General features: G+C 41.6%; 1 protein-coding gene, 3 long non-coding RNA genes and 1 pseudogene across 6 annotated transcripts; 2 read left to right on the top strand and 3 right to left on the bottom strand.

The window, feature by feature from the left end:
* Positions 1–1,746: 1,746 nt before the first annotated feature.
* LOC138844496 (cullin-4B pseudogene) lies at positions 1,747–4,965 on the bottom strand (annotated as a pseudogene).
* A 15,710-nt stretch (positions 4,966–20,675) lies between these two features.
* Positions 20,676–21,537, bottom strand: LOC149128796 (uncharacterized). Its single transcript, XR_016224189.1, has 2 exons — positions 21,387–21,537; positions 20,676–21,014 (listed from the first exon to the last, which is right to left on the bottom strand). It is a non-coding gene; the product is annotated as an uncharacterized LOC149128796 (long non-coding RNA).
* Positions 21,538–34,982: 13,445 nt separating this feature from the next.
* LOC138844500 (uncharacterized) lies at positions 34,983–69,820 on the bottom strand. Of its 2 annotated transcripts, none has more exons than XR_011380377.2 (2): positions 69,407–69,820; positions 34,983–36,154 (listed from the first exon to the last, which is right to left on the bottom strand). It is a non-coding gene; the product is annotated as an uncharacterized LOC138844500 (long non-coding RNA). The 2 variants fall into 2 exon arrangements; XR_016224188.1 differs by having other exon boundaries at positions 34,983–36,345; positions 69,407–69,798.
* A 16-nt stretch (positions 69,821–69,836) lies between these two features.
* LOC127490775 (uncharacterized) lies at positions 69,837–76,401 on the top strand. Its single transcript, XR_007919197.3, has 2 exons — positions 69,837–69,971; positions 73,332–76,401. It is a non-coding gene; the product is annotated as an uncharacterized LOC127490775 (long non-coding RNA).
* Positions 76,402–115,016: 38,615 nt separating this feature from the next.
* LOC100353387 (heterogeneous nuclear ribonucleoprotein M) lies at positions 115,017–117,391 on the top strand. 2 transcript variants are annotated; one of them, XM_051844844.2, is made up of 2 exons: positions 115,017–115,328; positions 115,382–117,391. In XM_051844844.2, the coding sequence occupies exon 2, from the start codon at positions 115,407–115,409 to the stop codon at positions 117,120–117,122; it is 1,716 nt and encodes a 571-aa protein (XP_051700804.1). In that variant the 5' UTR covers positions 115,017–115,328; positions 115,382–115,406; the 3' UTR covers positions 117,123–117,391. The 2 variants fall into 2 exon arrangements, with proteins under 2 accessions (XP_051700804.1, XP_051700802.1); XM_051844842.3 differs by having other exon boundaries at positions 115,020–117,391.
* The last annotated feature ends 4,505 nt before the right edge of the window (positions 117,392–121,896 follow it).

Here is a 121,896-nt window from a genome sequence, read left to right as displayed (position 1 = left end):
TTGGTTCGTGCCTATCTTCGGTGACCTGCAGCTCATACTCTGGTCGAGCTGCTTGCTTGGTGCTTACCGCCTTAATTAGGCAGACCGAATCCAAGCCTCCTAATTGTTGCATTGTGGGGAAGCCTTACTGATGTTAATTCGTGCCTGTCTTCGGTGACCTGCGGCGCACAAGCTGCTAGCTGCCCGCAGGTGCTCATCGCCTCACTTGATTAGGCAGACCGAATCCAAGCTTTCTCGTTGCCATGTTGAGGGGAGGCCTTTCTATTTCTCTATTTATCTCCGGGCATTCCTATTTCTCTCACTTTACTTCTAAAACTTCTGTTTCTCTTATCCCCGCAGCTTCCCGCTGCCCGCCCCGAGGCTACTTCTCGGCGGCTTCCCAGCTGAGCTGCTTCAGCCCGCGCCTCTTTCATCTGCGCAGCTTCCCGGCTTTGCGCAGCTTGGCTTCGCGCGCTCCGCGGTCTCCACGCCCTTCGCGTCTGCACCACGGCCTACGCCAGCCCCGTTCCCTATCTATTCACGCCCCGTGCTCTCTCTGCACGCGGCGGCTTCCGCGAATGTTTCCGCCACCACCGGCATTCAGTCCAAGTTCCCCGGACTAACCTGGCGAATTCTGGCGGCCCACGTCTCTGCCTCTGGTTCCAGATCTTCGCCTCTTGCTCCCCGGGGTGACTTGAAGAATTCCAAGGTGGCTTATATCTCCGCCTCGGCCTGCACTCGCGGCTTCATCCTCCCTAACATTTTTCTCTACCCGGTATGTTTCCTTAAGTTTTCTTCCAACAATATTCCTCTCATTTCTCCTGGCTACTCCCCACAGTCCGTATCCGAGTCCAAGCCTGCTCCAGGTTTCACTTTCGCTTTCAGTCTCCTAGCTTCCCCGCCATAGTCCGCATCCGAGTCTATGAAAGCTTTCACTTTCGCTTTCAATCCTAACTTCTTTCCCACAGTCCATATCCGAGTCTATGCCTAGGCTTTCAATAGCTTCTTCCGGCACCTTTCTCGTCCGGCTTTCCCCTAGGCTCTTCGCTAGTCTCTCTCTCCGGTATTTTCCCTTGGCTGTTTGCTAGTCTCTCTCTCCGATATTTTCCCAGTTCTTCCCGTTTCTTCTCTCCTAAGTTTCCTATCCGTCCTAAGTTTCCTATCCGAGTCAGGTTTCCTATCCGAGTCATGTTTCCTATCCGAGTCACGGCACCATTATGTCGCTCCCCGTCTTCGTGGAGGAACGACACAGGACCCTGCGCTGTTCTTTTGTCTGCTCGGCCCTCCCCGGGTTTGCTGCTGGTTCTTCCCGGGTTGGCTACTATCCCTTCCACCTCCGTGGAAGGGCAGTTCCCCCTGGCCACATTCCCCACTTCCGCAGGGGAGCGGCACACCGCCGGCCAGCTCTCTCGGGGGCTGCACAGGTGTTCCCCTTAGATGTTCCTCATAGATGTTCCCCGTGCATGCCGTCTCTCTCCTCCTTTATAGTCCTCCTCCGCCAATCCTAACTCGGCTGCCCACACGCCGAGTACGCTGCTCTCCAATCAGGAGCAAGTCCTACAGTTTATTGGTTGAACTGGAGGCAGCTGGGTAGAAGCTGTTTTCTCCTCTCCCAGCGCCATATTGTAGGAGAGCAGATGCATAGAATAAGTCTTAATTCCAGTAACTTAGTCTAGTCCGAGCTGCTCCCCACAGAGGAGAGCAGATGCATAGAATAAGTCCTAATTCGAGTAACTTAGTCTAGTCCGAGCTGCTCCCCACAGGCAAGTTTTTTAATCAGTCAAAGGGCACTGACAATAAAATTACAGCTGATATCATAATGATGGAAGACTGAATGCTTTTTCTGTAAGATCAGAAATAAGGCAAGGATGTCCACTGTAATCACTCCCATTCCGCTTTGTTCTATGTCCAAACAAGTGAAATAAGTTGGGGAAAAGGATAACTATTTGCATATGAAATGTCTATGTGAGAAATACCAATGAATTTACAGGAAGTTTACTAAAAAATAAGTATATTTTGCAGGGTTTCAGGATATCACATCAATGTACAAAATTCCACTGTACTTTTTATATATTAGCAGAAAAAAGTGTACAATCAAGTCTAAGGTGGTTTTTCCATTTGAAAAATACATCTAGAATTCTATACAGTAGATATAGTTTGCATGCAGGTTAAATATTTTTAAATGACATTTTAAGCAAATAAACCTTTTACTTCTACATTAATGGTGTATAACCCCTCCCTTTTTTGAAAATAGTCATAGGGACCTCTTCCCCTGTTCTAAAGAGGATTCCTAAAGAGTAGATATTTTCTTAAGAGTTTTCTGCACATGATGCTAGATAACATGCAAAGAGTTCACCAACATTCTTCTTAAAGGTATTACTCTTTAAAATGGGCATGTTAACCACTGAAAAAATGTTCATTCAATTTCCATTATACTGCTTCATTTGATCATAAGTAGTAAAAAACAAAGTCAGATAACATGGGATCAACAGGTTAGTTCATGCACTGGTTACTGGATATGACCCTACATGCGCCAAGGCCAACATTCTATGCAATGTAGTGGTACTGGTTTGGATTTTGTTTATCTCTTTCCATGCAATTCCAGTAAATTAACGATTCTATTCTCTTCTTAAGATCAGCAGGCTTTATTTGGAATTTCAATTGGTTGTATACTTCTGAAACAAGCAGATTGTGGCTAAGTGTCCATAATTCAAACAATTGTGGTATCAATTTGATATTGTCTGTCTTGAAATATTCTTTCTGTAGTATTTGCTTATTCCTCATCTCTTTCATCTGAATTTGATTGGTCTTTATCCTGAAAAGTTTGTGCTTGAAATCATCATTACAAATGAATATGTCAACATCTTCAATATCTTTGCTCTTCAGATTTTTTTCACCAGAACTCTAGTTGCCACAGGCTGATGCCTGTAAATTTTCTCCTTAACTCTAACTCTCCAGCCTCGATTCCAGTAGCCTGTTTGATCTCTTTTAAACTGAGCTGCACTTTCTCATTAAACATTAGCAGCAACATTTAAAAAGAGAGACCTGGATTTGTTGTTGTTGATTTTTTTTTGCCCTTTTTAAACTTTGCTTTTAGCACACAGTGTCCTAGGGTTGACTGCCATTGAAGTTTTCTGCCACTGTTTTTACCTTGGTAAAATATCTTAAAAATTTCTTGAAGTTTTACCATCCCTGGTGGTAAATGGATGTCCATAGGCACATATGTTGGCCAATGACTCATTGTCAGGATATTCACAGTTCATTCAATATTTCCAGGTACATTCTGATTCTGCATATACTGTTTGAACTGAACCATGATATCTTTAGAAATATCCGTGTCTTGAAATATCCCTTCAAGCTTGCTGGTGAAAGCAGTTCCATGTTGATGTTTGAGTTTGGACGGCATTGATTTTTTAGCATCTACAAATGAACTCTTCCAAAATAACAGACACTTGGCTAATAAATCTTTTTTATAGAAGTCCTCAAAAACACCCTTGCCATAAATAAATCTAAATATGATCATAATATTATTCTACATTTTCTCAAGTTCTTCATCTGTAGCTTCTTTGTTGCCTGCACAAAGTTTGAATCTATATACTTGGCTATAAGCTCAGATTTATTTGATCTTTTGTAATGAATGTTTCAAATGTACATTTCATGGTATTGATAAATATTTAATTCTTCAGAAAGCAGATATCAATTATATGATCAACTTTATCTTTAAAATCCAGCAGTGCTTGAGCCATGGTTTTATCTTTTTCAGGATTGATTACAATAGTGCTGCCAATACCTTGATGCAGTCAGCCCACTATTACAAGAGAATCTGAACACCACCTCGAACTCTACTGAAGAGCTGATACAGGAGAAATAAATCTTGAATTAAGTTACCATCAAGGAGATTATTTAAATGTTTCTTAAAAATGCTGTTAAGTGTTTGCCTAGAAGTTGTTTTTCTGCAGGAGCAATCAATGATTTCTAGGTAGTCTGATCTAAGTATGTAATAAGTCTACCTAGTTCTTCTTCTAGATGTTTGTTAACATGATGAAGATATTCAGGAACCTGTCTTTCCTGCATTAATTTTTGGCCTTCAGCTGTGTAGAGCCAGTTAGTTTCCTTCAAAAATCCTTGTTCAAAAGAATCTTGATAAATGTGCAAATCAGAGAGCATACTTAAAAGGCTTAGGGGTAAACGTCTATCAATTGCTTCACAATTCCTTTCCCTCTGTCAAGAGAAGCCATGCCATCAGTTGTCTTATTCTGGACTTTCTGATCACTTATAATATGTGCCCTAAATAACGCCAGTCCCACGTCCCGAATGGAGGGCAGCACTGAATTCTGAAGAACACAAGTTCTATCCAGAAACAAAAAGATGCTCCTGATTATGATCATTTGTCTGCAATGGTTCTGCCAGCACCTATCAATCTTCTTTAGGAAAAGGACACTATCCCGTGAATCTTTTCTGAACTGATGAATTTGTGCTCTGATGTGATCATCACAAATCTGTCCCAGCTGTTTGTACACGTTTGTTGAGAATCCGTAACAACAGAGATTTTCTATAGCCTAGTAGAGTTCTAATTATACTCAACTGAAGTACTATTCTGAATAGCTTCCACTGCTTCTTTCAGTTTCTGCCAAGTTTCATCTGTGTTGTTTTCTGGTAATTTAGGCTTATCTTTAAAGTTCTTGATCACTAACTTCTTAGGAGAGGCAGGCTTGCTATTAGCAAAGCTAGAGTTGATGGTACAAGATTTGGCTGGGCTGTTTGCATGATGCACCAAAGCCACAGAAAAGATGAATATAGTTTATTTTTAAGTTACTGCTGCTGAGATGTTGCAGCAGTTGGTGAAGATGAAGAGGAAGAGATGGAGGAGGATTCCTCAGCCAACTTCATATCAAACACTACAAGCTCCAGGATTTTTTCAAAATGCACCTTTTTCTATATTGGTACGTGGCTAGAAGTAGCCATGTAAAGCCCCAGGCAGAAGGAGGAGGTAGCCGTTGGCTGTCTGTTCTGCGGCCAGTTGGAGAATGAACCAGCGGATGGAAGACCTCTCTCTCTCTCTCTCTCTGCCTCTCCTTCTTTCTCTGTTTAACTCTGACTTTCAAGTAAATAAAAATAAATCTTAAAAAAAAAAAAAGAAAGGCAAAGTGTCAGAGAGAGAGGGGGAAAGGTGGGGGCAAAGCGATAGAAGGGTATTGGCGGAGGAGTGTAAAAGAGAGATCTTCTACCTGCTGGTTCATTCCCCAAATGGGTGTAACAGCCAGTTCTGGAGCCAGGCTGAAGTCATGAGTCCAGAGCTCCATCTCGGTTTCCTAAACGGGTACAGAAACCCAAGTACTTGAATCATCTTTTGCAACAGGAATCTGGATCAGAAGTGGAGCAGCTGGGACTTAACCTGGCACTCTGATATGGGGTAAAGGCATTGCATGAAGTGGCTTAACCACATTCTGTGATCCATTTTCAGTTAATTTTTGTGAAACATGTAAGGTCTGTGTCTAGATTTTTCTTCTGCATGTGATGTCCAGTTGTTCCAACATCACTGTGAAAATACTGTTAATGCTTTTTGCTTTTCTTTTATAAATAAATATTTTCTTCATAAGGTAGTATACCTCAGGTAGTATTTTAAATAGCAACACAAAACATAGTAAGACATCTAATTCTAGATTTAGTGGGAAAACTTTGAATATTTTGTCAAGCATGATGTTAGCAAGTTTTTTTTTTTGTACATTTTTCTTACCAAGTTCTCCACTATTCCTAATTTACTGACTTTTCTTCTTCTTTTTTAAACCATGAATGAATGGAGTTTGCCAAATAAGTTTCTGCATCAATTGGTATGATCATGTAATTTTTTTTCTTTGGCCTGTTAATATGGTAAATTACATTAATTTATTTTTTTATCTTTAATGAAAAAATATTTTATTCATATTTTGCACACAATTTTGAGTACTTACTGATTTGGGAGGGGTCTCCAGCATATAGGCTTTTGCGTATTTCCACTTCTACCATCAACAGGAAAGAAATGAGAATGAATTTTTTTTTAATGAAAGCTGAAAGGATCATTTAGCACAAAAATCTAATAGGTGTTGTGGAGTGGATTATCGATGCAATTAAAATGGCATTTTTGCTCCTTCAACTCTTAAACTCACTTGTTAGAAGACACAAAACCTGTTTGGATCTCAGGAAGATAAAGTTGAGGGCATCAAAAGAATGCCCCCAGCTCCTTGAGTTGCCAGCTAATACAGACTAATAAATTGGGTTCATAGCTTTGGATTTTTAACATACTAAAGTCCAAAAGTCTAATGCAGGGTTCAGGATTAAATCAAATCAACAAAGGAATACTGGGATAATGCATGTTAGGTGTAGAAGCCACTAAGCAAGAATGTAGATTCAAAGTTTAGTTATGATGGGGCCTGTGTTGTGGCATAGCAAATGAAGCTGCTGCCTGTGATGCCAGCATCCCATATGGGCACGGGTTTGAGTCTCAGCTACTCCACCTCTGATCCTGCCATCCACATGGGAGACCTAGATGAAGCTCCCAGCTCCTGGCTCTGGCCTGGCCCACTCCTGGCTTTTGTGGCCATCTGGGGATGGGAGATTTACCCCCCCCACCCCCCGCCCCATAGCTCTGACCTTCAAACAAATAAATAAATCTTTAAAAACAAAAGTTGATTCAAGGTCTCAGTTCACTCATTCAACAAACACCCATGTTTCAAGGCTTAGTTTCAATTCCTCTTCTGCAAGGCAGAATTCTCACTACCCGGGTCTCTCATCCCTGAATTCATATTGCAATATAAATTAACCAGGAAAAAGTTTTTATGCATCCATTCTGGGCAAGGACAAAACTCCATGCAACTGGGGTACAAAGAAGCATAAGAAAAAATTAGCACTTCACAGTTTAACTCTAAAATAGCCTATATTTTTGGAGAGTATCCTTTATTATTTTCTTTTTTAAAAAGATTTTATTTATCTATTTGAGAGGTAGAGCCACAGACAGTGAGAGGGAGAGACAGAGAGAAAGGTCCTCCCTCTGATGGTTCACTCCTCAAATGGCCAGGAGCCAGGAGCTTCCTCCCAGTCTCCCATGCGACTACAGGGGCCCAAGGACTTGGGCCATCTTCCACTGCTCTCCCAGGCCACAGCAGAGAGCCAAATTGGAAGAGGAGCAGCCGGGACTAGAACAGGAACCCACATGGGATACCAGCGCTACAAGCAGAGGATTAACCTACAGTGCCACGGCGCCTGCCCCTATTATTTTCAACAGACAAACTTCTCAAGGGAAAGATCATCATTTATGCAAGCAAAAATGAGAAAGATTTATTTTAAGTGACAATTCTGAAGAATCAGTGGTTGCTTCCTGGAATGCGGCAGCCAGAATGATTCTGAGGTTGTATCAGTGGCACCAACACTGCCATGTGTTTGATACCCTTGCTCAGCCTAGAATCAGTTTTTAGTAACAGTATTTCTTTTGCTAGAGAATGAGCACTTCATGATCCTTTAATATCTCTTTTTCAACTGTTAGAAACTCAGGGAAGAGTTTTGATAGAGTTTACTTTTATTACTTGATTATTTCTTTTTATTTTGTGTGACTGCTGCTCTACTATAGTTTTATTTTTACCTTTTATTTAATAAATATAAATTTCCAAAGTACAGCTTTTGGATTACAGTGGCTCCCCCCCATAACTTTCCTCCCACCCGAAACTGTCCCAACTCCTGCTCCCTCTCCCATTCCATTCACATCAATTCATTTTCAATTATCTTTATATATTGTAGATCAATTTAGTATATATTAAGTAAAGATTTCAACAGTTTGCACCCACACAGAAACACGAAGTGTAAAGTACTGTTTGAATACTAGTTATAGCATTAATTCACATTGAACAACACATTAAGGACAGAGATGCTACATGGGGAGTAAGTGCACAGTGACTCCTGTTGTTGATTTAACAATTGATACGCTTGTTTATGGCGTCAGTAATCTCCCTAGGCTCTAGTCATGAGTTGCCAAGGCTATGGAAGCCTTTTGAGTTCGCCGACTTCGATTTTATTTAGACAAGGTCATAGTCAAAGTGGAAGTTCTTTCCTCCCTTCAGAGAAAGGTACCTCCTTCTTTGATGGCCCGTTCTTTCCACTGGGATCTCACTTGCAGAGATCTTCCATTTAGGTCTTTTTTTTGCCACAGTGTCTTGGCTTTCCATGCCTAAAATACTCTCATGGGCTCTTCAGCCAGATACGAATGCCTTAAGGGCTGATTCTGAGGTCAGAGTGCTGTTTAGGACATCTGCCATTCTATGAATCTGCTGTGTATCCTGCTTCCCATGTTGGAACGTTCTCTCCATTTTAATGCTGTCAGTTAGTATTAGCAGACACTAGTCTTATTTATGTGATCCCTTTGACTCTTAATCCTATCATTATAATCAATTGTGAACTGAAATTGATCACTTGAAATAGTGAGATGGCATTGGTACATGCCACCTTGATGGGATTGAATTGGAATCCCCTGGCACGTTTCTTACTCTACCACTTGGGGCAAGTCCGCCTGAGCATATCCAAACTGTACATCGCCTCCCTCTCTTATTCCCACTCTTATATTTGACAGCGATCACTTTTCAGTTAAATTTAAACACCTAAGAATAATTCTGTGTTAATTAAAGAGTTCAACCAATGGTATTAAGTAGAACAAAAAAATACTAAAAGGGATAAAGTATTAAGCTGTTCATCGACAGTCAAGACAAGGACTGTTCAAATCACTGTTTCTCATAGTGTCCATTTCACTTCAACAGGTTTCTTTTCTGGTGCTCGGTCAGTTGTCACTGATCAGGGAGGGAGAACATATGATATTTGTCCCTTTGGGACTGGCTTATTTCACTCAGCATGATGTTTGGTTCTTCAGGGTTAAGGGTGTGCCAAAGGTGACTCACCCAGATTGTTCTCTCGCTCTCTCTCTCTCTCTTCTTCTTCTTCTTCTTCTTTTTTTTTTTTTTTGACTCAGTTGGGAAGTAATTCCACACAGCTGAGTGGAATTGAGGGTAGTTGATGTATGAAATCTGGCCCCTATGGGTATTCGTCTGCTTACCCCTGGGACCACACAAAGAGTTTATGCAGCCCTCAGTATGGTCTCAAATTTCTCCGCAGTCTCTCACCGGGTTGCCCAGGTTACCGAGTTTGTGTACTCGGTGAGTTCTCTAGCACCCCCTCAGATTTTCACAGTCTCAGTTCGTTAGCTCCACACTTTCACTAGGTCTTAACCTCCCGTTATTTCTCCCCACCAGAGTCAGGTTTTTCTGCTTGGCTAATGGCCGGCGCCGCTTTACATACATAAAATGTTGCCTGCTCTTTGTCTTGCTCAGCTTTGTAAGGTGAGTGGAGAGACAGGCTAATGTCTGTGCCGGTTCCCCTTATTTATTCGTTTTTTTCTCTCCTCCAGTCAGCCTGGTGAACTTTCCCCAGTGGGGCTTCAGGCCTCTTTCCCTGTAGGCTCTTTCTGCCTTTCCCCGCCAATGTCTCAGGTTACTGAGGTTTTTGTCTCACCTCCCCTTCCAGCGCTGGTGCACAGACTCTGCGGCTTGGATCCCGTGGCTCGGCTCCTGCGGCTTGGCTTCCACGTGGTGGGCGACCTTGCTCTCCCCATAGGTCCTCTGTGTCACATCCACTAGATCCGGAAGAGTTTCCTCTGCAATTTTTTCCTGAGCCTTTTCCTGAGGCTACAGTAACTCCACTTTTATTAAACTACTTTTTCCCGGACTATCGGTGCACGCCCTCACTATTCCGCCATCTTGGCTCCCAACCTCGGTGACAGATTCTTTCAATTTCTGTTTGTATGAAAGTTCTTTATTTCACCTTCATTCACAAATGAGAGCTTTGCAGGATATCATATTCTGGGCTGGCAGTTTTTCTCTCTTAGTACCTGGGCTGTATCTCACCCAGCCTCCTAGCCTGTAGGGTTTCTGATGAGAAGTCTGCTGTAAGTCTAATTGGAGATCCTCTGAGAGTAATCTGACATTTCTCTCTTGCACATTTTAGAATCTTATCTTTATGTTTCACTGTGGTGAGTTTGATTACGTGTCATGGTGAGGATCTCTTTTGGTCATGTTTATTGGGGTTTCTATGAGCTTCGTATACTTGGATGTCTCTGTCCTTCTCCAAACCCAGGAAGTTTTCTGCTAATATCTCATTTTCATGAGAGAGAATTTCTATCCTGTCCTGTATGGATTTCTGTAGTTCATGCATTTGTTTTTGATAACTTCTAAACATTCTTATAAATTTTTTGAAATCTGTATCTTGCATTTCTTCTATCTCATCATCTTCATAATCTTGTATTGGAATGTCTTGTTCATTTGAGGGCGTCATAATGTCTTCCTGGCTCTTGTTTCCTCAGTGTCTGCCTTTGTTGCTTGGCATTATAGAGATATTCTTCGGTTTCTTCTTCTTTTTTTTTCCTCACTGTGGTGGCTTTTCTCGTTATACTATGACTCTAGATTAAGTGGATTGTCTGCTTTTGGGAATCTTTAGAGGCTTGTGGTGGGTGTGGCCAGAGAGCTCTGGTCAATTCTTCAGGGTTAAGGGTGTGCCAGAGGTGACACACCCAGGTTGGTGTGGTAAATCTTCTCTCTCTCTGTTTTTTTAATTCAGAAGGGAAGTAATTCTGCACAACTGTGCTCTTCTCCTTGATGGCAATCAGTGCCTGAGTGCTGGCCCCTGTGTGTATAATATTCGTCTGCTCTGTCCCAAGGACCACACAAAGGATCTATGCAGTCCTCAGTGTAAGCTCAGATTCCCCTGCAATCTTCCACCAGGTTTCCAAGGTTACCGAGTTTGTGGCGTCTCCCACTCACTCTCTATTTTTTTTTCACAGTCCCAGTTCTTAAGCTCCACACATTCATTAGGTTTAACGTCCCATTATTTCTCCCCACCAGAGTCAGGTTTTTCTGTTTGGCTGAGTGCAGGCGCAGCTCTGAGCTGACGTAGCTGTTACGTATGTCCAAAATGGCACCTGCTCCTTATCTTTCTCGCCTTTGTAAGGTGAGTGGAGAGAGAGAATTGTGTCTGTACCGATCCACCCCCCCTTTTTTTTTCCTCTCCTTTAGTTAGCCTGGTGAACTTTCCCCTATGGGGCTTCAAGCCTCGTTCTCTCTAGGCTCTTCCTGTCACTTTTCTATGAGTGTCTCAGGCTACTGCAGTTTCGCCTCACCTCCCTTTCCAGCGCTGGTGTGTAGACTCGGTGGCTGGGGTCCCAAGCCGTGGGCGCCCATGCCCTCCACATAGGTCCACCTTGTCCCACTAGTTCTGGAAGAGTTTCCTCTGCAGTTTTTTCCCTAACTCTTCCCTGAAACTACAGTATCTCCACTTTTATTAAAATATCTTTTCCTGGACTATCAGTGCGCTCCTTCCCTATTCTGCCATCTTGGAGCCCTCCCATTAATTTATTCTAAAATATTTATTTTTTTGAGAGGCAGAGGATAGAAAAAGAGAGAGAGTGAGTGAGAGGCAGAGTACACATTTTCAGCCATTGGTTCTCTCCACATTCTCTACAACAGCTATGGGCTGAAACTGGGAGCTAGGTAACCAATTCAGGTTACCCATTTAGGTGGCAGGAACCCAACCATCTAGGTCATCACATTTACCTAGCAGGGTCTTCATTAGCAGGAAGCTGGAAGCACAAGTTGGAGCTAGGAATTTAACGTAGGCACATCACATCCTAAGTGATGCCTTAACTGTTAATCCAAATGCACACTTCATATTAACTGATTTTTGAATATTTAACCAGCCTTGCATATCTGGAATAAATTTCACTTTGTCATGGTGTATAGTTCTTTTGGTACATCATTGGATTTTCTAGTATTTTATTGAGAAGTTTTGCATCTATGTTCATTAGGATATAATTTTGTTGTCACATCCTTGTGTTGTTTTGGTATGACTATTAGCATATAATCGGTCTCATAGAATATCATGAATTATGAAGTATTCTCTCTGCTTCTATCTTCTGAAACTTAATTGCTTAAATGTCTGATAAAAACTCATCAGTACTTCATCAAGGCCTGGTATGTTCTGTTTGGATAAGTTATTAATCATTTATTTAATTTCTTTAATGGATATAGGCCTATTTGTCTATTTTTTCTTGTGTGATTTTTTTGGGCAGGATACGTCTTTTAAGGAAATGATTCATTTCATCTAGGTTATAACATTTATGGGTATAGAGTTGTTCATAGTATCTTTTTTTAAAAAAAAAGATTTATTTATTTATTTGAAAGTCAGAGTTACACAGAGAAGGAGAGGCAGAGAGAAAGAGTCTCCCATCTGCTGGTCCCATCTGTTGGCCAGAGCTGCACTGCTCCGAAGCCAGGAGCCGGGAGCTTTTTCCAGGTCTCCCACTTGGGTGCAGGGGCCCAAGGACTTGGGCCATCTTTCACTGCTTTCCCAGGTCATAGCAGAGAAAGCTGGATCAGAAGGGGAGCAGACGGGACTTGAACTGGTGCACATATGGGATGCCAGCACTGCAGGTGGCGGCTTTACCTGCTGTGCCACAGTGCTGGTCCCTCATAATATCCTTTTATTATACTTTTAACACTCATGGCATCCGTAGTGATGTTCTTCTTTGCATTCTGATAACATCTGATGTTTCTCTCTTGCTTTTCTAAGATTAAGCATCCATTATTGGTGAGTCTCTGTTCCTGGACTGTGAACTACACTTGTATTTCTCAGCTTTTTTTCTCCTGTTAGATGTGACAGATGCCTTGAAGGACTTAGGTATTTCTCTTCCCCCAGTTGGTTAGAGAAACCTTCAGATGGGATGCTCTGAAAAAATAGAGTTTCCTGAGAAAAGGCCTTGTTAAGAAGAACAGAAGACCCTGGCATATTTCAAAGGGATTCCTTTTCCCTTCTCCTTGCTGGAAGGATAGTGGGTGCTTTTTTTGAAATTCACTCTGAGGACCCAGTAGGACTCTTGGATGTAAAACACAGAACTGTGGGGCCCCCCATTGGACTTTTTTTTTAATCTCTCAGATTTGTCCACACTGATGCTCCTGCAATTCATCAATTAAAGTTCAGATTGTCCTACTCCATTACTGCTTTCCATGGAGGTTTCAGCTCATGGATTTCTGCTCTGTAGGTTGTGATTCTCTCAATATGCCTGTTTTCCCAATTCTGGGGTAGCCATTTGCCCTATAAACTCACACTCAGATGAATCTAAGAAGAGTTTTGACTTTTCAACGTGTTCAGCTCTCTACTTTTCAGGTCAGAGTGGTGACTTCTAAGCTCTTCATGTGCCAGTTGACAAACTAGAATTCCAGGAGTCTTTCTGTTGGTCATCACATTTAGTGAAAATCTGCTGTGTCATATCTCCAAGGCCTCTGCCCTGTGTTGCGGTGGCTGGGACTCAATATACCACATTTATACTTTGCTGACTGTACTTATGAGACTCCACCAATGGGAGGGTAATTAGAAGGAAACTTGTAGACTGGAGAAGAAAGAAGGGATCTGCTCCTTGTTCCTGTCAGGCACTCCACAGTCTCCATCAGAATCCTATTATTTCTCATTTTTTGTGATAATCCCTGCTTTCAGGTCCTCTTAGGTTTCTGTAGGCCAGAGATTCAATATAAGAAGGGTTGAAGTATCAAAGGAATTATGGGGATATATGACAAAGTCTCTTCTTTTTGCAACAACTACAGCTACCACTAAACTCTACTATTTATTGAGTAACTAATATTTTGAAATGTAATCTTATTGGATCCTCACAATCACCCTTTAAGGTAGTTACTCTTATTTTCTTTTTCATTCAAAGAAAGTCACAAAGGTAAAAGTGAGTTGCCTAAGGCTTTGTACTTGGTAGGGTTTAACCTCAGGTCTGCAGGGTAATTCACAACACATCTATAGAGTCATAGAGAGGCTGGAACATCACAAGGATTTTGAGATCCTTTTGTGGTTTGGGCATTTTCCAGGGTGGTGTGCTTTGTGTAGGAGAAGGCAGGGTTACCATGTCAGATGAAGGGGATTCCTCAAAGGCAGATGTTTGCTGTGGAGTAAGGGATGGTGAGACTAGCTTAGTATCAATATTTAGTAAGAGTTCATCAGGCATATTGATGAAATGGGTTGATCTGCTTGACTATCTATATGTTTTGTTACTTTTAAACTATTCTAAAATGAGGATCAACATGTCATTTATAACATTCCCTCAGCCCCTAAACATGATTTTAAATTATTGTAGCATCATAAGCTGTTTTTTTTTGCTATGTACATTAATGTTTCATGCCTTTGTAGCTCATTTTGGAAATTTTGGCTTGATTTTTTTTCTAGGAGATGGAAACAGTGATCCAGGAAGCTTCACATGAATTTGATATATATTCAGGTAAGTTTATTTACTCCTGAAGCCAAAGAGTTAAGGCAGGGGAGATACATTTAATTGTTGATACTAGGAATTTTTTGAGAGACTTAATGGGGGGGGGATCTCCATAGAATAACAAGGGGACATTTGATCTCATGATATTATTTGCAATATTAAATTGTGCCAATAGATGGAGAAGTTGTTCCACAAAAGTTGGAAGGCTTGGCTCCTCTAATGAGGAATAAAGAAATTCAGGTTTCTGGCAAGTTGAAAATGGATTTCCTTAATAAAAATGAGAAGCAGGAAAACTGGGTTACTTATAAATTTTAACAAGAAATAATATTAACAGGCGACAAGAATTTCACTAATTTCAATTAAGTGTACATGAAACCTTAATGCCTGTACTATTCTAGAAATTTGGTCATAGCCCTTTTAGATCTGTACATATGAATGTGTGCGTGCATGTGTTCATATCTGGTCTGTACAACAAGAGTTTTAAGCAATGTACAAAATTGTACTGGATAACACAGATAAAGCATAACTAAACTCAAAAAACAAGAGCAAGAAAGTGTGAATTGAAGTTGGATTAGGGATCTGGCCTGGAGCTTCCTAGCAGAGAATGCCAGTAGGGATGTAAGAACAACTATATGATCTAAAGTCCATAGCATAAAAACAAGCCAGGGGCTAAGAGATAAACAATAATGTGTAGTACTAAGAGCAGAAATTATATCCTTTGGAGATTCAAGAAGAGGATACTGTGTAATGAAATAATGCCCTTCTATTAAGCACAATGATACTTTTCACAAGGATGCTCTTTACAGTATCAGTTGCTCAGTTGAAGGAGTTCAAGGTGAAGGGCACAGGATGAGCACCATGCACCTTAGAACATTTTCTTGCAATATAGCTAATACTCTAGTTTATTGGAAGGATACAATTTAGAATATGTCACTGCTCTATAAATATTATTTATCTGAAGATTTGTTGAAGATGGAGTATTTCTGTGAACACTTAACTCTGAACCCAGCTGGTGGTGAGCCTCAATAAAAGCCATCAGAACCAGCCTGAACTATGCACTGCCTTCAACTGCAGAATTGTGATGCCTGCTGTAACTGACCCATGTGGCTGTCTGTGTGTCCTAAGTACTGGGGTAGTTTTCAAAAGTCATTTTGTTTTTGGACAGGCAGAGTTAGAGAGAAAGACAGAGAGAAAGGTCTTCCTTCCATTGGTTCACCCTCCAAATGGCCACTATGGCCGGTGTGCTGCGCCAATCTGAAGCCAGGAGCCAGGTGCTTCCTCCTAGTCTCCCATGCGGGTGCAGGGCCCAAGCACTTGGGCCATCCTCCACTGTCTTGCCGGGCCACAGCAGAGAGCTGGACTGCAAGAGGAGCAACCAGGACAGAATCCAGCACCCCAACTAGGACTAGAACCCAGAGTGCTGGTGCTGCAGGTGGAGGATTAGCCAGGTGAGCCGTGGCGCCGGCCTCAAAAGTCATTTTGAACAGGGGTAGATTTTCCATTCTCTCCAGATACAAGTCTGCTCCTTCATCCTGTTCCAGACCTCCCAGGCTCATAGAAGCACAGGACTGTGGTGCCTCTAGACTGTTTCTTGACATCTTCTGTTGCTAGGTACTTCATGCTTTGCTGGGACTCTCATTGTTTCTGATTTTCCAAAGAACACAGCTACTCTAGACCCTGGAACCCAAGACAGGCTCTCATTTTCCCAGTTTGTCTAGAATAATGCTGTCTAGATCAGGTTTTATGGCATCCTTTTTCTATTAAAATATTTATTTGTTTTTATCTAAGAGAGAGAGAGAGAGAGAGAGAGACAGACAGACAGACACAGAGAATGTCTTCTATTCACAAGACTTGGCCTAGCCAAGCCAAGAGTCAGGTACTCCACCTGGGTCTCCTTCATCTCCTTCATGGGTGTTTCAACCACTTGGGCCATCATCTGCTGCCTCCCAGGATGCATTAGAGGGGGCCTGGGTAAGAAGCAGAGTAGCCAAGATTTAAACCAGTACTCCAATATGGGATATGTGTGTTTTGAGCAGTGGCTTAAGTCACTGCACCACAATGCTGGCTTCTGTGATGTCATTTCTTGATCATCTGTGGGTCTGTAACACATAAATACATTTTTCAGAGTATCTTCTGGGACTGGCAGTTTGAGAAAGTTTCTTCAGCTCCATCAAGCCACCATACACCCATATTCTCTGTCTTCAAACATGAAACCATTGCAACCCCAGGTTGAAACTGACCAGAGGTCATTGAATTCACTTGCTGAATTGCATATACAAATACCCCTCAGCCTTGCCCCATGTAACCTCTTTCTGTTCTCTACTGAATGGATTGTAAACTCTACAAAAAATGTTGTAATAATTTAGCATTCCATAGCCCAAGGATAGGCTAAGGGTATATTTTTGCCTATATTTCTGCATGCTGGTTGAGAGAATGTGCCTTGAATTCTGTTTTGTTTCCATTAACCTTTTTCTGAGAAATTACTGACCCTGAATATTGGAGCCGCAAATGGATTCTTTTAACAAGTATCCTGTCAGGATGTAACCTCTGTGTGTTATGTGGCTTTTAGTCTGCAAATGCTTCCTCTCCATGCATTGATTCCCTTACAAAGCATTCATTTGAGTGACTTCCCCTGCATAAGGTTTTTAGGAATGTATCTATCTCTTCTGTTTTAGGAAACCTACATTCAGAAGAATTTACAGTCCACCTGTTTTATAGCTAACAGTAGCTATTTAAAACCTTGCCTCTCACTCTCCACAGACCTTGTCTTAATCCTGTGCACTCACTCTTAAGTGAAATATTTGTATACTCACATCTTTTGCATGTTACTGTCATCCTTGAGGAAATTATGCAAAATTCTTCCCTATTTACAAAGCAGACTGGTGCCACTATCATTTAGCCTCAGTGGACAGACTGTGTGTTCAGGCAAAGCAAAAACATGATTTTGATCTCATATTATTCAAATGGGACCTGTACTATCCCCTGCAACACTAACGTCCATGAAATTGCTCTCCAGTGTTATTTCAGAGGACAGATCAAGATTGCATCTACTTCTAGAAAGCAAACCCCGTAGGTAGTCACACAGGTAGTCTGGGACCACTCATTATTTTCAGGTGATGCTGTCAACTCCATCCTGTAAAGTGGCAGTTCTATGGATCTCAGTCTCATGAGGGCTGTACAGCCCTCTCTTCTCTACTTCCTGTTGTTTTTTTTTTTTAAAGCCTGTGTCTTAGTTCACTTTTCAAAACTTTATATAGGGGCCAGCCCTGTGGCAGAGTGGGTAGAGCCACTGTCTGCAGCACTAGTATTCCATATGGGTGCCAGTTAGAGTCTGGGCTGCTCCACTTCCAATCCAGCCCAGGAAAGCAGCTGAAGATGGCCCAAGTGCCAAAGATGGCCCAAGATGGATCCCTGTACCCAGGATGAAGCTCCTGGTTCCTGGCTTCAGCCTGACTCAGCCCTGGCCATTGTGGCCATTTGGGGAGTGAACCAGCAGACAGAAGAGTCTCTCTCTTCTCTCTTTCTCTGTAACTCTGCCTTTCAAATAAATAAATATTTAAAAATTTATATACAGGGAACAAATTTCATGTATTTCATATATTCAGTTTTAAGAGCATAACTTCCCACCCTACACTTCCTGCCTCCCAGCATCCCTCCTCCTTCTTTTCTTATAATTTTTACGATCACATACTTTAAATTTACTTTATAATCACAAGCTTAATCCCCCACTAAGAAAGAATTCAACAAATAGTAAGTAGAAAAACCACTGTTCAAGATTACAGACAAGGGCTACGAATGATAATCAATCTCAGTGTCAATTTCACCCATATACATTACTTTTTTTGTACTCTATCACAAATCAGGAAAACATGATATTTGTCTTTTTGGGACTGGCTTATTTCACTAAGCATAATGATCTCCCAATTGCATCCATTTTGTTGAAAAAAAACAGGATTTCATTCTTTTTTCACAGCTAAGTAGTATTCTATCATTTATACATATCACAATTTCTTAATCCAGTCATGAGTTGATGAACATCTGGGTTGATTCTATATCTTAGCTATTGTGAGCTAATTGTGAGCTGCTATAAACATGGCGGTACAGAAAACTCTTTCATATGCTGATTTCATTTTCTTTGGGTAAATTCCCAGGAGTGGGGTGGCTGGTTTATATGGTAGATCTATTTTAAAATTTCTGAGCAATCTCCATAGTGTCTTCCACAGTGGCTACACCAGTTTACATTTCCACCAATAGTGGATTAGGGTACCCTTTTCCCCACATCCTCACCAGCATTTGTTCATTTATTGTTTGTTGATCCCTATATGAAAGCCATTCTAATTGGGGTGAAGTGAAACCTCATTGTGGTTTTTATTCACTCTTCCCTGTTGGCTAGTTATCCTGAGCATCTCTTCATGTGTCTGTTAGCCATTTGTATTCCATCCTGTCGCTCCCCAACTCGCGGAGGAACGACACAGGACCCTGCGCTGTTCTTTGGTCTGCTCGGCCCTTCCCGGGTTTGCTGCTGGTCCTTCCCGGGTTGCCTGCCGACCCCTCCACCTCCGTGGAGGGGCGGTACCCCCTGCCACTTTCCCCGCTTCCGCGGAGGAGCGGTACACCGCCGGCCGGCTCTCTCGGGGGCTGCTCAGGTGTTCCTTCAGATGTTCCTGGTGCATGTTGTCTCTCTCCTCCTTTATAGTCCTCTTCCACCAATCCCAACTCTGCTACCCACACGCTGAGCACGCTGCTCTCCTCCAATCAGGAGCAGGATCAGCTCCTGCAGGTCATCAGTCAAATTGGCGATAGGCAGCTGCGTAGAAGTTTACTCCTCCCCAGAGCCATATTGTGGGAGAGCAGATGCATAGAATAAGTCTTAATTCCAGTAACTTAGTCTAGTCTCAGTTGCTCCCCACACATCCTTTGAAAAATGCTTGTTTATATCCTTAGTCCATTTCTTAACTGGATTGCTTGTTCTATTGCTGAGTTTCTCAAGTTGCTTATATATCCTGGATATTAATCCTTTATCAGATGTATAGATTGCAAATATTTTCTCCCATTCTGCCTCTTTGCTTTGTTCAGTGTTTCCTTTGCTATGCAGGTATTTCTTAGCTTGATGTAATCCCATTTGTTTATTTTTGCCTTTAATGATGCTGCCTTGGGGTCTTATCCAAGAAGTTTTTGCCTATGCCAGTGTCTTGCAGTGTTTTCCTTTAGCAATTTGATGGTTTGTAGTAGTCTACTTTTTTGCCACTGTAACTCAAAACTACAGATTGGGCAAATCACAAACAATGGAAGTCTCTTTGGCTTATACTTCTGGAGGCTGGGAGGCCCAAGGTCAAGGGGATACACTGGGTGAGGGTCTTCCTGTTGCATCATAACATTGTGGAAGACAACACATAGCAACAGGGAGAGAAAGAGGAAAACAGAGAGAGTGAGCAAGAGGGGAAAAGTGGGCTGAACTCTTCTTTATAATGAATATCCTACTGCAATAACAGTCTTAATCCATTCATGAAGGCAGAGACTTAATCACCTCCTAAAGGTCCCTTCTTTCTTTCTTTTAAAAAAATATTTATTTTATTTATTTGAGAGGTAGAGTTACAGAGAGAGGTAGAGACAGAGAGAGAGGTCTTCCATCCGCTGGTTCACTCCCCAAGATGGCCACAATGGCCAGAGCTGTGCTGATCTGAAACCAGGAGCCAGGAGCTTCTTCCAGGTCTCCCATGCGGGTGCAGGGGCCCAAGGACTTGGGCCATCCTCCACTGCCTTCCCAGGCCATAGCAGAGAGCTGGATGGGAAGTGGAGCAGCTGGGACTAGAACTGGCGCCCATATGGGATGCTGGCGCTTCAGGCCAGGGCTTTAACCCACTGCACCACAGCGCCGGCCCCAAGGTCCCTTCTTTCAACACTGTGCCACTGAGGATTAGGCTTCCTACATGACTTTGGGGGACTTGGTCAAACCGCAGCAGCCTGTTCTAAACAATGCTTGTTTCTATGCCTGAGAACATTTTCAAAATCCTTGAATCTTGGATCTGTATTTTTGTGTGTGGCTGTATGTGTGAAAACTTGGGGCAGACAGGGCACAGAGGAAAAACAGGAGAATATACTCAAACTGAGAAACAAGTGCTCCCTAAAGCTTTGCTGGAGAGTCAGCCCAGAATTCAAAAGCAATCACATTCCACCTGCTCCACTCCCCCCACTCCTGAAACTGCTGGCAGAGTCCTGGCGCCTGAGCCCCTTTAGTCACTGGTGATGAGTGAAAGGAGGCCTGGTTTTCCAGGCAGCAGGCTGGACTGCAGTGAAATGTCTCAGGAATACCTTGGCCTTTGTCTGAAAACTAAGCAGATCTGACTCCAGATGGTACCTGTAGGGTGCATTGTAATCTTTTTGCACATATTACTTGCATTTGCATTTGTGGGATAAAATCCTTGTTGTGAAGCAAAATGCTGACAGAGAGACTCTAGGAAAGGTCTTTCAACACAACAGCCGTGCCACATTGGTTTCAGTTACACTGGGAATAAATGAGAGCTGGAAGTCACCGAGGAAGAATGCAGACAGATTGGAAGTCAAAGAGAAGGCAGCTCTCCCTTGGTGGGGGGATGTATGTTTGTGTGTGGCAGCTGGCGGCTTCTTCTGGATGGGATAAGCTTTGTTAAATGTGGTGTTTTCAGCTCCTTCATATACCAGCAGCAGGCTTGAATATGTCAGACTGAGGAGAGAAAGAACAGGACCTGTTATACTGAGTGATGTCCCCAGACAATGAATCTGTGAAATCATTCACAGGTGGAAGGGTCCAGGATGAGAGGGGAAAAAGGTACAGTGAACAAAGAAAGGAGGAGAACAAACTGTCTCTTAGAAACAAATGAAGATAGAGTGAAAGGGAAAAGAAAGAAGAGACAAATAATTCAAAACAAGAGACCAAAAGCAGGGAAGAACAGGATTAAGCAAAGAGAAGTATGGTGAATATAATTTGTGATCCTGGCAAGACTGAAATATTGGCCATCAACTGTTACTTGAAAATGCTACACAGGGAACACTGCATAGAAACACAGGACTGTGAATCCCCCACACTAAGACAAACCTGGGCCCAGCTCCAACCCTGGGGTGTTGGTGGGCAGGAAATCATCAGGAGGCTGTCGGTGGAGACCTGGAGGCTGCATGGCAGGCACATCTGCTTTACCCAGGGAGAGCTGGTCCAGAAAGAGCTGCCTGGGGACTGCTTTTACAGGCCCAGGCTTGCCTCATTTGCTGCAATTTGAGAAGGCAGCTGAAGCTGTGTTCTGTCCGCTTGGAAGACAAATGGTGTTGGCAATGAGGAGAAAGGAAAGGAGAAGCAGAAGAGAGTCACCACTGAGCTGATCTCTATGTCTGCTTTGTCCTTTGTAAAATGGGCCAATCTAATAGGATCTAACTCAGAGAGTCTTCGTGAAGACTGAGAGAATAAAGCAAGGTTCTTGGCTCAACAAATGCTAGCAATTTTTAGTACCCATATATGTAGTTTTTTAAAAATATTATTGTGGCAGCTTTATTAATTATAACACCAGTTACAAAATAGTGCTTGGAACCTAAAATACACACATATTCACACACCCTGGGAAAGGAGAAATTGCACTAAAATCTTAAGAATGATTACTTTTAGAGCATGGATTATTGCCATTTTATTTTTCTTCTCATGCTTTCCTGCATTTCTATAGGGAACATGAATTACTTTGGTAATAGGAAACACACTATTCTTTTTTTTTTTTTTTTTTTTTTTTTTTTTTGACAGGCAGAGTGGACAGTGAGAGAGAGAGACAGAGAGAGAAAGGTCTTCCTTTGCCGTTGGTTCACCCTCCAATGGCCGCCGCTGCAGCCGGCGCACCGCGCTGATCCTGGCAGGAGCCAGGAGCCAGGTGCTTTTCCTGGTCTCCCATGGGGTGCAGGGCCCAAGCACCTGGGCCATCCTCCACTGCACTCCCTGGCCATAGCAGAGAGCTGGCCTGGAAGAGGGGCAACCGGGACAGAATCCGGCGCCCCAACCGGGACTAGAACCCGGTGTGCCGGCGCCGCAAGGTGGAGGATTAGCCTATTGAGCCACGGCGCCGGCTTTTACAAAGCTAAGAATCAGTCCCAACAGGATCTGTGATCAGTCCTCTTTCACATCTGTGGATTCAGTAAGACTCACCTGCAGTCCTTGTTCTCCCTCTCCCTGAGAAAGTGGATTCATTCTAGCTGGGAGCTTTGATGGTCACCCCTTGGTGCCTTCCTGCCCAAGAGAACTGCACTTGCATTCCGATGAGATCCTGGAGATGTCACCCTGTCCTATGCTTCTCATCAGTGCTTTAAGAAAGGCACCTGATGTTTATAACAAAATTCTTAACATGCTCACAGTTGTGCTGGTTAAAGGAGCTGAAATTGCATGCAGGTTGGTGCTGACTTCCCATGATTTGCTATATAGAGGTGAGTTATTCATGGGGATTTGTTATTATTATTCACATTCTTTACCAATCTGTGGGTATCACCACACAATTTGGCTTTGAGCTGAGGCAACCTTGTGAGGGTGGTTCAGAGAAGCAGCTGCTCTACACTGGCAAGTGTCACTCTCCAACTGGGTGTGCATATGAGCCACCAGGGGGTAGCTGGGAGTATCTGAAAGTAAACATTTGTTAGCAGAGGGATGCTTTCCCAGGCTCTGTTTGGAAATGGAAGATGTCCTGTTGTTTTTCCATTGCTTCTGTGCTAGAATCCAATGATTAACATTGTATGATGGAGCGAGATCTGAGGGGCTTTTGGCGGTGATAATAGTTTGGAGGAACAGGGATGAGGGTGGAGTTTGAGCAGCAGAGGGCAGTGATGCGGTATCCAGTTAGGTTGTAAATTAATGATACAAAGAAAGAAGTTAGAGGTCTGTGCCTGTGATTTGCTCTCCACACCAATGGAACCACTGCTTCATATTTTGATCTGCTTTGGCATGTTTTGCTTTTGGGCAAGGATTCAGCCTTGTCCATGTTGCCAGAGGCTGTGTATGTAATGAGGCATCACATGCAGTGACAGGCTTGTAGAAAAGGTAATCGTCACTGATACAGATCAAACGGGAGCATTTCCATTGGCAACTACAGCTCTGCTTGTTTTGTTGCATCCAGTGGTAAAACGGCTGCTCAGAGTCATGCTTAGCGGCTGTCCAGTGTGTATGACACCCAGGGATGCTGATGGGCATCGGATCTAACATCCCAGCGTAGCCTGGTTCCAAGGTGGTGAGGCAGCCTATGGGGAAGCCTTCTAATCGGGATCCAGTAGTGGGGATTCAGAGCTACAAATACTCCCTGAATACAGATCCTGGATATTGGTTCCGCAGGGTTGTACAAGCCTTGGGCATGACTCTGATCCTCTGTCAGGAGCTGACAACCAAAAGCTGAAGTGCAGGGATTATTCATACTCCTTCTTCCTCAATGTTCTCTCGATTGTTGCCAGCTCCTTTAGAGAATTCCAAAAGGCAGTAGGCAGAGAGGAAGAAAAGTCAAGGCATGCTTTCCCTTTCTTTTTCATCAGTGACTCAGTTAAAAGGTATTGTGATTTTGGGGAAACTATCACGGAAATGTTGGATAATTTTGAGTTTCAAAATATCTCTCTACTTCCATTTTCTTTGTGCCTTTTTGCTGGTGCCAATGAACTGCTCTCCACACATGAGGTACATGGCCTGTTGCCCTGAATTATTTACTGTGTATGGAAAATATGTCTGAATCTGTTTTCAGGTCCAGTTAAATTTCTTGAGAAGTTTGGTCACTCAATGTTATTCCACCTTGATTTTTGCTGAGGCTCATTAAATGTACTTTGCACTGATGGCTGGAACAGTCCATATAAACCATCCACTGCAGGCCAACAATGCACCAAACTTGGGGATTCAGGTGACCCAGACAAGTACAGTTCTGCCTCCACGAAATTTAACTTAACTAGAGGGATGGAAAATTTAGCAAGTAGTTAGGATACAGTGTAGTAATCACTCTAATAATAGAAATTTTTTGTGCCTTGGAGCATGTAACATGGGCCTGGAGAAGATCAAGGAAAAAATGTTTTGGAGGAGTTGACTTCAAAATCAAGACCTGAAGATGAGTGGCAGTAAAAAGTGACGACAAATGGACCAGTGCGAGCAGCACTTCATCGTTCTCATTTATTCTGCAAACATTTAGAAAGTTATAAATGAGAATTTCTCTCAGGTAAGTCAGCTTAGACAATGGTTATTAATGGATATCATAACAAGTATTATCTTCCTCTTAGAGCATTTGCCAATTCTACTTTGGGTTGTAGCTACTTGTGTCCATCTCCAAAGGATCCAGGCAGACCCCAGAAGGCCTTAGTTTTCCTTGTGTCTCTGTGATGATGTTTTGTACACAAGCTTGTTGGATAGAAGGACAAAGTGATTCAGGGCACATTAGAAATCAAGTCTGTGTTCCAGAGTCAGTAGGGAGGACCGCAAATTGTCACACATGGTCTTCACTCTCAACGGCTCCCTGGGTTTGCTAATGGCCTAGGTGTGTGTGTGACTTCCCTGAAAATTCTGATTCTTGGCTACTTTCCTCTGATATGCTCTCTCTCTTTCTATTAGACTGACTGGGCTTTGCCTGGGATGGACACATTGACCTAGTCCCTCAAACATTTCTCTTTAGCTACATCGGTGTTATTGTTGTTTTTCACTGAAGATTCATGTATCTCCTTTAGGAAAAGTGAATTTTCTTACATTCTTTCCCCTTTTTTCTGCTATATGAACTTACTGGTTCATACTCAATTGATCAGAAAAGCTGTGGATGGATATTTACTTGAATTGGGGGGGGGCAAAGGGAGAGTGAGAGAGGGAGGAAATCTTTCATCCACTGGTTCACTCCACAAATGATAAGAAAAACCTAAGTTAGGCCATGCTGAGGCCAAGAGGTGGGAACTCAATCCAAGTCTCCCATGTAGGTGGAAGAGACTCAAGTACTTGAGCCATCATCAGCTGCTTACAAGGTTGCACATTAGCAGGAAGCTGGAACTGGAAGCATAGCTGACTAGAACCCAGACACTCTTATATGGGATACAGACATACAGTGTCTTCATCACTGTGCCAAACATCCACCCTTGGATCAGCTGCTAAAGGTCATTGGGAATTGCTAAGTTTTCACCTCAGAGCCCTTTTCCCTCTCCTCTTCTCTTTTTCTCTCTCCTAGGTTCTTATTCCTAGGTTTTATCTTTCAGTTACAAATCTTTAAAGAAACAGTTTTTTTTTATTTATTTTTTTTATTTTTTGACAGGCAGAGTGGACAGTGAGAGAGAGAGACAGAGAGAAAGGTCTTCCTTTTGCCGTTGGTTCACCCTCCAATGGCCGCCGCGGCCGGCGCGCTGCGGCCGGCGCACCGCGCTGATCCGATGGCAGGAGCCAGGAGCCAGGTGCTTTTCCTGGTCTCCCATGGGGTGCAGGGCCCAAGCACTTGGGCCATCCTCCACTGCACTCCCTGGCCACAGCAGAGAGCTGGCCTGGAAGAGGGGTAACTGGGACAGAATCCGGCGCCCCAACCGGGACTAGAACCCGGTGTGCCGGCGCCGCTAGGCGGAGGATTAGCCTAGTGAGCCGCGGCGCCGGCCAAAGAAACAGTTTTAACCACAACTTCTGCTGAATCTATGATTTCCATCAGAGTTGTCCTTTTCATATAATATGGAATAGAATTCAAAAAGTTTTAAAAAACTCTTAAAACCACTTTTTTCTCCTTGCCTCTTCAGGCCTTTTAAATGTCTTTATGATTATAAGACACAAAATAAGCATATTTTATAATTATTATGCAGTCAACAACATTTTAGTCCCATGTATTTTTGACACACGTGAAATCTTTATATAGACTAGGCTCTGTGGTTGGTGCTGAGGATGCAAAGAAAAATGAGCAGAAGCTCTGTCCTTGAGTTACTGGCAGGTATTACATGCCTGGAGGCCAGCTGTTGTAGACATGATGGTGGTGGGGCTGTGGTGAGGGTGGATGGGAAGGTCCCAGTGTGGAGATCTGGGGCACCTGTTTTGTGTAACACTCAAAGCTAATATAGTCTTGATTGAGGAGCTTCAAAGATTCTCTAGATAGGAAATAAAACCTGACCCCCTGAGAGATTATAAGTTGTCCCCCAACTACCTTTCTTGTTAGTACTTATGAAGCTATTTTATATTTTTTGAGATTCGGTTCTATTTCGATCCTGGACTTCGTGGGACTGACGTGAGAGAGAAAACTGGGGTGAGGCTGAGGTTATTTGGGAGACTCATCGCCAGTGGATTTTAGACTAGGTTTTAAATGGCTTTTGATAACACCTCAAAAAAAAGAACCTATAGATAATTTTTTTAAAAGACTTATTTATTTGAAAGGCAGAGTGAGACAGAGATGATCATCTGTTGGATTACTCCCCAAATTCTTGCAATGGCCAAACCTGGGCCAGAATAAAACAATGAGCCTGGACCTCCAGCCAGGCCTCTCATATGGATGGCAGGAGGCCACATACTTGGGCCATCATTTGCTGCCTTCCCAGATGCAATAGCAGGAAGTTGGATTAGAAGTGGAGCAGCCAGGACTTTAACTGGCACTGTGATATGAGATCTGGCATCCTAAGTGACAGTTTAACCTGCTGCACCACAGTGCCAGTCCCAACATCTGGATAATTTTTTTTAAAGATAATTTTTAAGTAAATATGTTTTTAAGAAAATCTCAATCAGTTGGAGTCTATTATATTTGAATTTGCATTTTTAGGGAACAATCTGGGCTAATTTTATCTTCTCTAAAGAAAAGGGGCCCATATATATGATAATACTAAAAGTAAAAAAGATTCATACAATAAACTGCATTTAGCAACTCTAGATGTGTGTGAAATTGACATTCTAATTAGAAACAATACCTTTTCTTGAGGTCACTTCTCCTAAATAGAACTTACCATTTTATATAACATTCTGGTGCCAACTTTTCACTATGGGAGACTAAGGATATCTAGTGTTTCTCAGGCTACAAATCACCTATGTTGTACATAGAGATAAATTAACAATGACATAAATCTAATGGGTTGTTTATTTCTAGAAGTAGCAAAAGCTAGAAAACCATGGCAACCCAAGTAGTCAGAGACAAATGAAAGGAACTTACACTCTTGGCAAAAAGAAATTGAAAAAAAAGGTGTGAAAAGTCCTGAAACACTCACAGCATTCCTAGGCAATTTAACTTTTCCGTTTTCATTCTGGTGGAGAAGTGTTGCTTCTACTGCAACCGTTATTTTAATTTTAGAGCTCTAAACTCGGTGGCAAGGGCCCAGTAAAAAAATCCCATGGACAGAGCGTGGGTATTTAGCCTAGCGGTTAGGATGCTGGTATCCCATACCTGGTACCTGGATTCAATTTCTGTCTCTGACTCCTGACTCCAGCTTCCTGATGATGCAGATCTTGGGAGGCAATGATGAAGGCTCAAGTAATTGGATTCCTACCAACAACATGGGAGACCTGGATTGTAGTCCTGGCACCTGGTTTCTGCCCTGGCCCAACTCTCCAGCCATTGTGGGCATGTGGGGAGTTAATTAGTGGATCTTGTCTATCTGTATGTCTCTCTCCCTAAAAAACGTTAAAAAAAAAAAGAGAAATAAAGCACATGGATACATTTTATAGTGAAGATGGTGATAATAACAGCATATCAAGTGCTGACAAGGAAATCAATAGAATTTAATGTGTACATATATCTTAAGCCAGATTCTCTCCTACAAAAGTTATATCTTCAGATCTACATTGAATTCATTAGGCCATAAGAAAAATTACTGTGTTAAATAACTTACTGGTTAAAAAAAAAACTTAGCAGCCAAAGCTGAGTTTATGGATGGTGACATCACTGCTTTATTGTTGATATACTGTTTTCAGCCATATTATATGCCAACTGATGCTTAATCAAGGAGCAATCTACATCTATTTATCAACAAATTACAGTGCATATATAAATGGAATCATTGAGTATGGACACACTTTTCGTCTGGCTTCTTTTACTCAGCTGTCTGCAAGCAGGAGAACCAGGGATGCAGGTACCATGTGTCAGGTCAAGTCCAAAGGCTTCAGACCCAGAAAAGTCAATGGTATAGCTCTTAGTCTGAGGCTGCAACTCCAGGTGACTGTTGGTGCATAACCCTGAGTCCAAAAGCCAGAGAACCTGTGGCTCTGATTTTTCAGGTGGAGGGAAGGATATTCCAGATCCAGGGGGTACACAGTGAGAGAGAGAATGATTCCTCTTTTTGTTCTATCCAGAACGCCAGATGTCTGCAAGTATTTGCCTACCTTCAGAGCAGGTCTTCTCCACTCAGTCTGTCAATCCATATACCAACCTTGTCTAGAAACATCTCACAGATACACCCAGAAATAATGCTAACAATTACCTATGCATTCCTTAGTCCAGTAAAGTCAACACATAAATTAACCATCACCTTCTAAGAGTTTTTATTTTATCTCTTACATTCAGGTCTGCAATCCACTTTGAGTAAAATACTGTATATGGAGTAAAGGAGGGTCCAACTTGATTCTTTTGAATATGGCTATCTGGTTGTCCCTGTGCCATTTGTCTGAAAATACTGTTCTTGAAATGTAAATTCCATGGACTAATTATGTATACTTGTATATTTTGTGTGACAAAATCTCTAGTTGATTAACTTGATGATCAACTATATGATTGGACAGAAATTTCCTTAAGTCTTTTAATGAAGAAATCTCCCAGGCTTTTGTTAAGGTGCTCTGTGATATATTAGGAGCACGTTTTCAGTGCTCAGGTAATTCACAGTTCTACCCTAGCTTTCACCACCTGCTTGCTCAGAGCTTCACAGCAGTCATAAGGGGAGATTAGGGTCTTCTTTGGCATTTCTTGGAGATGTGCACAGCTGTGCATACGTGTGTGGCCTTCTAGATTCTCAGGGCTAACTTACAGCTTTTAAAAGCTCCCTATGAACATTTTATTTCCAGATTTTTGTTTTCAGGTTTTTTCTGTATTCTTTTTTGACACATTTGGTTTCACAACTTCTGGCAGCTATGATAAACATTTGCGCTTTTTTTTTTTTTTTTTTTTTTTACAAATGTCTGGGAATATGAGAATTTGGCATTTGGCTTTTCTCACCGATTACATAGTGAGTTGGGTCAAATAAAGAGATGTCCTTTAAGTGGGACTTTTCCAGACAGCTCCCAAGGATAGGTCAGTTAGTGGCAATTCTCTGTTGTTTTCTAGGAAGTTCCAAACCTGTTCTGTCCCCTCCTGCCACTGCTGAGCTACTGGAACTCAAAGTTACTGAGGCTCTCTATTTTCAAGGCTTCTGCAGAACTGGGGACCAGTGTTCTCATTGCTGTTGTGGAGTATTAGATCATCTGAAAGGTCTTTCTCCAGCCAGGGGCAATTTTCCACCCATGAACATCTGGAGATGCTTGGAAATATTTTTGGTATTGGGGAATACTGATGGCATCCAATGGGTGGAGGCTCTGAATATTCCTTGTACAGTTATCACCATTAAAAGTCAATGAGAAGCACACTGGCTCCTATGTCCTCGCCCACCTCTGGGGACAGGGGACAGCAGCATTTTGTGACTGTCTAGCATAACAGGTCTGACACCGTGAGCATCTGAGCCACAGCTTCAGCTGGAACTTTTCTTACCCTGCAGAGGTGCAAGTGGTTGACACTTGGAGAGCCAGGGAACCTCATCTAGTCCATAGCAGCAGTCGTGTGCACAGCATTTCTGGGTAAGGATTGAATGTAGTTGTCTTAAACTCAAGAACTTTCAAAAAGCTCCCTGCTACAGCTCACTTTTGTCCCATTTCATAGCAGAAAAATGTCTCCTCTAAACCAAAGGATATTAGTTGTATAAGATCCCTAATTTGAGTTTAAAATAAGTATTTTTTTCTGATAACAAAAGCTCTAAATCCTGCTCAATTGTCATCTCCTCTGTGAAGTTTTCCTCATTTTTCCTGGTAGAGTGTGTTTCTATAGTGCTAGATATGTTTCTACCTTCTAACACCTTCCCACCATATTACAGGTATTCTTGCACGTATCTGTGTAGTGCAGTAGTTCTCAGCCAGGGGCAATTTTCCACCCATGAACATCTGGAGATGTTTGGAAATATTTTTGGTATTGGGGAATAGTGATGGCATCCAATGGGTGGAGGCTCTGAATATTGCTAAGCATCCTAGAATGCATAGCATGGCTCTCTACAACAAAGAGTTATTCCTTATCAAATGTCAGTAGTACTGAGGTTCAAAAACTCTGCACTTGTCCATGGGGTTTGAGGGCAAGGGGGCTTGTAGCTACATATATAGGACACAATAAATGGTAAGTGTATCAACTAAAGAGCATAGTAAAACTTATCCTTCTTACTTCCTTTTTTAAAAAAAAATTTGTCTGAAAGGCAAAATGATGGGAGGGGTAGAGAGAGGGAGAGAGCGTACTTCCATCTACTGCTTCATTCCCCAGTTGTCTAGAACAGTCTGGGCCTCCCATAAGGCTGACAGGGACCCAACTACTTGATTCAAAACCTGCTGCCTCCCAGGGTGTGCACTGGCAGGAAGCCAGATTGGAAGTAGAGGCAGTATTCGGATCTTTTTATCAGTCTTTATAGTTGCAATCAGTGATGTGAGGCCTTAAAATGATACATTCACATTTTTCTTTTCTTCCATTATCACTGAGAGGGAAATCCAGAAAGATCAAACAATCCATTTCTTCAGACAAATGTCAAAACACTGAAAAAAAGCCAAACTGAGAGGCATGAGGGGCATGTAGGAAAAGGCAATCCATATGACATTCCTTTAGCAAACTGTCATTCAGTCTGACACTCCTCATTCATAAAAGTAGGCATAACCTTTTATCTGTGTTTTATTCCTCAGTGTGACTTTGGGGGCAGACTTCACCTGCCATTCTCTGTTATGGATACAGTTTCAGGATAGTGCCAATATGGAGAACTACAGAGAGCCAGGCAATGGGAGATGGCAGAAGGATGGAAGAGAAGACACAAGTGGAGGGGAAACTTCCTGTTCCTATTTATTCCCATGTGAAAAGAAACCATGCTGTGCTGGTTGGAAAGAGACAGCTTGACCCTGAGGCCCACTTTAGGGTTGCGTCTCCTTACGGCGTGGCATGGCATCTGGCAAACTCTGCTGTTAGAAGGTGAGCTGAGATCGGATGACACACAACCACACCCTCCCTCTCCCAGTGTCTCTGTCAGGACAGCAAGGGCACAGGACTCAAGAAACATTTGTCAAAGAGGCTTATGTATAAAGGAATTAATGATTCAGTGATTTAGGAAAAGATGAGAGCTCTGGTGACAGTCCAAGCAGCCATAATTCATTGAGTGTTTAGTCTTTGCCAAAACCTTTGCCAAACGTTGTCTTCATTTAATCCTATTATTCCTGTGAATTAAGAATGTTCATCTTGGGATCAGCACTGTGGCACAGCAGGTTAAACTTAAGGCTGCAATGCCAGCATTTCCATATCAGAGCACCAGTTTGCGTTCTGGTTTCTCTGCTTCTGATCCAGCTTCCTGCTAGTGTACCTGGAAGTGCAATAGAAGATGGCCCAAATTCTTGGGCCCCTGCTACCCATGTAGGAGACCATGTTGGAGTTCCTGACTCCTGGCTTCAACCTGGCCTGGCCTCAGATGTTCTGGGCATTTGGTGAGTGAACAAGATATAAAATTGATTTTTTTCTCTTCTTCTCTCTGTCACACTGCCTTTCAAATAAGTAAATCTTAAACACACACAAACAAGGATACTCATCATCTTTTTATAGATGAATAAAGCAGAGGCTCAGAGAGGTCGATTAACTTGCCAAAGGTTGCAGGTGTCGTACAGTAAGGATTTGAACCCAGTCCTAGGCTATATTGCTTCAGAGGAAGGGCCTTGGTTGCTATGAAACTTGCAAAAGCATGAGAGCAGAGGAGGTGAAATTAGGAGCTGATTTCAACAAACACCCAGAACTATTCTGGTCAGGAGAAGCCTTAGGAAGTTTCTTTTACATGGGTTTTAATAAAGACAACAGCAGAATCAGATGGCAACAATAGAATTCATTCTGCCTTATATACTTTAGTCACTTTACAGTACACATAGCTTGTGATGGTTCAGGTCACAGACAACGGGTATGTTCATGACTGCTGTTACTCTCCATGGATACTTTGTTCACATCTACTTTCCCTGTCTCTAAAACGGGTTATGTTTCCACCTTAAACTGTTGTAAAAATTAAGTGAAATAATATGTTCAAATTGCTTAGCATGTTGTCCTGAATGCCCTGAAAATAGATTATTAAAGACTAGTTATTTTTGAAAAAGATTTACTTACTTATTTGAAAGAGTTATAGAGAGAGAGGGAGAGAGATACAAAAGGGGTGAGGAGAATCTTCCATCTGCTGATTCACTCCCCAAATGGCTGTAATGGCCAGGGCTGAGCCAGGCTGGAACCAGGAGCCAGGAGTGTCCTCCAGATCTCCCACATGGGTAGCAGGGGCTCAAGCATTTGGGCCATCTACCGCTTGCCTTTCCAGGCCATTAGCAGGGAGCTGGATAGGAAGTGGAGCAGCTGGAACATGAACCAGTACTCATATGGGTTGCAGGCATTGCAGGCAGCAGCCCTCCCTGCCAGGGCACAACACTGGCCCCTATGATTAGTTACTATGTTTGACTTCACTATATTTTCCTGAATGATAAGCAGCAGCAGTATTTGTAAATGTCTGGATAGAGCACTCTGGGAAGACTCCCAGAGGATCTGGGAACGACTTCCTCTGTGGAGAGAGGAATTTTCTGAGCATGGAAAGAAAAAGGGGAACAATACTGATTTTTAGCAAAATGAACTGGCTTCCTCTCAACCCTTCTTCACATTTCCTAGGCATTCTGGAGTGTTTTATTGACCCAAAACTAGAGGTTAAAATATTTTATTAAACACCTCATGAGAATGTTATGTTTGCCATGTCTAAACATGTAATTTTTTGTTTAAGTTTTAGCTGTAGTATTTCCTGTTGAACTTTTACATCTACTTGTATCTGTCATATACCTATGTAGTAGGTAGAAAAAAACGCATTTTTGTGATGTTGATAAGAAGTTTTCTTTCTCAAAAATTATAAACACCAGTTGAAACTGTACACATTCCTGGTGTGTACCTAGAGGCTCTGACTCAGGAGGTCTACAAGGCAGCAATCATTTTTAACAAGCATTTCAGGTACCTTGGAGGGGGGTGGTCCACAAGGTGCTCGAGCAATACCTAAGGCAAAGTTCAGGGAGCTAATTATCTGGGAGAAGTTATCAAATGTCCATGATGGAGGTCTGGCACAGTACCTGTGCTGTTCCTCACAGGGGCTGTGCACTGACACCATGTGGATGAGAGAGCAGGCCCTGCCGAGGAGGTGGGATTTACTATTTACTCTCTCTAGGTTTTTCAGGCACACTTATTAGGAGCTTCATTGCACTAAAAGCTGAATTCTTCCTACATACTCTGCTGCAGAGTAATCTGAGTAAAAGGTATAGAGCAGGTGAGAGAGAATGAAGCTGAAATTCACCCCCCCCCCCCCCACATAGAACATCTGAAACTCCAAAGACAGACTGAATGGCAGCAGTATGTAATTCTGTTCGCAAGTATCCATCTCTACTTCAAACAAAATGTTCCTTACCAGAGTCAGCTAGGATTCTTATTTGCAAATAAGAGAATCCATTCTACTCAGAACACAAGAGGGCTTTATTAAAGAAGCTCCAGGTGTGCCCCGGGGCTCTGAAGTCAAGTACAATGCTCAGACAGTCTGCTCCAGGGCTGACCCCACTGCATGGCTGTGCATGCACATGAGGAGACGCAGCCCCTCCTGCAGCCGGTGCTTCGACAGACACTACAATCACTGTCTTTTTTTTTTTTTTTTAACTTTTATTTAATAAATATAAATTCCCAAAGTACAGCTTATGGATTACAATGGCTTCCCCCCTCCCCCATAACTTCCCTCCCACCCGCAACCCTCCCCTTTCCCACTCCCTCTCCCCTTCCATTCACATCAAGAATCATTTTCAATTCTCTTTATATACAGAAGATCAGTTTAGCATATGTTAAGTAAAGATTTCAACAGTTTGCGCCCACATAGAAATACAAAGTGAACAATACTGTTTGAGTACTAGTTATAGCATTACATCATGATGTACAGCACATTAAGGACAGAGATCCTACATGAGGAATAAGTGCACAGTGACTCCTGTTGTTGACTTAACAAATTGACATTCTTGTTTATGGCATCAGTAATCACCCTAGGCTCTTGTCATGAGTTGCCAAGGCTATGGAAGCCTTTTGAGTTTACCGACTCTGATCATATTTAGACAAGGTCGTAGTCAGAGTGGAAGTTCTCTCCTCCCTTCAGAGAAAGGTACCTCCTCCTTCGATGACCTGTTCTTTCCACTGGGATCTTACTCGCGGAGATCTTTCATTTAGGCTTTTTTTTTTTTTTTTGGTCAGAGTGTCTTGGCTTTCCATGCCTGAAATACTCTCATAGGCTTTTCAGCCAGATCCACATGCCTTAAGGGCTGATTCTGAGGCCAGAGTGCTGTTTAGGACATCTGCCATTCTATGAGTCTGCTGACAATCACTGTCTTTTACACTCTGAGACAGCATGTTAGCTCTACCACATGCCCCAAAGATAGATTGGATGTAGAGCCCACTTCCCTCTAATTCTTTCTCTCTTCAAAGCTTAAGTCCCATCTCAATCACATGCCTGCTCAAGTGGCATGTTGTAACTGGTTCTCAGAGTTCCCAAAACACGACTGACTGTTAGGTTTCAGGGATTTTTAAAGCCAGATTTTAAACCGTTGGGAAACTTAAAATATGCCATCATAGGAGTCCTTACACCATGGAAATCTGCAAATGCAATTTCCAAATCAGGACTTCTTTTCTCCCTGACAAGCCAATTGTAAAACACTTACCAGTTATCCCTGCAAAAGATGCTGTGTTGTTTACTCCTGTCTCCTTTGGGAAAATGGGTCTTATAATGTGTGAAATTCTTTTAATCCAGGAATGTGTTTAAAATATGCTGTGCAGCCACTAATATAGAACAGCCATTAGTTGTAAGGTTTCCTCCACCTGACTCCCTGTCACAGGGGTTTTTGATGCCTAATAATGCAGAGTGAGACAGAACTGCAAATGTGCGTGAGGTTACAGTCAGAATTCACAGCCCTGCCTCCTCTCCACTGGGCATCCTTCCCAGCCACTCTGTTTTCCCTGAAAAAACTCATACTGCTTATTAAAGGACCAAAGGAAACCACGTGGCCTTTTGAAATGTCACTATGAAGTACTGGGCTGCGACCATTCTGACCAAGGCTAGTAGCCTGCCAGGACTGGGTCCCCAGGACTTATTCCCAGGAGGTGATTAGAGAGGACAGACTCCAAAGAGGAAATTATTAGGGAAATGGCTACACAGCCATTAAGAGATGTAGGACAAAAACCCAAACTCACACAGAAATACTCCAAAATTATGTACATTTCTAATAACACAGCAAAAAGGAAAAGTAATAGAAAAAACTGAAGAAAAGGTAAGGACTTAACTGGCTGAATTTGCGGTAGAAAATCACGTTGATGTGAAGATCTCTCCACTGAGCATGAAGGGAACTGGCAGGCTCAGATGTGAAAGAGCCACCTCTGGAGACTGAGCGTTATGGATCCCGTGTACTTTGCTCTCTCTCACTTCTGCTCTTCTTTAGGCATGAGGCAGACTTCTGGGATTTCAGGGAATGCAGGAGTAACAGGTCTGGTCCCACCCAGAACAGATAGTGCATCTTGACAGGTCAGTTCAACATGCAGTCTCCTCTCCTCCCCTGTTAAGATCTTCTCCAAAATAAGCATGCCAGGGTTCTCAGCTCACCTGTGGACACAGAGTGATGGCCAGGCTGGGGTGACGCATCCAACTGGAGGTGACAGAAGTGTCTCTGGATCCAAGAAGTAGAGACATAACTCCAGGGAGCAAGCAGGGTGTTTAGAAAGAGACTGTTTGTGAAGGACCAGAAAACCTCCTCCAAGCCACAAAGGGCCTTTTCTCAGTGACAGCAATGACAGCTGCAAGGCAGGACACACCACTCAACTCAGCTGGTGCCAGAAGGTGCCCTAGGGTAACAGTCATTTTATTCCATTGCCCATTAAAATAAAGTAAAAATGTCCTCGTCATAAATATCATACATAGTTTTATGGAAAAATTTTAAAATATTCAGAAATATAAAGAAAAATATGTTAGTATTATCTTGCCATATACTTTAACATTTTTGAATTCTCCTTTCAGTCTGTTTTTCTGCTTATATTTTATATGCTGTTAAGAACATATTGTATGTTTTGTAGGCTGTATTTTCTTAAGCTTATAAGTATTTTTCTTATATATATTTGTAAACTGTTTATTTGAAAGGCAGAGCAACACAGAGAGAGAGAGAGACAATGAGAGAAAAAGAGAGAAAGAGAGAATATCTTCTATCCATTTGTTCACTCCTCAATACCCACAACAGCCAGGGCTGTGCCAGACCAAAGCCAAGAGCCTGGAATTCCATCTGTGTCTCCCATATGGTGTCAGGCATCCAAGTACATGGGGCATCATCTGTTGCCTTCCCAGGCATATTAGCAGGAAGATGGATCAGAAGTGGAGTAGCTGGAACTCTAACTGGCACTCCAATGTATGATGCAGGTGTTCCAGAGGCAGCTTAACCCACTGTGCCACAATGCTCACCCCTATTATTATGTTTTAAATAATTATTTTAGATAATTGCATATTCCATTACACACATGCACACATTTATCTATCTAATCCATTATAATTGGGATAAACATCAATCTTTGTGTACATTTCTGATTGTTTTTAAAGATTTTTTTTTTTACTTATTAGAGTCAATGATTGTTTTTTAATTTTTTTGTTTTTACTTAATAGAGTCAGAGAAAGAGGGAGAGAGAGAGAGAGAGAGAGAGAGAGAGAGATCCCATTCATTCCTAAAATGTCTACAACAAACAGGGCTGGGCCAGGTCCAGAGTCAGGAATCAGGAACATAATCCAGACCTCCCAAGTGAGAGGCAGGAACCCAGTTACTTGAGACAACACTGCTGTTTCCTAAGGTATGCATTAGCAAGAAACTGGAATCAGGAGCTTGAGCCAGGCATTGAACCCAGGCACTCTAATGTGGGATACAGACATCTGACCACTAGATTCCATGCCTATACCTTGTTTTCTTAAGTTAGAGTTTTAGGACAGAAATAAGATAAATATTTAAAGGCTGTTGATATGGCCTCCTAAATTGACTTCCTGAGTTATCATCTATCATGCATTCGGTACCACTTGATATTCTAGTTAAGCATGGGCTTTGAAGCCAGAAAGAAGTGGATTTGAGTTCTAACCCTGCCATTTCCTTTTGTTTCATCTTGAGTCTCTTACCCTTATTTCCTAATTTGTAAAGTGGGGATAGAATGCCTGCTTTATAGGGTTGTTGTATGGATTAAATGGAAGGAAGAATGGCTGTGAAGCCCTTAGCCTAGGACCATAACAAAAGTACAGGAAACCTTATGTGCTATTGCATATCCTTGGGGTGGACCCACATCTGATGCCAGTGTAGTTTGACAAGTTCCACACAGGCCCAACTCACCTGATACAGGTGTAACCCAATAGCTCCTTACCACTCTCATGTCTTGCACAGGCCGTCTTTGATTCCTGTAGTGGTCATGCTTATGTGTGCAACTCAGAAGTATGAGACATTTAATGTTCGTTGGGGCAAGCCTTGAGCAGAGGGAAAAAGCAGCCAATAATGGGCCCTGCTCCCTCTCTTCTCCAAGTGGATGGCTCTGAGGAGTGTTTCATAAAAGTGTCTTAGGTGGATAGAGCAGTGGCCTCTATCAGTGGTCAGCTCTATACTGCAGCCAGGTATTGGACTTCCCTGCTTCTGTGAGTCTCTCCCCTGCCCACACTCCACTCCTTCAGATCTCATCACCCCAGTAAACCACCAGCTTGGGAGTCTTTGTCTTGGGTTCACTTCTGAGGGATCCTGGGCTAAGAAAAGAAATAGCAAAAATACTAGCTTTTTAACATGACGGGCAGTTTTACATTTCTACATCTAGTATATTTCTGTAGGAAATTCAGTCACCTACTAGATATTTCTGGGGCTTTCTAGAAATCCCATTCCATTCCCTGCAGGTATATGCACTTCTGTTATTTCTATTGCTCCTCTGACCTCCCTCTATGGCACTGTTCTGTGACACTCCACTTTGCCTGTCCTGCTTCTGCTCAAACACAGGCTCCCCAGCCCCAGGGCTTCACAGGGAACAGAGATGCATGTGGACAACACCCCAGGGATACTCTAACTGCAACAAATAAGGATGTTTTCTTTTTTCTTGGAAATAATAATCAATGAATTATGGCTAAGTAAACGTTGCTAAACTCTCTGTGTCCTTTCCCAGAAGATCCATCATGCATATTTTAATAAGGGAAGAGAACAAATAACAGCTTCCAGAGGCAAAGGAAACAGCTGATTTATTTTCCTCCTTTGACAGCATCACTGAAGACGCCAGGCCTTGGCTCTCATTTTCACAGAAGCAAGCTCAGACCCATCTTCTCCATTCCCATTGCCTTTGTTCTGGCTGTACAATTTCCCAAGTGACTCTGACCGTGTTGTAACTGCCTTTTCTTCTACATTCCTAACAGCACTACCTTCTAAAAACCACAGATGTGATGCTTACACTCAATGGCTGAGGACCTGACAATAGGTCCTAACAGTCTAGATAGTGAATGGTCTCTCCACATGGGCCTGGAATCCCTTAGGATCCAGATACTGCATCCCTTTCTCTACTTCCACTCCTCATAGTGCACCTAAGTCTCTGGTTCTCAGCAGCAGCACCACCTGAGAATGGGTTAGAGCTGCAAACTTGCCGGACCACTGAAGATCTATGCAACTGGAAACTCCAGGGGCAAAGCCAAGCCATCTGCACTTTAACCCTCCAGATTACCTTGATGGATGATAAAGTTTGAAAGCTACTCACCTAAGCAAAGCAGGTTTGAATAGTCATACCACCTAATGCATCTGCAATTTCCTACTCACCCTTTTTGGGACAGTTTTTATGGCTTTATTTAAACACAAACTGTGCACAGGAACTGTCTATTCATTTTCTTCACCAAGCAGCGTGGCATTGGGATTGGTGACTCTGATGGCCAGCTGGGCTGCTCTGTCCATGATGGTTTTGCAGGTCTTGGAGGAAGCATGGTGAGCAATCTCAGCCCAGAAATTTGTTGCACATCAGCGGTACCTCCAGCTCTTTGACACTGTGGACTGGGATCTTCCAGAAGCCACTGGGCAGGCAGCACGTGCTTTTTTTTCTTGTCACTCTCATAGCCAATGTTAGGCATCAATATCTGGCCCTTGAATCTCCTCTGCACCCTGATTTCAGTATCTGTGGGTTTTTATCAGTTATGCTTAATTTTGACATAGTGGTCTGACTGGTACTGGCTGAACTTTTTGGTCCTCTTTTTGATGACCTTAGGCTTCATGAGGAGTCTAGGATGGCCATGATGCCAAGTAGAAGGCTGCCATACCACCTCCATAGGGCAGCACCAAGGCAGAGCCTACTCATGCTTTAAGAGTCAATTTGATCATCAGTTCTTCCATGAAGACTTCCTTCTTTTCACTCAACTTCATTTACTGCTGGGTAAACCACTTCCCTTGTGAGGTGGAGTGTGTTCTGTTTCACAGTTATTACAATTTATGCGTCCGACTGCCTAAATACACTGTGAGACACTTGGAAGATTAGAAATTCTCTGAAAAAGTTATTTTAACTTTTTTTCTTGTCTCTATCTGCATGTACTCACCCGACTTCTATAAAGGAGACCACAGAATAGAATAGGAAACCATTGTTTAAGGTTCATTGGCTGTTTCCACCAATGGGCATCTCTCTTTGGCTGTCTCATCACAAAGTGGTATTACAGACTTTGCTTCAGATATCACAGGAACAGATCTATCCTGAGCTCTCAAGAGAAGGGGGCTGGTTGTCAGAAAATTGTCAGTGCCTGGTGCTGCAGATACTTAATTCTCTGCTCCTTGACTGTGACTCTCCTGTTCAATGGATCAATCAAACCTGTGGTTGATTATCTTTTCAGTCTGACAGATTCAAAGATTTTTCACTTAGGAAAAACCTAAGTTACTAAAATAAACTTTGAAGCTCCCTGTGTAAGGGCAATAGCCTCTGTATAACCCAGGGACAGTCCCTGACTCCTCTCTACCAGAATGTGCTCTGAGTCAGGCTGAGGCTAGACAGCCCTCTGCTGAGGACTCAGAAAAGGAGGCTCAGGGATAGCCAGTGTAGATGGCAGAGGGAGGACTCTACTTCTACCTTCTTCTACTGTCTCCATGGTGAAAAAGATTGGACAGTGGCTTCCAGGTTTGTGTGTCTATCTGGAAAGTGGTGAACTGCAAAGACGTCCCAAGTGGCTAATGGGCTGAGTCCCACTGTAATTCCTTTACCTAATTATACCCCTCCCACACCGCCAATGGCTAGAACAGTGCTCATTATAAACTTCTAAAAAAAATTATAGTTCAGCTTTAACTATTGTAAATTCCAAGGTATGGGGCACTGCACTATATAAAATAATTTCCCCTTTCCTGCAGTTTGGATTGGAGACTAGACTTTCTTGAGCAGTCTTAATTTTAAAAAGAGAAGCAAGCAGCCTGCAGTTGCATTAGTTTTTCTTCAGACCAGAAGCTTGTGTATAAACCATGTGATGAAGTAGCAGATGGCAAAGTTACAACCTTTGTATCTAAGACTTAATAGAAGCCATGATCAACTACAGTAATGGACTGTCTTGTAACCCAAATGGATGCTTTTATTGTGCTCCAATGGGCTTCTCACTAGTTCTGCCTCTGTTAATTGTGAGAAAAATCACTATAATTGAACACTTTGGACAATAAATCTTCGGCCAATATCCTTTAGATATAATTTGTGTGGCTGAATGCCCTCCTTTGAGTATCACTTTAAGAACTAAAAAGGGAAGAAAAAAGATGACTCTGAGAAATCCGAATAAGCATGAATTAGATGATAATGGACTTCAACGAGAGAGCTAGACCAGGGTGGGATACTTGGTATTCAGCCCAGCTCATCAGGGTTCTGGCAGTCAGGAATTCTGGGACACAGATTTTCTTCAGTAAAACTCTTAATTTATGCCCATAATAGGCCGATTAAGGTTGTGGCAGTGGGGTGATATGATTATCAGCTCAGCTTCTTCAGCCTGAAATTATAGATCCCATGAGCCACATATCTGTATGATGCCGCCTGGATGTGAACCTTGCGCAGTATGGTGAGTGGATGCCCCTCTAGTGCAAGGACCTGAGATTAATAGAAAAGCCCTGCCTTTTGTCAGATATTATAATCAGGAAGATGAAAGTATCCTCTGTAATACAATTTTTGCTCCTCCATCTAGGATGCTGCAATTAAAGTTTCTGGACAGAGGATGGGACATGAATAATGGCAGAGCCCAGCATTAGCACAACACTCCATTCATCACTGCTGAAGGGCAAACGTATAACCCTCAAACGATCCCAGGAAGAGGAAAGAAAGAGGAAGTGCCAGCCTGTGGAACGGTGATTTAACACCAGTAGAGGATATGAGTCTCTGTAGAAGGAACCTCATATTTTGGACTTGAACATACGTAGTAATATTTATAATATGAGCATCATGGATAGCTGATTAATAACATGATTGACATGCGGATGTTTCCCAGGCAGGCATCTGGTGTCATGCCCATGTGCTCCCTATTCATCAAAGGCCATCTACAGGACCAAGGCTGAGTGGAACCCAGGCTTAGACTAATCACTCACAGCAGGCATTTTCCCTTTTATTTCAGTCACCCTTTAACCACAACATGGTTGCACCACATTGTTGGCTTATGGTTTGCAGGGTAGAGGCTAGAGATCTGATTTTTATTGCTTCCTAATCAGGAAAGAATATTCTGAAGACCTCTAGCTCAAGTCAGAATAAATACAAAGTCTTGACTTCGGAAATGGTAAAGAGAGTTCCATTTAAATTAAGTCCCCAGTCAGGGACAGGGCGAAGAAAGAGGAGCTGGTCCCCTGGAAGAGACCAGAATGATCTGTGTGCCCTAAGTGAGCTTAGAGAGTTCCTAGAAGGCAAAGGGAGTACAAGGCAGGAAAACCAAGGCAGAAGTCCTGTCCTAGGGTCTACACTGTAGGGCAGGGGCAGAAAGGGGAGCTGTGACTGGGAATCAGCTTGTTGGCCCTAGGCAGATCCAGTGCTGCAGCCAAAAGGATCAGATCCAAGCACCACCTTGTCAAGATGGAAGGCTGATGTACTTCCTGCCCCTGCCACATTGGGTCTGCACTGTAAAAGTGTCATTAGATATTCCTCCAGCTGGGAGGGACTGGGCAAAGCAACACCAGAGACATCTGGCAGGCACTGACCACTTGTGCAGTTTTACCTGGAAGGCTGTCATGAAGTCATGTTTTGGGAATCAGAGGGAAGGGCTGCTCTGACATACTGCCCATGGATTGGAGAAGAGGCTGATTATGACCTAGGTAGTAGGAAATGGGAGAACTGACACCTGTTAAATGAATTTTCTGGATACTTCAGTGTTCATGCTATGCCAGGCATGAACTGGCACAGCTGAGTCCCTGCTCTAATTCAGTTCCCTGGAGACACAGCAGCCTGATTTGTGTCTCCTGTTGCCTCCTGTCTTCAATTCAACCATGGAATTTTAGAAGATAGTTACCAAACAGGTGGCTTTTTTGACTTACTTGTTTACCTGACTCAATGACTGCTAGTTTGTACTTATTTTGGATTCTTTGAGCTATGAGGTTTAAAAAGGGAATTAAAATGGTCAAAGTTCAGAATGATAGCACTCTGAAGGTACACTGGGGATAGAAAATGCATCATTTTCTGTTTTTGAGAAGTATTCTCTTCTCTTTGTTGCCCACTGAAAGCTGAAAGTTTACCATTTCCAGTGGGACTAGAATCTTGTTTCTATTGGTTTTTGCATTGTGTGGCTCAGACCTAGTTGGGGATGAAACTTGAAATAAAGCTGCTGTGAGCTGGGTTGCACATGCTGTTTCTTAGACTTCCCCTGATGGAACCTTGTTTGGAGAGAATTATAACTGAAAGGGAAACAAATTCCCTCTGGCAAGAAGCTTGGCTTAGAAATGCTCATTTGGGGAAGCTCGTTTTTTGGTGTGTGTGTGTGTTTGCTGCTTAAATAAAGTCAGTGCTATAAATCAATGTTTGGGAGTGCTAGGGAAGACCAAGTAAATAAACAAAACCTTCCACATTTCTTTTGCAAACAGAAGTGACCTAGAGGTTTTCTACAAGAATAAAGGAGAAGGGGCATCATTTCCTGCATATAGAAAATTAGCTATTTCACTAGTTTATATACAAGCACATTTTTTCTTTGAAAATACCCAGTACTACTGAGGCTTAATGCTATAACGAGTACTCAAACAGTATATTTCACTTTGTGTTTCTATGGGGGTGCAAACGACTGAAATCTTTACTTAATGTACACTAAACTGATCTTCTGTAAAAAAAAAAAAAAAAAAAAAAGAAAGAAATTATCAATTCCCAACTTGACTCTCACTGGGATTAAACATGACAATAGGTCTGATCTGATTTCATCATCATTTAAAAAAAATCATCTATTATTTTTCACTTTATGTTTCTGTGTGGGAGCAAACTGTTGAAATACTTACTTAAGGTATACTAAGCTGATCTTCTGTATATTAAGATAATCGAAAATGAATCTTGATGTGAATGGAAGGGGAGAGGGAGTGGGAAGGGGGAGGGTTGTGGGTGGGAGGGACGGTATGGGGGGGGAAGCCATTGTAACACATGAGTCGTACTTTGGAAATTTATATTCATTAAATAAAAGATAAAAAAAAAAAAAAAGAAAATACCCAGTACTGAAATCTCCTGCCTTTCACAAGGTTGAAGCATCAAAAATATTAAGTACAAATAACAACATTAGGATTAGTTCTTCCCACAAACCCACCATCTGGCTAAAACTATTGAAAAAGAGAAAAACCACTCTTGACATGAGGGAGCCAGCTTGACATTTCCAGTTAGCTCAAAGCGTTCTCTGCTCGGACACTGATGATCTCACAGAACATCAACATCAGATGAGGATACTTTCTGACTTTGGAGCAGTGAGAAAAAACAAGATAACTTCATAATTTTGTCTGAAGGCAAACAAAAGGAAACCACAAAAACATTAAACATCCTCTTATCTTGGCTAATCTATCACAGCATTAGCTTCAATCTGTTCCTCTTGACTTATAGACATGATTTATTAACCGAGATGATAACCAACCTCTAACTCCTGATTATTGTAACCCTCCTCCAAGTCTACTGACCCACTCCCAAGTCTTATAATTAATCCTTTCTTACACTTTCTCACTGAGATGCTCATGGCATTTTCCCTGTCACAAGCACTATTCCCAACTGGCCCAACTACAGATGCATTTCTGGTGTCTGCTGGCAGGACAGTGACACTCTTCACTAGGTTTTCAATGGCTAATCCTCCCAGCCCATCTTTCCTGAAAACAGAACCTTGATGCTGTGGCTAGTAGCACCCTGTTGGTCCTCAGGAAGCCTGGCCTCTCTTCCAGCCCAGTATGACTCACGATTGAACTCTGCAAATATTAGGTCTAGTGTGGGCATGAGAACCAAATCTGGGCAGTGTGACTGAAGGGAAATGGACTATTGTGTTACCTTTAATCAGAAGTACATCCTTTAATGATTATATAGCATTTAGTTGTGTGAAAGTCTTTTTTTTTAATTTAAAACATTTCACTCCCAGGAGAGGGTGAAAGCTGAGGAGCCTGGTGTGCTTTTTCTTCCTTTCACTCCATTCGTTATATCTTAGGATATTAAAACATACTATAGTATTTTGGATCCAGATTATTAATATTTAAAAATTTTATGCCATGTTGCTTTATTTTCAAGGATGATTTTTGATGTATGCCTTGCTTCATTAAAAATATTCAAACCTAGGCCAGGTGGTTGGCCTAGTTGTTAACACAGTAGTTAGGATGCCCATGTCCTATGCTCCAAGTTGGGGTTCAACTCCTGGCTCTGGCTCTTGATTCCAGCTTCCTGCTAGTATAGATCCTGGCAGCCAGTGGTGATGGCTCAAGTAGGAAAGTTTCTATTACATATGTAAGAGACATAGATTGAGTTCCTAGCTCCCGGATTCAATCCCTAGGCCACATTGGGCATTTATGGAATAAACCATCAGTTGTGAACCCTTTCTCTATCTCTCAGACACTTAAATAATCAAAGGACATATCCAAAACAATACAAGGGGCTTCAAAAATTTCATTAAAAATTGAATTAAAAGATAATGCACATTTCCCACAAACTTTTGGTAGGCCCCTCATATGTCTTGCTTTTTTCCCTACCTTCATTCTTATTTCGCTCCTTTTCTTCCTCCTTTCCCTATTTCACTCCTTGTTAACATGGCTCACTAGCATTTCTTCAATGCTTTATGCTTTTTCCTTTTCACACAAATAGTAATTCTGGGTCACATTCTTTCCTTGAAACCCTGTTGATACGCTTCTTTATTTTTTTTTTAATTTATTTATTTATTTGGAAGGCAGAGTTAGAGAGAGGCAGAGGAAGAGAGAGGTCTTCTATCCACTGGTTTACTCTCCAGATGGCTGCAACAGCCTGAGCTGTGCCAATTCAAAGCCAGGAGCTTCTTCTGGGTCTCCCAAGTAGGTGCAGGGGCCCAACGACTTGGGCCATCTTCTACTGCTTTCCCTGGCCATAGCAGAGAGCTGGATCAGAAGAGAATAGCTGGGACTAGAACCAGCACCCATATGGGATGCCAACGCTTCAGGCTAGGGCTTTTTTTTTTTTTTTAACTTTTATTTAATGAATATAAATTTCCAAAGTACAGCTTATGGATTACAATGGCTTCCCCCCCATACCGTCCCTCCCACCCACAACCCTCCCCTCTCCCACTCCCTCTCCCCTTCCATTCACATCAAGATTCATTTTCGATTATCTTAATATACAGAAGATCACAGGCTAGGGCTTTAACCCACTGTGCCACAGTGTTGACCCCTCTTTATCCCGACAAACAGTTTTAGGGAAAAAAAAAGTCTCAGGCTAAACCAATATTTGTTTTCTCAACATATATTTTAAAACAATTCTAATTTTAAAACATGTAAAAACTCTTTGAAAATCTATCAGTTTGCTTCTTGAAGAAATTGTGCAGTCAGCTGAACTATCAGTGAAAGTTCCAAGAAAAGATAACAACATACATTATTTCAAACGATGTGTAATTAAAAGCCTAATCCTCACCAGCACTTGATATTGATGGTAATTTTAATTTCATTTACTTAAGATTTATTTTATTTATTTGAAAGGCAGAGTTAGAAAGAGAGGCCTTCATCCGCTGGCTCACTTCCCAAATGGCCACAATAGCTGGGGCTGGGGGTGGGTCAGGCTGAAGTAAGGAATCCTGGAACTCAACCCAGGTCTCCCACATGGGCAGCAGGAACTCAATCACTTGAGCCATCATCTGCTGCCTCCCAGGGTGTACATTAGCAGGAAGCTGGAATGAGGAGCACAGAATAAACACAAACCCAGAAACTCTGACTGATAAGGGAGGAAAGCCTCCTAAGCAGTATCTTAACTGCTATGCTAAAGGCCTGCCCCCAAATCTATTTTTTGGTTGGATTTCATTATGAGAAAATGCAGGTTGCAGAGAATACTTTCAAACCTTGAAGACATTATTGTAGTATTCAGTTACTAATGCTGAATGGTTTTTCACATTAAAGTCTATTGTCTAGGACCACTGAATCAGAGCAAATAGACCCAGTTATATTCAGACACATGGTTGAAATGTTATGTGTAATAGCAAATAAGCTGTTGACCATAATTTCTGATTGCCAGGGAGACTATATGTTTTACAGTTTCATTCTGTGGCTTGGGATCAGAGTTATAGCCTTTATACTCTGCTATTTCCCAGAGCCTCAAGGCTGCTTCTGTTTGTACACATGGGTCCTGTGGCAGACAGGAGGGGCATGTACTATATACTCTAGTTTGTTTTTCGTGATTTTTAAGTACCACACAAAACTCCATCATTCAAAAAAAAAAAAAAAAAAAAAAAGAGAATCTATTTGCAAATTGATTCATGCAAATTGCTTCCTCTTGGCCTTCCACTACTTCATCAGACATTTGTAGATAGATGTGTTTGGATCTCATTTTGGCACTATTTGTTATTCATAAAACATTCATCACACTCACATGGTATGGACTTCTGATGATTTTGGTCTACTGTTAAAAAATATTGCCTTTGGATTAGAGCTGGTTTTAATGACTTTTCACTTAGTAACTTTTCATGTGGGCCACGTTTGGGAAATGTCAAGGGTTCTTGTTACAGTGAGCTTGAATGACCCTTAGTGGTTATCTGAATTTGGCAGGGCCCATCTGGACGTTCAAAGACTTCAGCATATGGGCCATTGCATATCCAGTAATCACTTGATAGATTTAAACTGTAACTTACATTCACATCACTCAATGCCCTGGGTTTTCCACTGGTCCTTTTAGTTGGCAGCAGGTCTCAGAGCAGATTTTTTTTCCTTTGGCCTTGATTCATGTGAGGTAGGAGAAGCAGGATAAATTGGGCTTCCCAGCTGAGGATGGCCCAAGAATTTGTGCCCCTGCCATCCACGTGGGAAACATGGAGGAAGCTCCTGGCTCCTGGCTTTGGCCTGGCCCAGTGTTGTCCAATGTGGTCACTTTGAGAATGAACCAGTGGATGGAAGATCTGTCTTTCACTCTCAGTAATTCTTTGAAATTAATAATAATCCCATATGATTCTTCAAGGTCTTTAGGCCAGAAGAAAAATGTCAAAATCCTTATGGAACACAATGTAGAATCCCCATTGTATAAAGCTCATTTAAGTAAGTGGAAAATGAATATGTAAGGAATTACATTAAAGCTATAAGAAAGGACAATGCAATCTCAGCAGAGAAAAGTTGATGTTTTGGAGATTTTTGTCTTTGTTTCGCTTCATGAGTTACCAGAAGGTTCATTTCCATGCACACTTAGGTGTGTCCTTCAAATCCACTATTCTCTGTATCTGGTATCTTTTGATGCCAAACTACATGGAAACTTTTAAGATGAAGCCCAAAAAGCTCAGAAACTTGCTGACTTGTAATTAACAATAAAGTGTTATTACATTTTAAATCTCATAGTGCTTTACTTAGCATCTGAAATTATATATAGTAAAATATATATAATATATATAATTGTCATCTTTTATAAAAATCAATAATGTGTCTGCATTATTATTATTATTTTGTTTAGTTGTTCTATGAGGTTTCTGAGGGATATGGAGCAGCAACTATTCTTCTATGGGAAATGAGAAAATTAAGAGTCTGTTGTGAAGTTTTGAAAGCTCTGAGATTTTATTCTACTGGTGAACTAGCAAGTTAGCTGGATACTACTTTCTTCATGCTGGTAGAAGACACAAAACCTGTAGATCAAGTACAAAGGCAGCATGAGCATGGGATGGGTTTCATTTTTCCATGCACTCCAAGTCCAATGGGGGAATACAGATGGGTCTAGTTGGGTAGTACAAGACACGAATTTATGTTACAAGACACGAATTTACTGTTTTTTTGCAATAAGTGGTAAGAAAACCTGATCTTTCAAAGTTGCTTGGGGGCAAACACAACTCAGAGAAATGGCCATGATAAGGAGCCATCAAGGTCCTAGCATTCTTAGCAAATCCATCAGGAATGTGCAGGGATGTTCAGAGCCAATGAGGACTGAATCTCCCAAAAGAGACAGCAGTGGTTAAATGATATTCTGATACTGATACTAATACGAGAATGAATACTAAATACAATAGTAATTTAGAGAGCATTAACCCTATATAAGAGATTGTGTAACTGTTTTCTATGATGCAATCATCTTAGCTTTGTGGGATGGAGTTTGTGTCTTTGGGGTGCTCCACTTGGTAGGAACACTCAGGTACCATAAAGTTACACTTGCTGGTCACTCTGATTTCGGTCTCCTTTCTTTGTTTCTACTTGACCTTGAGTGGACTAGCCATGCTGTGACCCTCTTGTTCTCCATGAGGTGAGACTGGAATGGGCTTCCTGGGAAACAGCTCAGAATTCTAAGAAAGCTGAATGACTGCTTCTAGTTCTCTTTTCCTTTTGTAGGAAACTGTGGGCCCAGGGAATTCTTACCCATCAGTGCTGTGCTGACTTGGAGGAAGAAGGAAGGATTTTATGATTGAAGTGAGACTGTTCTTCTATTTTGGTTTTCATTCAGTTCTGCAAACCATGTGGTGTCTCAGGCTTGTTGCCAAATACTAGGATTTTCAAAAAGATGTTCTGATCTGTGGATAGCTGCTAGTTGAACTTTCTATGTCTCTCTCTGTGTTGCAGGTGGCAAGTAAAAGTGAGACTTCCTATTCTGCCATCTTGCTGATGCTACCCAGTTCCATCAGTGTTTGCTTCACATATTTGAAGGTATTTTGTTAGGTGTTTACATAAATTGCTAGGTATTCTTGAAGAATTGGCACTCTTGCCATCATATTGGGTCCTTCTTCATACCCAGTTTTATTATGAAGGTTTGTCTGGTATTAAGATAGTTACTCTGGGGTTGTCTGTGTGGCATAGCAGGTAAAACCTCCTGTTATGCTGGCATCCCATACAGTAACCAGTTTGTGTCCCCGCTGCTCCACTTCTAATCCAGCTCCCTGCTAATGGCCAGAGATGGCCAGCTGAGGATGGCCCAAGAATTTGTGCCCCTGCCATCCATGTGGGAAACATGGAGGAAGCTCCTGGCTCCTGGCTTTGGCCTGGTCCAGTGTTGTCCAATGTGGTCACTTTGAGAATGAACCAGTGGATGGAAGATCTGTCTTTCACTCTCAGTAATTCTTTGAAATTAATAAGTAAATCTTTTAAAAAAAAGGATAGCTACTCCATCTTTCATTTATTTATCTTTGCCTGGTATGCTTTTCTCTTCTTTCATTTTCTGTCTTTAAACTTAATTTCCTTACAGATAGCCTATTTTAACAAAATTAACTCATAATAGTCTATCTTCAAAATGGTATTATACTGCTTCATGGATAAAGACTTTACAATTATAGACTCTCAATTTCTTTTGTATGCTGTTGTCATACCTTTTACTTTTTTTTTTTTTAATTTATTTGAAAGGCAGAGCCACAGAAAGAGAATGAGAGAGACAGAGAGAGGGAGGGAGGGAAGGAGGTGTGTGTGTGAGAGAGTGAGAACGAGCAAGAGAGAAAGAGAAAGAGAAAGAGAAAGAGAAAGAGAAAGAGAGAGAGAGAGAGAGAGAGAGAGAGAGAGAGAATCTTCCATTTGCTGGTTCACTCCCCAAATGGCTAAAATGGCTGGGTCTGGGCCAGGCCAAAGCTAGCTTTCTCCGGGTCTTCCACATGAGTACAGGGGCCCGAGTACCTGGGCCATCTTCTGCTGCCTTCTCAGGCACACTAGCAGGGAGCTGGATTGCAAGTGAGGCAGCTGGGTCTCAAATTGTTGCCCATATAGGATGCTGGCATTACAGGCAGAGGCTTGGCCTTCTATGTCACAGCACTGGATGCTTCCTTATTTATTTATTTATTTATTTACTTATTTTTAAAGATTTTATTTATTTGAAAGGCAGAATTACAGAGAGACAGAGACTGGCTGGCTGGCTCACTCCCCAAATAATCACAACAATGATACTGTGCCAGGCTGAAGCCAGGATCCAGAAACTCCATTCTGGTCTTCTACTTGGGTGGCAGGGTCCCTAAGCTACATTCCACCTTTCCTGGCATAGGGGGCCCAACCTGCTATAACACAACGCTGGGCCTTTTACTTTTTTATATGCTAGAGACATGCAATGAATTGCTATTGTTTTTGTTATAGAATGGTAAAAAAAAAAGATTCATTCAATTTCAACTTCATCTATTCTACTTCTTATATTCTTGCTTTTTTTTTTTTTTTTAGCTCTGATACATTATTTCTGCCTGAAGATCTTTAACATTTCTTACATAGTAGGTCTGGTGGCAATAAATGTCTTCAGTTTTTGTCTGAAATGTCTTTTTTTCATTTTTGAGATTGTTTTGCTGGATATTGAACTGTGGGCTGATATCACTTATTGATAATATCTTCTGGTTTGGGAATTTCTGATAAGAAGTCTGCTGTAATTCTTATTTTAATTTTTCTGTATATATTTTTTATACCTGGCTGTCATTTGACAATGCTTTGTTTTGGTAGTTTGAATATAATGCCTATGTTTTTGTTATTGGCATTTATCATATTTGGTGTTCCCTGAGCTTCTTGGATATGTTGCTTCAGACTGTCATTGATTTTATTATTCATTTATTTGAACATCAGAGAGACAAAGACCGAGACAGACAGAGATATCCATCTGCTAGTTTACTCACCAAATGCCCATAAATTCCCAATTAGGGCTGGGCCAGGATGAAGCTGGGGACCAAGAACTCAGACTGGGTTTCCCATGTGGGTGGCAAGGAAGGACCCAAGTATTTGAGCCATCACCTGCTGCTCCCTGAGTGTACATTAGCAGGAGGCTGGAACTGGGAACAGAGCTGGGAATGTGGATGTCCAACAGTGTCTTCTCTGTTATGCCAAATGCTGCCCATACTTCATTGTTAATTTTAGAAAACTGGCCATTATTTCTTCACATGTTATTTTTCTGCAACTTTATCCTCTTGAATATTGTCCTCTAGGCTTTTGGATGTTGTGATCTGAAATTTTTCACTTTTTTTTCTTGTTTGATTTCAGTTTGGGTAATTGTTACTGATCTTATTTCAAGTGTACTTATTCTTTACTCAATGGTGTTGAGTCTACTCATGAGCTACAGAAGGCATTCTATACCTCTGCTACTGTTTCATTTATTTCTATCATCTCTCTGATGAAATCGCCCCTATGATCTTAGGTGTCTTCTATCTTTCAGTTAGAACCTTTCACATATCAATCAAAGTTGTTTTAAATTCCCTGTCATATATTTCCAAGGCCTGGGGAAGAAGTTGGGATTTGTTTACATTTTAAGAAGTGCTTTGAGCTGCCTGCCCCATGTAAGTTTATAGACAACTATCAGAGATGAGCAAGCTCACCTGGCAAGCTTGCCAGGAGTAAAATGAAAATAATTAAGCAGAAGAAACACTGTTTCTTTTAGAAAATGATTCTTACTAAAATACTTGAATGCAGTAACCCTAATTCTAACAACTCTAAATTCATAATTTCTGCATCACAAGAGCTCTTCTAGCTTTTATATAAATGTTCAAAGCACTAATGTAAGTATAATTTTAAGGAGTATATTATAGTTTTTATTCAGTTTGTTAAAAATGTTTTTGTCATAATCTTTCTAATTTCCTTCCTCCCTCCCTTCCTCCCTCCCTCCCTCCTTCCTCCCCCCTCCTCTCTTTCTTTCTTTGACAGGTAGAGTTACAGACAGTGAGAGAGAGAGAGGCAGAGAGAAAGGTCTTCTTTCTGTTGGTTCACTCCCCAAATGGCCACCACGGCTGGTGCTGCACTGATCTGAAGCCAGGAGCCAGGTGCTTCTTCCTGGTCTACCATGCGGATGCAGGGGCCCAAGCACTTGGACCCTCCTCCACTGCCCTCCCGGGCCACAGCAGAGAGCTGGACTGGAAGAGGAGCAACTAGGACTAGAACCAGCACCCAATGGGATGTTGGCACTGCAGGCGGTGGCTTTACCTGCTACATCACAGAGCTGGCCCCTCCATATTTCTTTAGAAAATGCCCCTAAGTCTTCACTGCATGACCAGACAACTGACATCAAGCTCTGCTGTACCCACCCAACAATGGGCGGGGAGAAGGAAAGTGCTGCCTGTGGGACTCTCCTAAGTACCCAGCACAACTGTGAAGTGAGCAGGGCTATGGCTGGTGGGTACTGAGCATGCCTATGACCCAGAGATCTTACCAGAGAGAAAAATCCATGTACCCCACTAGCATTGAATCTGGTTGGGAGGACAGAAGTCGATCTAGCGGGCTGGAACACATGCAGACATAGAGGCCCTGGGAGCTCCTCGACTCCCCTGCCATCAGGATGTGCTAACGGGGCAGAATGGCCTCACTTGTACGCCTCAACCTTAAGAGCACTGGGAGCTGAGACTGAGAAAATATTGTGACCATGTGACAGGAGGCAGGGAGCAGCTGGGATCTGGGCAATCACAGAGTGCTGCAGCATACTCTCAGAGCTCCTTGGTTGCCTAGAGTTGCCCACAGCAGACGGAACAGTGCTCGCAGGAGGAGCTGCACAGATCATATGTGCGGTTCATATGGCGGTGTGGATGAGTGATGAATAATACACTAGGGCTAACACCTGGCATTTCTGTTTGGAGGAGAAGGAGTGGTCACACCAACAGAGGTGATCATTCATCGTCATCCAGTTAACAGAGGAAAGCTAGCACACCCAAATTGTGTGTTACCTCAATACTCACCCATCTTGGAGCACTGAAAAGAACTCCCTAGCTGAACTTACCACACACCTCTTGTTATTCACTGAAAGTATAGACATTCCACTGAACCACAGAGACATGGTTCAAAGATTAAAAAACTATCAAAGAAAAAGAGAAACATTGTACAATGGCTAAAAATAAATGTAAAGATTCAAGAAACAAGAATAAAGAAGATACTATGGCCTCCACAAAGGAATACAACATTTCGATACTAGAATGTGATGATGGAGAGACTGAGGAAATGCTGGAAATGGAATTGAAAAAATTAATCATAGGTTTACTCAAAAGTAATCATAAGCAAATCCACGAGCTTTCATTCATATATAATATGAATGAAATTTTTTCCCATGAAATAGATTTTAAAAAGAAATCAAAATGAAAGATCTCTGCGAGTGAGATCCCAGTAGAAAGAATGGGCCATCAAAGAAGGAGGTACCTTTCTCTGAAGGGAGGAGTGAACTTCCACTTTGACTATGACCTTGTCTAAATAAGATCGGAGTCGGTAAACTCAAAAGGCTTCCATAGCCTTGGCAACTCATGACAAAAGCCTAGAGTGATTACTGATGCCATAAACAAGAGTGTCAATTTGTTAAGTCAACAATAGGAGTCACTGTGCACTTACTCCCCATGTAGGATCTCTGTCCTTAATGTGTTATACAATGTGAATTAATGCTATAACTAGTACTGAAACAGTACTTTACACTTTGTGTTTCTGTGTGGGTGCAAACTGTTGAAATATTTACTTAATATATACTAAATTGATCTTCTGTATATAAAGATAACTGAAAATGAATCTTGATGTGAATGGAATGGGAAGAGGGAGCGGAGTTGGGAGGGTTGTGGGTGGAAAGGAAGTTATGAGGGGGGGAGCCATTGTAATCCATAAGCTGTACTTTGGAAATTTATATTTACTAAATAAAAGCTTCTAAAAAAAGCAAAATCAAAATGAAACACTAGAAATGAAGAATTCAATAGAATTCAATAAAAATGCAGTGGAAGGACTTAATGACAAAGTTTGTGAGGCAGAAGAAAGAATATCTGAACTAGAAGATGAATCTCTGGAAATTTTACAGTCAGACCCAACATAAGAAGTAACTAGAAAACTTAAAAACAGTGTTGGAGATATCTGGGATACTATCAAATATCCCAACATGCAGTTCTTAGGAGTGCAGTGTCTGAAGGAGTGGAAAAAGAGAAGGGAATAGAAGGCCTACTTAGTGAAATAATTATAGAAAACTTCCCTATCTTGGAGAAAGAAAGTAAAGTCCAAGTACAGGAAGCACAAAGAACTCCAAAATAGATATGACCAGAAAAAATTTTCACCATGACACACTGTAGTCAAATTTTCCACAGTAAAGCATAAAGAAAAGATTCTAAAATGTGCACAAGAGAAATTCCAGATTATTTTCAGAGGATCTCCAATTAGACTCACAGCTGACTTCTCATCAGAAACCCTAAAGGCTAGAAGACAATGGCAATGTATAGTCCAAATCTTAAGGCCATAAAACAAGGCTCAGCAAATTAAAAAAAAAAAATCACAATCATACCATGCAACTTCTCTGATCACATTGGATTGAAGCTTGAAATCAACATCTCAAGAATCTCAAGAACATATGCAAACACACGGAGACTGAACAACATACTCCTAAATGAACAGAAAAATCATAAGAGAAATAAAAAAATTTCTGGAAATGAATGAAAATGATAGTACTTTATATCAAAGCTTATGGGATACTGCAAAAGTAGTGTTAAGAGGAAAGTTTATAACAATTAGTGCCTATATCATAAACTGGAAAGTCTACAAATAAATGAGCTGTCAATGTATATTAAGGACCTAGGAAAAAACAACAAACCAAATCACAAATTAGTAGGTGGAAAGAATTAAAATCATGGAAGAAATAAACAAAATTCAAACAAAAAATGCAAAAGATCAATGAAATTAAGAGCTGTTTTTTTGAAAAAATAAAAATTTTTATTTGAAAAACAAAAAACAAAAAATTGACACACCATTGGCCCAACTAACCAAAAACAAGAAGACTCAAATCAACAAATCAGAGATGAAAAAGGAAATGTAATAACAGATAACACAGAAATAAAAACAATCATTAGGATTTACTACAAAGAGCTGTATGCCAACAAATCGGGACATCTAGAAGAAATGGATAAATTCCTGGACACGTACAACTTGCTAAACTGAGTCATGAAGACATAGAACACCTAACAGACCAATAACCAAAATGGAGATTGAATCAATAATAAAGATCCTCCGAGCAAAGAGACGGCCAGGTCCTGATGGCTTTATGGCTGAATTCTACCAGACATTTAAAGAACTAACTCCAATTCTTCTGAAGCTATTCAAAACAATTGAGAGGGAGGGAATCCTTCCAAACAACTTCTATGAATCCTGCATCACCTTAATCCTAAGCCACAAAAAGACATGATAGAGAAAGAGAACTATACACCAATACCACTGATGAACATAGATGCAAAAACCCTAAACAAAATACTAGCCAATTGAATCCAACAATACATCAGAAAGATTATTCATCTGGACCAAGTGGGTTTTATCCCTGGTATGCAGGGATGATTCAAAATATGAAAATCAATAAATGTGAAAGCCACATTAACAAGTTGAAGACCAAAAACCATATGATTATCTCAATAGATGCAGAGAAAACATGACAAAATACAACACACTTTTATGATGAAAACTATAAACAAATTGGGTATAGAAGGAATATTCATTGACATAATCAAAGCAATTTATAACAAACCCACAACCAGCACCCTACTGAATGGGGAAAAATTAGAGGCATTCCCATTAAGATCTGGAACCAGACAAGGATGCCCACTCTCACCATTGCTATTTAATATAGTACTGGAAGTTTAAGCCAGAGCCATCAGGCAAGAAAAAGAAACCAAAGGGATACAAATAGGGAAGAAAGAAGTCAAACTATCCCAATTTGCTGATGACATGATTCTATATATAGGGAACCCAAAAGACTCCATGAAGAGAATACTAAAATTCATAAAAGAGTTTGGTAAAGTGGCAGATATAAAATCAACACACAAAATCAACAGCCTTTGTATATACAGAGAATGATTTTTTTTTATTTGACAGGTAGAGTGAGACAGTGAGGGAGAGAGACAGAGAGAAAGGTCTTCCTTCCATTGGTTCACTCCCCAAATGGCTGCCACGGCTGGAGCTGCACCGATCTGAAGCCAGGAGCCAGGAGCTTCTTCCTGTTCTCCCATGTGGGTGCAGGGGCCCAAGCACTTGGGCCATCCTCCACTGCCCTCCTGGGCCACAGCAGAGAGCTGGACTGGAAGAAGAGCAGGATTAGAACCAGCACCCATATGGGATGCTGGTGCCGCAGGCAGAGGATTAACTAAGTGAGCCATGGTGCTGGCCCTGAGAAAGAACTTCTAAGATCAATCCCATTCACAATAGTTACAAAAAAGTTTAAATACCTTGGAGTAAATTTAATCAAGGTCTTCAAAGATCTCTATGATGAAAATTACAAAATATTAAAGAAAGAAATAGAAGGAGACATAAAAAGGAGGAAAAATCCTCTATGCTCATGATTGGAACAATCAACACCTTCAAAATGTCTATACTACCAAAAGCAATTTATCGATTCAATGTGATTCCAATCAAAATACCAACAACATTCTTCTCAGATCTAGAAAAAAATTATGCTAAAATTCGTATGGAAACACAAGAGACTCTGAATAGCTAAAGCATTCTTAAACAACAAAAACAAAGCTGGAGGTATCACAATACCAGACCTCAAGACTACCTATAAGGCAGTTATAATCAAAACAGCCTGGTATAGGCACAAAAACAAACAGGTACACAAATGGAACAGAACAAAACAGATGTGTAGACAAATGGAACAAAATATAAAGCCCAGAAATAAATCCAAGCATCTACAACCAACTTATCTTTGACAAAGGAGCAAAAATAACTCCTGGAGCCAAGACAGTCTCTTCAACAAATGGTGATGGGAAAACTGGCTCTCCACATGCAGAAGTATGAAACAAGACCCCTACCTCACACTTTACACAAAAATCCACTCTAAATAGATCAGAGACCTAAATCTATGACATGATACCATCAAATTACTGGAGAACAATTAACAAGTGGGATTACATCAAACTGAGAAGCTTCTGCACTGCAAAAGAAACACCCAACAAAGTTATGAGGCAACTGATAAAATGCGAGAAAATATTTGCAAAACAATACAACTGATAAAGGACTAACTTCCAAAATCTATAAAGAACTCAGGAAACTCAACAACAACAAAACAAATAATCCAATTAAGAAATGAGGACCCGGTTGCCCCTCTTCCAGGCCAGCTCTCTGCTGTGGCCAGAGAGTGCAGTGGAGGATGGCCCAAGTACTTGGGCCCTGCACCCCATGGGAGACCAGGAGAAGCACCTGGCTCCTGCCATCGGATCAGCGCAGTGCGCCGGCTGCAGCGCGCCGGCCGCAGCGGCCATTGGAGGGTGACCCAACGGCAAAGGAAGACCTTTCTCTCTGTCTCTCTCTCTCTCTCTCACTGACCACTCTGCCTGTCAAAAAAAAAAAAAAAAAAAAAGAAAAAAGAAATGAGGAAAATAAACTGAACAAACATTTCTCAAGAGGGGAAATTCAAATGGCCAATGGACTCATAAGAATATTCAGGATCACTTTCCTTCAGGGAAATGCAAATCAAAACTACAAGGAGGTTTCACCTCACCCCTGTTAGAATGGCTCACGTAAGAAATCAACAAACAAATGCTGGTGAGGATGTGGGGAGAACGTTACCTTAATCTACTGTTGGTGGGAATGTATACTGGTACAGCCATTGTGGAAGACAGTATGGAGACATCAGAATGCTGAATACAGACCTACCATATGACCCAGCCATTTCACTCCTGGGAATTTATCCAAAGGAAATGAAATCAGCATGTGAAAGAGTGATCTGTACCCCCATGTTCACTTCAGCTCAATTTACAACAGCTAACATATGGAATCAACCCAGATATCCATCAACTGAAGACTGGCTAAAGTAATTATGGTATATATACACCATGGAAACTACACAGTGATAAAAAAATGAAGTCCTGTCATTTGCAACTGGAAACCATTACACTGTTACAAAAGGACAAATACCATATGGTCTCTCTGATCCATGGTAACTAACAGAGTACTTAAAATATAATCCATAAGGGGCCAGTGCCATGGCTCAATAGGCTAATCCTCCACCTGCAGCACTGGCACACCAGGTTCTAGTCCCGGTCGGGGTGCTGGATTCTGTCTCAGTCACTCCTCTTCCTGTCCAGTTCTCTGCTGTGGCCCGGGAAGGCAGTGGAGGCCCAAGTGCTTGGGCCCTGTACCCGCATGGGAGACCAGGAGGAAGCACCTGGCTCCTGGCTTTGGATCAGCGTGGTGCACCGGCCACAGCGTGCCAGCCACAGTGGCCACTGGAGGGTGAACTGACAGAAAAGGAAGACCTTTCTCTCTGTCTCTCTCACTGTTCACTCTGCCTATCAAAAAAATATAATCCATATGAAAGTTTACAGCAATTGGTACCTACATCAAGAAACTGGAAAGGCACCACATAAATGAACTCTTTATGCACCTCAAGGATCTAGAAAAACAGAAGCAAACCAAACCCAAATCCAGTAAAAGAAAAGAAATAATTAAAATTAGAGAAGAAATCAACAAAATTGAAACAAAAAACCCCAAAAGATCAGCAAATTGAAGAGCTGTTTTTTTGAAAAAATAAACAAAATTGACACACCATTGGCCCAACTAATCAAAAAAAGGAGAAGACTCAAATCAATCAAATTAGAGATGGTAATGGAAATGTAATAACAGACACAATGGTAATAAAAAGAATCATCAGAAACCACTACAAAGAGCTGTATGTGAAGAAATTGGAAAACCTAGAAGAAATGGATAGATTGCTACCTACCTAAATGAGCCATGAAGACACTGAAAACCTAAACAGACCCATAACCATGAAAAAAAATTGAATCAGTAATAAATGCCCTCCCAACAAAGAGCCCAGGACTGGATGGCTTCACTGCTGAATTCTACCAGACATTTAAAGAAGAACTAACCCTAGTTCTTCTCAAATTATTCAAAACAATTGAAAGGAAGGAAATCCTTTCAAAGTCTTTCTATGAACCATCCGATCACACCCTGTTGTCAGTCAGGCTCTGTTGTCATGTGGTTTCCGAAGCCATCCAATCACAGCCTGTTGCTAGGCAGTTTCTGTTGTCAGCGGCCATCTTGGCATGAACTTTTCACCTTCTCACAATGGGCCAAGGACCCTAACAGGCATTTTTCAAAAGAAGAAATCCAAATGGCCAACAGACACATGAAAAAATGCTCAGGATCTCTAGCCATCAGGGAAATGCAAATCAAAACCACAATGAGGTTTCACCTCACCACAGTTAGAGTGGCTTACATACAGAAATCAACAAACAACAAATGCTGGAGAGGATGCAGGGCAAAGGGCACCCTAACCCACCGCTGGTGGGAATGTAAACTGGTAAACCCACTACAGAAAACAGTATGGAGATACTTCTAAAATCTGAATGTAGACCTACATTGACCCAGCCATCTCACTCCTGGGAATTTACCCAAGGGAAATGAAATCAGTAAACAAAATAACTGTCTGCAGCTCAATTCATGACAGCTAAGACATGGAATCAACCTAAATGTTCATCAGTCAAAGACTGGATAAAGTGGCTGGCACCATAGCTCACTTGGCTAATCCTCTACCTGTGGCACCGGTACCCTGGGTTCTAGTCCCGGTTGGGGCACCAGATTCTGTCCCAGTTGCTCCTCTTCCAGTCCAGCTCTCTGCTGTGGCCTGGGAAGGCAGTGGAGGATGGCCCAAGTGCTTGGGCCCTGCACCCGCATGGGAGACCAGGAGGAAGCACCTGGCTCCTGGCTTTGGATCGGCACAGTGTGCTGGCCGTAGTGGCCATTTGGGGGGTGAACCAATGGAAGGAAGACCTTTCTCTCTGTCTCACTCTCTAATTCTGCATGTCAAAAAAAAAAAAAAAGACTGGATAAAATTGTGGGATATGTACACTATGGAATACTATATGGCAGTAAAAGAGGATGAAATCCAGCCCTTTGGGGCTGGCACTGTGGCACAGTGGGTTAATGCCCTGGCCTGAAGCACTGGAATCCCATATGGGTACCAGTTCTAGTCCTGGTAGCTCCTCTTCCCATCCAGCTCTCTGCTATGGCCTAGGAAAGCAGTAAAACATGGCCCAAATCCTTGGGCCCCTGCACCTGCGTGGGAGACCGGAAGAAGCTCCTGGTTCCTGGCTGCAGATTGGCACAGCTCTAGCTGTTGCAGACAATTGGGGAGTGAACCATCAGATGGAAGACCCCTCCCTCCCTCCCTCCCTCTCTCCCTCTCTCTCTCCATCTCCTCTCTCTGTGTAACTCTGACTTTCAAAATAAATAAATAAATCGTAAAAAAAAAAAAAAAAAAGAAATCCGGTCCTTTGTAACAAAATGGAGCAAGCTGGAAAACCTCATACTTAGTGAAATAACCCAGTCCCAAAGAGACAAATACCATATGTTCTCCCTGATTTGGGAGAATTAATAGCATGCCTAAAATGAAAGCTACAGAAGCACAATTGTCACTTTTAGAATCATTATCTTCAATAGTCCTTGACCTGACTGCCGAGGGATAGTTTACTGTTGTTACTTTTTACTGTGTATATCCTTTTTGTTTTGTTTTGTTTGTTTGTTTTTTCTGTTTTTTTTTTTTTTTCCTTTCTCTCTCCTTTCTCTTCTTCATACTCTATGCTAAACTCTCTATGTAACGAGTTAATCATATGTATTTTAAGGCAATTGGAAAAAGATCCCAGTTCAAAGTAAGAGGGGGAATAAGAGATGGAAGAGGTAGTCTATAACTGTAAAACAGTCTAGTTCTGCATACAGTCATACAGACTTACCTCTAGGAGTACAGCCTACGAACTTGTCATGGAGCTTCAAACCCATAAAAATCAATGGTATAAATGCCGTCTTCACTGTTAAAATGATCATATTGAATGTTAAAGGCAACATATAGATTAGTCTAAGTTTAAAAGGAATGATATAAATAACATCAGGTACCAGGTAAAAATAATAGAATTAAAAGGGAAGGAAAGACCAACATGGGAAGCAGTTCACACAGCAGACTCCTAGAATGACATTTGCTGTAAATAACACTCTGACCTCAAAATCAACCCTTAAGGCTTCCTGGTTGGGCTGAAAGGCCTGCAACAGCATTTCAGGCATGGAAAGCCAAGACTCTGTGACAAAAAAAATATCCTACATGGAGGATCTCTGTGAGACCTCAGAGGAAAGAAAGGGTCATCAAAGAATACACTCTTCACTGAAGGGAGGAGAGAACATCCACTTTCCTTATGGCTGTTTCCAAATACTGATGAAGTCTATGCTCACAAAAGGCTTCCATAGCCTTGGCAGTCCATGGCAAGAGCCTCAGATGATCACTGACGTAATAAAAAAGTGTTAACTATTAAAGGAACAACAGTAGTCACTGTGCACTTGCTCCCTATGTAGGACCTCTGTCCCTAATGAACTGTAATATGAGAATCATCTGCAAATTTTCTTCCCAAAGTGTACTCTATATGTTGTGTGTATATGTGGGTGCAAATTGCTGAAGTCCATACTTAGCATAGAGTTGGTCCTCTGTTTAAAGAAGTCATACTAAAAATGAACCATAATGAAGAAGGAGATGGGAGAGGGAGGGGGAGGTGGAATGGGAGCTGGGAAGAGGAGTATGGGGGAAAAGAACCACTATATTCCGAAAGAATTATCTATGAAAAAATGCATTCATCAAATAAAAACAAAAAAATGTAATCCATAGGAGCAAAACTGACACTCTGAGATGCAATGATTTTGAATGGCCCTTGCCTTGACTGTCTGGGAACAATGTTTTTCCTGTTTATTTGTTTGTTTTTGTTCTATACTTCCTTTTTTTTTTTCTTCATTCCAATTGGTGAACTCTCTAATTGGTGTAGGGTTAATCTTAAGAATATAAAAATTAACTGAAAATTGATCTCTGTAAAAAATAAGAATGGGAAAGAAGAGGGAGGAGGAAGAAAGTTGGGAGTGTGGGTAGGAGGGAGGTAAGGCAGGGAAAAAGCATCATGTTCCCAAATTTGTATATATTAAATGCATGAAATTGTATTCCTTAAACAAAATATAAAAAATTATGTGGGTAGCTTTGATGCATAAACTCTCTCTCAAATAACAGAACAGTCTTTTAAACAAGACTTGGGGATATTTTGCTCATTTTCATACAGGGAGTATGTTCTTGCCAGGGACTTTGGTTTTGACATGCTAATCATGTCAGCTTCATTTCATAAGGTATTTACTCACCCACCTTTTTATCCACCCATTTATCTACTCATCCATTCATTTATTCAACAAACATCTTCTCAAGGTTTATCTGCCAAATACTTCATAAATAATATAATGATGTGCTTGCAGGGAGTTTATCATTTATAAGAGGAGATAAGATGTAAGAATAAGTAACAATAATACACAATAAAGTATGACATGCTTACTGCTTCCTGGAAGCAGGGCCTGCATGGAGCACCTGTTTGCCCTTTGAATTGCTAACTAATTTCCTGCATGCTTTCTCTCCTGTGTTCAGCTGCACAACTTAAAATCATTCAGAATGAGACTGCTGGTGTTCCTTTCATGTTCTCTGGGGTTAAAAATCTCTCCCTGATGTACATGCACAATCCCAATAATATTTATGAGAGTTATGAGTGCCAGCAGGAGGCTCTGCCCCTGAAGCTGTTGGAAGGCATTTGAACAGCTTTTCAGTGAAGATTAATGGTTCCAGAAAAGGGAAAAAAATTTGGTCTGTCAGCTGGAAGTTAACTCGAAGGGATAAAATGGAAGGAAGCCAGTGAGGATACTCCAAAAGCTAGGAGGTGTTGGAGTAGTTTATGTTCTCACTGAAGCTTTGATGAATTACATGGATAATGCTACTGACAGGAAGTTGTCAATGTTTGTGGATAACAACAGAAAAAATAATGAGGGTTACTATTCCTGAATGCCAAGACATACCAACAATCTGTTTGTCCAAGAGGATAAGATTCAAATGCATTTCTCTGAAATAAATTCATTTAAAGGAAACTGTCCCGGGTAGAACTGTGTTGATGTAAGGGGGGTGCAAATTACACTTCCAATAAGGACTGAGGTTTTCAAACTTTATCTGATCACGCACAGGGTTCTGCAATGAGACTTTCACTCTCTCTGTGTTTCCGGTCTTTTCGGATTGAAAATCTAGATGGAAAAACAGACCAAAGAATGAAGGAGGGGAAGCCTCAGCACAGTTATTAGTTATTAGTTATTATTTATTCCTCTAATACATATTGTGTTTTGACTGTTTCTCAAAACACTATTGAGACTCATTTCACAATCTGATTTGTGCTGTTCGAGGAGTCTTAAATCTTTCTGCATCTGAGAAACCTATGCTTTCATCTATATAAAATTATGACAAGCCCTTTGATCCAATAAACAATTTGGTGCTCCATTCAAAAGGTTCCTCTTTCTCTCATTTCTGCAGTCTGGGACCTCAGACAGTTTGCTGCATTCCATTCAGGAGAAATTATCAGGAAATAAAAAAGCAGGGAGTCATTATCCTTACATTTAAAACAGGGGAGTGTACAACACCCCCCGATATCAGTGTAGGCTACCTAGGAAAGACCCTACCTGAGTCAGGATCTGTAGTCCAAGGTCCTCTTCCTCCATCCAGAACAAGCTGTCCCCCTACATCGCCCTGGAGAAAGGCAGTGTGTTAAAAGTTCCCTCATGGCTGGCGCCGCGGCTCACTAGGCTAATCTTCCGCCTTGCGGCGCCAGCACACTGGGTTCTAGTCCCGGTCGGGGCGCCGGATTCTGTCCCGGTTGCCCCTCTTCCAGGCCAGCTCTCTGCTGTGGCCAGGAAGTGCAGTGGAGGATGGCCCAAGTGCTTGGGCCCTGCACCCCATGGGAGACCAGGAGGAGCACCTGGCTCCTGCCATCGGATCAGCGCGGTGCGCTGGCCGTGGCGGCCATTGGAGGGTGAACCAACGGCAAAAGGAAGACCTTTCTCTCTGTCTCTCTCTCTCTCTCACTGTCCACTCTGCCTGTCAAAAAAAAAAAAAGTTCCCTCATGCATTCTCACTTTCATTTCATGAAGCATATTGAAGTTAATGCACTTAAGAAGAGGGGTAAGAAATATTGATAGGCTTAGGATATCAATGTAATGTAAGAAACTCCCTGTACTTGAGAGGATTCTATTCTTGGGGTTTTAGATTTGGGCAATGCCAAGTTTTGAGTGACTGAAATTCCTCCTATTTCAACAGGAAGTTACTATGAAATGGAAGAAGGTTAGGAATCATTCTGTAAGCATAACATTTAAGTAATCATATCAAAAAGAATTTGTGGCCAGCGCTGCGGCTCAATTGGCTAATCCTCTGCCTGCGGCACCGGCACCCCGGGTTCTAGTCCTGGTCGGGGCGCCGGATTCTGTCCCGGTCGCTCCTCTTCCTGTCCAGCTCTCTCTGTGGCCTGGGAGTGCAGTGGAGGATGGCCCAGGTCCTTGGGCCCTGCACCTGCATGGGAGACCAGGAGAAGCACCTGGCTCCTGGCTTCGGATCAGCGCGGTGCGCTGGCCGCAGTGGCCATTGAGGGGTGAACCAATGGAAAAGGAAGACCTTTCTCTCTGTCTCTCTCTCTAACTCTGTTAAAAAAAAAAAAAGAATTTGTAGCCCAGCTAACAATATTGTACTTAAAAAAATTTACAAACATTGTCTCATTTAATTTTCACAATAACTTTAGTGGTTAATTATTATTTCAATAATACACAATTTATAGGGTTAAGAATTAGGTGATTTGTTAAGTCATGCAGATTTTAATTGGGTCAGAATTCATATCTATAGTAGCTCTGAAGACAGATCATCTTCCTTCTACCCTTCCACAACTTTTGGGGCTAATATAATCCCATACAAATCCTGCTTTATGAAAAACAAAAGGGGGGGTGCTGGCGCCGTGGCTCGTTTGGTTAATCCTCCACCTGCGGTGCCAGCATCCTATATGGGTGCCGGGTTCTAGTCTCAGCAGCTGCTCCTCTTCCAGTCTGGCTCTCTGCTGTGGCCCAGGAGGGCAGTAGAGGATGGCCCAAGTGCTTGGGCCCCTGCACCCACATGGGAGAACAGGAGGAAGCACCTGGCTCCTGGCTTCGGATCTGCGCAGTACTGGCTGTAGCGGCCATTTGGGGAGTGAACCAACGGAAGGAAGACCTTTCTCTCTGTCTCTTTCTCTCACTGTCTATAACTCTACCTGTCAAATAAATAAAAAAAAATCTTGAAAAAAAAACAAAAAAGGAGGGGGGAATGTTAGTAAAATGGTGCAGTATTATCTATGGCTCAATGTACACCCCAGACACCATCTAGCCCCCCCCCTCCCCCGCCATGGCTGGAAGCCAGGTGACCCCATGGCCCAACCACTGGTGTCAGTTCCACCCCCACCCTAATGGGATTCCCTGCTCCTACTTCCCTGCCCGCCCCCTAGCAAAGGTTTAAGATGACCTGTTCCTGAACACGTGGCTCTCTCAATCTCTCTCTTATGCTGTCCTTCTCCGTCTTTTCCTTCTTCACCCCTTCCCTTCAGTCTGTCGGGTTTCCCCCAAAAAACCCTTTCCCTTAAAAAAAAAAGAATTCACTTCTGTGACAATTTAATTAGATTATATTGCCTCCTCAGTGCAGCTCATTCTGTCTTAAAAATTAAAGCAAAGCTGTGTCATCTAAGAATATTGTTAAATATACTTTAACATCTAGATTTTGCTATTTGTTGTTTGAACAATAGCCCAAGGCAGGATTATTCACTCACAAATATTTTTGGAGAATGGAAGGAATTATAGGGAGTACCAGGCATGCATTCATGCATTGCCTCAGGTACAATTCTTTCCCCCCTCAGGGGTCATTTATACCCTGAGGTTCATATATATATATATATATATATAAGCTTATATATATATATACACACACACACACACACACACACATAGATATGTGTGTGTATTCATTTATATGTATATACATCTATAAGCATATACATGAAACTGAGTGCATATTACAGAACAACTAAAACCCTTACAGTAAAAATTCATGGCAAATAATAGGCCAAAGAGTTGTAATGGAGTAAATTGACTGCAAAATGAGCTAACAAGAATGCTTAATTTTGCATTTTGGCAGTGTTTTAAATTCCTTTTTTATTCAATTTAGTCTTGCTCTACATTTTATTTGAACATTTTTGGCTACATTTACTGCTCCACACTTGAGAGGTTTGCTGATTTTAGCTTCATGCCTCTCCTCAACTTACACCAAAATTTAGTTGTTAAATTCCCTTGGTGCATTGAAATTGTAGGTATTAATATTTCAGCATCATTTCCAAAGTAAATAAGTTTTTCCTGATTTTAGAAGACCATGCACTGGGAAATGCTCAGTGATTCCATTCTCCTAAACCTGTTTAAAACTTACCTGTGAAGAGCAGCAAAGTGCTCCACTGGGTTGTATCTGAATTGCCATCCACATGCTCATCACAAGGTTTGGATCTGACCCAGGCTGTCACAAAGTGTTACTTAAAGTTCTGTCTGGCTTCCTCTCAGTGGTTGGCCAACTTTTGGGAATAGTATGCCTACTCTTCATCTGAGAGATGACATTTAAAATATACTATTTCTCAGAAATACACTTCAATACCCAGAAGATATTTTTATGGATGAAGACCTTCCCAGCTGGGCTATGAAACTGCTTGCTTTAACACAGGTTTTTCCTTTTCCGGCAGTTGCTTCACCTTTTCCTAGCCAGAGCTCATTTCACACATTTCTTTCAACATCATAATTAAATCTACTTCCATGTTTACTCACAAATTCTTTCTGGTTTTGTTTCTTCTACCAGCCTGCATTTATTGTGGCCAAAAACCCTGGTTATCTTAGATAAGTAGTATATATCAGCTGGATGATAGAAATATTTTTTAAAAATTTTGTGTTGGCAAGGATGTGGGAAAATGAATGCTGTATACTGTTCTGATGGGAATGCATATAAGCATGGATTTTATGGAGGGAAACTGGAAATGTCTGACAAAATCCTTAAAACAGATTCTTTGTAAATTCTAGGAATCTATCCTATGAAAATCACCTGCCATTTGATAAAAAAAATTTGAAAAGCATTCATCGCAACATATTTGTAATAGTTAAAAATCTACAGCAATCCAAATGTCTAATAATATGCTAACATGTGGTTATTAAAAGTGATAGTTTTGGCAGTATTTTTCAGAATGTTAATGATGTTGTAAAAACTAGAAATATGGACATAATTGGCTAATTTTGAATTTACATAAAAAATTACATGCAAGTTATATATCATTTGGAGAAAGTTGAGACTAAATATTTAAAGAGGTAATCTTGAGTGGTAACAAATATATGAATTTAATGGTGTTTTTTGTTTTCCTGTGCTTCCTCCTCCTCCAAAATTTCAACAAGTATGAGATATTTCATAATTAGTTAAATGTGTTATATTTAAAAATAACTTTATTAGAACAGTGATCTGGGGCCAGCGCCGTGGCTCACTTGGTTAATCCTCCGCCAATGGCACTGGTATCCCATATGGGCGCCGGGTTCTAGTCCCGGTTGCTCCTTTCAGTCCAGCTCTCTGCTGTGGCCCGGGAGGGTAGTGGAGGATGGCCCAGGTGCTTGGGTCCATAGTGGCCATTTGGGGAGTGAACCAAAAGAAGGAAGACCTTTCTCTCTGTCTCTCTCTCCCTCTCTCTCACACTGTCTATAACTCTACCTGTCAAAAACAAAACAAAACAAAACAGTGATCTAACATTACTTCACAGAAAATACTTCTTCCAGGCTGAATGAACTTTGAGTAATGATAGTTACAATGTACAAAGCAAACTTGGGATTTAAAAATTGCTTTGATCTACAGGGCACTCAACAGTAGCACATCCAACAGAATAAGCATTCATTGAAGAACCAGGGGGCCAGCACTGTGGCATAGCAGCTTAAACTGCCACCTGTGACGCCAGTATCCCACATGGGTGCCTGTTAGTGTCCCAGCTGCTCCTTCCCATCCAACTCCCTGCTATTGTGCCTGGGAAAGCAGCCCAAGTCCTCAGGCCCCTGCACCCACGTGGGAGACTGGAAGAAACTCCTGGTTTCCGCCTGGCACAGACTGGCATTGCAGCCGTTTGGGGAGTGAACCAGCGGTTGGAAGGTATCTCTCTCTCTCTTTAAAAACTCTGCCTTTCAAATAAATAAGTAAATCTTAAAGAAAGAAAAAAGAAAACCCTCATGAAGTTCATGCATCTTTGCTCCTCCTGCAGAGTAAACTAATTATATTTATGGTTACAAACGATCAGCCTATAGACGTCGATAGATTTTTCTGCCACCGCACAGAGTTTATTTGCAAGTCTGTGTAACACACTTCTGGGAACCTGCCCCGCTGAGGGCAAGCGGGGCCTTTTCCCTCAAGCATGTTATTGACGTGGAAATAAACACAATTACAAGTGAAACTTACAAATTGTTGACAAATAACTGTTTACCTCCCATGTTCACGGTCAGCATCAGCGGGGGAGAGCGGCCTTTTCCTAGTCAGCCGTGGTCGGTGGTCAGGGGTCCTGTGCCACCGGGCTCCTTCCCAGCCCCCAGGGCACAGCAAGTCCTCCCTGTGGCTTCCTTGAGGCGGAAACACTGGAAAGCTGGCTACTTCGGGCCCTGTTCCAGAGACGCAGTTGTACTTGGATTAACCTAGAGGGTCTGCACACTCCTCTTCCTCAGCCTGCGGGCTTTGGGGCCTTTCACGAAGGCCCAGCCCCAGCCCATGACGGCAGAGGGGGAGCAGGAGTTCTTCTTCCGCAGGAAGTACCGGGCGGGCTGCAGCACCGCTTGTGCTCGCGGGTAGCGGTAGGCGAGATGCTTCCGTAGCCCCAGCAGAGCTGCGGAAAACCGCGGTGCCTGCCGGGAAATGTTCTTACCACGCCTGCGCCGCTGCTGCCCTGTTGTGGGAACTTGACTCAAGGGCACGGAAATGGTTTTTCCACCTGCCCAATGAGGTCTGCCTCTCCTAAGATGAGCTCAAGTCTAAAGTCATACACAGCCAGGCCAGAGGTAAGGCCCGAGGGAGGTGATGCAATGATAATAAACTAGATTGCAGCACCCACGGCTGTGGGACGTTTTCTAAGGAAAAGTTGGATAAGATTTGCTGGCTTGGCTGAGGCAGTAGAGACAAATGTGGTCGGGGCGGAGGTAGCGACCTTTATTTGTTTGAAGCCTGCTCTCCCAGACAGGGTCTTCCCGCCAAGGAAGGCAGAGCTGGCCAACTCATTAAAGGCTTCAGCTGGGAAGGAAATCATCTGGTGTTTTGGAATTAAGTGCCTGTTCCTTGGGTCAGTGGTTCAGAACTAGTTGGACCCAGAGTTACTGTACTAAGGACACAGAGTTCTGGCAACAATTGAAAACATATTAAGATTTTTCCACTTTCCTGTTCTCATGTTCACCTGTGAGCGTGACGGATATACACTGTAACCCGAGGCCTGTGATGGATAATCATGTACAGGTTATTTCTCTTAATAACTATCTCCTTGTTCACTTCTTGCTATTTTTCTGCCAACCTTACTTGCCAGAGATTATCTGTTGGCTTTCTGCCCTTCCGCCCTCCAGTGCCAGGTGTTGTGCATGCTAACTGCGGCCGTGGGGAGCCAAGGTGCACATCTGCCAAGCTTAGGAGAGATGTCTAGGGATGTGCAGATAAGGAAGAAGGCCATGCAGGGAGGGGTCCTCTATGCAGCAGGGCTAGGTACCCTGGCCACATGATGCGGCCTGTGCTGGTCTTACTTAAGGAATAAAAATCTGGAGAAAAAAGGTTTTGATACTCCTTCATTTTCTTTCTTACAAATAGATTAATTAGTGAGACATGAAACATACTGACTGAAAATCACCACTTTGGGTGGCTCTATGAATGCATTCTCTTAATTTGTGAAACCTGTGTTTCCAAAAACTAAGTCATGTTTTGTGGTCAATAATGCTTAGAAACAGTTGAATGAATTAGAATCTGTTTTGTTTCTTCCTGATTAAAAAGCTTATTTCTGGCAATGACCAGTTTGATTATGTCCAGAGAAAAATTAACGCCTATTTTACCTTGACAATGTTCCAACTTACAGATCCTGCTATAATATATAGTTCTCATTGATGAGAAAGATTCAAAATTTAATGATTTATCTGTAGATTATTGCTTGGTTGATACAAAGCTATTTTGGAGGTATTTTTTGAAATAATGCAAACAGGGGGAAAATTAGGCTGTTGTATATGATCTAATAAGAACAGAATGATAGATTAAACAAGAATTGCTTTCCCAGAGTGATTATTAAATATTTATGCAGGACAAAGAAAGCAAGCATGATAGGGATGGGTTTTGGCAAGTTATCAGCATGCTTTATCTCTAATGCACTTTACAAAAATAAGCTAATTAATCCTCCCACCCTCTACATAAAAAAGTTAAAAGAATTACCCCTTCCTTCCTTTATTTTTAGTTCAGCTACTTAGTTTTATTTAAATAACTTTTAATTTGAATGTGATGTCTTCCTTAGTGATAGATTCACCATTGCCCCCTGGGAGACCCATCTGATGAAGTGGAAACTCAAGAGAAGTCAACTCTAGCCAGCCAATCACAGCTGTAGAACCTGTGTACAGCTCTGAATTTTAGATGAACTGGTGCTTCTCAGAGAACCATGGCTATCGATAAATAAACAATTCCCAGAATATTTCTCATTGAGTAGAAAGTCAAAAGTTAAATTCAATAAAAATGATTTAGTTAAACCATTCAGTATCTACCTGCTGATAGCCTGCCTTGTAGCTACACAAACTTCCTGGCTAATTTATCGTCTTAGTCTTAATGTAGTCCTTCATACTCTTCTTATCTCTTGTTTCCACCTTGCCCCTTCCCTGTTTTTTCTTTTTGTAAAGGTGGGATTAACAGCTGAAGAGGTAAGCCATCATTGCCTCTTTTAAAAGACATAGGGAGAGAAAGAACATTCTCAGAAAACCTCTTCAGTCCTAATGGATTGACCACAGAAATGTCAAGCCTACTTGACTTCCAAATCAATCTCTAATCTTTGGAAAAAGCAGATCTGATAATACTATCCTTTCAAGGGTGTTCTCTAGGTTTTTTTTTTTTTCTTTTTATTTGACAGGCAGAGTTAGACAGTGAGAGAGAGAGACAGAGAGAAAGGTCTTCCTTCCGTTGGTTCACCCCCCAAAAGGCCGCTATGGCCGGCACGCTGTGTTGATCCGAAGCCAGGAGCCAGGTGTTTCCTCCTGGTCTCCCACATGGTTGCAGGGGCTCAAGCACTTGGGCCATCCTCCACTGCCTTCCCGGGCCACAGCAGAGAGCTGGACTGGAAGAGGAGTAACCGGGACTAGAACCCGGTGCCCATATGGGATGCCGGCAGCACAGGCGGAGGATTTACCAAGTGAGCCACGGCGCCGGCCCCTCTCTAGGGTTTTCATAATATAGTTCAACCTTCCTAGCTTAGGAACAAAAAAATCCATTCTAAATCCCTTGATTTATTTTATATTTTTATATTTAAAGTTAAAAATCCCAAGAAACCCAAGCCAAACTCTCCCAATATACAAACATTTTCAGAATGTCATCCACCTTTCTAAATACCATTGTCCAGGGTCCGTGTTGTGGCATAATGGGTTAAGCTGCTGCCTGCAATGCCAGCATCCCATATGGGTTCTGGCTTGAGTCTGGCTGCTCCACTTCCAATCCAGCTCTCTGCTAATGTGCCTGGGCAAGTGGTGAAGGATGGCCCAAGTGCTTGGCCCCTGTACCCACATGGGAGGCCTGTATGAAGCTCCTGGCTCCTGGCTCCTAGCTTTGGCCTGGCCTAGCCCAGTCACTGTGGACATTTGGGGAGCAAACCAATGGGTTGAAGACCTTTCTCTCTCTCTCTCACTCTCTCTCTTTTAACTCTGCCTTTCAAATAAAAGCCATTGTCCTCTGGTTCTTAGTTTCCACTCTGTTCCTCAGCCACGAAGAATGACTTGAGACTCTAAAGTTTCTCTTGCTGTTTAATATTTCTATAACTGTGTTAATCCTCTTTTGCTGCTTGGGATATTCTTCCCAACCTGCTCTTTTCTCAATGTTCAACACACCTCAATGACATGCTTTCTGAGGTCTCTGTAAATGAATGTTTATTCCCTCTGTTCACTCTAGATTCACACTCTATATACTTCTACATTGCACCTGGAACACATTTTTTGAGTTGTTTTACTACCTTGCAAACTATGAGGGCCGAGATGATGTTCGTGAATCCTTGGGGTCTAACACTGGCCTTTAGACATGGTGCTTAGTAAATGCTGGCTGATCAGATAAATAAATGAGCCTTCTACAAAAAATTGGAATTTTCTATACTTAAGAACTTAAGTCATGTTCTCCCTTCTTTCCCTCCACCTTTTCCAATCCAGGCTTCAGAATGGTGAAAAGAAGCTTGTGGCTCCTTTTGACTCTTGTGGTTGAAGGACAAACTATCCTACACAGCCTGCACAGTGGAAGAATGTAAATAAAAATGTGAAAAGAAAGGGAAGATTGATGCAAGGTGATTAGAAATAGGCAAGGGTTGTCTCTCCTATGAGGTCCTCCCTAACAAGATCAAATAGATTTGATCATGTCTGCCTCGGCGCCACCATTGCACTTAAGCCTGTCCTTGTGGGAGGAGCCAGTGCCAGCAACAGTAGGAGCAAATCCAGGAAGAAGGAATGAAATACCTGCCATGTGTTCTAGCATTTTTGCTGGTTGATAGAGCATTTGAGGGGAAGGAGAAATGGCAGCAGGCAATAAACCTTTGTCTCAAAATTTTGAGGCACTTGGAAGCAGTGTTTGAAGCAAAGTTCTCAAGCCCTGCAATACATGAAATATTGGTATGGTTCAGGAGATGAGGTTCAGTGTCCAGAGTCCCAATTCTTGCCAGGGCCCAATGTAGGACACAGTTCTGGAAGTGACCTAAATTTCTATCCCAGGCTCTTGCCTTTTACCTAGAGAAACATTCTAAGTACAGGCACACACATGTTGAGTAATGTGATAAAGTTTATTTATAAAAAGTGAGGAAAGCACACACGCACACATGGGCATTGCTTAGGGAAAGTGGGCCAGGAAAGGTAAAGAGAGAGATTTTCATACCCTGCTCCGTCTGGGTCCACATGGAGAGGAGAGTACACTTCCCTTTACCGGGCTTCCTATGAGCTTAGAAAGAGAAGTGTTTACATGGTACTGCCCCCATGTCCCAGGTAAGGGGAAACACTTCCTGGGGAAGGGGCCATCTGATTGAAAGGTGAGTGAATAAGATTACATGGAGTAGGGGAGGTGTGGCTTCCAGCTCATTAACTTAATATAGCTAATTGCCTTATTCCATAGCAGAAGGACTAAGTCAAAGATTTCTGAGACAGTCCAAGATAAAGGGAGATCTAGTTATGTCTTGCTCCAGGAGTTTACTTTTTCCTGGAAAGATTTCAAATCTCCTTAAATGCTTTAGTTCTTTTCTTTTCTTTTTTTTCTTTTTTCTTTTTTTTGACAGGCAGAGTTAGACAGTGAGAGAGAGAGAGACAGAGAAAGGTCTTCCTTTTCCATTGGTTCACCACCCTCCCCACCCAAGTGGCCACTGCAGCCGGCGCACTGCACAGATCTGAAGCCAGGGGCCAGGTGTTTCCTCCTGGTCTCCCATGTGGGTGCAGGGCCCAAGCACTTGGACCATCCTCCACTGCCTTCCCGGGCCACAGCAGAGAGCTGGACTGGAAGAGGAGCAGCCGGGACAGAATCCGGTGCTCCATCCTGGACTAGAACCCGGGGTGCCGGTGCCTCAGGCAGAGGATTAGACTAGTGAGCCATGGTGCCAGCCCTTTAGTTCTTTTTAAGATGCAAACCACCCCAAAGATTTCAAATTTTCTGTTAAGAGTAAGGTGGGAAGAACACCTGGCAGGATTCCGAACAATTCAGATTGCTTGTTCTAAACCAAAAAAGGAGAGGACCAGTTCTGTTTATGTTTTTTGGGTGGCGGTCAAGAGAGGTATTTGGAGATTATGAAATTGATGGAAAAATATTTCCATATTATCTCCTAAATAAGAATAACACTAACAATGTGCCAGAAAATGTGCCAATTGTTCCATAAACATTATTTCATCTCTATGAGGACATTTCTGGCAGGTTTTATCCCTTCAGTTCAAAGAATAAAGAAGCTGAAGCTTAGAGATGTAGTTAAATCTGGATTCTGTTGACTTGACCAGGTCAAAAAGCTGGTAGCCGACAGAGTCAGACTGGAACTCAAGAGGATCTTCCTCTAAAACCCATGCTGCTAACCATTGATTTAGCTACCTTAAAAAAAAAAAAAGGTGTGATGGTTAAGGCTGTTTAAAGGGATACGAATTGGGAAGGAATAAGTCAAACTATCCCTCTTTGCAGATGATATGATTCTTTATTTAGGAGATCCAAAGAACTCTACTAAGAGACTATTGGAACTCATAGAAGAGTTTGGCAAAGTAGCAGGATATAAAATCAATGCACAGAAATCAACAGCCTTTGTATACACAGGCAATGCCACGACTGAGGAAGAACTTCTAAGATCAATCGCATTCACAATAGCTACAAAAACAATCAGATACCTTGGAATAAACTTAACCAAGGACGTTAAGAATCTCTACGATGAAAATTACAAAACCTTAAAGAAAGAAATAGAAGAGGATACCAAGAAATGGAAAAATCTTCCATGCTCATGGATTGGAAGAATCAATATCATCAAAATGTCCATTCTCCCAAAAGCAATTTATAGATTCAATGCAATACCAATCAAAATACCGAAGACATTCTTCTCAGACCTGGAAAAAATGCTGAAATTCATATGGAGACACAGGAGACCTCGAATAGCTAAAGCAATCTTGTACAACAAAAACAAAGCCAGAGGCATCACAATACCAGATTTCAGGACATAGTACAGGGCAGTTGTTATCAAAACAGCATGGTACTGGTACAGAAACAGATGGATAGACCAATGGAACAGAATAGAAACACCAGAAATCAATCCAAACATCTACAGCCAACTCATATTTGATCAAGGATCCAAAACCAATCCCTGGAGTAAGGACAGTCTGTTCAATAAATGGTGCTGGGAAAATTGGATTTCCACGTGCAGAAGCATGAAGCAAGACCCCTACCTTACACCTTACACAAAAATTCACTCAACATGGATTAAAGACTTAAATCTATGACCTGACACCAGCAAATTATTAGAGAACATTGGAGAAACTCTGCAAGATATAGGTACTGGCAAAGACTTCTTGGAAAAGACCCTGAAAGCACAGGCAGTCAAAGCCAAAATTAACATTTGGGATTGCATCAAATTGAGAAGTTTCTGTACTGCAAAAGAAAGTGTCAGGAGAGTGAAGAGGCAACCGACAGAATGGGAAAAAATATTCGCAAACTATGCAACTGATAAAGGGTTGATCACCAGAATCTACAAAGAAATCAAGAAACTCCACAACATCAAAACCAACAACCCACTTAAGAGATGGGCCAAGGACCTCAATAGACATTTTTCAAAAGAGGAAATCCAAATGGCCAACAGGCACATGAAAAAATGTTCAAGATCACTAGCAATTAGGGAAATGCAAATCAAAACCACAATGAGGTTTCACCTCACCCCGGTTAGAATGGCTCACATTCAGAAATCTACCAACAACAGATGCTGGCGAGGATGTGGGGAAAAAGGGACACTAACCCACTATTGGTAGGAATGCAAATTGGTTAAGCCACTATGGAAGTCAGTCTGGAGATTCCTCAGAAACCTGAATAGAACCCTACCATTCAACCCAGCCATCCCACTCCTTGGAATTTACCCAAAGGAAATGAAATTGGCAAATAAACAAGCTGTCTGCACATTAATGAAAAATTGCAGCTCAATTCACAATAGCTAAGACCTGGAACCAACCCAAATGCCCATCAGCAGTAGACTGGATAAAGAAATTATGGGACATGTACTCTATAGAATACTATACAGCAGTCAAAAACAATGAAACCCGGTCATTTGCAACAAGATGGAGGAATTTGGAAAACATTATGCTGAGTGAATTAAGCCAGTCCCAAAGGGACAAATATTATATGTTCTCCTGATTGGTGACAACTAACTGAGCACCAAAGGGGAAACCTGTTGAGGTGAAATGGACATTATGAGAAACAGTGACTTGATCAGCCCTTGTCCTGACTGTTGATGTACAATATAATACTTTATCCATTTTAGTATTTTCTCCTTGTTTTGTTCTAGTACTATTGGTTGAAGTCTGTGATTAAACACAATTATTCTTAGGTGTTTAAATTTTAACTGAAAAGTGATCCCTGTTAAATATAAGAGTGGGAATAAGAGAGGGAGGAGATGTACAATCTGGGACACGCTCAATCGAACTTGCCCCAAATGGTGGAGTTAGAATTATGCCAGGGGATTCCAATATAATCCCATCAAGGTGGCATGTACCAATGCCATCTCACTAGTCCAAGTGATCAATTTCAGCTCACAATTGATCACACTGATAGGTCCAAGAGTCAAAGGGATCACACAAACAAGTCTAGTGTCTGCTAATACTAGCTGATAGAATCAAAAAGGGAGAGAAGGATCCATCATGGGAAGCAGGATACACAGTAGACTCATAGAATGGCAGATGTCCTAAATAGCACTCTGGCCTCAGAATCAGCCCTTCAGGCATTCGGATATGGCTGAAGAGCCCATGAGAGTATTTTAGGCATGGAAAGCCAAGACACCCTCGGGAAAAAAAAAAAAAAAAAAAAAAAAAAAAAAAAAAAAAAAAAAGAAGACCTAAAAGACCTAAATGGAAGATCTCTGCAAGTGAGATCCCAGTGGATAGAATAGGCCATCAAAGAAGGAGGTACCTTTCTCTGAAGGGAGGAGAGAACTTCCACTTTGACTATGACCCTGTCGGAATAAGATCGAAGTCGGCGAACTCAAAAGGCTTCCATAGCCTTGGCAAATCATGACTAGAGCCTAAGGAGATTACTGATGCCATAAACAAGAGTGTCAAATTGTTAAGTCAACAACAGGAGTCACTGTGCACTTACTTCTCATGTGGGATCTGTCCTTAGTGTGTTGTCCAATGTGAAGTAATGCTATAACTAGTACTGAAACAGTATTTTACACTTTGTGTTTCTGTGTGGGTGCAAACTGATGAAATCTTTACCTAATATATACTAAATTGATCATCTGTATATAAAGATAATTGAAAATGAATCTTGATGTGAATGGAATGGGAGTTGGAGCGGGAGATGGGAGGGGTGTGAGTGGGAGGGAAATTATGGGCGGGGAAGCCATTGTAATCCATTAACTGTACTTTGAAAATTTATATTTACTAAATAAAAAATTAAAAAAAATCCAAAAAATTAAAAAAAAATGATATGCTACACACACAAACACAGAAACATGGTCATCATTACGAAAGATGGTATAGTGAGAAAATCGCCCAGTAAAAGTACAAAGGAAATCCGAAGTAAAAAGATGGGAACATTTATGGAAAAATGGCAAGGCAAGGTCATAACCTAACTTCACTTTGAATAGATGGTCTCAACTGTCCAGGTAAAAGACACAGACTGGCTGAATGGATTAAAAACAATACTCATCTAAAAAAAAAAGGCTGTTTAAAGTAGGCCAAGACACAGGTAAGGGAAAACCTAGAATAAGGTCAACTATCTTTAAGACCAATAACGATTAAATAAGTAAGAATATTTTGTTCTCTCTACAAGCCAGACACATCTTTTTAGTTTTGTTAGATGAGAATCAGTGGTTCTGTAGCATTGTCCAAGAATGGAGGACTTAGGAGACTGGGGAAGGGGCAAGTTTTAGATCCTGCCTTAGCAACTGAAACTTCAGATTGCTGCAGAACTGAGATGCTTCACGTTTAATAACTTTATCAGTCTTAGCATATTGCTTAGACCAGTGCTGTATAGGATGGAAAATAAGCACAGCAAAGAGTTAGGGAAAGTGGTAGGGATTATTGGGCCACTTTTGTGTATCATGAAAAAAATGACATGAAAAATGACATAAAAATTATAGGCTCATTGTTCACAGAGAAAAGGTGTTCTTAAAAAAATAACCTTTTTTCTTTTTGATGTCATTGGAAAATTTCTCACAATTGTGCAATTCTATCTGATGGTGAATTTGAGATTGATAAAAATAAATGATTATGACATTACCCCTAGGGTGTTGGATAGAAAAAAAATAATCTTTTTTGGGCATACTTTTGGATCAGTAGTTTCAGAAGATCAATTTCTGCTCATTTTTAGTCTCTTATTAAGGTAAGATGAAATTAATTATTGTCTAGTCAGTCTATAAACTAGATGACTATCAGATGGACCATGTGTCCTGGTGAGGGCCTGGCATAGAGACTCATAAAAGTCTGCCTCCAGTGATTTGAGTGATTCATTTCACTCCAAGTAATCTGTTTCTTCACCTAGGTAAATGAGGCAGACGAAATGTTCTCTAAAGAAGAATACTCTCTTATGACATTGCAATAAATTCTAGAGTTGATCCAGGCTTTATTTTTCCAATTAAAAAGGAGAGTAAAATGGAGAAGTTGAATTGGAAGAGCATTTAAGCTTATGAATTGGCAGCTGTAATTTCTAAGAAAAGTCCTGCACCTTTGTTCATGAAAAGACATGTTTTTGTTTTTATGGTTTAGAACTTACCAGAACTCTTTCTCTAAGTAGCAGCCTAATATTTTTTCCTGCGTATTTTTTATCTTAGCTCTGTTTTGTGCATGTCCCATCAGCAAAGTGCCATTATAATAGGCATGGCAGTGTTGCAGTATCTCCCTTTTTAGCACAAGAGTAAACAAGGCCACCTGCCTACCAGTATCACTGCTTATTTATCCAAGGTCCTGGCACCTATGAATTTAGGTTCTCTGGCACCTTGTGGCTTTGCAAGCAAGCACCGAGTTCGAGAGATAAACTAGAAATTCCATTATCAGAGGGGAGAGACTTGAGGGAATGAAGCACTTGTATTCAAAAGAGAAGTAAGCAGATGAGCACGGCAAGAACACCCTGCAATTTTACACAGGCTATAAAATCTCATTATTATTGGGTATTTGGCACTGCCAGTCTTGATGGCTGTTCTGGGACTATTTATTAATGACAAAACCAAGATTTTATCTGATTGGTCACAAATTCTCCTGTGAAGGAGTTAAGAGTTAAAAGATTTTTGGAAACTATTTCTTGGGAGAAATGGAGTACTGAGGTTGTGTTCTCTAATAAAGAGAATCAAGGAGGGGAAATGTAGATAGAGGGAGAGGGGGGAAGGAGGCTAATAAGAAATAAGCTAGAGTTAGGAGGGAGTTGAGACTGAGAGAAAGGCAGATTAATAGCCAGAGAAGCAAAGAAGAAACAGAGTGGTGGTTTGCCAGAAAATGGAATAGCAGAATAAAGGAGAGAGAGAAGTTATGAAGTTCAGAAGTGTGGGATTTAGAGTTTCCATTTTGGAATTACTTTTGAGACTTTGAATTGTGATGATTAATTTTATGTGTCAACTTGACTGGGATACAAGGTGCCCAGTCATTTGGGCAAGCATCTTCCTGAGTGTATTTGTGAGGATGTTTCTGGTTGAGATTAAAATTTTTAAAAAATATTTATTTGAAAGAGTTACACAGAAAGAGAAGGAGAGGAAGAGAGAGAGAGAGGTCTTTCATCGCTGAATCACTCTCCAGTTGGCTGCAATGGCTGGAACTGCGCCCATCCGAAGCCAGAAGCCAGGAGCTTCTTCCAGGTCTCCCACATGGGAGCAGGAGCCCAAGGACTTCAGCCATCTTGTGCTGCTTTCCCAGGCCATAGCAGAGAGCTGAATCAGAAGTGGAACAGCTGGGACTTGAACTAGCACCCATATGGGATGCCGGGACTGCAGGTGGCAGCTTTACCCAGTACGTGACAGCACTGGCCCCGAGATTAAAACTTGAATTTAACATCAATGGCTCTCCTGGGTCTCTAGTTTGCTAGCAGTAGCTCTTAGGACTGCTCAGTGTCTGTGATTGCCTGAGCCAATTCCTCACTGTATGTGTTCGTATCCATGTATCTATCCATCTATCTTTCTATTTTTCTTTCCACTTTTCTACTTATCTCTATTTCTGTATCTATATTCATGGCTCCTATTGGTTCTATTTTTCTGGAAAACTCTAACTAATGCAGTGTCCTTAAGAGCATTGTCTGGTTCATGGTCATTCCCTTTTCTTTTTTTTTTTCCTTAAAGATTTATTTATTCATTTGAAAATTGGAATTACACAGAGAGAGGAGAGGGAGAGAGAGAGAGAGAGAGAGAGAGAGAGAGAGAGAGAGAAGAAAGAGAGAGAGAGATTGGTCTTCCATCCGCTGGTTCACTCCCCAGATGGCTGCAATGGCCAGAGCTGGGCTGATGTGATGCCAGGTACTGGGAGCTTCCTCCAGGTTTCCCATGTGGGTGAAGGGCCAAGGACTTGGGCCATCTTCAACTGCTTTGCCAGGCCATAGCAGAGAGCTGGATTGGAAGTGGAGCAGCCAGGTCTTGAACCAGAGCCCATATGGGATGTCGGCACTTCAGGCCAGGGCATTAACCGGCTGTGCCATGGTGCCAGCCCCTCCCTTGTCTTTGGCAAGTGTCTTCCAACTTGTAATGATGGTTCTATACCCATCTGGCCCTATGCGACCCCACCTCTGTGTCCCAATCCAGAGCAGACCCCTGATTTGAGGTGGGACATTCCAGTGACTTCTCTGGAGAATTGGAAATTGGCCTGGAGATAGAGGGAGAAAGCAGCATTACCTATGTGAATAATAGGTGACTTTAGACTTTGGGAGCTATGGTGGACCACTTTATGTCACGTGGTTAAGAAGTCAAGAAAGCTTGTCTGTGAGGACAGTAGAAAATATCACAAATGAAGATGGAGAAGGGGTTTGACATAGCCTATTCCTATTCTCATGAATCCTGGAAGCCTGAATGTTTCCCTGCCTTTGGTTCTTTATGATAGTCCTATATCATAGCCCTTACCCTCCACCATGTATTTTATTTTTCATTTATGCTGGCTAAAGTTGTTTCCTGTCAACTCGATGTCCCAACTAGTAAATTGACCTGGCACATTTTTAACTTGTTTATTAACTGAAGACAAAGAGAAAGTCAAAGGCAAAATAGAGTAGATACCCATTCAAGTGTAGCTCATGGATAAGGAGTCACACAACAATTTTTTTTTTTTTTAAACTCCTGTCTGAGTCAGTTCCAGTTTGAAGCCAACATTTTAAGTAACTGCCTAAAGTACAGCTGTACCACCTATGTTAGCAGGTGCCCAAGCCAGAGTTTGTTAGCTCAGCTTTGAAATGCTGATTTCATACCTCAAAAGAGACCACCATTGTACTTCAAAAGCTAGTTCTCTCTGTAAATTGTTTGGTATTATGAATTCATGATTAAGGCTTTGTTTCTTCTTTATTAATTTAAAGTATTGCTCAGCCATAGTGAACAAGGGTAGAAATTATTCTGAGGCAGGAAAAAGAGATACTAAGTTCAGTAAGTGAGAAGTAACTGCAGTATTCACCTTCACCTTGGGATTAAATAAGATATATACTTAATACCTGGCATATTGTAGTGTCTTCATAAATGTTGACTATTTTCAGAGTTAGGAGAAAATAGCTGAAAACTTTATTTATTTCTTTATTGCAAATGTGTGTGATTCTTCCCACGCACTACTTAAGCATAATGTTTTGTTTTGCACTTATCTGTGTGGAAAAGTACTGCTAGGGATGTGTAGAAATAAAGCACTGGGGTTTCTTGTCAGCACCTCAACAAAGGTCTTCTTGCTCCAGAATCTCCAGACCAGGGCTGTTGAAGACAAGCACATTAAATAATTCCTTTTAATGGCCAAATGAGAATGGGCTTTGGTGTTCCAACTCCAGCACCAGCCTAGAACAGTGGGGTCCTCCAAGGTTGTGCTTAACCAGCCCCTGCCATTTCTGCCTTCCGCTGGTTTGTTATTGATGGTTGTGAATGGAGCCACAAAAGAGAGGAGGGAAAGAAAAAGGCAGGCAGAATTCTTATGAAGCTATTTCTATTTCTGGCAAATCACTACTTGGTTATGTAGAGCAACACATTTATCTGGAGGCCTTTTTTTAAAAAAAGGAACGTTGCCTTATAATGAATACTAAATAAAACCGATAGGATCCTGATTAATTTTTAATGAGCTGCAGTTGTGTACTGCATGTAATAATACTGAAATTAATACATAATTAAAGTAGATTTGTACAGAATAGTTCACTTGAGAATTGAATAGTGGGGAACAAAATTGAACATCTCCAAATACGACCCACAACTCTGTATATAGATTTTTGAGACAGAGAGAGATCAGTGTTTTCTTGAGGCAAAAATCACACTCAACAGAAGCCTTAAGAAACCTCTGGGAACTCTGACAAGGGCTGAAATCTTCCACGCTAGTTCACAGGAGGTGGTGCTGGATGCTAATTAGGATAAAATCAGCACATATTGTAGCCTTGCCCAGAGCTCTGTCACCACTACTGTGACTTCTCCTTCTCTATTGTCACTGGCTAATGATTTCCACCTTCCTTAAGTCAAGTTGTTAGGCTAAACCTTGCCACTCTGAGAAAGTAAGAAAACAGTGCTTTGAATACACATAATTTAAATATAATTTCAATTTATTAAATTGCAGCTACTATACTGCAATAGTAGACGGCCCAAAAAATACACTGGGGGCACACTTCCTAGCTCTACAGCTCTACAATTGTGCTAACAAATGGCCATGCCATTGCTTTTGGGGAGTATGCCTCTGTGTGGGGGAAAGACCAGCTATAGATTTGGGCAGAAAAGTGCTCTTGTGAATAGCTATTGATTTTTCTTCTCTCTTTTTTTTTTTCCTTCTCTGCTTTTTCTTCTAATCTCTTCTGCCATCAGCTCCCACACTCTTGGTCCATGCACTTCTGATGAGTTAGCTCTCACTCTTGGTTTCAAGAGTAGGCATCTAGGCTTATCAGAGGGTCACATCATTTATAATCAGTGGAGAGATGAATATAGGGCTCAAACTGGACCGAACAGAGACAATGAAACTCAGTTGTAGAATTTTGGAAAACTTTTTCTTTTTTTTTTTTAGAGATTTATTTATTTATTTTACAGAGTGAGAGAAGGAGAGACACAGGGAGAGATTTACCATCTGCTAGTACACTACCCAGATTGTTGTAGTGGCCCTGGCTGGGCCAGGGTGGAGCCAGGAGCCTAGAGGTTCATCTGGATCTCCAACAAGGGTGACAGAGGCCCCAGCACTTGGTCTATTCTCCATTGCTCCTCCCAGGCCATTAGTAAAGAGCTGGATCAGAATCAGAGCAGCTGGAACACAAACTGGAACCCATATGGGTTGTTAGCGTTGCAGGCAGTGGCTTGACCCACTGCACCACAACACTGTTCCTGAGAAGCCTTGTTTCTTTCTGTGAAGGTAGAGCTAAGAAGAGGTAGGCTTGGAACTATAGGCTATGCTCAGTTATAACTTTTCCAGAGAAAGAAACTAATGCAGAGAAAAAGAGATCTTCAAAAGGGGCATATATACACAATAGAATACTATACAGCCTGAAAAAAGAAGAAAATTCTGTCACTTATGTCAGCTGCAATGCAACTGGAGGACAGTATGCTAAGTGATATAAACCAGGAACAGAAAGAAAAATACTGCATGCATGGTCTCACTGATTTGTAGAGTCTAACAAAGTTAGACTAAAAAGTCCTTCTAGAAGCAAAGGACAGGTGGTTACCAGAGGCTGGAGTGGAGGGATGGGGAAAGGGAAGATGTTGATCGGTGGCAATAAGTTTCACTTAGACCAGAGGAATAACTTTTGCATAACCTATTGTAAAGCACATTGTCTATAGTTAACAATAATACACTTTTCAAAAATTGCTAATGTAGATTTTTAAAATTCTCACCACAAAGCTGTGATGAATTGGTGAGGTGGTGAAATTTATTTTCTTGAATGAATTTTATGATGTGTACATAGATCAAAACATCACATTGTATTCTGCACATATACACAATTATTATTTGTCAATAAAAAGGGGTAGGATAACTTTCCATACATTGTCTAAATACATAGACTCAGCTGTGCTTAGAATGGACCTATACCTGGACTTTTTAGTGACATAAACTAACAAGTTCCTCTTTTCTTGCCTAGCCTGGTTTGTATTGGATTTTCCACTACTGCAACTCAGAGTCTTGACTAATAGGGACTCTCAGAAACCCGACCCTTTTCTCTAACACTGGCTTAATGAAGTCTCTGTTGGTCATGTTTGTGTGAGTGATGATGGAATTTGGGAATCTGCACTTAATCTGGTCTTTGGAATCATTGCAGGCCTTGTCTATGGGCAGCCTATATAGCCCAGAAAGTGGGGAGGAAGAAAATCTAGAAGGGTGTAAAGTTGGAGAACTTAATGTCCCAATGAAATCAGGGACATTTACTCAAAATTTCAAGGGTTCTTGCCATATATTTAGATAAGAATTCTAAATATCGGCTGCTTATAATGAAACAGGCACCATGGTACAGCTTTAGCACTTATTCAGTGAGAAAAATATGCAGGAAAGTGAGGGCTTTATTGAGGGGAGAAAGAAGTCTAGACACTAAGTTGGGTCCATACCAGGCAGAGTGCAGGCCAGGAGCCACATTGAGCAAAACCACAGGTAGCTTAGTGGAGGCAGGAAAGCAGAGGCAGAGCAGCGGCCAGAAGACTGTGCCGGAAGGCAGAGGACAACAAGGGAGGGGCCCACCATGTTCCGGATCTTTTACTTACTTCCACAGAGGAGTGGTTACGTAGTCTGATTGGCAAGTGGGCATATAGGTGGGGTCAGGTAGGAGTGTGAGATCACACAGGGGGCACGGTCTCCAGCTTACAAATCTAATCAATTTGACCCTATCTGCCTGCCTATATCACCAACAGTTTTACCTTTCTATAGTGCTCTACTGGAGAGGCTTCTCAAATTTTAAAGGGTATACAAATTACTTAAGGATCTTGTTAAACAGCAGATTATGGAGGGCTGGTGCTGTGGCATAGCAGGTTAAACTGTTGCCTGCAACACAGGCATCACATATAGGAACCCATTCATATCCTGGCTGCTCCACTTCCAATCCAGCTCCCTGCTAATGCACCTGGGAAAGCAGTGGAAGATGACCCAAATACTTAGGTTCCTGCAGTCAATGTGGGAGAGCTGAAAGAAGCTCCTGGCTTTGGTGGCCATTTGGGGAGTGAACCAGTGGATGGAAGATTTTTCTTTCTGTCCCCAATACCTGCTCTGCCTTTCAATAATTTGCCTTTCAAATAATTTAATCTAAAAAACGAATAGGTTATGATTCATAAAGTCTAGGGTGGGGCAGGTGATTCCACATATCTAAAAAGCTTCCAGGTGGTCTGAATGCTCTGGCCCAAGGACCACATTGAGTAGCAAAGTGCTAGGTATTGCTTTGGCCTTGTGTTTGTCTGTTCCCTTCCCCTCTACTTTAATCAATCTAGAGTCTAGACTGAGACCCAAACCAATGACAGAACTCTTCAAGTTATTCTCAGTGAGAGTTTATCCTTTACTGTTTCATGCCAAAGCTGTTGAGCTGGATGAAGTTTGTATGTTTGTAGCTATGGATGAAATATCTAGAAAAATTTTCAATTTCTTGATGACAAATCACTTATTTTCATCTGAAATAACTTACAAAACTTATTTATGCTAAAATAAGAACTCCTACTTGTAATCTTGCTGTTAATCCTAAAGTTTTTCCTAGAAGACAGAACAATTATTACATATCATCAAAAGCCCATTTTGCCCTAACCAAATGGAGACATACAGTGCCTTCCTTTATTCATGGGCAACTATGAACACCAAGATGGATTTTACAGACAAAGCTTCTTAGTGGTCCTGGGGGAACCTCAAATCTGTATTAGAGTTTTAGTAAATTGAGTCAGAGGTCGATTCTGAGCCAACAAATTTGTCTTTTTACCCTATTTTTACCCCTAGAAATGACAGGGTAAGTAGAAAGATAGGGAAAGTTTCATACCAATTTTGAAAGAGTGGGAAGAGTAAAATAGAGAATTTGAACAGGTTCTGGACCATGTAGGACAGATGAGAGAGGACATAAGTAAAACAGAGTAGAGGTGAGAACCTCTAAAAATAGCAAGCAGCTCTGCAGAAGTGACAGATGCTTCTAGACTCAAGCGCCCAGATAGCTTGGCAGGGGTCCAGCCAGCACCTTGTTCTCAGAACCTGATTGGTTGCTTGTGCTGTAGGATCTGCTCTCTAAAGAAGAATCAGAATTGCCAGGGATGTGTGTATGTGTTTTGGGGCATAGTTTTTTTTTTGAGCATTGGATTAAAAGCTAGAATGTGGGCTGTCTCCCTCCATCTTCAGAGGTACTTTGGTAAAAAACTGAAAGCAGCTATCAGATTAATCCAGAAGTGTATTGCAAGTAAGCAATTTAAAAAATATGAGAGATGCCTGTCTAAATTTTTATGGAACTAGGACTGGAAAGATTCCATGGAGACAGGGAAAGACAGTGAGGTAGACATGTGGACTAAGAAGGGGTGTGTGTGTGTATTTCACATTAATGACAATAATTTGCAGAAAGAAGCTTAAAAGGGAGACAATGTTATAATATTTAGACTTCAGGAATCTGCCTCTTAGAATTATTAGAATGGGATACAATCTGCATTAGTATTCCTGCTGGGTTTTTTGTTTAACTTCCAGCAAAGGGTTTTATTTCCCTGAAATATGATTCCAATATGATGATCATAAGCCTTGGTTAATTTTAAGACATTTCCCTTCACTTATGAAAAAGGGCTCATCAGCAGTGCCTGCCAAAAACTCATTAAAATACCTTTTAAGCTCCACTTTAAGGTCATTTTTAGTATTCGATGCACTGTTAATTAGAAAACTGCAGCTTCCTTTATTCCTACCAGAAACTCTCCCCACTAGCTTCGTTGACTCAGTTTGGCACTTTTGCTGACTGCCCTGTTTCTTCTATTTTAACTCTTAACAGAGGAAATGTCTCTATTTTTGCCTTACTATATTTTCGTTAGTTATTAGTTTTGCAGCCGCGGTTGCTGATAAGCCTCAAATTGTCATTTATTAATTTATTGAGGTACCATTTACATTCTCCACAGAGTCCAAGAAGATGCTGTTTAAAGTCATAACTGCAAAAATGAGATCACATAGAACAAAGTTATATGTTCAGAGCACTAACCACCATCAAGTTGAATTCTGGTTTCCTAAAAGGACAAAGGTCTCATATGCAAATGCATGACTTCCTTATTGTTACATCTTGGCACACATTTAGCCAGTGTAATTCAGTTAAAATGCACAGAGACAGAATGTAAACCTTGCTTTGTTTGCGTGTGGACTATCTAATGCAGAGGATTCAAGGGAACTTGCTTGTGGTTCTAGTTATGAACCTTGTTCCACACAAGTCAGGGACAAATACTAAGCCAGAATTTAAAAAAACTTGGCCATGGCTTAAAATTACATGGGAAATCCTTCAAAATACAGCTTCTTGGACCTCACTCAGAACCTATTGAATTAGCCTCTCTAGCATTGAGGCCCAACAATCTTTGTGTGTTAAGCTCCCCAGAGATTCGGTACGGTTCTGGCCCTGAACACTGACAATGTGTATCTTATCCTTGGAATAAACAGAAATATTCAAGCTGAGTACTGCTCATGTATAATCCTTTTACACAGAAAAAACAAAAAACAAAAAACAAAAAACAAAAAACACCTGAAACTTAAGCCTGGACCTTTAACCACAATGCTTCATTGCTTCTCTTGCCTCCCTTCTCCCTAACCAGAATTTCTTCAGTTAACCCAGCTTTATCTTACCTTCTACTCCTGGCCTTGGCATCAGAATTTTTAGCCAGGACTGTCATGTACAGCCATGAAAGTTGTACCCTGCCCAACTGGAGGATAGAGGAGGCAGACTATTGTGGAGGTTGTCAAGAATAAAGAGTAAGTTGAATATCCAGAAAGATTCAAGCTTAAAACATCCATCTGCATTTGTTCAATCCAGGAAAATGTGCAAAAAGAAGTGTTGTTTGATGCAGAATCATCTGTAGTATGGCTGGGGATCCTGTCTGGGAAAGTGACTAAGTTTGAGCTGGAATAAAAAACTCAAAATTAGTTTCTGGAGAAGAGAAGCAGTTGTAGAACTGCCATAGTAGCAGAGCAGCAATGGGGGGCGGGGAGAAGGGGATGTGTGAAGAAGGCCCTGTCCTGTACAATTCCAGGAACCGTTGATTTTAGAGTTGTGTTGTCATCCAGTGCTATAGAACAAATTACCCCAAGCTCAAAATGACGAGTGTTTACTACCTCTCAGTTTCTGTGGGCCAGACATCTAGGTCTCCCATGTAGTTACATTTAAGGTGCTGGTTGGGGCTGGAGTTACCCTAAAGTTCAATGGCGGGTGTTGGCAGGCTGTGGAAAATCTCCTTCCAAGCTCACTGACATGGTCACTGGCAGGCCCTCATTCTATGCCCACATGGGCCTGCCCAAAGGTTGCCTCACATTCTCATGACATGGTAGCTGGCTTTCCTCTGAGGGAGCCAAGAGAGGGAGAAAGCTCCCTCCATCTCTGATCTGAATGGCAGGAATGACCCTCCCTCTACTTCACCCACATCCACTCTTGGTTTTCTAGGGTTACTGCCCCTCATGGCAACCAGAGTCATCTTTTAAAAGCACAAGCCAGGTCATAACATATCTCTGCTGAAAACATTCAGTGCCTTCATGTGGTTTGATAACAGAATCAGGGGTGCTTGGCCTAGTGGTTAGGATGCCTGTATCCCTCTCGGGAGTACCTGAATTTGATTCCCAGCTCTGGCTCCTGCTGACTCTGACTTCCTGCTAATTCAGACCATGGGAGGTAGTGGTGATGTTTCCAGCAACTGGGTTTCTGTCACTTACATGGGAAACCTGGACTGAGTTTCTGGCTCCTACTTCTGAGCTTTAGCTTTGGACCAGCCCTGGTTGTCATGGGTATTTGGATAGTGAACCAACAGATGGGAGCTCTTTCTCATTGTCTGTTTCTTTCTCTGTCTACCTTTCAATAAATTTAAACAGAATCGCAAATTCTCACCATGAGCCATAAGGCTCTGTATCATGACTTTTACCTATGTTTTCAGATTCATGTTGGACCATCCTACCTCTGGTGTCCTTTCTGCTCACCTAGCAAGCCAGGCTATATCCCAACCTAGGGCCTTTGCACATATTCTCCCCTTCTCGCTAGGAGCTCTTTCTACAGGTCTTTACATGGCTGTCTCCTTCATGTCCTTCAGGCCTCAGACTGGTTATCACCTCTCAGACAGGCTTTCCTGGCCACCAGATATTGTTATCTTATTATTTTCTTTCATAGAACTTATATAATCTATCAATATTTAGTTCGCTTGCTGTTGTATTGTTAGGGGTTAATTCAATTTCCAGATTGTAGTATATGCCCCCCAAATAATTTTTGGGCAAGCATTTGGCATAGCAGTTACCTGGGATGCCGCCATCCCATATTGGAGTACCTAGGTTTGAGCCCTGGCTGCACTCCTAAACCCAGCTTCCTGCTAATGCACACCCTGGGAGGCAGCCAATGATGGCTCAGATAGTTAGGTCCTTGCAATCCATTTGGGGGCTTAGATTAAATTCCCAGCTCCTGGCTTTGTTCTGGCCCAGCTCTGGCTATTGTAGGCATTTAAGATGTCAACCAGCAGGGGCCAGCGCCGTGGCTCACTTGGTTAATCCTCCGCCTGCAGCGCCGGCATCCCATATGGGTGCCGGGTTCTAGTCCTGGTTGCTCCTCTTCCAGTCCAGCTCTCTGCTGTGGCCTGGGTATGCAGTGGAGGATGATGGCCCAAGTGCTTGGGTGCCTGCACCTGTGTTAGAGACCAGGAAGAAGCACCTGGCTCCTGGCTTCAGATTGGCATAGCTCTGGCTGTGGTGGCCATTTGGGGGGGTGAACCAACAGAAGGAAGACCTTTCTCTCTGTCTCTCTCTCTCTCACTGTCTCACTCCATCTGTCAAATAAATTTTAAAAAAAGTCAACCATGAGTTTCCATGGAAACTCATGACTGGAGCATAGGGAGATTACTGATGCCATAGACAGGAGTGTCAATTGGTAAAGTCAACAACAGGAGTCACTGTGCACCTACTCCTCATGTAGGATCTCTATCCTTAATGTGCTGTACATTGAGATTTCATGCTATAACGAGTACTCAAACAATATATTTCACTTTGTGTTTCTATGGGGGTGCAAACTGTTGAAATCCTTACTTAATGCATACTAAACTGATCCTCTGTAAAAAAAAAAAAAAAAAAAAAAAGAAATTATCAATTCCCAACTTGACTCTCACTGGGATTAAACATGACAATAGGTCTGCTCTGATTTCATCATCATTTAAAGAAAATCATCTATTATTTTTCACTTTATGTTTCTGTGTGGGAGCAAACTGTTGAAATCCTTACTTAATGTATACTAAGCTGATCTTCTGTATATTAAGATAATCGAAAATGAATCTTGATGTGAATGGAGGGGAGAGGGAGTGGGAAAGGGGAGGGTAGTGGGTGGGAGGGACGGTATGTGGGGGAAGCCATTGTAATCCATAAGTCGTACTTTGGAAATTTATATTCATTAAATAAAAGTTAAAAAAAAAAAGTCAACCAGCAGATAGGAGCTATTTGTCTCCCTTTTTCCAATTCTGTCTTTCAAATAAATAGAAAATAAATAAAATTTAACAGTTATTGAATATATCCATAAATGATAAATGTATTTTGAATGCTTACCACAGTGCCTAGAACCTAGTGCCAAATATGAATATATTTTTAAAAAGTTTGTAGAAAAGTAGAATTAAAAGATACATTTATTTTGGTACAAAAAACTTTTGAAATCCTTGCATAGTTTTTTCATAACACATATTTTATAGGAACTTTTTGATGGCTCTCATATATGTCAGATAACCATGGATTGGATATACTAACCTCTACTTCACAGGGCTGGTGAAGTGAGTAATTGGGGTAGTATATGCAAGGCACCCGCTGCAGCCTTTTGTTGAGTTGTGTAACAGAAATGGAGAAGGGTTGGTATATGGCTACTTAACATCTATATATTTGGGAGCCTCTAGATGTTTAACTGGATTTTTTAACTTTTCATACTGATTTTATTTAGACTTTAAAACCCAAATCTCCACATAGAGGGAAGTGAGACAAGTGAGCACATCCTCACTTGGGTACAATTTGTCTCATGCAGTCAATTACTCATGCATTCAATTACTAAATAGTTGAAAGCATCATTGTTGGAAGCATCATTGACTCAAGCATGCCATTAACTTGCCTTTCCTACATTTGGCAAAATCAATCTCGTTTGTGATAGAATATTTGTTCTTCTATAACAGGGACATGGATGAAAAATTTAGATAGTATCAGAAAAACTACCAATAGAAAAAATTACTTAAATATAAGGGCTGTGACTGTCAAGAATTCCAGTTTGGGTGCTGGGGTTTCCCCAGTGACACCATAATGCTGTGTCTCCTAGTGTCTTTCTTGGCAGAGTCTGGCGTGGGAAACAAGATCAATCAATGCTTTGTAAAATAAGGAAGCAAGAATTAAAGTCTCAGCCAACAGCTTCTGCACAGTCCAAGAGGAAGAAATAATGAACTGAAGGCTTTGAGAACTGGGTTTAAGTCACTATCCCTGTTTACCAGCTGTGCAACCTAGGGAAATTACTCAATTGCCCTGAACTTTGGATTCTGAAGCCATCACTGTTACCTTTGTTCCATGTGATTTAAGTGGTAACCAATGGGAGCTGAGACAGCCACTGGAGGACATGGGTAATTTTTACTCACTGCCCTTGCCACAGGCCTGAGAAAATGAGTTTGCTTTTCTATCTTTTCTAATCTTTTAAGCTCTCTCTACAGTTCAAGAGATCCACAAGCAATAATGTGGCCTACAATGTCTACACACTTGGTTTTAGAGAAGACATAGATGAGGACTTTTGATTTTATGCACTGTATTTTTTTAAATTCTTATTTGAAAGGTAAAGAGAGAGGGGGGAAAGGGAGGGGAAGGAGGAGGGGGAAAGAGAGAGAGAGAAAAAGAGAGAAAGAGAGAGAGAGAGGTCTTCCCTTGATTGGTTTACTCTTCAAATGTCTGCAACAGCCAGGGCTGGGCTAGGCTGCAGCCAGGAGCTAGAAAGTTTATCTGAGTGTCCCATGTGGATAGCAGGGGCCTCAGTGCTTGAATCATCAGCTGCTGCCTCCTACAGTGGACATTAGCAGGAAGCTGTAGTGGGAAGCAGAGCCAGGACTTGAACCCAGGCACTCTGATACTGAATGTTGAATGTTGGCACCCCAGTTTGCTTAACTGCTGCATCACAATACCTGACCCTGACTTTTTGCATTTTAATATTAATTAAAATGTGAAACAAAAGTAAGAATTATCAATGTAATAAACACTGCTACAGGAAGTATTTTGTTATTCTCTTCTGAAGAAGTAACTGGAGTCCCTGCCAGGCCCCTAACTTATGCCCCTGTTCTTGGGAAAGAGCTTATCCAACCTCCTGTACTCCCAACGTCCTTCTTCTAGCTGTGACTTTCTGCAAGCAGTTGTGAGGAGACAGAGTGGATCAGGATCGGATTCTTTGTCCCTGGTGGGTAATTGGTATCTCTGATAATGGTTAGCTTGAATGATGTCCATTTTAAATGAGTCTGTGTCCCACCCAGGAAGGCTCTCCTTAAACATCCCCTACACTGGGTAATGATGTGGCTAGGAAGGATTGTCTTAAAAAAAAAAAAAAAAGAGCTTCAGAGCAGGTGTTTAGTAGTTAGGATGCCCACTTCCCATATCAATATACTTAGGTTTGATTCCCAGCCTTGGCTCCTGACTCCAGCTGTCCCCTACCGCAGACCCTGCAAGGCAGTGGTTTTGGCTCAAATAATTGTGTTTCTGCCGCTCAGATAAGAAACCTGGATTGTGTTCTCAGATCCCTCTCTGACCCAGCCCTACCCTGGATGTTGTGGACATTTAGGGAGCAAACCAGCAGATGGGAGCTCTCTCTCAAATACATTCAAAACAGTTTTTTAAAATAGGCCCTCCTGGGGCTGGCACTGTGGTGCAGCGGGTTAACACCACGGCCTGAAGCGCCAGCATTCCATTTGGGCGCTGGTTCTAGTCCCTGCTGCTCCTCTTCTGATCCAGCTCTCTGTTGTGGCCTGGGAAAGCAGTAGAAGATGGCCCAAGTCCTTGGGCCCCTGCACCCATGTGGGAGACCTGGAAGAAGCTTCTGTCTCCTGGCTTCAGATCAGCGCAGCTCCGGCGGTTGCAGCGAATTGGGGAGTGAACCATTGGATGGAAGACCTCTCTCTCTGTCTCTACCTCTTTCTGTAACTCTGTCTTTCAAATAAATAAATAAATAAAAATAAATTTCTTTAAAAAAATAAAATAGGCCCTCCTATTATTTTTCCCTATACTTTAAAGCAGTAATTTGGCTTGGTTCTTTTAATATTTCAATTCTGAAACTAGTTGTAATTCATTGCATTCATGAATTCATAAACATTTATTGAGTCCTTCCATGTTCCAGCCTTTGTGCAGGGATAAAAAGGTAAAACCAACAAACAGAACATGTTTCCAGTTTCAGAGAGCTCCAAGTAGGATGGGAGAGACAAAGCTGTGAACATGCCCCTGCAGGCAACAACTGTGACAGAGGCAGAGCACAGGCACAGTTAGGTACAAAGGAGGGAGGGGTAATTCTCTGGGGTGGGGCAGCTGGATGGTTTTGCTCAGAGGTTTTCAGGGAGCTGAAATCAGTACATCAGCCAGGGCTGCAGAGATCTCCACTACTAGGCTGGGAAAGGATCTGTTGCCAAGCTCACACACGTGATTGCTGGCAGGGTTCAGTGCCTCACAGGCTGGTGGACTGAAGGCTTCAGTTACTTGCTGGCTGTTGGCTGAAGGCTTCTCTCTGTTGCTGGCCACATGGGGCAGCTTACAGCATTGGCAGCATGTTTCATCAGAGTGAGTGGCAGGAAGAGGCAAAGAGAGAAGGCCAGTGAGACCAATGTTGTCATTTCTTGCAGTGTAATCTTAGAAGTGACATCCCATCATTTTTGTCAAAGTCTGTTTATTAAAAGCAAGTTACTAGTTTCCTCCTACATTCTAGGCAGAGGGAATTACACAAGGGCATGAAGACCAGGAGCTGGGGATTACTGGGAGCCATCGTGGAAGCTTCCTACTACAGAGGAGCAAGCATTGGTCAAGGCAAAGTGGAGATGGTGGAAGAGGACATGCACATTTACAAAAAAGGGACCCAGTTAAGCTAAGCAGTGAAAAAAAAAAAAAAAAAGCAAGGCATGACCACCTGAGAATTTAGCAAATTTGACTGGCATGAAGGGTAGGAATGGCAATGGCAGTGGTGCTTGAAAAAAAAAAATGAGCTCAGAAAGAAGCAGGATACAGGTTCAAAGGGTGTGACACTCATATAAGATGAGTAAGTTCTAGTCATTGGCTGTACAACCTAGAAGCTAGAGTTAACAGTGTGGTGTTTTTTACTTGAGATTTTGTTAAGAGGGTAAGTCTCAGGTTAAATGTTTTTATCATGAAATAAACAAAACAACAACCAAAAAACCATCAAACAAACAAAGCAACAAACAAATGAGAAAACAACCTGTAGCAACAGAAAGTTATTTGCTGTGACTTTGGTGATGATATTTGGGTATAAACAAATGCCCAAATTCACCTGATTATATAGATTTAATATGTACCAGAGTTTATATATTAGTTATACTTTAATAAAGCTATTATAAAATATACAGGTTATGCAAGGCTTTGTATAGATAAATAGAGAATATTAACTTTTGTTGCAAGGTGCTGGGTGATGGTTAAGGAATTTTAAGGAGAGACACAAATTACACATTTATAGTTGAAAGATTACCCTGTGGCAGTGTTGCTAAAGAGGTTATTTATCCTACTTACAATTGATCCCATTAGACCCTCATAACCACACTCATGTCAGCTTTTCTGGTCTGTGGAAGCAAGGAGTTTCAGGACTATACAATGAACCATCAATAACCTGTCACTTGATAATGGGGCTGTGTGTGTTGTGTTGGTTGTAAAATGGAAGAAGGGTGTACAGCTGATCTCTTTCTTGCATCAGTTTCAGGAAAACAGGGATAGCTTAGGCCAGAAGCAGTTTTGGTTCATCGCTTAGTGGGATAAAATTTAATTAGCTTTTATAAATTGTTCATTTTAGCCCTACTGATTGGAACCAGCCCACTGTCTTGAAGCCTTATTGTTCTACATTTGGAAAGTTTTGAAAAGCCATTAGCAAAGCACTGAAAAACATAATGAACATGAGCAAACTCTGGTGACTGTTTAGAGATTTAGAATGATTTTGTAACAGGAAGCAATAAAGCAATCCTGCCACAGTTCCTTGCTGTAAAGCAAGTGTCTTGCACATGGTGGTCTTTGAGGCCCCAGAGAGTTCCACATGCTGAAATCTGTAACAGGCAGAATTGCTTACGAATTTGCTTGTTTATTTTTCTTCCAGAGATTAATCTTAGGGCAGAGTATTTTTCTCCCATTTCAGCCTGACATTAATTCTTTGATGTTTTTGTGTCAGATCATTGTGGAAAAAGGTCTTTTTTCTTGTATTATTGCAAAATGTTTAGAAAAGCAGTTGCTAAGATAGCAGTGGACTTTGTGAAATGTGTTTACTTTCCCCGGCACCTTTGACAGGCAGAGATTCTGTCATTTCCAATAAGGAGTACACAGTGCATGAAAAGAAGGACAGCCTGGAGTGATAAAGCAAAAGTGGAGTCTGTCCCACCTTTGTCAGTCGCTGGAGTGAACAAAGGCCATGTGTGCATCTGAATTTGCCCAGAGTCATCTCTGCCCCCTCCACCTGCTTACGGAGCAGAACTGTGCTGTAGCTGAGCAGTGCTAGAGCAAATCCAAATGTGTTTCTGTGAGCTGAGAGGAGGCCTGTATGGCTAGAAGAAGGGGGTCTCAATTTACCACTACCTAGAGCTGACATCATGGGTAAATGGCAAAAATTTGTAGGGGAATGACTAGATATATGAGGGGTCTTCAAGAAGTTTATGGAGGATATGGATTATGAAATAACTATGCATGGATTCCAAAATTGTTTCACACCAAAATAAATTTATCTTTTAATTAAATTTCCATGACCTTTTTAATGCTCCCTCATAAAAGCAGCATATAATGAATTGCATACATTTTAAAAAAATGCAATTTGAAAGGTTTTGACATATATATGCACTTGTGAAGTATTACCATAATCAAGAAAACCAACACATCCATCATCCCTCCAAATGTTCTGTATGCTTCTTTATAACTATCCCTTTTGCTTTTCCATGCTCTCCTCTAGAATCCATTGATTTATTTTGTCACTGTATATTTGTTTGCATTTCCCAGAAGTTTACAAAAGTAGAATCATGTAGTATGTACTCTGTTAGCTGACAACCCTCACTCAGCATATTTATTTTGAGATTTATCAGTGTTGTGTGTAACATAGTTTATTCTTTTTAATCACTGAGTAGTATTCCATTATGGTGATATCCCACAATTTATTTATTTATTCACCTGCCATTGGACATTTGGGCTGCTTCAAGGTTTTGGTTATTATACATAAAGCTTCTATAAAAAGTCTTGTGTACATTTTTTGTGCAGATATACCTTCCATTTTTTCTTGGGTTAATGCCCAGGAATGGAATGGCTAGATCATATGGTAGGTATATATTTAGTTTCTTAAGACACTATCAAGCTCATTCCCAGAGGAGCTGTGCCCTTTCCTTGGGTTGTCCAGTCAGCCTATGCAGTCACTTGGTTCTAGCAGTTGCCTTCCCTCACTGAGGCCGTCAGATGTGTTTGGTCCCCTGGACCATACTTATAGCCAAACACATCCCTGTGACCACAACCATCCCTGTCACCTTTCCTCCAGCTACAGAGAAACAAAAAAATTCCCCTCATTTCAGATTATCTTCCTCCTGATTCCTTGCCCTTGACACGCCTTCCCCTTGAGCCCACGGTGAACTTCATCCAGTCATTCCACTGGACCCTTTCTGCCCAGTAACAAGTGGCTGCCTTTCCATTGGACCCTTCTTGTAGTGAATACGTATGCTCATGGCTCTTCCTTCCTAAAAAGAAAATTCCTCACTGAACCCTGGTTCCTTCCTTTTTGTGAGAGAGTAATACTGCTATTTCTACTTCTACTGCTACAACTTCCTTCCCAATCCACCGTGTCCTGGCCTCTGCCCTCACCACTCTATTGAGACTGTTCTCCCTAAGGCCCGGTGGCTCCTTAATTGCCATGTCTAATGGCATTGACATTTTTCAAGACTATTTTACTGGACCTCTCAGTTGCATATACTTCTTTTTCTGAAACTCTACACCCTTGGGCACTATGAAATTTTACTTTCTCGCTTCTTCTTCTGCTTCTCAGACTATTTCTTTATTGTCTGTCTGCTCAATGAATTTACCTACTTAGAAAATAAATTTAAGTGACTCATCTAAATTAGTAATAAATATTGTAGGCACACTGGAGCTATTTCTTGTCAATAGGTTGGGTACCCAAATGAAAATTTTACTGTTTACTTTTTTTTTGGTCATATATTCTAATTTTATTCAACTAGCTTTTTATGTAGCATTAGCTTACTAGAGGAAGTACCCACTTGCATCTGTTTACCTGCTCTTTTTGCTCAGAGCTAGATGGTCTTTAAATCTGCACTGAAACGGCTGAATCCAGAGTATATTCAACTCACAGGACAGAAATACATAGTGCTATGCTTTAAAAATTATGCAAACCTTAGAAATCTGTAAGTGAGAATTGGATTTGGAGCCTAGAGGTAGAAAATGTGATTAAAGAGAATATGAGAGCTTCTAAGATTTTTTTTTTTTTTTTTGCACAGGAGTTTAAAAAAAGAGACAAATCTTATTTGCTTTTTTCTCTACTAGATAAAAAGGCAACACAAAGGCTTAGAAATACAAAGTTGCTTTTGGCACTTAAATAGATTTCTGGCATATGGTATAGTAATCTTTGTTTAAGTCAGTAATGTAGTGTGGAGGCACAGAGTTAAGGAAATATTTTTTATACATATGATTTCACTATTATGTTTGGTAGAACAAAGAGAAAACATTAAATGTGAACATATTTTACTTTCTGTCAATATTATCTTGTTACTGGGCAGAACTAATCTCTCTTTTTTTTAAAGATTTATTTTTGTTTTTTGAAAAACAGCATTATAGAGAGAGGTATAGCTAAAGAGAGAGAGAGGTCTTCCATCCATTGGTTCACTCCCCAAATGACTACAATGGCCAGAGCTGAACTCTGGTCCGAAACCAGGAGCCAAGAGCTTCTTCTGGGTCTCCCACATGGGTGCAGGGGCCAAGGACTTGGGTCGTCTTCTTCTGCTTTCCCAGGCCACAGCAGAGAGCCGGATCAGAAGTGGAGCAGCCGGTACTAGAACCAGTGCCCATATGGGATGCCAGCACTGTAGGCTGAGGCTTTAACCCACAGCGCCGGCCCCCAGAACTAATCTCTTAAATATCTAATCTAATTTAAATCACTTTTTATCATTTTAAAAAAAGTTAATGATCATTTCAAATGTCCAATACCTTCAAATCTATAGATATCTTTTTTTTAAATGAAGAATGATTTAAATGGCTTAAAAAGAGGTTCATGAGGACTCACAGAGGATAAGGCAATAGTGTTTATATTTATTCTTTATTTTATCACCAGTGATTTTGTTTCTTTTACTTGCTCAGATAAAATATAACTGGTTCATGCCCCATAAACGGCATTAGCTTTCTGAAACTAAGAAGAGAGTGGCAGAGTGCCTGACTAATGGCAGTTTAAAGTCTCTGATGCACAGGGATCAAATTAAATAAGGCTTCTGTGTTGTCAAGACTTAGAACCTACTGATACACCAACATTTATTCATCTGCTCTTTTCTTTAGCCTTGAATACTCACAGGTCAGCTGCATCTGATTGCTCTGGCTGCCTTCCAGGACTAGCGGAGGCCACCGAGCAGATGTGGCTACAATTCCACCAGGTGGCAGTCTTTGATGGAAAATCCTTTCCCGTGCACACACTGGTTGCTATTCTCTTGCTCTCTCTTATACTGTATTTTTTTTTCTCTCATTTCCAAGAAGCATTTAATTTTTGTCCCTATGAACAGGTTTATTATTTATTTGCTTGATTTCTTACTGTCACAATCTTCTTTCCATCTCTGAAGTTATGAGGAAGGGTTCTGATACCCCGCACACTCCCCACAAAATACACAAAAGGTGACCAAATTAAAACATTGAACACAACGCTCTTACCAAAAAGAACACTACATAAAATAACAAAAAACCAGGGGCCAAATGTGAGTATAATCCATCCTGCACTCCCTGCAAATCCATCCTGTTTATTCCTAGAGAAGAGTGATTGGTGAGCTGACTGCATTTGCTGCACTCACTGGTCAAGCAGGATTCATTCCTTGGCTGCTGGAGCAGACAGCTCAGGCTGAGATCTGAAAACCTCCGGATGTCCATTTTGCTTTTAACCTTGGAAGGACTCTGCTGGTTCCTGCTTTGCTGCCAGTTTTCTCCATGGCGCAAGAGGATGCTTGGAGGCCTGGGGTGCTTTTCCAGGACAGGAAGCCCTCTGCTCAGCAGCAGGAGCAGGGAGGGTTGTATGAATCAGTCCATATATTTCACTAAACCAAATACATTGTCTTGCTGAATCCTCTCAACTGTACTTTAAATTACGGACGAAGAAATACAGAATCAGGTATGCAATAACTTGCTGAGGCATATAACTGTCATCATCCAAGAGCAGACTCATGCCAAGACTCAGAAGGCCCTCTAATATTTCCAGTTTAATTACAGTAGACTTTATGTGGTGTGGTGTCATGCAGTGGGTTAGGCCACTGCTTGGGGCACCTGCATCCTATATTGGACTGCCTGGGTTTGAGTCCTGCCTCCGCTTTTTTTTTTTTTTTTTTTTTAATTTTTGACAGGGCAGAGTGGACAGTGAGAGAGAGAGACAGAGAGAGAAAGGTCTTCCTTTGCCGTTGGTTCACCCTCCAATGGCCGCCGCTGCAGCCGGCGCACCGTGCTGATCCGAAGGCAGGAGCCAGGATCCAGGTGCTTTTCCTGGTCTCCCATGGGGTGCAGGGCCCAAGCACCTGGGCCATCCTCCACTGCACTCCCTGGCCATAGCAGAGAGCTGGCCTGGAAGAGGGGCAACCGGGACAGAATCCGGCGCCCCGACCGGGACTAGAACCCGGTGTGCCGGCGCCGCAAGGTGGAGGATTAGCCTATTGAGCCACGGCGCCGGCTCTGCCTCCGCTCTTGATTCAGCTTCCTGCTAATGTGCACCCCAGAAGACACCAGAGGATGGCCCAACTACTTGAGTTCCTGCCAACCACATGGGAGACCTGTATGGAGTTCCTGGTTTCTGGCTTCAACCTGGCCCGCCTCTGGCTGTTGCAGGCATTTGGGGAGTGAATCAGTCTCTCTCCCCAACCTCTCTCTGCCTTGCTCTTCATTTCAATAAAAATAAAAAGAAACTTTTAAAAAATTTAAAATAATTACAATGATCTTTTCTCCTTGAGCCCTTTCTTTTCTCATGGATTGATCCCATTGTCCACATTTTCCACATCATTTTCTTATTTTTAAATCCAGTTTCTTAATATCCAAAGCTTTACTAGATTCATTTTTTTCACCATTGACACTGCCCTGGATATTACCAACCTTGATGCTATTTTCATTTTCATTGCTTTGGTTATTTATCAGGTCAGTGTTTAACATAGAATCATCTGTTAATTCTCTTGTGTGTGGCCTGTTCATGCCCCTCACCTATTTCCCCCACTGGAAAGTCATCCTTTCTTTATTAAGTTCTGTAAGTTTTTATATATTAAGGACATGGCTTATTTGTCATGTATGTTTCAAATATTTTTTAAAAAGTTTTCATTTCTTTTTTCACTTTGTTAAAGAGAGATTTTGTCTCCTCAGCAGATTTTCATCTATATAAATTTGCACTGTTGTTTATGTTGTGGTCTCTAGCTTTGTTGTCTTGCTTACACAAACTTCTGCAACTCAAGATTGTAAAAACTACTTGATCCTAGAGATATTTTTTGATATTTGTTGTTTAATAACTTTAATAGAATTACTTTCTACATATTTTAAGGTAGAAATTTAACTTTACTCCACCTTAAGAATAACCCATACTTTGAAATTATAAAAATAAATGTGTTAAATATGAGACACATAGACTGACTGAGGTGGGGACTATTTTATTCCTGCTTTTTGGGGAAAGAAACTGAATCACAGAAAGTTCACGTAACTGACCTAAGTCTAAGTATACTGTGTGTATTCAGGAACCACAAAAGCCAGTAACTTTCAGACTTCAGAGACTGGCCAAAGATTTACCTTTTATCTATCTATCTATCTATCTATCTATCACCAACCTATCATTATCATCATCAATGTATGCATATTTGAAAGGCAGAAACATGAGACAGAGACAGAGACAGAGATCTGTCTGAATCACTGTTGAATCACTTCTCAAAATCATCTGTTGAATCACTTCCCAAAAGCACTCAACAGTTGGGGCTGGGCCAAGCCCAAGCCAGAAGCCAGGATCCAGAACCTAATCCAGGTTTCCCACGTGGGTGGAAGCAACTCAAAAACTTGAGCTATCACTATTGCCTCCCAGGGTGCTCATTAACAGGAAGCTAGATTAGTAGTGGAAGAACCAGGACTTGAACTCATGTAATCCAATAAGGGCTGTTGGCATCTCAAGCAATGTCTTAACTGCTATGCTAAACGCCTGCCTCCCAGGGTGCTCATTAACAGGAAGCTAGATTAGTAGTGGAAGAACCAGGACTTGAACTCATGTAATCCAATAAGGGCTGTTGGCATCTCAAGCAATGTCTTAACTGCTATGCTAAACGCCTGCCCCTGGCCAAAGCTTTAAAAGTTCATTCTCAGAGATTTACTTAGGAGAATTTTTTTCTTAGGATTATATTTTTATTTTCCTCTATAAACATTTAATAATAGGTAATGTACTTTCAGACTGAATTATGAACAAAAAAGGTTATTAAATACTAAATACAAATAGCTAATATAAAGACTATACTATACATACAAATTCACAAATATAAGTCTATATAAGTCTTACAAAATCAATGCATTTGAAAATGTTCCACACATTTCCATAAAGTACCCAGCTACAACAACTTTGGGAAATCTACCTGTCCTCATTTAGTTGCCTTTCCTCATGGATGAGCGGTGGACACTGACCCACATGCTGACTATCTTGCTTCTGCTCTTTGCTATGAATGACTTAGAACTTCTGGTGTTTGGGATGCATTGTGTTACTTGGGAGTCTGCCCAAACTCACTCTCCTAAACTAATCTCACATGTTTCAGCCTCATTAACTCTATACTCTAACAAGTTAAGTTCATTTGAGTTACATTTGTTAATTTACTCTGCTAGGAAATTACTCTGTGTGTGTGTGTGTGGTTATGCTCTAGTGGCCAGAGAGAGTAATCATTGTTTATTATCTGAGTCATTTTACCAAAGGGAAAAATTTGACTTCATCTATATTATCCATTATACCAGAATATCAGCTTTCTATGTTTGATTTCCTTCATCCAGAAACAACATTTGAATAAAACAAAACCATCAATGCTGTAGAGAAAACCAGTACACTCTGGGGATTTGGTATTAAGATATGGATATTGTAGCATATAAATTATGAAATAATTGTTTTAAACAAAAACAGTAGTCAAGTCAACATCTCTTATAAATCATACAGAATTATCTTTTAAATTTTGTAGGAAGTAAATTATAGTAGTGCTTTAAGAATCGGATACTTAGTAAAAAATACACATAATGTAAAAGATTATTTCAAGACCACTCTAAGAAAGCATATCTGTTGGAGTGAGTTTTGAAAGTGGTCTGGTTTTAGTTCTAAGACCATTATCTAAATTCCATTTTAAAACCTGATCTCTTACTGGATTTGAGTTCTGACCTGGTGGGTAATATTGGACATGGTCTGTGAACACACACACTGTTTTGAGCTATAGAATCTGGTAGTTGTTTATTAGCTTTCAAAGAAGAGGATTGTTTTCTTTGTTTCCTTTTCCCTCTCTCTATTTCTCTCTCTCTGTCTCATGCTCCCATTTCCAAACATACACACATACACACTCTCCCTTTCTTCAGCAAACCTTCTTTAGTTTCAGCAACACGCAAGTGTGAGAAAGAAAAAAAAAAAGCATAGTAGTGACACTCAAACTGAAGCTTTTGTGATTGTAGCCAAATACTGAGAATTCCCGGTGTGTTCTTTAAAAGCTTGGACGCATCAAGCAGCCAGTATCTCTGTTACAAGCATGGAAAATAGAACAATCTGAACTCAGGGATTTGTCAAATCAGATTCAGGACTGTGGAAAAAAGGATGATCTGGCCTAGAATAAAACATTTTCATTTCCATAATCTTCATTCAGTTAAGTATTTCCCCCATTTTAGAGATTTGCTTTATTTATTTGAAAGGCAGATTTCCCCCATTTTAAAAATGAGTAGTTAATAGACACAAACACCAAAACCATATTGCAAAATACACACAGTTCTTGTGTACATAATTGTGTTGAAGTTAACTTTGATGAATTGTCAAGTTTAATTCATTGTGTGGAGATGCTCAACAGCTTGTACTTTTGTTATTATACAATAATACGATAATTTTAGTACGATAATTTTTTCATGTATTGTTAAAGAGAAATGGCAGAATGTGGTGTGATCCTATGCTTAATGTTAGTCAGGATTCTAGTGGGCAGAGCAGGTCAGTAGCATTTCCGAGAATATAAAATCTATTAATGGCCTTGTGCTTGAGTTACTTCAAGAGAGAGTTTTGTAGTATTACTAGCACTGTAAGACAAATGAGAGCTCATATGTAGCCAAACCGTGGGATCTTAAGGAATTTGAGGTCTGGGCAGTAAATGACTTGTCCAAGGCCACTGAGGAAACTTAGTAGGGGTAGGACTGGAGTAGAGACCCTGGGGCCCAATCATTGGTTTGTTACCCCCTTGATTCTTGATTTCACCAAATTTACTTTTTTCTGGTAAAGAAGGACACCTCTCTTAATCTGTTTCTGGAGTCAAATTTTCTCTTCCATTTGCAATACTCCAGAGAATAGAAACATAACAAAATCATTGTTTTGCGTTAATACTTCCATTTCCAGCCATCTAGGCAATCAATCAGAACTTTTATCTTCTTGCCTGAAGAGACAAGGACATTTAATTCACAACAATTTCCTTTTTCCTTTCTCTCAGCGACTCTATTAAATAAAACATGATGGATCACACTCTACATTTGCATGCCAGCTAAAACAGGGCCAAGGCTCTGCTAGAACACAGAGGATGTTGCCCTTACCTAAACACAAGAGAGCTGAATGGAGGGAGGTTAGCACCAGGAAAGCTCGAATTATGCACAGGTGTACATTTTTTGAACGAAAGGGTCCCAATTAACAGCCAGGATAAAAACTGGAAGCTATGCTAAAAATTAATAAGTAAATCTGATTCAACAAAGAACATAGTCTTGCCTAATTGAAGCTAGTTTTTAAATAACAAATACTTGGATCTTAGCAGAGCTGGGGCATAATCTGGCCAAGGATTCATGTTTCCACACCAGTCCTTAGAGTTAATGTCTTCCTTCCCATAATAATTAGAATAGAGACTTTTAAAATTTGTGCATTTAGAGAGAGAGAGAGAGACAGTTCATCTTCCTTTTCTTCAGAGTGGCAGGAATGCTTGTCTTGAATGTGTTTTAGAGCAACCCAATGTAACTTGCAATCACTGGCATATAGAACCCAGTCAAGTAAACTGGTTTTATGCAGACAGAGGATCATGTTTCTACATCTATGTTCCCTTTTATGGACAGTTTATCATTTGCTTAAAACCAATGGTAAATAATGAGCTTGTTGACTTGAATGCAGGTCTTCTGCCTCTTGGTGACAGTGCTGACTTCATTCATCCATTTATTCATTCAAGGGATTGTGTTTTCTGCTGGGAAAGTAAAAACTAACATATATATATATATATATAAACAAACTGAGGAATTATAAATAAGCAATAATACTAGTATAATAAGTACCATTATGGAGTGGGCATGAGAGTTTTCTGGGAACTTCTAGGAGAGGTTCACAGTGCAATTTGAGGCATAAGGAAAGCTTTCTGGAGAAAGTTAAGTCTGGTTTGCAATCTGAAGGGTGGAGAGGAGTTAGCTTGGTGAAAGGGTTGGGGAAACCAGCCAATGGGAACACTCTGAACAGTGAGAAAGCCTGGCTTATTCAATGAAAATATGTGCCATTTATGCACAAGAATGGATGCCTCTATCACTGACAATGCTGAGCGGAGAAACTGAAAGATAAATTGTTTAGAACTTCAAAAAGCCATGTTAAAGATTTTTTGGACTTGCTCTTTTTTTTAAATTTATGTATTTATTTGAAAGGCAGAGAGAGAGAGAGAGAGAGAGAGAGAGAGAGAGAAAACGCATGAGCTCTTCCTTCTGTTGGTTCGCTCCCCAGATGGCCTCAGTGGCTGGGGCTGTGCCAGTCCGAAGCCAGGAGCTGGGAGCTTCTTTCAGGTCTCCCACGCAGTTACAGGGGCCCAAGGACTTGAGCCATCTTCTACTGCTTTCCCAGGCCATAGCAGAGACCTGGATCAGAAGTGGAGCAGCTGGGACTTGAACTGGCACCCATATGGGATTCTGGCACTTAGGGGGCAGATTTTACCCACTATAGCACTGTCTCTTGGACTTGCTCTTTATTGCAGTGGAAAACGACTGAGCAATTGTCAGAACAAGAATGACAAAAATAAGTTTATGTGACATAATGGTTATTAAGGGGAGGATACAGATGATGGATTTACACAAATCAAGAGGAGTCTGGAAAAGACATGACTACCCCAAACCTTCCATAACCTGGGATCTCCATTTGTGGCTAAATTCTTTAGCCACAAGTGATCAGAAAAGGACTCAGAAAATGAGTTAATGTTGGAAATTCTGTTGACTTGGTAACTGTTATTTTCCAAATTCCAGAAGTAAGACTCTACATCATACTCCCCAGAGGGGCAACATTGTGCCATTTGGCATGGCCCACTTTGTAGATCTAGACTTGGAGATATCTTGTTTCTTTTATCAGTGAGTATGCAACTCTTCCTGTCTTCAGTTTTCTCTAGGTGCTGGCTGGTCAGAATTCCCAGAGCTCTAGCAATAAGCTGTGTTCATCCAAGGTACTTTGAAACAATTCTGTCTCTTTGTCACTGGAGGAAAGGCTGTGGAAGCTGTGGGGTTCTTGACTTCATGCAAGAAAGAATTCAGGGGTGAGACAGAGTGGAGTGATAAGGCTTTATTGGGGATAGGGCATCCATCAGAACGGAAAGGATAGAGAGAATGCCCAGTCACTCAGACTGGTGGAGAGTGAGGTTACATGGTTGAGTGGAAAGAATATACCTGGGCAGGCCAGGCAGGCGACTCAGCAGAGAGACAGAGAGCTGAGCATGCAGTCTGGATTCCCTAGTTTTTTTTTTTTTTTTTTTAAGATTTATTTTATTTATTTGAAAGAGTTACAGAGAGAGGTAGAGACAGAGAGATAAGTCTTCCATATGCTGGTTTACTCCCCAGAGGGCCACAACGGCCGGAGCTGTGCCGATCTGAAGCCAAGAGCTTCCTCCAGGTCTTTCCACATGGGCACAGGGGCTCAAGGACTTGGGCCATTTTCTCCTGCTTTCCCAGGCCAAAGCAGAGAGCTGAATTGGAAGAGGTGCAGCTGAGACTAGAACTGGCGCCCATATGGGATGCCAGTGCTTCAAGCCAGGGCTTTAACCTGCTGCTGCCACAGCACCCCTAGACTCCCAAGGTTTTTAAGGGAGTCTGTTTATCCACCTCCTCCTCTCCTCCAGGACAAAGGATGGGGAGTCCTGGTGGAAGGGTTTGTTGGGTGAAAATTAGCAAATTCCTCCCCAGATTTGCTGGTACCAGGCAGAGCACTGGGGCTTGCTTTAGGGCCTCTGTAGTCTGTGAAGGTTTTATTGCCCTGTGTCATCAGGTCAGGTAACCCATTTGATTCTGAGGAGAGAATAACCCTGGGAGCTTTCCTTGGGAAGGGCTGGCTCACCTGGGAGGTTGTCAGGGTCTGAGCAGGACTTTGAAGTGCAAGATGCTGGGCTTCAGGTCTTTCTCCACACACATAGGCTAAATTTCTGACTTCCTACCTAACATCTTGAGGTCTTGGTTTATAAGCTGTTGGATAGCCTGACATTCATCTAGTACAACATTTTTTCCTTTTTTGAAATCAGTTCTTTGTAGTTTGACTCTTGACTCATGGTCTCTGATCTTATTTTTCTGTCTACTTGAGAGAGGGTGATCAGCCCTGTGAGCTCTCCAGTGACTTTTCAAGGAAGGTTGGTCATACGTTTCCAAAGGTGTATGACCATGTTCCATCAGATATACCAATCTACCTTAGGACTTTTTATGCAAACTAAGTATAAGTACAGGAGAAGTAACAGTCCCTAATTATCTCCATGAGTAACAAAGGGACAATAGGAAACAATCTCTTGGAAAGCTCACTAGCTCCTCCCTGACCATGACATGTCCAATATCTTACTGCACCTAGTCAGGCTTACATTAGCAGAGATCAATAGAGCTCTCAGAAATAACCTTCACAGAAACCACACCACAGGGCTGTTGGCTTGGCCCCCATTCCCTTCATTATTGCATCAGTATTGAGTTTGAATTTAGAAGACAAGGCAAATCACTTTTGATGTAAAGAGAGGGTGACTCAAAGTCATGAAGGAAGCAATAGGAGGGCATAGAGAAGATTTTCGGAGCTGGAGTGAACTCCCTTTCATATGCCTGGCTCTTCCTTCATTTCACACAATTTTCTGTATGGAACAGAAAATGTTAGCTCTTATTTTCCCATATAGATGTTCATGCTGAACTTGGGATATATCAGCTCTCAAAACTTCTTTTACCATTCCCTGTCACTTGCTTTGGAGCTGCCTCAAAAAACATTGACCTATAAACTAAAAAATAATTTTTTTTAACAGAGTAGGTGTTTAACCCATCAGTATTGACATTCATGTCCAATATCACAGTGTCTAGGTTCAAATCCAAGTTGTGCTCCTGAATCTAGCTTCCTGCTAATGCAGACCCTGGGAAGCAGCAGTGCTGGCTCAAGTAATTGGGTTTCTGTTACCCCATAGGAGATCCGGATTGAACTCTTAACTCTTGGCTTTAACTCTGCCTACCATAGCCATTGCAGGCATTTGGAAAATGTACCAGGGGGAAGGAGCTCTTTCTCTCCCTCTTTACCTCTCTATTTCTATCTATTTCTCTCTCTCTCTACTTTTCAAAAAACAAAGCAAACAAAAGCTCCAATGAAAACTTGGACTTAGCATCTTATTGGCCTAGAAACCTGAAACTACCCCAGAATAAGTCCTGTCCTCTCCGAGAAAAACTTCCAGGCAAATCCATCCTGGGATCCTACCTGTTTCCTCAGAACCTACAATATTTGTCCAGTTAACGTTTCCTGAATGGAATTAAACTTTCAAAGAAGCAAATGGCTCAAAATTTCCACATGCAGTTTGCATCTTGCCAACAATGTCACAGTGCCAATACTACAGGGTTAAGGGGTGGGCAAGGCTTACAATTTGGGACCCAGAGATGGCACTGGGTGCTAGTCTGACAAGGGCCTGTCAAGGCGAAGGTGGTGGATAGATATGCACAAGGGAGGTGGTTATGTTAATCAGGTTTATCTGAGTTGGCACAGAATAACCAGCTGCCTATCTCCGCAGGGAGCACCATTAGACATAAATGAAGACAAGGACAATGATCAAGTCTGAAAGAGAGTTAATTGAAAAGGAGTAGCCTTCACTGATCTGCTTAGTGAACAAGTTTCTTAGGAGGATTTGGGAAGCCAGAGTAAGTCAAATGATTTTACATAGAGGGATTTTCCCTGGGAGACAGAAACATGTTTTATTGACCTCAAATCTGGAAAAGGCCAATATCCCAGCAGCTCAAAGGAGGTTAATTTCCAGGGGATACATTTGATGCGTTTCTTAATTACAGTCTTCATTAAAAGTGTTTTTTTTTTTAACCTTTTAGAGCTAGACTCATTTTTTTTCCTGTTCATATATTACTTTTTTTTTGGTGTCATGCCTTTTTTTTTTAGTAAATATAATTTTCCAAAGTACAGTTTATGGATTACAATGGCTTTTTCCTCCCCATAACTTCCCTCCAACCCGCACCCCTCCCATCTCCCGCTCCCTCTCCCATTCCATTCACATCAAGATTCATTTTCAATTATCTTTATATACAGAAGATCGATTTAGTATATATTAAGTAAGGATTTCATCAATTTGCACCCACACAGAACATAAAGTATAAAATACTGTTTGAGTACTGGTTATAGCATTAATTCACATTGGACAACACATTAAGGACAGAGATCTCACATGAGGAGTAAGTACACAGTGACTCCTGTTGTTGACTTAACAATTTGACACTCTTGTTTATAGCATCAGTAATCACCCTAGGCTCTAGTCATGAGTTTCCCAGGCTTTGGAAGCCTCTTAAGTTCGCTGACTTTGATCTTATTTAGACAAGGTCATGGTCAAAGTGGAAGTTCTCTCCTCCCTTCAGAGAAAGCTACCTCCTTCTTTGATGGCCCGTTCTTTCCACTGGGATCTTACTTGCAGAGATCTTTCATTTAGGTCCTTTTTTTTTTTTTTCCGAGGGTGTCTTGGCTTTCCATGCCTAAAATACTCTCGTGGGCTCTTCAGCCAGATCTGAATGCCTTAAGGGCTGGAAAAAAAAAAAAAAAAGAAAAAGAAAAAAGAGAGAGAGAGAGATTTACCATGCCTAACCTGGGAGTGTCACCTTTGGCACACCCTTAACCCTGAGGAGCCAAACAGAGCTCTCTGGCCACACCCATCTCAAGCCTCTAAGGCTCCATCAAAAGCAGACAGTCCACTTAATACAGTCATAGTATAACAAGAAAAAAAAACAAAACACCACAGCAAGGGAAGAAGAATCCAAAGAATATCTCCACAATGCCAAGCAACAAACGCAGAAACCGAGGAAACAAGAACAAGGAAGACATAATGACACCCCCGAATGAACAAGACATCTCAAGCCAAGATTATGAAGATGATGAGATGGAAGAAATGCAAGATACAGATTTCAAAACATTTATAAGAACATTTAGAAGTTTTCAAAAACAAATGCTTGAGCTATGTAAATCCTTACTGGACAGGATAGAAAATCTCTCTCATGAAAATGAAATCTTAAGGAGGAATCAAAATGAAACACAGAAACTAGTAGAACAGGAAAGTGTGATAGTGAAGAGAAATCAAAATGAAATGAAGAACTCAATAGATCAAATAACAAACACATTAGAGATCCTTAAAAACAGAGTCAGTGAAGTAGAAGAGAGAATATCAGACTTAGAAGACAGAGCACAGGAAAGTATATAGTCAAACCAAAGAAAAGAAGAGGAAATTAGAAATCTAAAAAATACTGTTGGGAATCTACAGGATACTATTAAAAAACGCAACATTTGGGTTCTAGGAGTTCCTGAAGGCATGGAGAGAGAGAAAGGATTAGAAGGTCTTTTTAGTGAGATACTAGCAGAGAACTTCCCGGGTTTGGAGAAGGACAGAGACATCCTAGTACAGGAAGCTCATTGAACTCCTAATAAACATGACCAAAAGAGATCCTCACCATGACACGTTGTAATCAAACTCACCACAGTGAAACACAAAGAAAAGATTCTAAAATGTGCAAGAGAGAAACATCAGATTACTCTCAGAGGATCTCCAATTAGACTCACAGCAGACTTCTCATCAGAAACCCTACAGGCTAGAAGGGAATGGCGAGACATAGCCCAGGTACTAAGAGAGAAAAACTGCCAGCCCAGAATATTATATCCTGCAAAGCTCTCATTTGTGAATGAAGGTGAAATAAAGACCTTTCATAGCAAACAGAAATTGAAAGAGCTAGACTCACTTTTAAAACATATCAAAGGACAGGAGAATGAAAGAGTAGGATTAAGTATATGACTCCTTTTTATCTTGTAACCAACTACTTCAGGCTTTTGGTTGAAAGGTAAGGAAGTTTGGTTAAGGACTCACTTTTCTTTAATTAACCTTGGAATCATGAATTAAAAAGCATCTCTTTTAGAGGAGTCAACATTAGTTTTGTCTTGCTAACAGCAAACTATATCCCATCATGTCATCCATGTCTCTGTTCAGATGTCATCTCTTCAGACAAGCTGTCAGAATGCCACCCCTTCTGCATCAGGGTCTCCTTGTTTCCTATTGGTAATTGTCCAGGTATATTTTTCTTTACTGCGTTTAGTATTAAGTGATATATGGTTATTTACATGCCTATTTTCTAATCTGGTTGACCATAATCTCCATGAAAGTGGGGATTTTTAGCTCCAAAATAGTGCTTGGCATTGTTAAAATGAATGACCAAATACCATGAGCAAGAATTTTCACATTTCTTCCTAAAAAGCTGTGTTCACTTTTTTTCTTATTTGGAAAGCCACTTTATTACAGATTTCTTATATTTTTTGATGATGAAACACTTATAACAAAGAGATAAAAATATCATAAACAATGATAAATGAAAAGCTGATTATAATGATCATATGTGGAAGAGAAACACCACAAATCAATGACTGAGGGAATAAAAAAATAGTCACAGAAATGAGCTGCCTAAATAGAAATATACTACAAAAATAAGTAAGGTGGGATAAACTGTTTAAGAACTACCATAAATTCCATCATACAAACTCGTAGATACATAATTTCATTAGAATGATCAATTTTCATGAATGAACTCAGCTGTGACTAGCTCTGTATTTGTTTCAATTGAAGTATATTATGCATATTATAGATTCATACGCAGTTGTAATAATAATAGAGATCCTGTGTTCTTTTTATCCAGATTCACCCAGTGGTAACATTTGCAAAACTATTGCACAATATCACACCTAGTATATTGATATCTTACAATTTACCTATCTTACTCAGATTTCCTTAGTTTTCCTTGTATTCAGTATTCTGTCTGTACATATTTAATATTTTTATACAATTATATAATGCATGGAGGTTGCTTGTGCCTCCACTGTCAAGAAACTGAACAATTTCATGACCCTGAAAATCCTTCCTATTGTCTCTACCTCTCTCTCACCCACTCTTCTGCCCCTCCTTTGTCCTAATCCACTAGTCCATTCTAGATTTTGGTAATTTTGTCATTTCAAAAGTGCTATGTAGGTAAAATCATGCTATCTTTTTTTTAAAGATTTATTTTATTTATTTGAAAGAGTTACAGAGAGAGGTAGAGACAGAGAGAGAGGTCTTCCATCCGCTGGCTCACTCCCCAGATGGCCGCAATGGCTAGAGCTGGGCCGATCTGAAGCCAGGAGGCAGGTGCTTCCTCCAGGTCTCTCGCGTGTGTGCAAGGGCCCAGAGACTTGGGCCATCTTCTATTGCTTTCCCAGGCCATAGCAGAGAGCTGGATCAGAAGTGGAGCAGCCAGGACTAGAACTGGGGCCATATGGGATGTCGGCGCTGCAGGCCAGGGCTTTAACCCGCTGCTCCACAGCGCCGACCCCATGCTAACTATTAACTTTTTTTCATTGAGCATAACTTTCTGGAGATTCTTTCAAAATGTGAGTGTATCAATAGTTCATTCCTTTTTATTTCTGAATGGTATATGTAGTATGTATGTGCTTCAGTTTGTTTAACCACTCCTTAGCTGGTATATGTTTAAGCTGTTTACAGTTTTTGGCTATTTACAATAAAATTGTGTGATAGATATGTACAGATTTCAGTGTGAACATAAGTTTTGAATTCTTTCATATTCACTTTTATGCAGGGGGAAAATTTAGAGGGAAAAAGGGGAACATGAAACTTTTCTGACCAAAAAACCAAAAATTCTAATTGTAAAGGTTTATTGAGCTTTGTGGATGAAGTCTATGAAACAAATTGGATATTATGTAGCTTCTGAAATGGTGCACTGAGGATAACATAACATCACTTATGCAATATTCATGCCTAAACTTTATGACCTGAATCTAATTTTGAAAAAGATCAGAAAATTCAAAATAAATGGCCTATCCAGTAGTCTCTCCTTATCCTACATGACTGACAAGGTGGAAGACAATTGTCAGGCTGTGGGGCAAGAGGTATTGTCCTTGCAAGGGCTTGTTAAGGACAGCTACTTGGAGCATCTTGGAATTACTTGCAGTCATTTTTGTCTCTCAAAACCTTGCCTATGTAATTTTCACTTCATAATTTGAGCTTTCAGCAGCATCTCTATGAGCTCTTGGCTTTTCCTGATAGAGGTCTCAGCATAAACCCTGGTGCATGGCTTTCATCTGCATATGTTAGCATGGATTTGGCCATTTTCTTGCATCTGTTAAAGTAAGAACTTTTATTATTATTTTATTTCTCTCATTAATGTGTATATATATATTTTGAAAGTTTAAAAAATATAGACACGCTTAAAAAATGCATCCAATCCTAACTGAAATTATCAGTGATACATTTTGATGCCTGTTTTTATGCATAAATGCATGAATATTTAGCAAAAAATGACCATAATGTGCATAGTATTCAGTAATTTTTCTCTAGATTTCAATATGTTCACATTTATCACAGAATTACATATTATTTTATATGATATTTTGATGATTTTATAATATTCCACAGTTATAACACATAATGCATCTTTTTTTCTTTTCCCAGTCCTCATTATTGGGCATTTAGGTTGTCACCACTTTGGGACTTTTATGAAAAGTATTCAACTAATGTTACGTCACTCATCCATGATTTTTTTCCCCTTCAGCCACATTGCTAAAAGAAGACTTGCTAGATTAAATTTCAGTGAATGCTTACATTGAGATGCCAAATTGTCCTTCAAAAGATTTTAGAAATTATTTTATTCTCTTCGGCAATGAATGAGAGAGGAGTTTTCTCCTTATCTTTGCCAGTCTTGAGTAATTTTTTAGTCTATGAGAATTGATCATTTTTAAAGATGAAAGTTGAGACACAAAGCCTAGACGCGGAGAAAATGGCGGCAGGGGTCGAAGCGGCGGCCGAGGTGGCGGCGACGGAACCCAAAATGGAGGAGGAGAGCGGCGCGCCCGGCGTGCCGAGCGGCAATGGGACTCCGGGCCCGAAGAGTGAAGGAGAACGACCTACTCAGAATGAGAAGAGGAAGGAGAAAAACATAAAAAGAGGAGGCAATCGCTTTGAACCTTACGCCAATCCGACAAAGAGATACCGAGCCTTCATCACAAACATACCTTTTGATGTGAAATGGCAGTCACTTAAAGACCTGGTTAAAGAAAAAGTTGGTGAGGTAACATACGTGGAGCTCTTAATGGACGCTGAAGGAAAGTCAAGGGGATGTGCCGTTGTTGAATTCAAGATGGAAGAGAGCATGAAAAAAGCTGCTGAAGTTCTAAACAAGCATAGTTTGAGTGGACGGCCACTGAAAGTAAAGGAAGATCCTGATGGTGAACATGCCAGGAGAGCAATGCAAAAGGCTGGAAGACTTGGAAGCACAGTATTTGTAGCAAATCTGGATTATAAAGTTGGCTGGAAGAAACTGAAGGAAGTATTTAGTATGGCTGGTGTGGTGGTCCGAGCAGACATTCTGGAGGATAAAGATGGGAAAAGTCGAGGAATAGGCACTGTGACTTTTGAGCAGTCCATTGAAGCTGTGCAAGCTATATCTATGTTTAACGGTCAACTGCTGTTTGACAGACCGATGCACGTCAAAATGGATGAGAGGGCCTTACCAAAGGGAGATTTTTTCCCTCCTGAGCGTCCACAACAACTGCCCCATGGACTTGGTGGTATCGGCATGGGGTTAGGACCAGGAGGGCAGCCTATTGATGCCAATCATTTGAATAAAGGCATTGGTATGGGAAACATAGGGCCTGCAGGAATGGGAATGGAAGGCATAGGATTTGGAATAAATAAAATGGGAGCCATGGAAGGCCCCTTTGGTGGTGGTATGGAAAACATGGGGCGATTTGGATCTGGGATGAACATGGGCAGGATAAACGAAATCCTAAGTAATGCACTGAAGAGAGGAGAGATCATTGCAAAGCAGGGAGGAGGTGGAGGCGGAGGCAGTGTTCCGGGGATTGAGAGGATGGGCCCCGGCATCGACCGCATCGGGGGTGCTGGCATGGAGCGCATGGGCGCAGGCCTGGGCCACGGCATGGATCGAGTGGGCTCTGAGATCGAGCGCATGGGCCTGGTCATGGACCGCATGGGCTCAGTGGAACGCATGGGCTCCGGCATCGAGCGCATGGGCCCGCTGGGCCTCGACCACATGGCCTCCAGCATCGAGCGCATGGGCCAGACCATGGAGCGCATTGGCTCTGGTGTGGAGCGCATGGGCGCCGGCATGGGCTTCGGCCTGGAGCGCATGGCTGCGCCCATTGACCGTGTGGGCCAGACCATTGAGCGGATGGGCTCTGGCGTGGAGCGCATGGGCCCTGCCATCGAGCGCATGGGCCTGAGCATGGAGCGCATGGTGCCAGCAGGCATGGGGGCCAGCCTGGAGCGGATGGGCCCCGTGATGGATCGCATGGCCAGCGGCCTGGAGCGCATGGGCGCCAACAACCTCGAGCGCATGGGCCTGGAGCGCATGGGCACCAACAGTCTCGAGTGCATGGGCCTGGAGCGCATGGGCGCCAACAGCCTGGAGCGCATGGGCCCCGCCATGGGCCCAGCCCTGGGCGCTGGCATCGAGCGCATGGGCCTGGCCATGGGTGGCGGTGGAGGTGCCAGTTTTGACCGTGCCATTGAGATGGAACGTGGCAACTTTGGAGGAAGCTTCGCAGGTTCCTTTGGTGGAGCTGGAGGCCATGCTCCTGGGGTGGCCAGGAAGGCCTGCCAGATCTTTGTGAGAAATCTCCCATTTGATTTTACATGGAAGATGCTAAAGGACAAGTTCAACGAATGTGGCCACGTGCTGTACGCCGACATCAAGATGGAGAACGGGAAGTCCAAGGGGTGCGGTGTGGTTAAGTTTGAGTCGCCAGAGGTGGCGGAGCGAGCCTGCCGGATGATGAATGGCATGAAGCTGAGTGGCCGAGAGATTGATGTTCGAATCGATAGAAATGCTTAAGCACTTGCCTTTTTTAAACATCGATACCAGACCTCTGAATTTGTATTTTTTCTTGTTAACCATTTTAATTTGTTGGCTGGATGTATAGAGATGTTTAAAAAATTCAGTTGCTTTTTGGGGTAATTTGAATTACTTTTTTAATGACTGGGGTTCCATTTGACTGTTTGCATTGAGATTGCAATGTGCGCAATTTTTTTTGTAGTTGTGGCATCTTGTTGACATCGAATAAGACTTTGATAATAAATACAAGTTCCTGAAAAAAAAAAAAAGATGAAAGTTGATCATTTTTAAAAATATAACTTTTTTTTTACGTTAACAGCTTTATTGAGCCAAAAATGTCATGCCATGCAGTCCACACATTGGAAGTATATGATTCAATGTTTTTTTAAATTATATTTACAGATATAAGGGACTTCAAAAAGTTCTTGGAAATGAAATAAAAAGATAAATTTATTATGTGCAAAAAAGCTTGCAAACCATGCACAGTCATGCACAACCATCACCACAGTTGATGTTAAGATAATTTGAGGAGGCCGGCGCCGCAGCTCAATAGGCTAATCCTCCGCCTTGCAGTTCTGGCACATCGGGTTCTAGTCCTGGTTGGGGCACCGGATTCTATCCCGGTTGCCCCTCTTCCAGGCCAGCTCTCTGCTATGGCCCAGGAGTGCAGTGGAGGATGGCCCAAGTCCTTGTGCCCTGCACCCACATGGGAGACCAGGAGAAGCACCTGGCTCCTGCCTTCGGATCAGCGTGGTGCGGCCATTGGAGGGTGAACCAACGGCAAAAGGAAGACCTTTCTCTCTGTCTCTCTCACTGTCCACTCTGCCTGTCCAAAAAAAAAAAATAATTTGAAGAGCCAGTATTGTGGCATAGAGGGTAAAGCCACCGCCTGCAACACTGACATCCTATATGGGTGCTGGCTCATGTCCTGGCTGCTCCACTTCTGATCCAGCTCTCTGCTAATGGCCTGGGAAAAGCAGCGGAAGATGGCTCAAGTGCTTGGGACTCTACCACCCATCTGGGAGACCCGGATGAAGCTTCTGGCTCCTGGCTTTGGCCTGGCCCCACACTGGCTGTTGCCGCCATTTGGGGAGTGAACCAGCAGATGGAGGACCTCTCTGTAACTCTGACTTTCAAATACATAAACAAATCTTTTCAAAAGACATTTAGGTCCTCTCAAAAACATGAAACTGTACACTGTAGCTCTTTCTCCCCATCCCTCACCCTCTCATCCCCTCAGATTTGTCACTAATTTTTTTTTTTTTTAGGTTTTATTTATTTGAAAGGCAGAGAGAGAGAGAGATCTTCTATCTCCTGGTTTACTTCCCAAATGTCTGCAGCAGCTGAGACTGGACAAGGCTGAAGCCAGGAACCAGGAATAACATCCAGGTCTCCTACATGGATGGCAGGAACCCAAGTATTTGGGCCATTCTCTGCTGCCTCCCAGGGTACACCTTGGCAGGGCCAGAAGTGGGACTTAATCCCCAGCACTCTGGTTTTGGTATGAGGACAATCCAGGCAGTCACTTAACCTGCTGTACCACAGTGCCTGCCATGACTTTGGGCTTCCCTGATACTCCAGTGTGGGATGCAGGTATCTTAACTGCTGGGCTGAATGCCTGTTCCTGTTCTGATTATCGTATGTATAATATGATAGTTTGTTCCTGTGTGGTATTAAATGATATGGATGTACTATAGTTTAACTATTTACCTATTGAAGTATGTTATATACACATATATATGCACATGTATTTATATATATTTTATATACATTCATGATATATATATATATACACACACATATTTGTGTGTGTGTGTGTGTGTGTGTGTGTGAGAGAGAGAGAGAGAGAGAGAGAGAGAGAGTCTTTGTTTCTCTGAACTAAGAATCCAGTTGCTTGGTTACATATGCAGGTTTCTTTTCTTTTTTAAGATCACACAGTAATTTATTGAGACTGCCATCCCCTTACTCATGGTCTCTGTGTCACTTTCCACTTGTGGATCTTATAAATGCAAGTTTTTTAATAACTCTAGGAACACTTTTTTAAAAATAAGGAATCTTATGTCATCCTATTTTTGAAGTGCAAGCCAATTTTTTAAGAGGTAAACTCATTTAGTGGTTACCCATTTTTTGGTATAACCAGAATATAGTGGGATATTGAACTATCAGTTTCTTTGACTCTTGGGAGTCAGTTTAACATTCCATAGATGGGGCATAGTTTTTATACCCCACAATATGAAATAAACAAAATGCAATTTGGAGGCCAGTTATGCGTTTAACATGTCTTTAACATTTTAAATTATTTATATTCCTGTGCTGCTTTTAAGTAAAATTGTTTCCCAGAGAGAACCAGTCTGTGATCATTGCTCTGTTATAATTGAGTGCATTTTGCAGCACGTTTGGTCATGGCAATCTAGTTCTGATCATTTTATTGCAGAAGATTGGAATTTTGAGTTTGCAATGTCCACGACATTAAACTGTGAACTGTTGGGATTTGCCAACATGCTTATCAGAGTTTGAGGATATGAATACTTGGTACTGAAACCAAGCTTCTATCCCTAATGCATTTGCTGTAGACTTTTTTTTTTTTTTTGACAGGCAGAGTGGACAGTGAGAGAGAGAGACAGAGAGAAAGGTCTTCTTTTTTGCCGTTGGTTCACCCTCCAATGGCCGCCGCGGCTGGCGCGCTGTGGCCATCCTCCACTGCACTCCCTGGCCACAGCAGAGAGCTGGCCTGGAAGAGGGGCAACCGGGACAGAATCCGGCACCCCGACCGGGACTAGAACCCGGTGTGCCAGCACTGCAAGGCGGAGGATTAGCCTATTGAGCCGTGGTGCCGGCCTGCTGTAGATTTTATCAGGCCCTGAGCTCTCTCCTTTGGCTTGCATTTCCTCTGTCTCTATTTTTGTGGCTACAAGTTAATTCCTTAATAAAGATTAACTCACTGTTATGAGTGAGGTAAGATTAAAGATTAACTTTGCTTAATTTTGGGGGAACTTTGAGGATTTTTGTGTTACTCAAATCCCTGCTCTGCTCCTACTTTTTTCTTTGCCCTGGTGTCAGGGATTGGCTTACTGTGTATAGGGTGAGTGGACCCAGGTTTCAGGATTCCATGACAATAGCCTCTTAAAGAAAATTTGCCTGGAGATTGAAAGCTGCAAAATCACTGAAGTAATTGCTTAAAAAAGAGTCACAGTACAGAACTTTTTAGATTTTTGGTACATTGTGTTAACAATTTTGTACATGTTGATGTCTGTATTGGTCCTCAACACAGCCAATTAAATCTCAATTATGAAAGAGAAAAATTCCCATACTTGATTATTTTCTAAAGAATTATTTATTTGAAAGAGTGACATAGAGGGAGGGACAGAGAGAGCTCTTCCATCCTTCGGTTCACTCTCCAAATGGCCACAACAATCAGGGCTGGGCCAGCTCAAAGTCAGGAGCAAGGAATTCCATCTGGGTCTCCCACGTGGGTGGCAGGGCCCATCATCTGCTGCCTTCCCAGGCACATTAGCAGGAAGCTGGATTGGAAACAGAATAGCCAGGACTCAAACTGGCACTCTGATACTGCCGCAGGTTTCCCAGGTGGCGGCTTAACTTGCTGTTCTACAGCTGCATCTGATACTTCATTATTTAGAAATGAGATTATCATTTTCAAATTTAAAAATTTTAAAGTATTAATCTTTGAATAGTAGAAGGTGAGATTGGTCTGATTTGGTGTCCTCCCTTCAACTGAAAGTTGAGATTCAGAGACTGTCCTTTACTTGTTTCACTCTGTATTTGAATCTTGCATGTTTATGTGAATTTGAGTACTCTTTGTTCCCCAGGTGGTGGCTGTGCAGAGTGATTTGTTCTAGGAAAGGAGTTAGTTGATGGATATGGGTACTGAGGCGCCAACACTGAATGTGCTCTTTGTTCTGGAGCACAGCAGAGCAATTTGCATGCAGGCTTGTTCTTTACCGGCAATTTTGCTTTAATGTTCACTTTTACAAGATGTGCCTCCAAATGACTTTTGCTGGAATTCACTATTATTTGAATGGAATGATTTTTCCTTAAGATTCCAGGAGAGATTTTAATACAAAGTAACTTTAGCTTATGAATTGACACATCCATCAGCCACTAGTGAATTCTGTTGGCTTAAACATCAATCTCATGGTTACATGGTCAGTAGAAGAGAGCTGGAGTCAGTATCTCCATAGTCCCAAGGGTCTACTCCCTTTTTGACCCTAATATAAAGCATCAACACAGAGATATCTTAAACATTTGCTTTACAAAATAAAAAATAGAAATCCTACGAAGAAAAGCTTAGAGAACTTCATGTAGAGAAGCTCCTTTTTTTTTTTTTTTTTTTTTTTTTTTTTTGACAGGCAGAGTGGACAGTGAGAGAGAGAGAGAGAGAGAGAGAGAGAGAAAGGTCTTCCTTTTTGCCGTTGGTTCACCCTTCAATGGCCGCCGCGGTCTGCGCGCTGCGGCCAGCGCACCGCGCCTATCCAAAGGCAGGAGCCAGGTGCTTCTGCTGGTCTCCCATGTGGGTGCAGGGCCCAAGTACTTGGGCCATCCTCCACTGCCTTCCCTGGCCACAGCAGAGAGCTGGCCTGGAAGAGGGGCAACCGGGACAGAATCCGGCGCCCCGACCGGGACTAGAACCCGGTGTGCCGGCGCCGCAAAGCGGAGGATTAGCCTAGTGAGCCACGGCGCCAGCCGAGAAGTTCCATTAAGAAAGAAGTTTCCTTGGTTGATGTATTAAAATACTACAAATTCTCAACTGAGAGTT

Source organism: Oryctolagus cuniculus, chromosome 1, assembly GCF_051225735.1.
Source record: "Oryctolagus cuniculus isolate XC-2025 breed Fujian yellow rabbit chromosome 1, ASM5122573v1, whole genome shotgun sequence".
NCBI classification, from domain to species: domain Eukaryota; kingdom Metazoa; phylum Chordata; class Mammalia; order Lagomorpha; family Leporidae; genus Oryctolagus; species Oryctolagus cuniculus.
This window is presented reverse-complemented; position numbering and strand designations above follow the sequence as displayed.

Excerpts from the sequence above, each read along its gene's own strand:
- LOC100353387 (XM_051844842.3), top strand. The coding sequence starts at position 115,047 with ATGGCGGCAGGGGTCGAAGCGGCGGCCGAGGTGGCGGCGACGGAACCC.